The following is a 137,092-nucleotide window of genomic DNA, read 5'->3' as shown; positions in this document are numbered from 1 at the left end:
TGTTGTGCATAATGTTGTGCATGCTCCGCTTTGAGTTGTGCATACCGTTGTGCATCCTCCGCTTTTTGTTGTGCATGCTCCGCTGATAGGTGGTCGTATTTTTCGGTGAGCTGAGCCGTGTGTTGTTGTAAGGCCACGAACTCCTTAGATTGGGTGCTCGATACTGATTGGGAGCTCCCAACTATTGAAACACTACGGGCCGCCTGCAAGTTCTCGGTCGTAGTGTTGGAGAGCCCGTAAACCCAATTTTTATCGGGTCCACCAGACGATCCAACCTCCATCCACAAATCCGGATCGAATTCTGGAAGGGTCAAAGGATCGTCCCCATATCTCTCCCTCAACCGGCTATTATAGGTCTCCTGAAAATAAAAAAAGTAATGATCATATTCAATTCAATAAAAATAATAACTTACAAAATAAAATAGTTGAACAAACATACCACGAAGTGTTGAGCACGGTTGTCAACGAACTGTTGCGCCCCCTTTTGGCGGTCTTGACTCCGCACGTGCGTCTCCACAAACAGCTCTATCGGGCTCGGCTCACGTCCAAGAAACGTAGCCTATAATGAAAAAAGATTAATTAACAACAAATTAATCTAACAATATATTTCCTTTAAATTAATCTTACCATTCGTTTCGCATGTGCAGCAAACGGAACGAAGCCGCCGGTGTGCGTTGTCACTGAGCCATGAATTGGCCGATTCCGGTTACTAGCACTGGACTGTGAGCATCGTGTGAACTGCTCAGACGTCACGTGCTCAAGATAGTGGGGCCATATATCTTCCGGGATGTATATCGGTTTGAAATCCCTCCAAACCGCCACGTCGTTCCAGCCTTGGAGACCCCTATCTCTCGCGGTTTTTTTTGTCTTCTTTTTTGATTCATACCAAAAATCACGCAACCTACTTCCATAGCGAGAAATTAGAAGTTGAAACATAAATTTTTTTTCTAAAAAAATCTTGTATTGTTTTCGATGTTACCTAGTTGCTGCGTGATTTTCCCGCACCATCCTCACAACTTTGTCACGCGCCCTGTCCCAGGCGAATTTGTGTTGTGTATAAATAATTAGATAAATAAAAATAATAATTTAGTTACAATTATATTAATAAATTATTAGATATAAGCAGCAAATTAGAAATTAACACCTACCTCAAATCTGCTAAACCATGCATCGATTTGAGTTATCCATTCAGGATGTCTGGATAACTGACTCCATTGAAATAATGGAATCTCCATCGACAATTTAAACACCGATGATATTACTCGGGCGGCCTCAATGTTTGTGAACCTGAAAATAAATTAAATTCATGAAATATTGATTAGTTGTTCATAAATTATTTTATAATTTAAAAGAAAAAACTAAAACCTTAACAAACTTACATTGAAAGGCCGTCCTTCCACTGTGCCTTGTACTTGCGGGTGAACTGATTCCGCTACGAAAGCACGCCACTTCTGCGCTGTGAACCCACGCTGGAAGAGGCAGCATCGGTTGACGGTGCAAGTGGCGTAAGTGCCTCTTCTTGAGAGGCACCTAAGGATACGTCATCCTCGCTGCTAGAAGAACTAGCTGCGACCATACGTGAGCGAACAACTCTGGTTTTCGTTCTACGCGTCTGCACAATTGTATACGAATAATTATATAATTAACTTCGAATGTTAAAAAAAATCGACAGCACCTCCCCTATACTGGATACTACCCAAATCCACAAACCTGCAAATATTGACAAAAGCCACAACCAATTGACTTCATTTATACTAATATTGTATATAACATAACATCTATACATATAACATTCATACTAATTACAAGGTAAATTCAACATTAACAACATATTCAATCATTATATAAATACAAACAATAAAAATATTCAAAAAATTCAAAAAAAACTCTAGACTAACAATTAAAATTAATGTAAATAATTAAACACAAATCATGCAATAATGTAGTAAAATTACTAATTATTCCAACATATTCAATTACCTATTCTAAGGTAAATTCAACATTAACAATTACAATTCAACAAATTATTCAATCATTATATAAATACAAACAATAAAAAATATTCAATAAATTCAACAAAACTCTAGACTAACAATTAAAATTAATGCAAATAATTAAACACAAATCATGCAATAATGTAGTAAAATTACTAATTATTCCAACATATTCAATTACTTATTCTAAGGTAAATTCAATATTAACAATTACAATTCAACAAATTATTCAATAATTATACCAATACAACAATAAAATATATTCAATAAATTAAAAAAAAAACTATAGAATTTAGGAATGAAACATGCATACCTTAATAATGTATTGATTTCAAGACTTTATCTACCTTCTAAAAATACACCAAAACAAAAAACATAAAAAAAATAAAAATAGCTAAAACAAAAAAAAAACCCTTAAAGTAAAATGAAATAGAGGAAATACATACATTTTAATCTGATGAAGATTCACAAGAACACTTGCTAGAGATTGTAGGTGAAAGCCTTGGAGAAATGAGAGGAAAAAAATCGAAATTGAAGGTGAAGAACGGAAGAGATGAAAAAAAGAACTGAAGGGGCGGACGCTATGATTTATAGGGCAGTTTTACCGATGGATATAAAAAAATATTATTTTAATTTAGTCCGTCGGTGACGTTTCGAAAATCCGTCGGTAATTTTTGAATTTCACACCAATATTTTTAATTACCCTCCATATTTTTCGCTGTCCGTCGGTAAACTCACGCGGTCAGAGATGCATTTAATGCACCGCCCTTTGGAATTCGCACAGTCCGTCGGTGATTTGGTCGGTAATATTATCTGCCGACAAATGACCGACGGTTTTAATTTCGTTAGGAAATTCATCGGTGATTGTGGCATTTCAAGTGATTATTTTCGAACTCTCTGTGAAATGCCGATGGACCTTATTCCGTCGGTATTTACGTCGGTAATTGTGGTATTTCAAGTAATTATTTTCGAACTCTCTGTGAAATGCCAACAGACCTTATTCCGTCGGTATGGACGTCGGTAAGTGTACAAGAAAAATTATATTTGTATTGGCTATTTACGTTCCTGCAAACACTTAAATGATAAACTGTCCATCGCATAAAACAATAACAACAGTGCTTAAACAATATATATTTCGTGTTACAAAATATATCATCCATAATCTATATTACATGAAAAAAGGGTTTTACATAGGGCTTCATTTTGATACTTAGTCAGAATTTTCTTCTTCTTCGTCATCAATTGAATAGTCATCACCTTCATCGCAATCTTCAATATGGTCATCATCTTCATCGACATTTGCTTGTTTGCTAGAGCTCAAAACAACATTCAACTCCTCTGCGTCAACATCAACAAGACTATCATCGAAAACACGAAAATTTGAATTTTCTTCCAAGTCAACCGAAGGAGCAATTAAAACGGACACCCAATCCACTCTTGATCGATCCTTTCTAAATGAAGGGGTGTATGTGTAATAAACTTGTTGACATTGCTTTGCGAAAACAAAGACATCGTTTACGTTGCGGAGTCTAGCTTTTGAGTTGATTTCGACCAAACCATAGTGCGGATCAACTCTGATTCCTCTGTCAGTCGTGTCATACCAATAGCATTGAATAAAAACACTCTATTCTGCTCGCTATGATATTGCAGTTCGACAACCTCTTCTAATCTACCATAGTAGTCAACTTCTAACTCACTACTAATCGATCCCTTAACACAAACACCGTTGTTGTATGTCATTTTACCATGCCCGTATTCTTCAGTATGGAAAACATATCCATTGATAAAATACCCGTTGTAGCACTTAACTTTTCTTTCAGGGCCCAGGCTTACTGAAGATAAATGACTTAGCAGCACCCTTTCCCATTTGATAAACCTTGTATATAATGTACATCAATGAACAGTAAACGAGATTCACGTAATGACATGCATACAATAATTTTGCAAGTGAGAATGAGTTTGTGATAGTGCTTACATGTGTTCTGAACCATGTGGCAAATTGTTCATCTTGTAATTGAAAGATCTGGGATTCGGTCAGTTGTGAGTTATTGGACAGCAAATATTGTCGATGTTCCTTGCAAATGGTAATGAGTGTATTATATTACAATATCTAATTAACAGTATATTATTGACAAAGTTTAATTAGTATTACACATATATACACTTACTGAATAAAAGGTCTCAGCTCATCACAGTTAAATAGAATATAATTGTGTGCTTGTTTGAACTCTATTTCTGACAAATATCTTCCTCTTACAGCATTTTTAGGTGTGGGTCATCCAGGATTGGAGAATATTGACAAGTTCCCACTGGAAGACACCTCACCACCATCATCATGCCGTGGAACGCGATTGATTCTCGTTCTCAGATGAGGTTTGAAATAGTACGTACGAGATAAATGTTGAGATCTCCTCAACAATATAGGCCTCACATATCGAAGCCTTAACATGCGCCTTATTCTTAACCTTTTTCTTGAGATTGAACAAGTTCCTGCATTGAATTAATCAAGTATTTTCAATGAAGAAAAACAAAGAAAATACTTTTATATATGAATTACATTGCAACTGTAATATCTAACCGTTTGAATGGGTACATCCATCTATAATGGACCGGTCCTCCAACTTTTGCCTCGAACGGTAGATGTATGGGGAGATTCTCCATTGAGTCAAATATGATGGAGGGAATATCATCTCAAGTTTGCATAGTGTCTCGATGATATTCGTTTCAAGCCTCTCAATGTGATCAACATTCAACTTGCTGGAGCATAAATCTCTAAAGAAATGACTGATCTCCGTGAGTGCATCCCATATCCCCTTTGGCAACAAATCACGAAAAGCTAATGGGATGAGTGTTTGCATAAACACGTGGCAGTCATGACTCTTCATTCCATACAATATGCATTCCTCCATATTAACCAACCTTGATATATTCGAGGCATGTCCATCCGAAAAACGTAGACTCTTAAGCCATTTGTAGACTAGTAGTTGTGCGTTTTTCTCTAACACGAAGCTTGCTCTTGGTTTTGTGACCCGTGACTCATCACGAACCAACTCCATATTTTAACGGTTACAGAACAAAGCTACATCCAATCTAGCCTTGATGTTGTCCTTTGTCTTTCCCTTCACATCCATTACGGTGTTGAAAATGTTCTCAAACACGTTCTTTTCAATGTGCATGACGTCAAAGTTATGGCGGAGAAGATTGGTCTTCCAATAAGAAAGCTCCCAAAAGATACTTCGCTTTACCCAATTATGGGTCAAACCAAAACCAGGCAACTTTTGCTTACCTGATTGGAGACCAAAGACAAGGTCACCGTACAATTTTACAACATCATGCAATTCTTCACCAAAAAAACGCGGGGGTGCAACATCCTTTTCAACTCTGCCAACAAAAAAATCTTTTCTGTTCTTTCTGTACCTGTGATTATGTGGCAAGAAACGACAGTGACAGTCAAAAAAACAAGCTTTACCTCCGTTTCTTAGCGTGAATGCCTTGTTGTTTTCCATGCAGTATGGACATGCTAGTTTCCCATGCGTGCTCCAACCACAAAGCATTCCATAAGCTGGAAAATCATTGATAGTCCACATCAAAGCCGCTCTCATAACAAAATTCTGTTTCCTCGAGATGTTATAAGTCAAAGCTCCAGAAGACCACAACTGCGTCAACTCATCAATCAACGGACGAAGACAAACATCTATATTCCGCCCCGGAGTGCTCGGACCTGGTATGACCATAGATAAAAACATGAACTCCGACCTCATACACATCCCTAGTGGCAAGTTATAAACCATCAGTATAACCGGCCAACAAGAATAAGGAGCAGCAAATGACCCGAATGGGTTGAATCCGTCTGTACACAACCCAAGACGCACGTTCCTTGATTCAGCTGAAAAGTGAGGATGCACACTATTAAAGTGTTTCCACGCTTCGCCGTCAGAAGGATGCGCCATCACTCCATCAACCGCATCATGTGATTGGTGCCATGTCATGTGCTCAGCAGTCCTTGGTGACATGAATAACCTCTGAAGTCTAGATGTGATTGGGAAGTATCTAAGTTTTTTATATGCCACTAGAGTCTTTCCCCTACCAGTTCTGGGTTTGTAACGGGAATGCCCGCATGTCATGCACTCGGTCATCTCAGCATTTTCAAGGCAGTATAACATGTAGAAGTTAGGGCACATGTTAATTTTCTGGTATCCTAAACCGAGGGGTTTCATCATGGACTTCGCAGCATAGATGTTCTCTTTTAGCCTGTTCCCTTCAGGTAAAATGCTTCTCGCCCATTCAATAATCTTATCATACCCGGCCTCACTCAACCCGTGATCTGACTTGATGGTGAACACCTGTGTTACGACCGATAATTTACTGTGGTTCGTGCAGCCATCCCATAATGGTTCGTCAGAATCTTTCAACAAATCAAAAAACCTAGTTGCATCTGCATTAGGTTCTTCTTCTAAAATTGGACATTGACTAACATTACCTTGATTCATTCTCATTGCATCCATAACCATATTCCTGTAAGGATTAGTGTTGTCATTTGTTGCTTCATGCACGTTGCTAGCACTAGAAGTTGAGCCAACCACCATTTCTTCCATTCTCCTCTTACTAACAAATACTTCTCCGTGTGCATACCAACACTGGTAATTCTCCATAAACCCTTTGTGTAGAAGATGCATCGTTACAACATCTGGATGCAGATACTTTTTATTTTGACACTTCCTGCATGAACACCTAATACCGCCTCCAGTAAAATTTCTGGGAATAAATGTTGCGAAATTAATAAAACCCTGAACCCCGTTACAATAATCCATCCTCCGCAATCCTTGGGGTGAATCTCGATACATCCATGAACGATCATCCATGACTTCTATCGAATCTCTATAAAATTATGATGACAACATGTATTAATTAACTATGTTAGGTAAATAAATTTGCAAAAAATTTGGTTTACCTCGAGATTATCCATCAAACCAATTACAACTTCTCATAAATATTAAATATTCATTATCAATTATCATTAACGTCCATACAAATTAATACATATATATCAATTTACGAAAATTACAACTCTGCAATACCATTGATGATAAAAATTAAAAAAGACCTATTAAACATGTTATTAATTATTTCAAAACAACACATGTAATTCGGTAATTCAATAAAGTTTCAACAATTTACAAATAAATACAATCTTACAAAATCTAAAACAAACCATAACAAGTATAAAATTATACATTCATATACTACAACTTTGTTTGAGAAATAACAATAAAACATGTACATCTACTAACAAAATACATATACTAAAAAAAACAATAAAAACCATGATATTTAAATGTTAAAATTTAAAAAGATAGAATTACTTACAAAAACTGATAAAAATCCGTAGGTAAATCAGAACACGGATACTGTGACAAGAAGACTTCAAGATATATGACTTGTTGTGCTGAGAAGAGGGAGATTTTTTTTGGGAGGGGGGCTGGTTGTTTGCAGTTGGGGAGAGTTGAGATAAGGAAGAAGAAGGAGAAGAAGAAGGAGAAATAGGGGAGGATAGGGTCGAGTTAGAGGGGATATATTAACTTTTGCCGACGGATTCACCGACGGCCTATTCCGTCCGTGATTCCGTCGGCTATTCTGACAGTAAATAGGACACGTCACCATACTGAGCTGCCGTTTTGAATCCCTCGGTGATTCCGTCGGCATTTTTCATCGGTGAACCGGTCTTGTCACCGTACGGAGCTGCCATTTTGAATTCCTCGGTGATTCCGTCGGCATGTTCATCGGTGAACCCGTCTCGTCGCCGTACAGAGCTGACTTTTTTGAATCCCTCGGTGATTCCGTTGGTAAAAAATACCCGCAATAACCTCCACGTCAGCGAACCGCCCTCTTTTTTTTAATTCTCAACCTTCCGTCGGTGAGTCCGTCGGTATTTACCGACGGATTGTTTCTGTCGATATATGCCGATGACCGTACCGACGAATTAAATTCTATCGGTAATGGCGACCTCAAATTGCCGACGGAATTATTCCGTCGGAAATTCCATTGGTATTAAGCGAATTTTTGGTAGTGTCAGTTGAGTTACATCTCTCAAGATTAATTTTTTTATTTCTTATGTGGCTGTAAGGTGGTTATATTAATGATATAGAAAAAGAGGTGAGAGTGTTAAACATTAAATTGATAAATTATAAATTATTGTATGTTTTATTATGAATTATATTTGCAATTTGTTGTGTTTAGCTTAGGGGAAACTCAAGTTTCATCTTAAATGAATGGTCCACGTGCATAGCAGGTGAGGAGGAGGCATTTTCATTCATTCATAGTACGACTTTCGTGTGTTGGATGTGTAAACATCGATTCAAATGAAAAATAATTGACAAAGGAGTGATTTGTAGAATGACTCGATTAATTTTAATTCAGCCCACCCTTTCTTCTTCAACCTTTTGTCAAAAAAACATCAGCCCCTCGATTTACATTTTCTAGCAAATTCAGCCCACCCTTTCAGAAATCCGACCACCAAAGTTGGTGGCATTGATCTACATTTATTAGTAGTGTTAACTTTCCTCTCTTGGTTTTATTTTTTATGAATCTTTAGCAAGCGAGCATTTATTTCTTTTTATTTTTGTATTAATGCATGATTTGTATATTAGAATTTGTCTGAGATTTGAGACAAATTAATTTTATTTGTTATTTAATGAAATTGAGTTTGATTTTGATTAATTATTAACGTTTTACATGAATTATCTACATGTAATGTTTATGAATTTTAAATAAAAAGAATGTGTGAACATGGATTCTCTACAAGAACAAATCCCCGAGAACTCTCACTGTAGTGCTGTTTCACTGTGACGGATGGATAACGGAATTGAATGAGGTGGAGTGGTCAAAATGAATTTGTTGACGTTAACGCTTACAAACAAACAAACAGAGTGGTTAGAAGTCGTACCCTTTCTTAACTCTTTCGTTGGTTCTACCTTGATATTTAAGATGCTTTTACTAAAATACCCCTCGAGATTTGGTGGGTGGCAAGCATTTTCTTCATCCATCTCCCTGTCGTCACTAATATCCGGATTCGGATTCTTTTAACGTTTAAAATTCCTTTTAAAAGTATGTGAATTATTTTATTTTTATTTTTATTTTAAAATAATTTTTAGATTATTTTAATATATTGATGTTCAATATAATATTTTTTATTTTAATATATTTTTAAATAAAAATTACTTTGGAAAGTAACTACTATTATAATTCTAAAAATATCTTGAATCCTTATCTCTCGGATGAAAACCAATTATGATCTGGGAAACCAAGTTCATAAAGTTGTTGAAGAGGCGTGAGTTTAATTATTATTATTTATTTTCTAGAGATTATCTGTAGGTAATATCATCACACGTTAAATTGCTGATGGAATTTTTAATGATTTTTTTTTTTATTTTTTCAATCCCATTGTCATTTTAATTTATTATTATTAATAAAAATATTTGGTTGGTATTTTTATCGGAAATTACCGACAAAATAGTGTCTACGCCTTTTTTCAATTTTCTAGTAATCATTCCATGGGAGCAGAAGGCAGAAATTTAAAAATACCGACATGGAGCGGAAAAGTACACAAGTCGGTGCAAATTCCTGTATTAAAGTAATAGCGAAGAAAAGGCTGACATTACAGTTACAAATGAAATGTTCCTTAATACCAAAGTAAAATGAAATGAAATGTTCTTTCTTAAGGATTTATTCAAATCACAATGACCATAATGCTGCGAAAGAAAAAATTCAAATAATTAAATCTTGATTAAACAGTCATTTGCTTCACTTGCGATATTGCAGAGGACTAGGAGCAAGATGGCAGGGTCGCCGGAGGAGGGCGCATACTTTGTGCCCTTGTTCTGCCGTTCCTCACGATGAGAACTGTGTCCATGCCCCAGCTTGAGTGCTTTTCCAAGTGACAATGGATGAACCACACCCCTGAAAAATGGGATCCATGCTCAATATCGCTAAACAACAAGACTTGGAAAAGGACATTTTGTTCTTAAAATACCGGAGCTAGCTCTCTCCAGTACTGTTAAACTATACGTGGATTAGAAAACTTAAACTATTGGTAAGAGATCTTCTAGAGGACTTACCAGGATTGTTGGCGACAAATCTGATGGCAGCCCACCCGCTCCGAGGAAGTGCAACAGTGTTGATTTCAGGAGGATCGATCAAATTGTAAGACTTGGGATCAGTCTCGTTGTTGAAATTACCCTTTCCATGACCAACCAAGTAGAAACTAAATCCATGTAGATGGATAGGATGGTTCATCTCAGCTAACAAATTAGTCCCTTGAAAGACTATCTCAACTGCTTCTCCATAATTCAACATCGTCACCTTTGTCCCTCTGGCCGTAGCGACATTAATGCTCGTCATATTTCCAGTGAAGTTGAAATACTTTTGTGGCTCCCTCGGGAAATCTGCGTCGAAAACACCATTGATACTTCTATAGTAGGCTTGCAATATATCAATTGGCTTAGCTGCAAAACTGACGTTGTTCATGCTTGCAGCTAACCGATTTGGTCCTGTGCATGTTGCCTCGGTGCAAGGCAAAAAATTCAAAGCAATTGCAATATAAAGACGTCGGTTAATTGTTTGAGGGACATTAACAGGGTGGTCTCTGCTAGCTAAACCCCTGACACGACTGGTGTAGTTTTCTGCAGCTGCAGTATCATTAAATATTGGGAGGACTGGGAGTGGAATAGATGATGGGCGGCCATAGTTGCCATTATATTGGAAAATAGCTGTAGTAGTGGTGTTGTCAAATGCAATCCCAGCACCATCAGCAAAAGAGTGAGAAGCAATGTAATAATAGCTTCGAGGCCGATTTGCTGTGACCAAAATGTCCATTGTTTGTCCTGGGGTGATCATTATATAGTTGGTGGTTATGGGTTTTATGTACGCCGCATCTTGTCCAACAACTGTGAGGCTATGGCCCGCAATTCCGAAGAATTGTTCTTCGTTCATCACGGCATTTATGACTCGCAGAAGGTAAGTCCTGCCAGAATTAACCTTCAAACGGTATGTGTTTTCTGCACCAAATATGAAAAATGTGAGTAACTATTATAGTCATGATGATAATTGAAGTTTGACCCCGCTAATCTCCAAATTATTCAGATAGGTACGGCATGCATGGCTTACCTTCGGAGCATGGATATAGATCTCCTGGCTGGCCATTGATGGTAAGACTGTTGGATATATTAGGTCCACCACCGGTTGCAAGAGCTTCGTCAATCACCGCCTTCACATCACCCTTAAACCAAGATCCTGCAAACAATTTTTTTTTTGAAATTTAAAAAGTTAGATGTACAATTTAGAAAGAAGATCTGAGACGTTTGAGTGGAAACTTTCTTTTTTGAACAAACAATAAGAATCCATGATGGAACTCGTTGCGCACCAATAATAATTGTTTGTTCTGCATAAGGTGCGGGAAACGGATAGGTGGTTCCACGAGCCGGCGAGATGACAATGGCACCATGGACTGTGGCTCGAGTCCAGTCGCTATGTGCATGCCACCACAGAGTTCCTTCTTCATCAGATAATATGATCTCGTATGTGAAGTTTTTTCCTGGCTGAATTGGGCACTGTGTGATATTTTCGGGGCCATCAGACCATGGATTTCTTGGTTGCTTCACCCCATGCCTGAAATATAAGAATATTAAAATAAATGTTAGCTAGGTTCGCCTAATTGGGACCTTCATATCTAGAAGATTGATGATATAATATTATAATTAATGAAATGTACAGTACCACGGTCTCCAAATTAAAGTATTTAATCTTAGCTGACCTATCAGAGTTTTGTTTTTTTTTTAACACCATTTTTTATCTTATTAAAGAAAGATTACCAATGAATCGTGACGCCGTAATCTCCTTCATTGTGCACATTAACATAGATTGTATCGCCTCTACGAGCATGTATTGTTGGCCCTGGAAAACTTCCGTTTACAGTAAGCATAGTCTTTGTCTCGCACAATCTTGTAAACTGGGCATTTTGTAGCTGCAAATAAAGAAGAAAAAAAGTAAAAATTAAAAGCAAAATTTTAAGCATTTAGCTGAAACAATTAATGGGAGTTTTGAATAAGCAGAGTGCATAACGTAAACTCAGTTAACAAAATGGATTAGGCTAAGTATAAATTAAAGAAGAAGAGGAAGAAGAAGAAGAGGAAGAAGAAGAAGAAGAAGCAATCTGCAAGCATGAAGAAGTAAAGGCTTACAACAAAATTATAGCGGTGAACATTGCTTTGAGCCATGCAAAGGCCCTGCCAATCCATGGCCATAAACCATATCAGCCCTGCGATAAAACCCAACCTGCTTATCCCCATTTCCTATCACTGCTCTCGTAACGATATATAATCAAATTCTCTCTCTCACTCTCTATCTCTCTGTATATAATCGATGATGTTCTTCAGGTAGTTCTCGCTTTGTGGTGATCATACTAGCCTGCATCCTTGGCTATTTATATAAGAAACCCTTGGGGATCCACGAGATGATTAATTTTACTTTGTCATGATATCAATAAATTAGACCTTTGAACTTTCAAAGAAAGACCTACCAAAACACATGGAAAAAAAGAGAAATCAACTTGGATAAAAATAACGGATTAGTCAAAACACGCAAGAACACCACCCTGGGAAATTGAACACAGCTAAGAGGGTAGGTACATTAACATATTCTAAAGGGAACTGTAGGCGCTGTGTTCCTTGGTTTTGCTGTTATTTTCTTTGTTTTCGATTATAATATGATTATATGTTGGCACCCATGAAATGACTTTCTAGTAAGGAGTAGCTTGGATTGCTTCTTCGCGAATAAAGAACGCGGAAAGCCAGGTTCTCATTTTCAAAGGCAGAACATTCGAAGCCCGCCTCTCGGCAAGGGGAACCCCAGCGAGCGTCCTTACCCTAGCTAGTTAGACATATGTGCTGCCCATCTTGACCATGTCTTAAACGTGAAATCAACAACCCTATGCCCCCCCAACCCCCCCCCCAAAAAAAAAAATAGAAAGGAAAAAAAACACACACGACACGCACGATGATGATAATAATAGTAATATAATGCTACCAATGCATTAGGGGGAAAAAGAATTATTATTATTATTAATCATTCTTTTTCTTCATTTCTTCTTCTTTTTTAATCGTAAATATCTGTGTTAGTTTATGTGTATCTCAACTAATTTTTTAAAATTCTAAAATTAAAGATCAAGTAAGTTTTAAATAGCTATAAAATTTGTGACGGGACTGATCAGTTGAGTTACATCTTTCAATATTAATTTTATATATATATATATATATATATATATATATATATATATATATATATATATATGACTGTAAGGTGGTTATATTAATGATAGAGAAAAAGAGGTGAGAGTGTTAAACATTAAATTGATAAATTATAAATTATTGTATGTTTTATTATGAATTATATTTGCAATTTGTTGTGTTTAGCTGAGGGGAAACTCAAGTTTCATCTTAAATGAATGGTCCACGTGCATAGCAGGTGAGGAGGAAGCATTTTCATTCATTCATAGTACGACTTTTGTGTGTTGGATCTGTGTAAACATCGATTCAAATGAAAAATAATTGACAAAGGAGTGATTTGTAGAATACTAACAAACTGATTATTACAATTAATTGATTTTTTTAAAAAAAAAAGATACGAGACAAAAACCTATGTATTGATAAGTTTTTTTCTAATTTTTTTTGGGTTGGGACACATATTTCATTCTTCAAGTCCCCTTAAAAAATCTATTTAAAACTTTTAGTCACTTTATGTCAATTTAAAATAAAAATTAGGTTAGATAAAAATTTATTATATTTGTAAGAAGTAAACTATAATGGATACTAATAGAAAATTGACAAATAACAATAATAATACCGATGAAAAATATTATATCAGTAATTTTTAATGAAAATTATTATATGCATATTTAAATGAATTAAAACCTGAAAGTTCTTCCCTCCATTTCTTCTTTAACCTTTTGTCAAAAAAAAAAAACAAACAATCCCATTTACATTTTCTAGCAAATCCGGCCACCCTCTTCAGAAATCCGGCCACCAAAGTTGTTGCATCGAACTATATTTATAAATAGTGTCAACTTTTCTCTTTTGATTGTAATTTGTTTTTATTAATTTGTATATTAGAATTTGTTTGAGATTTGATGCAAATTAATTTTATTTGTTATTTAATGAAATTGAGTTTGATTTTGATAAAAAAAAAATGAATTTAAAATTGATAGATACATTATTAACGTTTTGCATGAATTATCTATATCTAATGTTTATGAATTTTCAATTAAAAAAACGTGTCAACATGGATTCCCTACAAGAACAAATCCCCGAGAACTCTTCACTCTAGTGGTCAAAATGAATTTGTTGACATTAACGCTTACAAACAAACAAAGTGGTTAGAAATTGTAATCTTTCTTAACTCTTTCGTTCATTCTACTTTGATATTTAAGCTGCTTTTTCTAAGATAATCCTCGAGATTTGATGGGTGGCAAGCATTTTCTTCTTCCATCTCCCTGTCACTAATATCCGGATTCGGATTCTTTTAACGTTTAAAATTCCTTTTAAAAGTATGTGAATTATTTTATTTTTATTTTTATTTTAAATTAATTTTTAGATTATTTTAATATATTGATGTTGAATATAATATTTTTTATTTTAATATATTTTTAAATAAAAATTACTTTAAAAAACAACTACTATTATAATTCTAAAAATATCTCTAGGATGAAAACCAATTATGATATGGGAAAATTAAATCTAAAAATGATGTCCAATTTCATAAAGTTGTTGAAGAGGCGTGAGTTTAATTATTATTATTTATTTTCTAGAGATTATTTGTTGGTAATTTCATCACACGTTAAATTGATAGAATTTTTAATGATTCTTTTTTTTACTTTTTAAATCCCATTGTCATTTTAATTGATTATTATTAATACAAATATTTGGTTGGTATTTTTATCGGAAATTACCGACAAAATAGTGTCTCCGCCTTTTTTGAATTTTCTAGTAATCATTCCATGGGAGCAGAAAGCAGAAATTTAAAATACCAACATGGAGCGGAAAAGTACACAAGTCGGTGCAAATTCCTTTATTAAATTAATAGCGAAGAAAAGGCTGACATTACAGTTACAAATGAAATTTTCCCTAATACCAAAATAAAATGAAATGAAATGTTCTTTCTTAAGGATTTATTCAAATCACAATGACCATAATGCTGCGAAAGAAAAAATTCAAATAATTAAATCTTGATTAAACAGTCATTTGCTTCACTTGCGATATTGCAGAGGACTAGGAGCACGATGGCAGGGTCGCCGGAGGAGGGCGCATACTTTGTGCCGTTGTACTGCCGTTCCTCACGATGAGAACTGTGTCCATGCCCCAGCTTGAGTGCTTTTCCAAGTGACAATGGATGAACCACACCCCTGAAAAATGGGATCCATGCTCAATATCGCTATACAACAAGACTTGGAAAAGGACAGTTTGTGCTTAAAATAACGGAGCTAGCTGTCTCCAGTACTGTTAAACTATACGTGGATTAGAAAACTTAAACTATTGGTAAGAGATATCTTCTAGAGGACTTACCAGGATTGTTGGCGACAAATCTGATGGCAGCCCACCCGCTCCGACGAAGTGCAACAGTGTTGATTTCAGGAGGATCGATCAAATTGTAAGACTTGGGATCAGTCTCGTTGTTGAAATTACCCTTTCCATGACCAACCAAGTAGAAACTAAATCCATGTAGATGGATAGGATGGTTCATCTCAGCTAACAAATTAGTCCCTTGAAAGACTATCTCAACTGCTTCTCCATAATTCAACATCGCCACCTTTGTCCCTCTGGCCGTAGCGACATTAATGCTCGTCACATTTCCTGTGAAGTTGAAATACTTTTGTGGCTCACTTGGGAAATCTGCGTCGAAAACACCACCGATACTTTCATAGTAGGCTTTCAATATATCAATTGGCTTAGCTGCAAAACTGATGTTGTTCATGCTTGCAGCTAACCGAGTTGAAGAATTACATGTTGCCTCGGTGCAAGGCAAAAAATTCAAAGCAATTGTAATATAAAGATGTCGGTTAATTGTTTGAGGGACATTAACAGGGTGGTCTCTGCTAGCTAAACCCCTGACACGACTGGTGTAGTTTTCTGCAGCTGCAGTATCATTAAATACTGGGAGGACTGGGAGTGGAATAGGTGAAGGGCGGCTATAGTTGCCATTATATTGGAAAATAGCTGTAGTAGTGGTGTTGTCAAATGCAATCCCAGCACCATCAACAAAAGAGTGAGAAGCAATGTAATAATAGCTTGGAGGCTGATTTGCTGTGACCAAAATGTCCATTGTTTGTCCTGGGGTGATCATTATATAGTTGGTGGTTATGGGTTTTATGTATGCCGCATCTTGTCCAACAACTGTGAGGCTATGGCCCGCAATTCCGAAGAATTGTTCTTCGTTCATCACGGCATTTATGACTCGCAGAAGGTAAGTCCTGCCAGAATTAACCTTCAAACGGTATGTGTTTTCTGCACCAAATATGAAAAATGTGAGTAACTATTATAGTCATGATGATAATTGAAGTTTTTCCCCGCTTATCTCCAAATTATTCAGATAGGTACGGCATGCATGGCTTACTATCGGAGCATGGATATAGATCTCCTGGCTGGCCATTGATGGTAAGACTGTTGGATATATTAGGTACAAGACCAGTTGCAAGAGCTTCGTCAATCACCGCCTTCACATCACCCTTAAACCAAGATCCTGCAAACAATTTTTTTTAATTTAAAAAGTCAGATGTACAATTTAGAAAGAAGATCTGAGACGTTTGAGTGGAAACTTTCTTTTTTGAACAAACAATAATAATCCATGATGGAACTCGTTGCGCACCAATAATAATTGTTTGTTCTGCATAAGGTGCGGGAAACGGATAAGTGGTTCCACTAGCCGGCGAGATGACAATGGCACCATAAACTGTGGCTCGAGTCCAGTCGCTATGTGCATGCCACCACAGAGTTCCTTCTTCGTCAGATAATATGACCTCGTATGTGAAGTTTTTTCCTGGCTGAATTGGGCACTGTGTGATATTTTCGGGGCCATCAGACCATGGATTTCTTGGTTGCTTGACTCCATGCCTGAAATATAAGAACATTAAAAACAAATGTTAGGTTTGCCTAATTGGGACCTTCATATCTAGAAAATTGATGATATAATATTATAATTAATGAAATGTACAGTACCACGGTCTCCAAATTAAAGTATTTAATCTTAGCTGACCTATCAGAGTTTTTTGTTTTTTTTTAACACCATTTTTTATCTTATTAAAGAAAGATTACCAATGAATCGTGACGCCGTAATCTCCTTCATTGTGCACGTTGACATAAATTGTATCGCCTCTACGAGCATGTATTGTTGGCCCTGGAAAACTTCCGTTTACAGTAAGCATAGTCTTTGTCTCGCACAGTCTTGTAAACTGGGCATTTTGTAGCTGCAAATAAAGAAGAAAAAAAGTTTAAATTAAAAGCAATATTTTAAGCATTTAGCTGAAACAATTAATGGGAGTTTTGAATAAGCAGAGTGCATAACGTAAACTCAGTTAACAAAATGGATTAGGCTAAGTATAAATGAAAGAAGAAGAGGAAGAAGAAGAAGAAGCAATCTGCAAGCATGAAGAAGTAAAAGGCTTACAACAAAATTATAGTGGTGAACATTGCTTTGAGCCATGCAAAGGCCCTGCCAATCCATGGCCATAAACCATATCAGCCCTGCGATAAAACCCAACCTGCTTATCCCCATTTCCTATCACTTCTCTCGTAACGATATATAGTCAAGTTCTCTCTCTCTCTCACTCTCTATCTCTCTGTATATAATCGATGATGTTCCTCAGGTCGTTCTCGCTTGGTGGTGATCATACTGGCCTGCATCCTTGGCTATTTATATAAGAAACCCTTGGTGATCCACGAGATGATTAATTTTACTCTGTCATGATATCAATAAATGAGACCTTCGAACTTTCAAAGAAAGACATACCAAAACACATGGAAAAAAAGAGAAATGAACTTGGATAAAAATAACGGATTTGGCAAAACACGCAAGAACACCACCGTGGGAAATTGAAGACAGCTAATCACGTTTGTTTGTTTACTGGAATATAATATTTTTTTAAAAGTAAGTTTTAAAAAAATAAATTTCAAGAAAGTAAATTATTTTCTGATATTTGGTATTGTAATGAAAAATAAGTTGGAAAACACTTTCCAGTGTTTGGTTATACCATAAAAAATGAGTTGGAAAATAATTTATTAATGTTTTATTTTTCTCAAGTTTATTAAAATAATGAGGAACAAATCTTACAAATTAAAAAGTTGAATGAGAATGAAATTGAAAAAAAATATAATTTCATAAATTATCTCAAATAAAATAAATACTAATAAAAATAATAGAGATCAAATCTAAAAAATATAAAAAAATGAAAGATGAAGAAATTAAAATAATAATAATTAACATTTCATAAATTATTTCAAATAAAATAAGTAACAATCAAAAGAATGAGGATCAAATTTGATACATAAAAATTTTTAATAAAAAAATAATAAGGAAAAAACAAATAACAATTAAAAAAATGAGAATCAAAGTTAATATAAAAATTAAATTTTAAGAGATGAAATTGAAAAATAAATATTCAAAACAAAATATATATAGCAATCAAAAGTTTGAGGATCAAATTTGATATAATCAGTAAATAATATGACATTTTTAAATTTTTTTTAACTTCCGGAAAGTGTTTTCCGCTTAAATTTTTCAGAAAAACACTTTCCTGAAAACAAAGCTAAATTTTTTTTAACTAGAAAGTGTTTTCTGTTGACTAATTTTTTTAATGATAAATAAATATAAAAACATTTAAAAAATAATTTTTTAAAAAATAAATTTCATAAAACAAACATAGAGAACATGGTAGATAGATTACCGTATTCTAAAGGAAACTGTAGGGGCTATGTTCCTTGGTTTTGCTGTTATTTTCTTCGTTTTTGATTATATTATGATTATATGTTGGGGTCCATGAAATGACTTTCGAGTAAGGAGTAGCCTGGATTGCTTCTTCGCGAATAAAGAACGCGGAAAGCCAGATTCTCATTTTCAAAGGCAGAACCTTCGAAGCCCGCCTCTCGGCAAGGGGTACCCCAGCGAGGGTCCTTACCCTAGCTAGTTAGACATATGTGCTGCCCATCTTGACCATGTCTTAAACGTGAAATCAACAACCCTCTGCCCCGCCGGCCCCTCCCCCCAAAAAAAAGAAAAAAGAAAAAGAAAACACACACGCCCGATGATAATAATAATAATAATAATAATAATAATAATATAATGCTACCAATGCATTGGAGAAAAAAAAAGAATTATTATTATTAGTCTTGGGAAACTCAACTTTCATCTTAAATGAATGGTCACGTGCAATAGCATGTGTAAACATCGATTCAAATGAAAAATAATCGACAAAGGAGTGATTTGTAGAATACTAGCAAGCTGATTATTACAATTAATTGATTTAAAGAAAAAACAAAAGATACGAGAAAAAAACGTGCAATAGCATGCGTACACATCGATTCAAATGAATGGTCACGTGCAATAGCACGTGTATTCTTTTTAGACAAGTATTACTTTTTTTATATTAATGCATGATTTGTATATTAGGATTTGTTTGAGATTCGAGAAAAATTAATTTTATTTGTTATTTAATGAAGTTGAGTTTGATTTAAAAAATTGAATTTAAAATTGATAGATATATTATTAACGTTTTACATGAATTATCTACATGTAATGTTTATGAATTTTAAATAAAAAGAATGTGTGAACATGGATTCTCTACAAGAACAAATCCCCGAGAACTCTCACTGTAGTGCTGTTTCACTGTGACGGATGGATAACGGAATTGAATGAGGTTGAGTGGTCAAAATGAATTTGTTGACCTTAACGCTAACAAACAAACAAAGTGGTTAGAAATTCTTAACTCTTTCGTTGATTCTACTTCGATATTTAAGCTGCTTTTACTACAATACCCCTCGAGATTTGATGGGTGGCAAGCATTTTCTTCATCCATCTCCCTATCACTAATATCCGGATTCGGATTCTTTAAACGTTTAAAAAGTGTTTTTTATTTTAATTTTTTTTAATATTTAAAATATTTTGATATACTTATATTTAAAATAATTTTTATTTTAAAAAAAATATTTTAATATATTTTTAAATTAAAATTACTTTAAAAAACAACAAACAGCTATTCATCTTTATCTTGAATGAAAACCAATTATGATTTTTGAAAACTAAACCTAAAAATCATGTCTAAGTTCGTAAAGTTGATGAAGAGGCGTGAGTTTAATTATTATTATTATTATTTTGTCTCTTCGGATTCTTGGTTTCTCTGACATATTGCTCATCTCAAAGCTCCTTTTATTATTCCTCTTTTCCCTCCACTTGGTGCTCTCTATTTTTCGGTTGCCGCGTCTTTTATTATTGAACGTGAGTTATTTTTGTATTTTAAAAATATTTTAATGTTTTTTAATGTTTTATTTTAAAATAATATTTTTTTAATATTTTTAAATTTTGATAGTAGAAGCGTACTCTTCGTTATCCTGTCTCTATTTTGTTTTTAGCTTTTTTTTTACCAGTTCCTTGATTGTCACGTGTGGATGAGTTTAGTTTTTTCTACCAATTAAGAACATGTGTCATCTTCCAGATAAAATGCTAAAATGATGTTAGATAACTCGTATATTTAAATTTTTTTTATAATTTTATTGTATAAATACATGATTTGGATATTAAGGTTTTTTTTGGATTTGGAAGAAATTAATTTTATTTGTTATTTAATAAAATTAAGTTTAATTTTGTAAATTAAGTATGTTATAATTAAAAAAATAATGAATGAGTACTAATTATATTTTATCATTCCTCTTTTCCCTCCGCTTGTTGCTGTTTTTTTTCGGTTGTCGCGCCTTCTACTATTGATACACGTTTGGCCTTGACTTCCTGTCGCTTTTTTGTTTTTAGCTCTTTTTTTCCCAGTTCCTTGATTGCCACGTGTGGATGAGTTTAAATTATGTATAAAACTTAACTATAAAAATTAATTTTTTTAATTTTTTTAATGAATCTTATTCATAAAACTCAACTTCAACCACCAAAACAAATAAACTCTTGGGACTTTGTTTTCCTGTTGCTTTTTTGTTTTTAGCTCTTGTTGGTTTTTTTTCCAAGTTTCTTGATTGTCACTTTTGGATGAGTTTAGTTCTTTTTACCGGCTAAGAACATGTATTATCTTCGGATGGAATGTTAAAGTGTTGTTAGCTGACTTGTATATTTAAGTGTTTGATTTTTATGTTTTAAGTGGTTGATTTTTATGTTTTTAATAATTTTGTTATATTAATACATGATTTATATGTTAGGGTTGGAGAAATAATGGTAATTTAATGGGTATCAATTATATTTTATTATAAAATTAAAATTTTAAGAAAAAATATTTTTTATAGAATTAATACTAATTAAAATGTATTAAATCGGAATGAATAAGTTTGGATTAAATAAATAATAAATAATTATTTTAATATCAATTATTTCTTGTTAATTTTATTGTTTAGCTCATAATTGATAATTAGTTATTGCATTATAAGTTATAAGTTTTTGGTAATCCCCGGTGGACTGAAAATTCCACCAGGGATTAATTTCTGACGGAAAAATATGATGTTTTGGCCAAATAATCAATCGGTAATCTATCAGTATTTGAATTGGTGATAGAAAAACTAATGCAAGGACAATCCCCGACAAGCAAGTTGTGTCTCCACATCAGAAATTATGTCGGCAATTCAAATGCCGACATCTTTTTCCCCCCAATCGCGGAGTCAAAAGAGATGGAGACGTACAAAAGGGTGGTTGAAAATATGAACAAAGTAAAGAGTGAATTGAATTTGTGCTGTGAAAAATGATCCACAAAGTGACAAAGATCTAGGGATGTTTAGGCTTGAGGAAGCCGCCACCATGATTCACAAAGTCTAAACAACGAAGAAAATGATGAAAATGCTCCTGAAAGTAGGAAAAAAATTAACAAAGAAATGATATTCTCATTAAGTGGTAAAATATGATTAAAAATTGAATCTATATGGCAAAATTAATCCAGGCTAAGTTTTATATCATATTCATTATTTTCACTTCAGATTTGCTTTTAAAACAAATTTAGAAAGCCTAAATCTAAAGTATATTAACAAGAAAACAAATTTTTTTTTAGATTAACTTGGTTGTCCGGCCAGCTTGCATGCACCTCAATTAATCTCACGGGCCCTGAAGTTAACGACCATATAAGTTTTCAGTGACCCTGAGATTAGTGAGACTCGAACTGGTGACCTCTAGGAAGCAAATCCAGAACCTGACCAGTTAAGTTATACCCCGAAAGGTTACAAGAAAACAAGTTTTAACATTAAATTTCATGCTTTTTTAATTTAATCAATGTATAAATAAGATTTTATCCAATTTACTTTTTCATATCAGATTAGATGTCATACGGACTTGAAATTAACATTAAAAGTGTGATTGCAACAATTAGAAGTTAGGCACAACGCATTTTGCTCAAATATCTCTTGATTTGGATTGTGATGCCTTGCTTATGTAATCAATTATAGGACTTAATTATGTTACGATACTTGAATTTCTCCAGCTGATCTGACTGTGTTCATCCTCCTAACAATCATTAAAAAAACACACATGCATGAACACCATTATGGAGTATTTCTTCTACCATTCAACCTGTGATAATCATTAGATTATTATTATTGCAATGGATTTCTCTATACTGAATTACGTACCCTTGTTGATCTAGATCCATGTTTTCATTTTTCTTATGGCCATGAGAAAGCCTGCAAGTATCGTCATCATTATCAGATATTTCTTCTACCACTTCTTTATGCTACTGTCATTGCAAAAGATTTCTTCTAACTGAAATATTGCCCCCAGCTGGTCTAACCAGACACACATTGTCACTTATCAAAGACTGCCTTAGCTAATTTCCAGATTCGTGGAATTAGTTGAGATATGTGCAAACTGGTCCGGATATCCACATTAAACTAAAAAAAAAGAAAAAAGACTGCCTTAGCTAATTTTCTTATCTCTGTATAGTTTGACACCATCCAACATAAAAAGGCTATTCTTAATCAGAAAGAATTTCTACAAATCATGATTATATATATAAAAAAAGGGATATATAAAGCTTAAATGGTGTTCAAAGGTGTAAAGATATAGGATTACATGTTTATCCATGGAAATCTTTTAGCTCACTGCCTTGATTTTGAAATTTTACTGATTAATGTTACTAGCTAGACCTCTAACTCTCTAAATTGCATTTCGTGCTTCGTCGTTAATATCTTGCCTTCACTTGTAAACTTTGTACTATCATTAGAATACTCTCGAGAGATTCAATTTTTAGGGACGCTTTGGAGAGTTCTTTTTTTTCTGGTTTTTTTGGGTGACATTTTTAAAAATAAAAGATGTCCCTAAAGCTCTGGTGCATGCGTATTAATATTTTGATTAAATAAATCAAGTGATCATGCAGAAATGGACCAAAAAATTAGAAAACAAATCAGGGATAAGATTACATAGCAACCAATGGCTAATGATTTGGATATAAATATTAAGTAGCACATGAATGCACGATCATCGATCTTGCATGTTGCTTTTGATTTGCCTTTAGAATTGCGTCTACGACTAGCGGTGCTTTCCATACTTAAAAAAAGCTTATCCTCGAAATAATTTATGGGTTTAATTAATCATGGGGTCTCCATTTAGAGTTTACAAAGGAGCTCAGATGTGGTGATCATCATTGGTATGAATCCATGTTGTTCATGATTTTCTCACTTTTTTTAATGACTTAACGTGCGCGCACATGAATTTCTTTGCATAGATAATGCTGTCTTTGGAAAGATTGTAGACCGGAATCCAAAGCACAAAATCTTGAATTTGACTGCTGCCCGTCCCTCTGGCAAGCATCAATAAATTAAACCAACAACAACAGGGAATCATGGATTGTAAGAAAGAAAAATAAAAGAAACATAGATTAGAATCACAACATGGACTGCGTCCAATAATAATAATAATAATAAAAGAAAGAATTTCAATGAAATGTTAGAATTTCAATCAAAAAAGACGACTTGGCACTTCCATGTCGATGATCTGGATCGGGTCAAGTCTGGGCCAGGTCGGGTTGCTGGGTCGTGGATCTGGGTTTCAAGGAACACGGATGACAAGGGAGAAGGGGTGCGGGGGCATATTTCTCGATGACGAGTGGAATATTATTCACATTAGAATATTCAAATCATATTTATTTGCATCCCAAAAGTCTGATTCCATTTATTAGGATTAGTGGTTGGTGCTTAAAATCTAGACATGATCATTTTAATGTGTTTTGACAATAATTTATGTTCATATACCTATTAATATGATTAGTATTTCTAGATTATTTTGTTGTGCTGATATAATAAGTCTGATTTTATTTATTAGGTTTAGTGTTTCTAGATCATTTTAATGTGATAATATTAAAAATAATTTTAAAAAATAAAAAAGATATTATTTTAATATATTTTTAAATAAAAAACATTTTAAAAAACAATCACCGTATTTTATCACCGTCTAAATCTCTTCGTAATTATCTCACTTCTTTCGTGCACTTAGTAATTAAGAGTCGACCATGGTAAATAGATAACTTCGAAAAATAAGATCTTTATTTAATAATTAAAAAAAAACAAACCTTAAAGAGTAAATAAGATATATTTATCAGTTTTATATTTTACAAAATAAAAATTCACCTCACTTAAAAAGATTGCTCAATGCTCTGCACTCAGTTTATTGTTGCTATGGCTTCTTTTTTATAATCTCTCACGAGCTCCAACCTTCTCATCAACCACTATCAGGAACTACTGTCAAGCTATCAGAGAACAATGTTCTTTCTCACTGTATTGGTGCTCCTTCTAAGATACAGACAACCACTCCTTCACCACCAAGTAGAAGTGTTTGTAACCCAGTACTAGACATGAATCCAGTTGTGGACTTGCGTCCTTCATGTGAGCCACCGCAATCTTCTACAGCTATAATGGTATCAGCATTTCCTCTATCTCTATGCAAAATCTGTTCAGTCTGCTGTTTGGAAAGAAGTTATGCAAGCAGAAATTACAGCTTTGAATGCTAACCTAACATGGAATCTTGCTCCCCCACCTGCCAACACCAATATTATTGCAACAAATGGGTCTACAAATCAAATAAAACCCTAATGGTTCAGTTGAGAGGATTAAGCCTTGCCTGGTGGCCAAGGGCTATACATAACAGTTGGGTATATCAAGTTGCATTCCTTAATGGAGTTTTATCGGAAAAATTTCCATGGCTGAACCGCGAAAGGTTGGTGGAAATGCATGAGAGACCACTAAAATAATATTAAAATAAGCCTCTCGTGATGGGTTTCATATAATATTCTACTTACTCCTTGTTTACTCAAGTTTTTTATGACTCCAACATTGATTCTTCTTGGTTTTTTTATAAAATTCACTCTTCGAGAACTGGGTGCATATGCCTTGCATGCACTGTTTTTCCAGGATTGACGTACGTTGGTCTCTAAACAGAATATTTGAAAGATATATTATATAAGAGCAAATTGATCGAGCACACGCATACCTTGTCTTCTGCTATGGATATATAGCATGTCCCCATCGATTAAAGCTGTTGGAGAACCTCTACAAGACCACTATACCCTTTTTTTTATATATATATAGTAAAATAATCAATAAATTGTAGCATTTATGTTTCTGCTGACAGCTCATGAAGTTGAAAAAAAACTTTATCAAATCCAATTCTTCTAGAAGTTATTAAAAAACATGAAAAAATTATTTTATAAAAACTGTATTTCAAATTTAATCTAGTAAATTTCATAATATAAAATATAATTTGATATATTATCGAATATTTTATTATATTTTTTGCACCGTAAATATAAAAGTTAAAAATAAACAAACGTATCCTAAGATAAAAGTGTGGCTTGGTACTTCTTTTCAAATCATTTTTTAAGAAAATTTTAAATTAAATTTTTTATTTTAAAATTATTTTAATAGGTTGGTATTAAAATTAATTTTTAAAAAATAAAAAAATATTATTTTAATATTTTTTTAAATAAAAATACTTAAAAAAAATAGCAACTGATTAGACACTAACAAACACCCTAATCCACGAGCAGGCACAGTCACCGATGTCTGAAGTGACGGTGAGAAACATACCCCACTTTATCAAATCTTTAATGCACACCGAAGTTCAAAAAAACCTCGTCGTGCAGAAAATTCAGATTTTATAATTAAAGATTTAGCAATAATGGATTCTACCAAATCTAGGTTGGATATGGAAGTCAAGATGTCATGTTTTTTTTTTATTATTTATGTTGATGATTATATATACCTTAATTAATTTACAAATTTAAAATTAATAACCAGATAAATAAACTGATAATCTCTTAAAAAAAATTAACATCTAATCAATTAAACTATACATCTTATAATTATATTTAATTATTTTTTTATTAAAAAAGTAATTGTTAAAGGCAGTACAAATTAATATTCTTAAGGTAAAATTTATCTTCTAAACACTATTATTTTTTTTATCTCACAACACACTTCAAATTACTTTTTAATTGTATCGTACTTATAGTTATTAATAATTTAATTTTCTTCTTTCTATTTTCACTAACATTTATATTTTTAATTAATTTTTGTACAATTAAAATTGCTTTTGTAATATTCATCTTTATTTTATAACATCTTACCAAACATCACCCAATAATTTTATCCAATTAGGAATTTTATTTTCTTTCTCATGGTCATTAACTTACAATATGAAGTAAGACGGCCAAGGTCAATCTATCTTATGGACAGCCTGACCCAGGTCAGGTTTTAGAAAAAAATAAGGGAAGTTAAAAATTTGGGATGATCGGGTTAAAAACTCGGTTCTGATTTGTTGATTATTTATTTTTTTAATTAAAAATATATATTTATATAAATATATTATAACTAATAATTATAATAAACATCATATTCTTTAAAGAAATATTTCAATTTATCCGCCACTAATAATACAAGATGCGGACAGCAGGAAAGGAGATATTGTAGAAGGGACCTTAGTTATATCCAATAATTAATGATCATCACCCAACCAGAAAATTCAAGTAAAGAGCAAAAGAAGTTGCATTAAATATTGACAGAAATTAAATGATCAAAGCATACAAAAATCTTATCTTCTTCTGAATATTAATGGTGGCCAGTACAGCAATCAATGACTCATCACCATGCATGCAGAGGTCTCTATCACGACTCAAGGGTAAAGTATAGAAACTCCAAGAAATCTCTCTCGTCTTCATGAAAGGAAAAATCTCAAATTCACAGTAATCTTTTCACGAGAATTTTGAACAAAATTGATAAGAGCCTCAAAACCAATGGTTAAAAAGTCATGCAGGTGATCGAAACTGCAGCTGACTGATGTAGAAGACAGAGCTACTCTTGCTTGCTGCTTGCATTGTTAAGCTGGGATGATCTTTTTAACCATTGGTTTGGAGGCTCTTATCAATTTTGTTCAAAATTCTCCTGTGTCCAAAAACTATGTTGTTTTCTGGGTTTTTTTATTTTTTCAGTTCAATTTTTTTAATTTTAGAATTATAAAATCAAAACCAAATCGAATATTTTTTAAAATATTTTAATTAATTTAATCCGTTTTTTTTATAATTTTTTTATTTAATTAGTTTTTTCTCTTTTCTCACTGAGTGCTTGCAGGGCTATAACCAGTAATGTGGCAGTGGCTGTTAATGGATAAATTACGACTCTTGGTGATCTAAAAGGTCAAAATATATACAAAAGATATCCTTGAGAGGGATAAAGACGACCGTGTCAAAATAGATAGGATGTTAATCTTGATCCGGATGAAGAAATTATGACCTGTGCCCCAAAGTCTGTGTCGGTCTTGTTTGCAGGGCAAGGTGTAATCTTGATCCGGATGAAGAAATTAGTGCCCAAGTTGACAGAGACCGTAACGTGTGAATATAAATGATGGGGGGAAGGAAATTATGAGAGAGACTATGGCATGGCTGTACAAATGTGGTTTTGATTAAACTTCTCTTGTTTTTTCATAAAAACATTGTTTGTATTTTACTTTGAATTAATTTAATTGTTTTAAGTACTCTGACCTTGAGATTCAATACTTGACTTTTATGTATTTTTATTTTATTATTTATTTCAAATAAGAACTTGAATGATGAATTCATAGGACGACGCTTGAAATTAATTCTTGTAGTTGAAATAAATGAAAATGTTTCTTTGAACACCTCTAAGATAAAAATGTCAAATCTTTTGAAAACTATCGAGGAGGAAATGGTTTTAACAAAAACAAATGACTTGAAATGTAGAATTTGATGAAATGATACTCTCAAATCACTTGAGGTTCCAGCGGAGATGTTGAAATCTTCATATTACAATTCACTTGCCATATTTTTATTATTATATATTTATTACTTGTAATTATCTCGTTTTATTTTATTTTATTATTACAAGGCTAAACCTAAGTTAAGACTTAGTCAAGGAAAGCCTCTTTATCACTTGAATATTCTTAAAGGGATATATAAAAAAGATATAGTAACTGGATCTCAAATTGAAAATGCTTGAGAAAAGGTCTAGAACTTCATTTTCAAAAGGTACAAAATGAAAATCACCAATAATAAATGATTATTTTTCAGAATTTAAATATATAACTAGTACAATGAATAATATTGTATAAGTTATGAACGAGCTTTTCAATGCTTTTTTTTTTAATTTGTACATCTTTTAATGTTTTAAATTTTAATTTATCACAGCTTTAAATGGTAAACTGATTTCATTAATAATATCTTGATTATTATATATATAAAAAAGAAGCTATTATGAACACAAATCATGCATAAACTTTGTTTTGAAATTGAAATTAGAGGATCAAATTGTTTTGAAATTTCAAAAAGTTAAATTTTAAATGGTTGGCAAAAAAATAGGTTGGTAATATATTATTGAAGAGTTCAAGTTAAGCATAAAAAATAGAACTAATATTTATATAAATTTATGTAATTATTAAAAACTTATTTTATCTATATCTTTTGAATTATAAAAACTAAGAAAAGCGTTATCTTTACTGAGTTATTAACATTGTCAAGGCACCAAATGGACCCTGAAAATACTTGCTCAAGGTGTACAATTTAAATTAATTTCGGAATTCATATCGAGAAGCTCAGAAGGTTCACAATGTAGGTGATAGCTGATGGCATGTGTTATATGATTCCAGTGGTACATTTAATGTCAATGAAAAACATCATCATAAATTTATAATACTATAAAATAAAATAAAATAAAATAAAACATAATCTCCATTATATTTTGCATCAACATTTAATAAATAATTAAGAGCAAAATAAATATAAGGGTGCTTGTTACAAAAAGATTTTTTCTTTTTGTAACAAAAAGAAAGGATTTTTAAATTAAAGGTAAAAAATAGTCTATATTACTGATTCAATTTATTTTTACATGTTCAAACAATATAATTAAATTCATTTAATATTTTATTCTAAATATAAAAATTATAATAAATCATATATAATTAAATTCAAATCACACATATAATTAAATTCAATTCTACTACTAGAAGATATAAATTGTAATAATTTATTAATTGATGGAATTCAGTTACACGTGTTATTTTATTCAACACAGTTAGTTTTCTTGTTTTCAAGAGACTATAAAAGCAGCCTCCTGTCTACTCATTTCCACACCATTTGAAAGGGATAACCGCCATAGCTATAACAATGAAGACTACGTTATTAGCTCTTTCCTTCCTTCTTTTCACTCGACAATGACACTATTTCCCGAAGCAGTTCAAGCTTCAGGAGATGTAACACTACAACATTATCTAGTTTTACCGACGGATTAATTCCGTCGGTGATAAACATGAAATCCGTCGGTGAAAGAAATACCGACGGCTTCACCGACGGAATCTATCCGTCGGTGAACCAGTCGTCAGTAAATCTCATTTCCGTCGCTAATTCTATCGCAAATAAAAAAAACCATCCGCCGACGGAAACACCGACGGTAATACAGACGGATACGCGCGCCAACAAAAAATTCCTCGCGGGAAAATTACCGACGGCCAATCCGTCGGTAATTTTAAGGGTAATTACCGACGGCATCACCGACGGGTTCGCCGTCGGTATGTATGGCATGACTTGTAATTTTGTTGCAACTCTCTGTGTAATACCGACGGATATTATCCGTCGGTAATACCGTCGGAAGTTAATCACCGACGGATATTATCCGTCGGTGATGCCGTCGGTAAAGATGGCATGGATGGTAATTGTTCGGCAACTCTCTGTTAAATACCGACGGATAGTATCCGTCGGTATATCCGTCGGTATGTATTTGAAATATATAAAAAAAATAATTTATTAATTGTAAAAAACATTAATAAACAAATAAAAATGCATTAAACATTAAAAATCTAAAAGTAATAATATTCATTACAAATTTAATGTGTTTAAAAAACAAAATTAAACTAGAATAGCGGCGGAGCTGGAGGAGGAGGCGGAGAAGGAGGAGGCTGGTTGTTCCCGGGACCAAACGGCCAAAAAGAAGCTGCACAAGTATCGTCACCCATCTTTGATCTTATCTCCATGACTATTTGACGGAGCTCATCATAATTCGTCGAGAGTTGTTGATATTGTTGTTTCAACGCAATGAACTCCTCAGACTGGGTGTTCGATACTGATGGAGAGCTTCCAACAGTTGAGACACTACGAGTCGAACGCAAGTTGTCAGTCGTAGTGTTGGAGAGCCCGTAGACCCTGTTTTTATCGGGTCCACCAGACGATCCCGCCTCCATCCACAAATCTGGATCGAAATCTGGATGGGTCGACGGATTGTCCCCATATCTCTCCCTCAACCGGCTATTATAGGTCTCCTGAAAATTCCATCGGTAAAAAAATCATCAAATGCAATTCAAGATGCAATTCAAGAAAATAATAACTTACAAAATAAAATGAATGAACGAACATACCACGAAGTGCTGAGCACGGTTGTCCACGAACTGCTGCACCCCTTTTTGGCGGTCTTGACTCCGCACATGCGTCTCTAGAAACAGCTCCATTGGACTCGGTTCACGTCCAAGAGACGCAGCCTGTAAGGCAAAAATAGGTTGAAAGTTAAATATATTATAAGGAACGACAAATTAATTATCGATATATTTCAATAAAATTAATCTTACCATCCGCTTTGCATGTGCGCTGAATGGGACGGATCCGCCAGTGTGCGTGGTCACCGAACCATAAATTTGCCGGTTCCGGTTGTCGGCGCCAGACTGTGAGCGCCGTGAGAACCGCTCTGAGGTCACGTGCTCAATATATGCCGTCCATATTTCCCCCGAGATGAATGGCGGTTTGAATTCCTGCCAAACCGCCACCTCATTCCATCCTTCAAGACCGTTATCCCTCGCATGTTTTTTTGATTTTTTTTTGGTGTCATACCAAAAATCACGCAACCTACTTCCATAGTAACAAATTAGAATTTAAAACATTAAATTATAAAACAAAAATAAATATTATTTTTGATGTTACCTAGTTGCCGCGTGATTCTCCCATACCCTCCTCACAACATTGTTGTCCGCCCTATCCCACTCAAATTTGTTCTGTGTATATAAATAATTCATATAAAATAAAAATAGTACAAGATATAAAATTATAAAAATCATTTATTAAAAATAAGCTGGAAATTAAAAATTAACACCGACCTGAAATCGCTTAAACCATGCATCGATATTAGGTTTCCACTCAGGATGTTTGGAAACCTGGCTCCATTGAAACAATGGAATCTCCATCGACGATTTAAACGCCAATGTTATAGTCCTTGCAGCCTCAATGTTTGTAAACCTGAAATTAAATAAAAGTAGTAATTAATATTAATTAGTTGTTCATAAATTATGTTATAAGTATATAAAAAAAAATCTAAAACCTAAACGAACTTACATTGAGAGGTCATCCTTCCATTGTGCCTGGTACTTGCGGGTGAATTGACCCCGCTGTGAAGGCACACCGCTTCTGCGCTGTGAAACCGCGCTAGAAGAGGCAGCATCACAAGTTGGCGTAGATTCCTCGTCGTGATCAGCACCTAAGGATACGTCCTCCTCGCTGCTAGAAGAACTAGCTGCAACCGTCTTCTGACGACGTGCTGTAGATTTCATTCTACGCATCTACACACATGTATACGAATAATTAACTTCAATTATTTAAAAAAAAAATTTGACAGAGTCTCCCCTGTACTGGGGGGTCCCAAGTTGTCGACAAAATCAAATTACACTTCCAATTTTATTTCACATCCCGATCCAATCATCCTGGATCTCAACCCAACTCATCATCATCAACACAACATTTTATTCAATAACATCATATAGAATTACAACTATGAACATTCATTTAATTATTTTATCCTAAATTAAGATAAACTAATAATTAAATGCAATTCTATATATATAAATTATCATTTTTAAAATAAATCAACAATAACAATTATATTTATAAACTAACATTTTTAAAATAAATCAACAATAACAATTATATTTATAAACTAACATTTTTAACATAAATTCAACAATAACAATTATAGCAATACAAACAATAATATCCTAAATTAAGATAAACTAATAATTAAATGCAATTCTATATATATAAATTAACATTTTTAAAATAAATCAACAATAACAATTATATTTATAAACTAACATTTTTAACATAAATTCAACAATAACAATTATAACAATACAAACAATAATATCAAAACTAAAAAACTAAAATTAATAAATAAAATTAAAAAACTAAAAAACACTACACAACACACAAAATTAAAAAACATTATATCAATTCAAAATAAATTTGGGAATAAAAAATGCTTACCTTAATAATGTGTTGAATTTAAGATTTTATCTACAAACAATATACAAAACAAAGAACACCAAAAAAAATAATCATAATTAAAATAAAAAAAATACAAAGATAAAGAAAAAAAAATACATACCTTTTGAAACTAAACTTGAGAAGAAGATCACACTTGAGAAGAGGAGAAGAGAAAGGGAGAAGAGGGAGGAGAAGAGGGGGAGACGACGGGGGAGAAGAGGGAGGAGAAGACGGGGGAGACGACGGGGGAGACGACGGGGGAGAAGAGGGAGGAGACGAAGGGGGAGAAGAGGGAGGGGGAGACGACGGGGGGAGAGGAGGGGAGGGAGGAGACGGAGCGGGGGGGGTGGGGGCCGGTATATATAGTGAAATTCCGACGGAATTACCGACGGCCCTTAATTGCTGTCGGTGCGATTAATTTCCGTCGGTAATTAATTGAAATGCGCACCAAAAAAGTTCGAAAATCCCGCCAAACTTTTAGATCCGTCGGTAATCAGTCGGCAATGCCGTCGGTGATGTGCAGACGGGACACGTGTCAGACATGCATGCGGGCAATTCCGTCGGTGATTCCGTCGGTATTGGCGTCGGAAACGCTGTCGGTGAATGTGGCAAAATCCCGTAATTTTTTTGCAACTCTCTGTGAAATACCGACGGGTTATATTCCGTCGGTATATCCGTCGGTGAATGTGGCAAAATCCCATAATTTTTTTGCAACTCTCTGTGAAATACCGACGGGTTATAGTCCGTCGGTATCTACGTCGGGAAACCCGTAATTTTTCTTAATTTTTATATGTAACCCTCTCAAAAAATCTTGAATTGCTAACTAAAAAACACACACAACACAATAACAACGGCTGACCCTTAAAGAAGAATAAATATTTCATGTTTCAAATTATTACATTATAAAAATAAGGCTTTATAACATGTTTAGTTAGTCGGAATTTTCATCTTCGTCCTCCATTGAATTGTTATCATCAGCTTCATCGCACTCTTCAATTTCGTTATCATCTTCTTCAACAACATTCTTTTTTCCACTAGTGGAGCTCAGAACAACATTCAACTCCTCTGCGTCAACATCAACAAGACTATCGTTGAAAACGCGAAAATTCGAATTTTCTTCTAAGTCAATCGACGGAGCAACTCGGTATGGTTCAACCAACTCACTAGCTTGAAAGACTTCATCTATCACACTTGTGTCTTCGTTCTCATCCTGAACAACCTCGACACGACCCTTGGGTTTTGTTTTTAAAACGGATAACCAATCAACTCTTGATCGGTCCTTTCTAAAGGAAGGGGTGTATGTGTAATAAACTTGTTGGCATTGCTTTGCGAAAACAAAGACGTCGTTTACGTTGCGGTGTCTAGCTTTTGAATTGATTTCAACGAGACCATAGTGAGGATCTACTCTGATTCCTCTGTCAGTTGTGTCATACCAATAACATTTGAATAAAAACACTCTATTTTGCTCGCTATGATATTGCAGTTCGATGACCTCTTCCAATCTACCGTAGTAGTCAACTTCAAACTCACTAGAAGTCGATCCCTTAATACAAACACCGCTGTTGTATGTCTTTCTTCCATGCCCGTATTCTTCAGTATGAAAGACATATCCATTGACAAAATATCCATTATAGCACTTGACTTTTCTTTCAGGGCCCAGACATAGTAAAGACAGTGAAATAGCAGCACTACCTCCCATTTGATAAACCTAGCTTGTAAATTAAATACAACAATAATCAATAAACGGATATTATGTAACATTGACTACAATTAATTACATTGCAAGAGATAATGAGTTTGTGCTAGGACTTACATGTGTTCTAAACCATGTGGCAAATTGTTCATCTTGTAATTGAAAGATCTGGGATTCGGTCAGCTGTGAGTTATTGGACAGTAAGTATCGTCGATGTTGCCTGCAAGGTTGTTCCAAAGTATATGAGTGTATGGTATCACAAAACATAAATAGTACACTCTTGACAAAGTTTAAGTCGAACATCTACTTACTTAATAAAAGGTCTCAGCTCATCACAGTTAAATAGGACATAATTGTGTGCTTGTTTGAACTCTATTTTAGACAAATATCTTCCCCTCACGGCATTTTTAGGTGTGGGTCGTCCAGGATTGGAGAATATTGACAAGTTCCCACTTGAATGCACTTCACCACCATCATCATGCCGTGGAACACGGTTTATCCTCGTTCTCAAATGAGGTTCGAAATAGTATGAGATAAATATTGAGATCTCCTCAACAATATACGCCTCACATATTGACGCCTCAACATGCGCCTTGTTCTTAACCTTTTTTTTAAGATTGAACAAGTACCTGCATATATATATATATATAAAATTATCAATTAAAAACATTAAAATAAAAACATTTAATTATAAATGTCATAGCAACTGTAATATCTAACCTCTCGAATGGATACATCCATCTGTACTAGACCGGTCCTCCAACTTTTACCTCAAACGGTAAATGTACGGGTAGATGCTCCATTGAGTCAAAAAATGATGGAGGGAATATCATCTCAAGTTTGCATATTGTCTCGACGATATTCTTTTCAAGCCTCTCAATGTGATCAACATTCAACTTGCTGGAGCATATATCTCTGAAGAAATGACTAATCTCCGTTAGTGCATCCCATATCCCCTTTGGCAACAAATCACGAAAAGCTAATGGGATGAGTGTTTGCATAAACACATGGCAGTCATGACTCTTCATTCAATATAATCTGCATTCCTCCGTATTAACCAGCCTTGATATGTTCGAGGCATGTCCATCGGGGAAACGCAGACTCTTAAGCCATTTGTAGACTAGTAGTTGTGCGTTTTTCTCTAGCACGAAGCTTGCTCTTGGTTTTGCGACCCGTGACCCATCACAAACCAACTCCATATTTTTACGGTTACAGAACAGCGCTACATCCAATCTAGCCTTGATGTTGTCCTTTGTCTTCCCCTTCACATCCATGACGGTGTTGAAAATGTTCTCAAACACGTTCTTTTCAATGTGCATGACGTCAAGGTTATGGCGGAGAAGATTGGTCTTCCAATTAGGAAGCTCCCAAAATATACTTCGCTTCACCCAATTATGGGTCAAACCAAAACCAGGAAACTTCTGCTTACCTGATTGGAGACCAAACACAATTTCACCGTACTCTGACACAACATCAAACAATTCTTCACCGGAAAGACGCGGGGGTGCAACATCATTTTCAACCCTGCCAACAAAGAAATCCTTTCTGTTCTTTCTGTACCTGTGGTTATGTGGCAAGAAACGACGGTGACAGTCAAAAAAAGAAGCTTTACCCCCGTTTGTTAGCGTGAATGCCTTGTTGTTCTCCATACAATATGGACATGCTAGCTTTCCATGCGTGCTCCAACCAGAAACCATTCCATAAGCTGGGAAATCATTGATAGTCCACATCAAAGCCGCTCTCATAACAAAATTTTGTTTCCTCGAGATGTCATAAGTCAAAGCTCCAGAGGACCACAACTGCGTCAACTCATCAATCAACGGACGAAGACAAACATCTATATTCCGCCCCGGACTGCTCGGACCTGGTATGACCATAGATAAAAACATGAACTTCGGCCTCATACACATCCCCGGTGGCAAGTTATAAACCGTCAGTATGACCGGCCAACAAGAATAAGGAGCAGCAAATGACCCGAATGGATTGAATCCGTCTGTACACAACCCAAGACGCACGTTCCTTGATTCAGCTGAAAAGGGAGGATGCATACTGTTAAAGTGTTTCCAGGCTTCACCGTCAGAAGGATGAACCATCACTCCATCAACCGCATGGTGTGATTGGTGCCATGTCATGTGTTCAGCAGTCCTTGGTGACATGAATAACCTCTGCAGTCTAGGTGTGATTGGGAAGTATCTAAGTTTTTTATATGCCACGAGTCTTCCCTCTACCAGTTCTGGGTTTGTAACGGGAATGCCCGCACGTCATGCACTCGGTCATCTCGGCATTTTCAAGGTAGTATAACATGCAGAAGTTAGGGCATATATCAATTTTCTGGTATCCTAAACCGAGGGGTTTCATCATGGACTTGGCAGCATAGAAGTTCTCTTTCAGCCTGTTCCCTTCAGGTAAAATGCTTCTCGCCCATTCAATAATCTTGTCATAACCGGCCTCACTCAACCCGTGATCTGACTTGATGGTGAACACCTGTGCTACGGCTGATAATTTACTGTGGTTCGTGCAGCCATCCCATAATGGTTCGTCAGAATCTCTCAACAGATCAAAAAACCTTACTGCATCTGCATTAGGTTCTTCTTATACGATTGGACATCCCCTGACATTATCTTCACTCATTCTCATTGCATCCATAACCATATTCCTGTAAGGATTACTGTTCTCATTTCCAACTTCATGCCTGTTACTAGCACTAGAAGTTGACCCAACCACCTGTTCTTCCATGCTCTCATCAGGAACAAATAGTTCTCCGTGAGCATACCAACACAGGTAATCTTCCATGAACCCTTTGGTTAGAAGATGCATCGTTACAACATCTTGATGCAGAAACTTTAAATTTTTACACTTCCTGCATGGACACCTAATACCGCCATCAGTAAAATTCCTCGGAATAGATGTTGCGAAATTAATAAAACCCTGGACACCGTTACAATAATCCATCCTCCGCAATTCTTGGGGTGAGTTCCGATACATCCATGAACGATCATCCATGACTTCTATTGAACCTCTATAAAACATAACACAAATATTGGTTTTCCCCGACATTATCCAACAAGCTAAAACAACACTTATGTTAAATATTCATTATCAATTATCAACTATCAACGTTCATACATACAAATTTATACATATATAAATTTACAGAATTACTCACAACTTCGAAATATAATTGATAACAATTAAACAAGACACTTAAATAAGCTATTAATTATTTATTTCATCACAACGACACATTTAATTCGGTGTAATTCAAACAAAATTTCAACAATTTACAAACAAATAAAATTTGACAAAATCTAAAACAACCTATAACAACTACAAAATTATACATTCATACTGCAAGTTTCTTTGACAAATAACAATTAAATAAGTACAAACGTTAACAAAATACATATACTAAAACAATAAAATTCACAATTAAATATTAAAACTAATTAAAAAGGATAGATTTACTTACAAAAAAATGATAAAATCTACAAGAAACGGATATTGTGAGTGCTCGTGTTGAGAATAGTGGAGAGTTTGGGATGGGTGTTTGGCTGCAGTTTGGGAGGAGTTTGGGAGGGGAGAGGTGGGATGGGAAAGAAGAAGAAGGAGAAACAGAGGATGAGAGTGTCGGCAGATGGGTGCATATAATGGTTTTTTCCGACGGTATCACCGACGGAAGTAATCCGTCGGTGATACCGTCGGTGATGCCGTCGGTGACAGCGCCACGTCACTGTACGGCTATCACAGTTTGAATCCCTCGGTACTTTCCGTCGGTAAAATCCCCTGACGTCACCATGCCGTTGCGTATTTCCAGACGAAATGTATATTCCGTCGGTGAAGTCGACGGTATATACCGACGGAATATTTCCGTCGGTAATTCCGTCGGTATATTCCGACGGAAATATTCCGTCGGTATATACCGACCGATTTGGAGACGGAATTATGTCCGTCGGTAATCATTACCGACGGAATATTTCCGTCGGTAATTCCGTTGCTTTTCTCCGGTTTTCTGGTAGTGTAATACGTGACATTGATGGCGACGAGCTTTTCGGAGGTCAGAAATATTATGCGGTGTCAAGTTTGGGTGCTGGTGGTGGTGTCAGCCTAGGCAACATTATACACAGCTCCAGCCCCCGGCCGTGATGTAGTTTTGCTACGAAACCCTTCTGATAGAGGCACCCCGGTGACAGCCTCAACTAAATGCGAGACGGGAACAGCAATCACGGATTCCGCCTCTGTATTCATCAGTTTCAATACCACCTCTACCTGTGCTGAATCAACCGAATGGAGGTTTGAAGAGAACGGAGGTTTCATGACAATTGGTGAAGGTAAGACCAAAACTGAATTCAGGATTATCAACAAGGGATGGAGATTTGGTAACGGCTACAAGCTTTTAGCCATGTTCTTTTCTGATTTTGGATTTGGAACGGGTTATGTTGGGGTTGACTACAGCGATTAAAAAAATCAATTTTAAAATTTAAGTTGTTAGGAAACTTTTAAAATATAATTTATATTATTTTTTAATATATTTTATAAGTAGAAAAATTTTAGATTTAAAATTTACAATGTTAATATTATCTTATATTTAATTTTTATTAAATAAATAAATATGATAAGATTTAAATTTGTAACTGTATGGTTATTAAAACTCTGATATTATATTAAAAAATTAATTCAATCTAAAAACTTAAAAAAACTTAAAATATAATTTATATTATTTTTTAATAATAACCAAACTATAGACGTCCATGTTTGTCATTATCAAATGAACATGCATTTGTGAAAGCGGCAGAAGAGAGTAACGGATTAAAAGATGAGTAATGTAATGTTCTTGTACTTGTAATCATCCACATATATATATATATATATATATTCTGGTAACGATGGATGAATAAGTGGAGTAATAATTAATAATGTTGTGCTTGGAATAAGTGTCCAAAGGAGTGCTCATTAATTATGTATTGTAAGTGATTTTTTTTTTTTTTTAGATTAGTGTGCCAGTATTTAGTTTATACGTACCTTGATTAATTTTATGAGTTCTGAAATTAATAACCACGTAAATTTTTAGTGGCCCTAAAGTTTATGAGAGTCAAACTAGTAATTTCTAAGAAGCAAACTCAAAATCTAATCAATTAAGCTACATCCTTGAGTTATTTTTCTATGCTATTGTTCGGCCTGTACTGGCTATCCTTTTATATGATCTTTCATGGGGTTCTGGTGTGGTAGTTTATTTTTCTATGCTCTTGGTTTTTTACATTCTCTCTCGATGGTCTTAATCACTGTAATAAAAGGTAATTAAAACCTCAAATTCACGCAATCTTTTCTCAAGAATTTCGAACAAAATTATTGATAACAGCCTCGAAATCAATGATTAAAACAGTCCTGCAGCATGCATTGTTAAACTGGGATGATCTTTTGTTGCCGTGTGTCCATAAGCTCTTGACACCCATGGAAGCTGGCGAAGTCTTGGCCATTATATGCATTTTCATTCATCTTAAACTTTGTATTAGTAAAACCATGATCACATCTAGGAAGAAACTAGTCATCTTCCCGTGTTGTGTTGCGGGTAAGATGACTGCAGATTTAATTTGTTGAGAACAAACTGCTTAGTTGACATTTTTTTCTCCGTTCTTCCAACTAGATAATCGTTAACAGCTTTCAAACCCTTTTCAAAAACAAATGTAATAAAGTATTGCATGAGAATTTATCGGTGATTACTAGGGATAAATCAGTGGTGAGGAATCCCTTCTCTCTCTCTTTTTTCATGCCCGCACTTCATTGCAGGGTCACTGCATGGAGAAAGATGTTATATGGACAGATGTGAGAAGATTTCTACAAAGATGATTTGTTGTTTAACTAAATGTGTTGCAAAAAACAAGAAGTCGTAGGAATTTCAAATTTATATCAAATAAAACATGTACAGGTGTAATCAAATTTGTTAAAACCGGAGAAACACAAAAAAGAGAATTTATTAAATCTCCTGTAAATCTATATAGTAACATAGAATCAATTGTGTTTCAGGAAGACACGATGATAATGGTGAATTGACTTCACTTTTGAGAATTACTTTTTACTTGGTTGAGTGTGGTTTTTTAACCGATTAAATATTGGTTTAGGGTTAAAAAATAAGTTTATTGAAGTTTTAGGGTATTTCTTAGATGTTTTCAAGAGAAAAAAAAATTAAAAATGATTTATTTTTTTAGAATTCTACAAGCAAATGAAGCACTGTCTACCACTACAAGAATTATTTATCTTTATTTTAATATTATTTTATGAAATCATGAAAAAACTTATAATAAAAATTAATCGACTTGATTGATTCTAAAAATATAGATCTCATATGGAATATTAGAATTCTCTATATGTGCTCTAACTTGAAATAATTTTACATGCTTGAAAATTATTTATGTCTTGTCTTCATTTGAATATTTTGTTTTTTAAAATATTATATATCAAAATCACCATTAATTATAACTGATTCAATTTATTAATTAATTATTAAAAATAATTATTTTTATTTTTATTTAAATTATAAAAATTAGATATAATTATAAATAACCGCATGAATTCCAACTTCTTACTCATTTTTTGAAATAAGTTGTAAAGTGTTTGCATGATTGACCAGAATATAAAGTGCAGTAAATTTTTTTATTATTATTAACATGGTTGTTTGGATTAATTTACGTGCACCTCAATTAATTTTATAAATTCTAAAGTTACTAATTATATAAAATTTTAGAAAACATTATATTAACAACCACAAAACTCAAACTGATTACTTAATTACAAGTTCTTAACAATATACCACCTATGATAAAAACTTAATTTGATACCCGCAATCTACAGAAGATATCCTTAAAAAAAATGTGATGGACGCAAATGGCACGTGGTATTGAAGGAAAAGAAAAAAAAACAAAAACAAAATGAGAGTTGGTAAAGCGCCAATTATCTAGATGATGTGGAGAAGAGACAAAAATAACCGTTGGTCAGTGAGATTTTAACGAGGACTTTATACAAAGTTACTTTTAGTAACCAACGTCTTACAAATTTTTCAATATGGTCCTTATTTGCTTTTTTTTCTTAATAAATCCTGTACGACTAATCTTGTAATATCGTAACTAATTCTCAAATAATTTTAAAATCAGAAGAGTTTTCAAAAGTTTAATCTACAAATAATAAAAACCTACCTCCATCTTATGCTCATTATTATTATCAACTGCCACTTGCACTGGGCAAGAAATTGTAATAAAATAAATTGAAATCCAACGTTAGAAAAATTGTTTTAAAAACGTAGTTAATGTTAACGTTTTAATTCAAATTAAAAGGGAGGTGTATTTACTTTTAGAGTTAAATTAAAAATAATTTTTTAACATGAAATATTAATATAATTAAATCTAACTATGGATGAATGATAAATTGATGTAATATAATTATTGATTATAACATGTTTTTATGAAACTCAAACTCAATATCCTAGATAGTAAAAATATAATATATTTTTTTTAGTAAAATGGTTTCGGGCTTAATTAAGCCACATGCCCGTTTGCTCAAAAGACAACATATTAGATTGATTCGAGTAAACCCGAGTTAACCTGTTAAATTTATAACCATGATCATAAGCTTATGATAACCCCACATATAACAAATTAAAATAAATTATGAAGCACAATTCTCAATCAAATCAATATTAAATGATGAAAATAAAATTAAAATTAATTTAGAAAAATCAATAAAAAGACCTGAGTTAACCTGTCAAACCTGTGACTCGAGTCATGAGGCTAAGATAATCCCATAGAAAGTGAATCGAAACAAATTGTGAAGCACGATTCTTAATTAAATCCAATGTTGAAAGATGAAGATGAAAAAAAAAATCAATTTAAAAAAGAATTAAAAAAAATTACTCAAGTCAACATGAGTTAACCAACCAAACATGTGACCTGAGTCATGACACCAAGATAATATTATAGAAAACAAGTCAAAACAAATTATAAAAATTAATTCTCAATTAATAAAATATGGAAGGATGAAATTGAGAAAAAAAATTAATTAAAAAAAATAACTGAGTTAATCAGATTAATCCATAAAACCTGCAACTCAAGTCATGACGAAGCTAAAATAATTTTATAAAAATTAAATTAAAATAAATTATAAAGTTTAGCCATTATCAAACCAAATGTTAAAAAATAAAATTTAAATAAAAATAAATAAATTTACAATAAACAGAAAAATACTATTTAAATAAGTAGCACTTCGTGAGAGGGTGCATACATCGCCTCTTTTATTGTTTAATTAATTGATTGATTGATGATCTTCTAGCCAAAGTATAATCACTTGGACATCCAAAATTAAGAAAGACATCATTTCCTATCCGAAATATCTTCAAGGGATATCCGCATCCTACTTTGGTACAAACCTTACAAAATTAACATGCTCGGAGACGCTATTTATTCTTTGGCAGTAGATTTTTAGTTTTCAAGCCATTATTGACTTGTGGATGGTCTTTCGGTTTTTTTTTTTTAAAAAAAAAAACAGCATCCAAGTGCTGAAGGACCCGGTAACTGAAAATATTGGAGTTTTGTTATCCGAAAGATATTCTCTTCGGTAAAACAAGAATTCGGAGTCTTTTTTTTTTTTAATTTTGTTTTGGTTTCAATCCTAATTATATCATCGAATCAATTTTAATTTATCTCATGATGGCTAAATAAGCCATTCATACTTCGATTGATTTATCCGTAAGAAAAAAATATTCTTGCAAGTTCAACCTCTACTTGATATAGCATGAGGAGCATACCCATATTTTAGGAATTATTGGATTATTGGTCTGCACTGCACCCCGTGGATTTAATTTTTTTTAACATAGAATAGAAAAAATATCCAAAATGTGTTTTATAATAAAAAAATTAATCATGACTCAAAATATAATGTATATTGAACGATATTTTTTTGTAAATATTGATATAATGATATATTAGCTGACATTTATTTTTAAATATTAAAATAATGACATATTGGATTGATCCAAGTTAATTTGTCAAATCTTTAACCCAAGTCATGAGACCATGATAATATTATAAAAAAAATAAAAAAATTATGAAGGTAAATTCATAATCAATCTAATATTGAAGGATACAATTGAAAAAATATATTAAATTTAAAAAAAGACAAAACACTATTGAGGTTAACCTGTCAAACCAACAACCCTGGGTCATGAGATTATAATAACCACATGAGATTATAATAACCACATGGAAAGTAAATAAGAAAAAATTACAAAACTTAATTTCCAACCAACTTAATGTTGAATAATAAAATAAAAAAAATAAAATAAAATAAAAACAAGAAAAAAACCCAAGTCAATTTAGGCTAACCTAATAAATATGTGATCTAGTTCATGAGATCATTATAATTTCATAAAAAACAAATTAAAAAAATTCAATTTCCAATAGATCCAATATTGAAGGTTGAAATTGAGGGGAAAAAAAAACTAAATACATGAGATCGAGATAACTCCACAAAAAGAAAATTGAAAAAAATACGAAACTCAATTCTCAAATTAACAACCTAATATTGAATAATAAAATTGAAAAAATAAATAAATAAATAAAAACAAAAAAATATTGAATTGTTGGAGGGTGAAATTGAAAACAAAAATGTTCAATTAAAAAATGATCTAAAAACTGAATAAAGTCAACTCGGGTTAACTTGCCAAACCTGCGAATCGGGTCATGAGATTAGGATAACTTCATAGAAAAAAAAATTAAAAAAATCATGAAGCCTAATTAAAAAATTATCAGGTCAACTCAGGCAACCTGTCAAACCCACAAACCAGGTCATGACATCGAGATAATAAAAATAAAAATAAGAAATAAAATCACGAAGCCTAATTTCTAACTAACATAATGTTGAATGATAAAATAAAAAATATATATATATTAGCAAAGACAGCTCAAAAAAATGATTCGTGTCAACCCGAGTTAAGTTGTTAAAATTATAATCTAAGTTATGAGATTGAGATAAATTCATAGGAAATAATTGAAAAAAAAAAATCTTATTTTCAATAAATCTAATATTGAAGGTCGATATCGATTAAAAAAAATTAAACATATGAGATTGGTATATGAACCAACATAAAGGAAATATTAAAAAATTATGAAGGATAATTCTCAAAACAATCTCATATTAAAGGATAAAGATAAAAATTAAAATTAAAATTGAATCCAGGGTAAAATAAAATAATAAAAAAAAACAAAGTCAAACATAAAATACAAAACATTAGTGTTTTGTTAATGTTAATAACAATATTAAGCCTCTGAAAATAGCAAGACAATGGTTTGGAAGTGAAAAGAAGCAACAGGGCTTAACTACTAGTCAACGACTACAATGTTTTCCCATTCACTATCCTTGCACAACACATGATTTGTTTCTCCGAAAATAAAATTTCCAGCCCTTCGGAATGCTAAATGGTTGTGAGTAACACAATGCAGAATGAGAGAGAGAGAGAGAAGAACATTAGGTAAGGTATACTGGAAAAGGACTTATCAAGATGATCAGGAAATTGGCCAAAGACGTGGAAAATAGCAAAATGACAGTAGGTGGCAATAGTCCCAAGCTACTCTATAAATCCAAGCTTGTTTCTGCTCATTTCCACACCTCAAACAATATTACAATGAAGAATATTATGTTACTACCCCTCTCCTTCCTTCTCTTGGCTTCCACATTGACACTGCTCCCTGAAGCAGTTCGTGCTTCAGGGAATCCAGTGCTTGACGTTAAAGGCTTGGGGCTTCTCCCTGGAGTTCCATATTACATGATTTCAAGTGAATGGCCGATTGTTGGTGGTGTTGTCAGCTTGGGCAACGACATAAACGGTACGTGCCCACTTGATGTTATTCTGCTGGAAAACTTTTGCGTTACAGGTACACCAGTAACATTTACGATTGCTAGTGGGGATCAGGAACTTTTTATCACAGATTCAACTGATTTATACATCAGTTTTGATAGCACCTCAAACTGCACTAACGAAACAATGGTGTGGATGCATGAAAGTAGTAATAGTTCATCAACTGAGCTTCTGACAATTGGTGGAGTTGAAGGTGATGTCAATACCTTATTCAGGATTGTTAACGTGGGAGGCTCATTTGTGTCCAACTACAAGCTCGTTGCTTACAAGCTCTCTTCGTATGATCTAGCTCTTACTGCTAGTGATGTTGGTGCTGTGTTCGACTTCACAACGGGGATTAGATACCTGGCTTTGACTGAACCGCCATTAATTGTTGGATTTCAAGTGGCTTATGATTATGATGGATTAAAAGCTGTTGTGTAATGCACTATATGTATCCATGTTGTAACCTTGGAATCCTTGTAATAATGTTACTGGGATTGAAAATAAACACGAGCTTGTCATTTATGATTGCATCTGGTATTGATGAAAAATTGGAAGATGTTCATTGAAATCTAGCAGGTAGCGATTTAAGTTGCCACAGCAAGCACTCATGGAGTCATGGGACAAGTAAACGTGAGCGGAAAAGAGAAAAAAATCTTGATCAAGTTTGAATGTTTGTTTCGAGCCCAACCTACGTTCAACAAAATTTACATTAAGTGCATGATCTAATTAAATATATCAATGTGGTTTTCATGTCTGAATGTTAACGGGAATTTTTTTTTATATATTGATCCAGCAATATTACTTATCCATACCTCCATGTTGGTTTGCGAGTCTCACCCTCCTCTATTTTTATTTTTATTAATGTGGATGTTCGGGTCAGCTTGTGTGTACTTTGATTAATTCCACAGGCCTTGAAGTTAACGACCATGTAAGTCTCTAATGGTCATCATATATATTAGCAACCTAGAGCTCGAATTTGAGATCACAGCATGAGCAAATTTCTTGATTCCAATCTCTTATCATTGAGCTACCTACTAGATAATTGCTTCTCCATTGTTTTATTACGTAAGCATAATACATTTTGCAGTTTTCCGTAACTTAACTAGTTATTCTAAACTAATACTCTTATATAACCGGGCTGGTAGAATATCTTGATAAAATTTGAAGATAATTTAACAGTAAAATAAAAAATTATATTTTGATAGAATTTGAAGATAATTTAATAGTTAAATAAAAAATTATAATTTTTTTAAATCTTGAAAGTTATGATTTTTTTTTTATCAAACCAATCACCCACGTGATTTAAATCTATTTTTAGGCTTAATCATGTCATTTCAATCCACAAACATTCTTGCAAAATTATTCTAGGAATCCAGTTATAGCATATCCACAATTTAATGATTAGAACGACTTGCGTCAATGTCTTTAAGTCGGGTCGTTTTATATATTTTGAGTAAGTTTTCTATAATCACGTAACAATACAAGTAATGCGTTCATAAAAACTTTCTTATAGTTTTTTTATTGTAAGATTCAAACCCTAAATCATTATAAAGTTATATGGATTTTTGGCACATATGAAACTCACCTTCCACGATTCATTTAGGTTTGGTAAAATCAATGTATAAGTTCTTTTTATTGGACTAAAATGTGACTTTAATTTTAATGTTAAAAAATCGATTCAACTTACCAACTAGTCCCAAGAAAATTTTGTAATGAAATATTAATATCTCTTGCATCACTCATACCCAATTCACAGACATGGTCCACTGAAAAGGGTCAAATTATCCGATTATTTTCCTTATTTATAATTAAAAAATTATTTTAAAAAATAATTATTATCATAAATTTTTATAACAAGATAACTAGAAATAGAATATAAAAGAGAAAAATAAGGATTGGGGACTGAAGTGCTAACCGAGTATACAAAGAAATATCATCGGAGGCAATATGCTGGCTGTTTGCAAAGCTTGCAACGAAGAAAAATGGGGGCAATTACCTTGATAACCTTCTTACACCAAAACTAGCCAAAAAAAACTCACAATCCCAGGAAACAAAATAGGTTTTGAAAAATCCTAAGAGGTAGTTTAATTGATTAGATTTTGAATTTGTTTTTTAATGATCACAAGTTCAAGTTCTCTCAAAACTACTAGAGACTTACATAATCGTTAATTTCAGGATCTGTAAGATTAGTTGATATGCACGTAAACTGACCAAACACTTATACTTATAATAATAACAAAAAAACAAGTTTAGAAAAAATAATTAAAAAAAAAAGCAAGATAGATCCTATGGCCAACTCAGTATTGCTACACCGTGATAATTGTTGTTACCCATTTTTGGGTTCCTCACAAAAAATGAAAAAAATATCAAAAAAATACATATCAAAAAAATATATTAAGAAAAAAATAAATAAATAAATAGGAGTGAGAAAAGGATGCTGGAACTCCCATAAAATGGCTAGGAATTGGTTGAGGAGGTTCAGAAATACAAGAATTGAAATTTGACATTATAAGAGCCCTGTTGACAAAGAAAATTCAAGTTGAGAAAAAAAGTCTAAAATCAGATGTTTATGGACTCAATTAAATTTTATCTAAGGTTTAATTGAATTTATGGAGGGTTTGATTGCAAGAAAAATAAATTTTTAAGCCAATTTAGGCTTTTATTGGATGAAATTAAAGTTTTGGGGTCCAATTATAATTTTAAAGAGTTTATTTGGCCAAATCAGGGGCTTAATTGCATAGTTATTGAAGTTTGATGGCCAATTACGGGCTTAATTGAAACAATCCAAAACCAAGGACCAAACCGAAAAAATCGCTAAAATCAAAGGATCCAGTTACAACTTTTCCGGGGGGGCTTGATTACAAAATAGTAAAAACATCCAAGGACCAAATCAGAAATATCATTTTGAAATTGAAACGGCGCCGTTGCATTAAGAATTACTGCACACTGCTCACTGTTTTCAAGCAACGGTTTCTGCGGTAAAAAGGGGAGCGGTGGAGCTGCAATCAAGGGCATGTCTCGCGGCTGATTTCCTCACCACCATAATGCCCACCAGCCGTTACCATATGCCTGCCATAACGCATGCATCCTCTGGCTATAAAAGCCAGAGGAGGGACCAAGCAGAAGGAGGAGGGAGAACGACAGAAGGAAAAGAGAGAGGAGAGGGAAAAAGGAGAGGAGAAACAGAGAAAAAAAAGAGAGAAGGAGGAACGGGATAGCAAAGGAAAAAAAACAGAGGAAACAACAGGAGGAGAAGAAGCAGTGTTGGTGGAACAGCCCTTCCACACTGTCATCTGCGTCTGCAACGGCGAAGCCGCCACTGTGAACCAACGAGAGTAGCACCACCACCACGAAGCCAGTGCAGAGAGGGGGGCGAGAACAACAGAGGAAAGAAAAAAAAACACAGAAAGAAGCATTGCCAGCCATCGTCTTCGTCACCAAGCACCAGCTTCGCCTCCAGCTGCACCAGGGAACAGGGAAGAAGAAAACGAGAGAGACGGCAAACAGAAACAGAAACAGAAAAAGGAAGAACCGGAAGAAAAACAAAAACAAAAAGGAGAAGATGGAGGTCCAAAGCATGTCGTTGCTTTCGTTGCTTCCAGGTAAACTTCTCCAACTTTGCAGATAATGCACAAATACTGTGCACTTAAAGATTAATTATACCGTGACTATAGCAGGCGTGCGTGAATTGTTCACGCACGCTTGCGAGTAGAAACCAGCTGGGTCCAGCCCAGCCCGAAAAAAAAATTCCAAAAAAATCTTTTCAAAAATTTGTGATTTCTTGTATATTTTTTAATGTATTTTGATCAATATTGGTTTGTATTTTTATATTGTAAAGATACAAATCCGGTATTAAAATACCTAGTTTCGTCAAGACATAAAAAAAAATGTTTTTGTTTTCATGCAGACGGCCAAGTCTCTTAAAAAATAAAAAAAAATTTCATATTGTATCTTTATACAACAAAGAAAAATTCAAAAAATATTTAGCATGCATTTTGGCTTTAATAACCAGTTTATTAAAGTCACGAGAACTAGGCCAATATTTCAAAAATTCCAAAAAAAAATTATTTTATTTTCTTTTTGTATCTGGGGTACGACCTTATACGTAAGACGTATTCTGGATATTAAATTCTTTTGTTGACATTAAAACGGTTTGGTTTTACCCGATAAGATAAAGATCTCTTTACTGAAGAAAACTTTTCTTAAACCGTAGACGGACCAACAACTAGAAAACAAAACAAGACCTTAGATTTTATCAGACAATAAAACAATGCAGCTTACCTTAAGTAGGGCTTATTTGGGGTGCTAATACCTTCCCTTTACGCAACCAGTTCCCATACCCGATCTCTAAGACCAGTTAGGGTTCCTAGTGACCAAAATACTAGGTGGCGACTCTCATTCTATTTTTCCACTAATAAAAGACAAGAATTCCTTGTCTCCCCACATTTGTCACATTAAATAGAATTTGAGGGTGGATATTTTCGCCGCGACGCCGCACACATGCGATAATAATATGACAGCAGTGGCCTACACTAACAACTCTAGTATATATTATGGTAGAATTAAACATATTAATATTATTTATAACTTGATTCATGGCGCAAAAAAAAAAAAGACTTTCAACAAGTTACATGGACGGACCTCTTGACTAAGTTTATACCAGGGATGTATTTAAAGCTCATATTAGAAAATTAGGAGTGCATAGACTTTAATCTATATATTTGTGATCATATATTTTGTTTTAGCTTTTACTTGGATGATTATTATTTTTATAAAGCATTTATTTCCATTATTTTTTAAATGTTAAGAAATAATGATATTGATACATATTTTCTTTTCTTTTCCATTCAATTTAAATTCGATGTAATTATAAAAATCTAAATATAAAATTGATAAAAAAAAATCCAACATATCCCATAGATTTATTTATTGTTGAAAGGTTGAAATGATGATTATTGAAATAAAAACCTTGTTTGAAAAGATATTTGAAATTATGTTTTTTAAAAATCTAAAAAATTTGTTTGCTTAAAATTATTTTATTATAATTTAGATCGTAGTTAACATTAAAAATAATTTAAAATAAATAAAAAATATATTATTTTAATACATTCAAAAAATATTTTTTTATTATTGAAACTCAACTATACTTTTAAATACTATATTTAATTATTTTTATCTATCACAATTTCACCTTCTAATAAATTCAATCGCTTAAAACTCAAAAGAAATAAATTTGTGGAGGTTTAAGAAAAGAAAACTTTGTAAATCACTTTTTTTCTATGGATTTTATTATAAGTTTTTCTGTTTTTTTCTTGTGCAAAATGATACATATGCTGATATTCAAGTCGTCTTAAGTTCTAACTACTAAAGCAGCAATGATCCGACAAGTCGTTCCTATATGCTACAGATCATCTTTCAGAGAGAAAAGAAAAAAAGGGGGCTCGGAGTGTAGCGACGAGTCGTTCTTATCAAATGTCGAAATACGTGTCGCTCTCTTCTCTCAGAGAAAATCTACATTTTCTTCAGTCTCTTCTCCATCTTCCTCCATTTCCGTTCAAACTTCAAAGTCATAACAGAATTCAATTCCTAAGCCAAATTTCCTCTCTCTCTCTCTCTCTCTCTCTCTCTCTCTCTCTCTCTCTCTTACATTCACACACGCACTCAGTTTCTGTTTGTTTTCAGTTAATTTGCGTGTAATTCTGTACTAGAAATCGAAAATGATGGCGGAGGATCTCGGCATCGAAGCGAAAGAAACCGCCGTGCGTGAGGTGGCGAAACTGTTACCGCTTCCAGAGCTTCTTCAATCTATTGCTTCTATCAAAGCCGATTACATCGCTCGCCAACAAGTAACTGCATTTCGATCAAATTCATCCTTTCTTTTTCAATTTTTTTATGAATCGTATTTCAGTTAAATTGATATTACTATTTTTTTTTCCGTTTTGTTAGGCTAATGATGCGCAACTTAGTACAATGGTAGCAGAGCAGGTAATCTTGTCATAGAATTACACATTTAATTAATTATTGCTTGTTGATTTTATATTGTTTCTATTTTAATGTATTAATTATTTTAAATAATGTAAAAATGAAGGTGGAACAAGCACAATCTGGATTGGAATCGTTGGCCTTGTCTCAGAAGACGATCAGTCAGCTACGAGAGAACTTCATTTCTATTGAAAAGTATGTCCTCATTTTGCTGATTCTTGTTTTGTTTTCTTTTTTAAAGGACAGATGCTTTTGCATTATTTTTTTGGTTTGATTTAATAATTGATTTATTTGTGTGTTAGGTTATGTCAAGAATGTCAAACTTTGATCGAGAATCATGATCAGATAAAGCTACTTAGCAATGCAAGGAATAATCTTAATACTACGCTGAAGGTCGGTGCCACCTTTTCTCCTTTAGGTTTCTTGTAGTTGTTGCTTGCAAGATTGTCAATTATGTTCTGTTCCGTCCAGCATGGCCGGCATATCTCGTTCCAGTTTAAAAAATGGAACAAACCGGAATAGATTTCATCGTGCTCAGAATCTCGGCCCGTTACGTAAATTCTGCCCAAATTCCGGCTGGAATGCTCCGGTTCCGTTCCAGCCGTTCTGTTTCAGCCAAATAATGTTTTTTTTTGCTTTTTTTTTTAAAAAAAAATAGTCTGGTTTTACAGTATCAATAATATCTCTCAATCCGACCGTTGAATCAAACTGAAATTTTACATGTCTTTTGACATATTGTTATTTCTTAGATTAAAAGTTTAGGGTAATCGGAATTTAGAAAGGCCTTGCGAGATTGATGATGTCATTTTTGTAATTTTGTTCAAATTCGTAACTTTGTTTCGAAAAGTTATTTTTGTGTGTCCTTTTTTTTTAGATTGAATTTTTTTCAATTTTATAATTCAACAATAGGTTTATTGAGAATTGAGCTTCATAATATGTTTTGATTTGCTTATTTGGGGTTGTTATGGTCTCATAACTCGGGTCATGGATTTGAAAGGCTAGCCCATGTTAACCCGGGTCGATCCAATATGTTGTTATCTCAATATCTTTTAAAAAAATATGTCATCTTGAGTTTTTTTGAGTCAAAATATATTTTTACTAGTCTTTCAGGTTGTCTTTGGACTCATCGAGTCGATCGGGTTATATCGGTTCACCTCCCATTTTTTTACTTGTGTTTGAAATTTGAATTGCATAATTTCAAGTTAGTTTATCTTTGGATTTGAATTTCAATTGAAATTATGTTTGTTGAATTAATATTTTGAAATATATACATAGTACAACCCCGAAACGACACCTCGAAACGCTCTGAAACCGAAACATACTATTCCAATTGAAAAAACAGAACACCATCCGGAACGGAATTGACAATCTTGGTTGCTTGTAATTAGTGCGGCAAATGAGAGTGTTATCTTTAGTTGATTTGATAGTCATTCTCTTATAAGCTGTATGCTGTATGTTCTGATGCCCAAGCTTTAGCTATTATGAATATTCTGAGTTTATTATTTTGCTCTGTGATTACCTTTTTCTTTACCTCTTGATTCAATGTAGGATGTCGAAGGTATGATGTCAATATCTGTTGAAGCAGCAGAGGCACGAGATTCATTGAGTGATGATAGAGAAATTGTTAATACTTATGAGGTAAAGCTGAATTCTTTATCTTGTCAAGTTCTAAGTTGAATATTTCTCATGTGTGTCTAGTTGTATCTTGGTTGATGACTTTTTGTTGTTAATTTCTCATAGAGGTTAACTGCACTTGATGGGAAGCGAAGATTTGCATTAGCAGCTGCTGGATCTCACAAAGAGGAGGTTGGCAGATTAAGGTATGGATCTTCCCTTTCAAGTTAATTTTGATGTAGCACAACAAATTACTAATATTAAAGGGAAAATAAATAGCGATTTAAGTGCTGGCTCGACTATGATTTCCTTTACATTTGATCAACGCGGTTGCATGGTGCTGATATAAATTACATGTAGTTATACATAATATTTAGAGTGTCAAAGAAATATCGTTTAACCCCTTGTGATGCCAGCCTTTGAATTGTACCAAGGAGACCAGAATTTGATGACAACCTCATTACCATTTCCCTAAAATAACTTTTTCCCAACAACTTTTCCTTGAACAAAAATGCTAATATTTGGCACTTTGGCTTTGCCTCAACCAAGAAGTTGTCTTGCCTGGTGGTAATTTTGATGCACTTGTGGTGCATCTCCATGTCTTGGAATTTCTTTTTTGTTACTTTTAAAGACAAATAGTTTGAGTTGAATTGCATTATACTGCAAAAGCTCGATGTCCTAGCAGCACAAATGGCCCAGAAATGTTTAAGATGAAAATGAAAGAGATGGATGACGGTAAAGATGAAGGCAGAACCTTTATAGTTGACATATTTCTTCTCTCTATGTTTGTGCATGATTTTTGTAGCTTGAGGTTCAATGACTTTCTTATGTTTTATGTGCAATGGCCAGAGAATATTTTGAAGATGTAGATCAGACATGGGAAACCTTTGAAAAGACTTTATGGGGACACGTTTCCAACTTCTTTAAGCTTTCTAAAGAAAGGTATACTCTTTATTTTCTATCAAAGTGTGTGATAATGTGCATATGAATACTTTTTCCTAATTCTTGGGGCCACATTGTGACAAGGCTCTTACCGATGTTCTCTCTGTCATTCTACCTGCATAAATTGTATGCTTAATGTGAGAAATCAATCAAAACAGTGTTGTGTAAATGTTTTATGGGAGGTGTTAGTGATTAGTGTGCCTTCTGATTATTATTTTGCAAAAGCAACCCTTAACAACCTTTTCTCCCAAGAGAAAGAAACACCACCCCAACAATCAACTAGGAGCATTGAGGTTGTTTTGAAGTAAGTTATGTCATTTTCTAAGAAAATGCCTCATTCCTTGATGGAAGCCTTATGCTCATCGGGTTGAAACATGTTAACTAAAGCCACTCCCCTTTAGTAGAGTAGAGGTCTAAGTTCGATATGGGATCTGGTCTTGGGGGAGGGAATTTGCCACCAAAAGTCTCCAAAGAACCAAAACTGAAAATGTTATCTATGGCAAATGGAACCCATTCTCCTGATATTACCACATTGTCTATTTATAGGCATTCAGTCTCAAAAGGCAACCTCAAAGGGCTAAAATTACAAAAGCTAGCGTTATGTAGTTGATTCTATTGGTACGAGAAGCAAATGTCATTTTGCCTGCTCCTTAACAAATGTCAAAATGTTTGTTGAGTAGACAGACATATGCATAAGAGAGAACTGAGTAACTGGGGCTGAAATTCTTTTACTCAGGGCTGAAATTCTTTACTCGATTCCCGAGCTTCATGGTATCCTGGAAATGTCAAAATGTTTGTTGATTAGACAGACATGTGCATAAGAGGGAACTGAGTAACTGGGGCTGATATTCTTTTTTCTCATTTCCCGAGCTTCATGGTATCCTGGAAATATGAAGCCCAACAATTTTTCTTGTGAATGTATTTAGATTTTTTGTACAATAAAATGCTCCAATTATAATTTTCAATCATTAGTTCTACTACTCTGTGCAATAGTAACACAGTATATATATTCTTTATCGACCTTGTGATTCTTTTTTCCATGCTCAACTCTAATAACTATGCTTTTGCTTTCTACTTTGGCAGCCCACAAACGCTGGTTCGTGCTTTAAGGTACGTTTCTGACAAGCCTTCCAGGCTTCTCTCTTTTGTACTTAGGCTGCTGCATATCCTCAAAATGTTCTTGCTTTCATGTTGTTAAAGTAGTACTCATCTATTAGTGTCATAATAATAGTTACTTGTTGAAGGTTCCAATGATTATGAGGTTTGTCTCTTGTGAGATGATGATAGGAGATCTAGGTAATTAGAGATAGCATTCTGTTTGTAACAGAATCCTTGCTATGATAAAAGAGTCCTTTTTGTCTGCTCTAATGCGACTAGCATGATAAAGAGAGACATCATACTGTTAGTACTTCAGTTATGGTTTGATTTGGCATTTGATTCAACAAATGATGGTAAAAATATAAAAAGCAAAAGATCATATCCAGCATGTTGAAAATTTATGACATGCACTTTTGTCTTAATTCACTATAGACCTGAAACGCTACTCTATCCCTTTTCCCCTCTCTAGGGTTGTGGAAATGCAAGAAATTCTTGATGAACAAGTTGCTGAGGAGGCAGCTGAGGCTGAGGGAGGTGGTGCAATGGCAACAGTTGCAAATCCTCGCAGATCTGCCAAGTAACTAGAGTCTTACCTATTTGTGTCTTTATTTCGCTTGAACTCTGAATTACGTTTTTCATCAGTGATTTTGTATCTATTTTGTCTATTGCCATTTCATGCTTCATTGCACCTTTAATCCACAAAGGGAAATCACTAACAGAAAGTTTACTTGTGGATCACAGAAAATCTACCACCACAGCAGTTTCTTCCAAAAACCCCATGCAACAGAAGTTGAAGATTCAGGGTAAAGGGTTTAAGGATAAATGTTACGAGAGTATAAGAAAGGCAGTTGAAGGACGGTTTAACAAGCTACTGACAGAGGTGTGCATCTTTTGATTAATCTTCTACTCGATATAAATATTTGCTTCTGGTGTTTTATATTATTGATAATGGTATTTGTTCATCAGCTTGTATTTGAAGACCTCAAAGCTGCCTTAGAAGAAGCACGAACAGTACGTACACTATTTACTTTTCCCTGGTCTTTGAGATTTGATATTTTTATACACTGTAACTTTTTATCTAAGTTCCATGATTTTCATTTGGTACATGAAGGTCATGACTAAATAGTCATGAGATGGTTTTGGAGATATCAAAAAGCTCTTATATGAAATTTGAAAAAATCTGAACTGGGGAAAGGATTGGTTCCCATCGCAGCAGTTTGTCTGTGTGGGCGAGCATGTGCATGTGATTGCCTTTGTTCTTCTGGTTGTGCATGTTTCCACCATTATGCTGGGAGTTGATAAATTGTTTATTTTATTTGAAAGAGAAATCAAACATAGTTTCTTGCCTTTTAGGATTTCATGTTTGCCATATTGTTTACTTGTTTTAATGTGCTTATGTGGCTGTTTTTAGCATTGCTTTGCTTGTAAACGAATTTTAGTTTATAATCTATCAGGAAGCTGTCAATGCTGAAACATTCATAATCGATCAATGATTTTCCTTATGTTGCGTTTTCGTTTTCTTTTTTTGACTTTTAGATCGGTGAAGAGCTTGGTGATATATATGACTATGTGGCCCCATGTTTTCCCCCACGGTAAGTTATACAGGGCTTTTGTTCAGGATTTATTTTATTATATTTGTGATATTAGGGTTGGTTAATTAATCTAGGGTCATGTGATTACCATGTGACTTTATACAGTATTTCCTAAGTAGTTCTACTTGAGGATTAAGACTAGGAATCCTTTTTTTCCTACAAGGATACGGTGCTTAAACTATTATAGATAGACTGCTAGGTTATTCAGAAAAGTAGTTCTTTGTTATTTTATCAATATATTCAGATTCTAGAGGTTTCTTGTGAACCCTAAATTCTATTATCTTGTTCTAACTTCAATTCTATCCTAGTTTTAGCCATTATTCTGCTGTAATTTCTGTTTTCTACTGCTTCACTCTTCCCACACTACGTCAAATTGGTACCAAAGCAAATGATCCTCAAAATTGTGTTGGGGTTTCAATCCTTTGACCATTGTCCGAGGTATTAGAGGATGTAGGTGGAGAAATCAAGATCGGCGAAATCAAGATCGGCAAACAATGTTGTTTTAAGGTTTCCCTTAACAAAACAAATAAACTTTAAGAAGAGTAGAAAGAAGAGAGAATGAGAAGAATTAGAGAGAAAATGCAATTCTACATCAAACTGTAATTTTCTTATTGCCTGCCTCAAGCTTCTGTACAAACTTCTTCTGTACAAGGATTGAACTTCTAACTAACTTGCAACCAACTGCTAACTAACTGATTACTGACTGACTGACTAATTAACTAACTTTAGCCACATGTAATCCATTGGTTCTGCTGCAAAGTTAGTTACAATGACAGTTGCCATCTCTGCTAATGCACTTCTGCTAAACCTTCTCTTCTGGCTTGACAATCTCTAATCTTGCTTGTTGCCCATGCTAATAATCACTCATATCACTAGAACTTGTAACATATTGGTTGAGATAAGTTGTATAATTGAACATTTGTTGCGTGCTATTGACGCTTGCAACAAAAGGAACTAGGGGGACCCTGAATGGAGATTTCAAGCTTGGTGCTATTTTCTCTCAGTGTATTATGCTTCAATAGTCTCCCTAAATGACACATTCATTTGCTATCTATTAGTAACAAATATATGTGAAAAAGGTTGCTTGTAAGATTCCTTTTGGTTGTAATCTGGTCCTTCGAGTCAGCTTAAGTTTTGATTGGATGGCCTAATTTGGAAGTTATGTCTTTATTGGAGAGTATGATGACTTAGATCACACACTTCATTATCTGGTAATGTGTAAATTTTCTTGATTGACATTAGCACGTCTAAGAAACTGCTTTGCCTTGGACTCTGAAGAGTTTTTTATTGCATTAATGCATACTACTATTTTTTGCCTAGAAACCTTCTCTGGAGCAGAGCATCATCTTCTTGAAATAGGTTGGTCTAAGGGTTTTCTTTGGTATATTAAGTTGATCTTTGATGTTTTGCAGATATGAAATATTCCAACTCATGGTAAACCTTTATACAGAGAGGTTTACTCAGATGCTCAGATTGTTGAGCGACAGGGCAAATGAGTTATCAAATATAGAGATTTTAAAGGTATTCACCTGGTTGATAATGTGTTTGAAACAACTCATTTCGTACTTATAAGAGCACGATATTGGAGGATGACCATTCTCCCGCTGTGCAGTGCTTCATAACTTCCTTAATATAATACTATGTTCTTCTATGGGAAAAAAGACTTTCTTTTCCCCGGGTCTGATTTGTTTTCACATTAGGGTAACATTTGATGATTTCTTTCATGTAGATTGAGTGGTGTGTAATTTTGATTGCTTACAACTAGGTAACTGGTTGGGTAGTTGAATATCAAGATAATTTGGTTGGACTCGGTGTTGATGAGTCACTTGCTCAAGTTTGTTCTGAGAGTGGAGCCATGGATCCCCTCATGAATTCATATGTTGAGAGAATGCAAGCTACAACAAGGGTAATTATATGATATCCCATAGCTCTGCAATGCTATTATGTATGGAATATGTTTATTATTCGGCTTTCACCTTTTCTATTTCTCATAGCTGTTGGTTTTGCTCACGCTTTGTAGAAATGGTACTTGAATATCCTAGAAGCTGATAAGGTACAGCCACCAAAGAAAACAGATGATGGAAAGCTATATACTCCAGCTGCTGTTGATCTGTTTAGGATCCTTGGGGAGCAAGTTCAGATTGTTAGGGATAATAGCACAGATGTCATGCTATACAGGATCTCGTTGGCTATAATTCAGGCAAGTGTAGATAAATTCTGCTGAAATAAGCAACATTTTTGTTTAATTTAAGTGTAAAAATTGGAAGAGAGTTTGACTGTATTTTGAAGAATATGGTAATACATGGAACAATCATGTTCACTTTAATCACTTTTTAGCTTGTTTTACCTGACCCTTTCTTCTTTGCCTTGATAATTGGATGACTCCTGGCATCATAAGGATGACTTTTTATTGTAATTTTGTGCAGTAGCATCTAGTTGAGTGTGTTATTTATGCTTCATGCTAGTAGTGCTTAAGTCTGTCTTCTGTCTTTAGTTTCTGACCACGTGCTTGGTGTTGTTTTCTGTTTCTAATGATTAAAATTTCTTTCACTTGTGTTTTATAGGTGATGATAGATTTTCAAGCTGCTGAAAGGAAGAGGCTTGAGGAACCTGCTTCAGAAATTGGTCTGGAACCTTTATGCGCAATGGTTTGTGTACTTTTGTATATGTGTTTTATGCAAGTAATTTTTCATGTTTGGGTGTTAAATTCTATTTTGTTAGCTACTTGTTTTTTCTATGAAAATAACAAACAGATAAATAACAATCTGCGCTGCTATGACCTTGCTATGGAGTTGAGTAACAGCACCATGGAAGCCCTACCACAAAACTATGCTGAGCAGGTTACTTATATGATTACTTTTATTTGCTTCTGTTTCAATTCATCAGTTTTTCTTATAGTTAAAATGATCACAGTGCTGATGGAAACAACTTGTTTGTCTGAGGTTGGGAAAATTGGAAAGAAGTCAAAAACTTAATGGGAATAAAGGAGAGGTTGGAGGGAAGGACTACCTTCTCTTCTGTTGCTGGGGTAATGAAAGGAAGGACTAAATGTATTTTTTTTCTGACAAAAGGAACGCGTATTGCATAAAAAATTATTTCTTCAGAAAGGGAAAATATAGAAAAGATTAAAAGATTCTCTGTTCCTCTAAACCTGTCCATTTTATAGTGAGTGAAATTGACAGGTCTAGGAGGAAGCAGCATCCCATATTCTTCTTGTTCCTTCCACTCTAATCAAAGGAGGGAAGCTTTCCTTCCTGCCTTTTTCCTTGCCTGAGCTTTTAATTGATTAGTTTGTTGCGTGCAATCTTTTCATATTCATATTACCTATTCTGTGAGTCATGGCTGAAGGTCTGAGAGAAAGTCATTCTAACCTAAGTGATTTACCTGTTACTTCATGAACCTGGCTAGGCATGCCAATTTCCAGAAAAGAAAAGGCAACAGTGGTTGTGAAAGGTACCCTGATAAAGATGTAACTGTTCTTTGTAACGGCTTGCCTATTTTTACTTCCACCTCAGGACAGCTTCTACGAGTTTTCTTATATTTGGGTGGTTTTTTTTGTTTCATTTTTCCTGTTTCCCTTTTCACTCTGGTCAGTATGAGTGTGTTTGTGTGCACCAATGTGTAGACTGCAGCAAATAAACACCTACTAATCACAGCGTTATATTTAATGCTGCTTAAAGAAATTGGTTTTTGCATTATTGTGATCCCACTTTAATAGGTAATTAAATATATATCATAAGTTAAATGTCTCAAATCTTTGCCAAGATTTTCATTTGCATTACTTTATGATATGCTTCAGAACCACTATGCTAATTGCATAGTTGAAATACAATATGTAGCGCTTTTTTTTTTTTCCCTTATGAAATCCATTATCCTTGTCACTTTCACAGGTTAACTTTGAAGATACTTGCAAAGGTTTCCTAGAGGTTGCAAAGGTATAAACAAATAACGACAGTGGTTCTGCCTTTCTCTCTGCCTCTTTTGTTATATTCCAGTATCCTTCAAACTTCTTATTGACCATGTATGATATCTTATTTCATATGGAATCCAAGCTATATCTCCATTATATGTGATGGTTTGATGAAATCAAGTACAGACCTACCTAATCTATACATCCTTTACTTTTCTGAACTTTGGCTTTGCTTGTTTCAAGTGTTCAGCTTGAAGCAGAAATCCTTCATCGATTAATTAGTTATTGTTTGTTATATTTTTTTTATAGATAAAAGTCTTTTGGGTGATGAGTGATCTTTTGTGTGCTTGTTGATTTGGATTTGTAAACAGTAGTGATGGAAAGTTTAGAACTTCTGTGCATTGATGAAGAATGTACAACGGTAATAATGGGGAGAGTCATTTTATTCTTTTAATGGATTGTACGTCCTTTGGTAACATCTACACTGTTGCAGATAGGATAACGATCAATTATAGGAAACCTGAATTGTGTATGCACATGTGTTCATACTTTTTGTTATGATGGCTGCTAAGTTCCAACAGCATCGTCTAGCATGGAGTTTGTTCACTGCAAATGCTATTTTCTTCCACAATCCTGATGTTTTTATTGCTATAGCTAGTGGCCTTGCTTAGCATACATTAGCATTTTTATTGGCATTCCTGCACAAATATGATATCATTAAATAAATGTTTAGTCTATCTGCTGATGGCAGGAAGCTGTACATCAAACTGTTAGGGTTATCTTTGAAGATCCTGGTGTGCAGGAGTTAATTGTCAAGCTTTATCATAAAGGTAAAGTAATGTTCAGCTTTACCATGCTCTATCATGTTATCTTGGTTAACTCTTAACATGTCATTTATGCTATCTGTGTTAAATAATTTGTACCAAGCTGACAAAATTCAAGTGCATATTAACAGGCCAATGCAATCACAATATCTAACCACTGTGATGTGGGCCTGCATAATAGCTTTTCACGACTACGTATTTTAGAAGGAAATATAGAGTTTAATTTTAACATTTTAGTTGCCTCATGTTTCTTACTTTAATTAAGACTGCCATATTCTATATGTTTGGATGCCTATAATTAAACAATTTATGCAGACATACAATTTTAATGTTAAATTATTGATGCTGCCCTAATGAAAGAATCTATTTCATTAGGGCATGATGCTACCCTGGGAGTACACTGCAAATAGAGAAAATATCTCTACTGAAAGAATCTACTTCTTGTGAAAAATAAAATGTGCCTATCTTGAAATGTTAGTGAAATGGTTTAAGTTTAACTACTGAAAGAGCTTATGTTGATTTTCATAGAATATTTTTCAGATATGTTGAAAGATGTTGATTCAATTAATTTTCTTAATGCATTTGATCTATCAAATATTACCTCTAAGCATTTACCTTATGTTTCAGAGTGGTCTGAAGGACAGGTCACGGAGTACCTAGTTGCTACATTTGGTGATTATTTTACAGATGTAAAGATGTAAGTTTGCTCTTTTGTCAGTGTTTCTTCTTCTGAGTTCTGCCTTTTGGGTTACATCTTGTGGGATGCATTGCACTATAGGTACAAGTGATGCTTAGGTACATTATAGCAAATTAACTTCATAGATCCCACATACAAGTCATTTTAGTTCATGCTGTATTGCAGCTAAAGGTACATTATAAGCTTCATTTGTTTGTTGTAGGGGCTTCTCAGGTAAACATTTTCTTTTTACTACACATTTCTGGGGGAAAGACTCATGATTTTTCTAAGGGAAGTCCCAACTTCTATAGCCAAGGCCACTTAATTACATGGCAAATTGAATTTTGCATGCAGCCTGGGATCAGAAGCTTGGGTTTCAGCCTGCTATTGTTAGGGGAAGGGTTAGAGGAATATCACAGGGTTTCAGCCCGCTACCATTTCTTATTTGTTTAGAGAGATTCTGGGAAAATTTTGAAGGACTTTGCACTAACACATTAGCTATACCCATGTGATTAGGTTATTGAAATTAGGCTTTCCTCTTAGTCTGGAAGTTGTTATCTCAACATCTAAGACATCAATTGGTGTGTAAATTAGTTTATCTACTGGAAACTACATATTTTCTTGCACCCACATGCATCGTTATTGTTCTTGTATCTGTAGGTTAAACAAGAAAAGTTGTTCTTATTTGTTTTCTTTTTGGTACCTCAGGTATATTGAAGAAAGATCATTTAGGAGGTTTGTTGAAGCTTGTCTTGAGGAAACAATGGTGGTTTACGTTGATCACCTTCTGACTCAGGTTTTATTTCAAACATAAAGTTGAACCTTCTATTTTCTTGGAAGATACGCCTGCATGTATTCTCCCCGTGTCTATTTCAATTTTAAATTTACTTAATCTATAATTTGTTGTGATTATTGCAGAGAAACTACATAAAGGAAGAGACAATAGAACGGATGAGGCTAGATGAAGAGGTTATTATGGACTTCTTCAGGGAGTATATCACAGTGTCTGTAAGTGGCTAGATGAAAGAGGTTATGTAGAAACTTGTTTAAATTATTCTAGGTTTAGTATATTCGCAAGTAATTCTGTTGAGATAAACAGTTCTTGTATCATCTTTTTGTTCTTTATTAATATTTGATCAACTGACCTTTGCTTCAGAAAGTAGAAAGTAGAGTCCGGATACTGAGTGATTTGAGAGAACTTGCTTCAGCAGAGAGTTTGGATTCCTTCACACTCATCTATACAAATATTCTCGAACATCAACCCGACTGCCCAGTAAGTGTCACTTAATATTTCTTCTTTTGAGTGACGATACTGGTCTGATAATTACTCCTCTTATACTGGATCCATTGTGCACGAGTAGATCACCAGTTGTCAATTGTATGATAGGCTAGGGCAAATTAATGGGTTAGACCTTAGTGATTTCTTTCAATTCAAGTTATATATTCCATGAGAAAAAGTGCACTCTATATTTGTACGTGTCAAGATTGTCCAAGGCTTGTGCCTCTGATGAACCTGGTATCTGATTTGTGTATTGTGCTTGCGATTTGCAGCCTGAAGTTGTTGAAAAGCTTGTTGGACTGCGAGAAGGCATACCACGGAAGGATGCAAAAGAGGTACATGCAAACCTATTACATAAATCTGATGTATAAAAGACACTTGCAAACCTCAAATGCTTCTAAAGTGATGAATCAACGATCCAACCCAAACCATATATTTCTCGTCGGAACTGCATGTGTTGCCTGTTCTTCTTTTTATCAGCAACAGGGGGATGGCTTCACAGGGTTTAAACAAGAGCATGGGGATATCTACAGTTGCACCATATAGCATGTTAGGACTCGGGAAGATTTCTGAAATCTATTCTCATGTCATTCCTTTCACAGGTTATGCAAGAGTGCAAAGAGATATATGAGAATTCACTTGTTGATGGAAACCCCGCAAAGGCTGGTTTTCTTTTTCCGAAGGTGAAGTGTTTGACAGCTTCCAAAGGATCTCTCTGGCGAAAGCTCACTTAGATCAAGTGCCGTCATGGACCCAGAAAAGAAGAAGGAAGTTGCTGTAAAGTCAATCATTTGTAATCGTCCATTGTAATGACCTGGTGTCTTCATTTTTATTGATGATGACAAATTTTGACCGTGTATATACGTCTCCTCTATGTATACTACTTGATCTACGCCATGTTTAGTTGGGTACGTAGACTATTTTGATAAGGTTTATAAAAACATCTAATTAAATAAATCAATTATTATTTATGTAAATAAAAAAAAAATTGTTAATAATAAATAAAAAAAACTGAAAAAATTAAAAGATAAATATAGGTTAAGATATTTGATCTCACAAAATAAGATATATATTTGTTTGTGTTTGCTAAAATAGAATCACATTTGAATAAAAGAAAAGAAAAAATATTTTTTTATATAAAATAAAGCTCATCTATAAAATTAAATAAAAAAAGTCTTCAAAAATTAAATATAAACAAAAAATTTTAAGAAAAAATTTTATTTGAAAAAGACTTGCAAAACTAATTATCTAGATCATGAGATCGGGATAAACTGATAGAGAATAAATTAAAGATAATTAAAAAATTAATTTTAAAAAAATAATGTAGAATGATAAAATTATAAAAGAAAATAAGAAAAAAGAATCTTGAACTGTATAAATTTTCAAACTCGTTTACTTGTCATTAGATCGAAAGCATGACAAATATAGATCGAAAGTATGACAAATAAAAAAACTACGAAGCTCATTCCCAGACAAATCAAATACCAAAGGATAAAAATTAAAAGAAAAGTCAATCATATAAAAAATTGTTATTAAAAGAATGAGTGAAAATTGAAATAAAAAATAAATTAAATGGCATAAAAAAATTAAATTGGAGGGTTAAATTGAAAAGAAAAAAAAAACTTTAACAAAAGAAAAAAAGAAATCAAAAGAACGAGGGCTAAATTGAAAACAATAAAACAACATAAACTTTGATTAAATGATAAAATTAAGAACCAACAAAACTTTAACAAAAGAGCCAAGGAAAAAATCAAAAATCAAAAGAATATGGATCAAATTGAAAAAAATAATATATGACAAATTGTAATTTAAGGACTAAATTGAAAACATAAAAAAACTTTTATAAAAGAACCAAAGACAAAAAAAAAAAAACAATAAAATACATAGGGATTGAAATTGAAAAACCTAAAGAAAAGATGACATACGTGCATTTTTTTCTAAAAAAGAGAAAAAAGAAGAAAAGGAAAAAAACAATCGTCAGCGACAAACCGCCTATCATCCACTGCCATTTGTTGCCTCATAAAAAAAAGAACACGATGGAGCTTCTAAGAACACAATGGAAGGGCAGGTTTGGTCATCGTATGGTGTCGCATGCACCATCCAAAGGGCATGAACGACACTCACGCGTTGGCGCGTCTTCATCACGCTTCAGCATCTTTTTCAAATAAAAATATATTTCTCCAAATGGAAAATACTAGAATGCCCTCCATGAACTCAGAATTACAAAAAAAAAAACATCGTGAAAGGACACAAATGCCCCATACTTATGCCTTGAATTTTGTCTTTTCTGAAGGTAAAAATATATTTTTGTTGCAAATAATAAGTGAAAAAACAAAAAAGTTTTTGGTCAATTGTTCTAATTTTTTTCTTACCTAAGAGATAAATAAGTATTTCGATATTTTTTAAGTTTTTAAAAAGACAAAATAACTCTTGCTCAACAACTCTAGATTGTGTTGATTTCAGGGGTAGAAACATATTTTTACTGTGCAAAATTTTTTTAAAAGATTAACATACCCCTTGAATAATTTTTTAATATCCAATGGACCTCTAAAAAAGACTAAATTACCCTTATACAAAGCCTCTCATTATTTCCATCAAATGGAAAAATAGTAATTTAACTATAGTAATAAATTATGTATATAGCTGCAACGAAGCTTGCACGCCCTATCCCTATAAGATTTTGTTAATATATATATATATATATATATATATATATATATATATATATATATATATATATATAAACATTGATCCCTAGAAAATTTAATCAAAATAAAAACTTTTTTGTTTCCGATTTCATGAACTGCAAGCTACAAACTCAACCACTTTGTATTTTGCCATAATCAAGTAGGGGTGAGGAGGTATCAACAACTCCACCAGGGTAGGTAAAGAAAACTGGAGAAACAATTTCAGCTTTCCCTATGCTTGTTGTTGGAAGTTCCAGTTAATCACCATTGATGTGATGGACGTTTTGCCATTACTTTGCACACATGCAGCTTGATTCATAGATTGTTTATAAAAAAACATTTTGGATTTCTTAAAAAAAGTGAGATAGAGATCGCTAGCTAGAATATGCCAACAGGTAGCAAATGCCTCGTGGATTCCATTGATTTGTGCGTTTTGTTCACACTAGTCGTGTCATTAGCGAGGAATTTAAGGAGGCAAAACCCTACAAACAGCCATTAGAGAAACAAGATATCATGAACATATCCATTACTTTACTCTTTGATGAGCTATGCATATTACCTGCCCCTCTTGACTACTATGAAAATATTGATAAATTAACATGAAAATGACTTCTAATTTATTATGGCTCTACCAATCTAGTGAGGGATCAAGAGTGGATAATTTAACCAGCAAAGGCCACCTTGATTATGCAACTGAATTTGCATATAAATCCACTCCCCTCTTTTCCCTCCTCCCATAGCCAGCTCAACCTGTAATAATTAACATCAAGAAGAATGGAAAACTTCCCTCCATTGCTTTACAGAAACCCCAAAAGAAGCTCTAGGCAATCAAGTAGATACCTTGGAGTAAGGAGAAGACCATGGGGGAGATATGCTGCCGAGATTCGCAATCCATATACTAAAGAGAGGCATTGGCTAGGCACGTTTGACACTGCTGAGGAAGCTGCTGTAGCATATGATCTATCCTCCATCTCTTTTAGTGGCATTGAAAGAGCTCGTACCAACTTTTACTACCCTTTCTTCGCGCATCCCTCTCCTTCACAAGAGGCGCCTCCACCTCCACTGCCACCGCCTGAGATGGAGAAGGGTGATCAACTTGGTATGGAGGACGTAGGTACCACACAAGATGACGAGTCTATTGTTATTGCTTCTATCTTGCAAAGCTTTTGCCAGTCCACTAGTTATTCTTTCCATCCACAAATTTAGAATTGCTTCCTGGTAATTAACTATTTCCTTTCCATAAAGATGGCAATAACGCTCTTGAAATCCTTTTGAAGGCCGGGAATGGAAAGTAGAGAATTTCAGCAATGAGCATGTTTTATTCTCATTTCCTTTTGCTTTACAAGTTAATATTATAGTTATTTGGGGGGCAAAAAACAAAAAAAAAAAAAAAACTATTAGAGTTTATATCATACGAAATTTTATTTTTAAAAAAGGGTAATTTTCTTTTCCAAATTCTGAGTTTGAATTTTAGGTACAAAGTGAAGTAAGCCAACACAGAGGGACGCTTTTAAGATTGTTGGGAGAGGAGACTTACCGAGTCTCGATCGAAACTCAAACTAGCTGAAAATATTCTTTATCAGAAAAAAAACTTGGTCGAAGTCAAAGGTAGCAAACTTGTTCCGGGTTTAAAGCTCGGGTTATTGAGTCTATTCAAAATAATTTAATTTTAAGATTTTTAAATGAAAAATAAAAAGCTATTATTTTGAAAAATTAAATAAATTAAGTTTTAACTGGGTTAACAATGTAATTTAACAAAATTAATTTTTATCTAATTTAATTTAAAACTCGATCCAAATCAAATAACAAATTAACGACTTATTAAGTTGTTCTACTAGCCTATGCTGAGTTTAATAATTCTAATAGAAGTTAGAGATTTTTTAAACAAATACCAAACATTTGCTAAGAGCAATTCTGGATAATAGATAGATTTTTAACAATACTGAGTAAGTCATTACAAATTCTGGCGACACGCAAAGTTTCAGTAGGCAATGATAAAGCTCCCTTGCGGAAAAATGAAGAGGCTTCTGCTTCTGCTGCTGCTTCTGCTAGGTTACTCCATAATTCCATCAGTAAATATTGCAAAATTTCCATGGATGGAGCATGCAATCCCAGTAAGCACATTTCCATTCGGAAAAAGAAAATATCGCCAATCTCAACTCCAGGAACTGTTCCAATTCTCTTCCTCATATTTGTTCGCACCTGTTTAGTCATCAAAATATTCCCTGCTTTCAGATCCGCCCGCCTAATAATCCCAGCAGGCGATTCCTTAGCATCTTCTAATTGACTAAGCCTTCTCCTAAGTGCATCGAACCTCATTTGTATACTATGAACTACTTCCCTGTTACCATCATCCCTTTCAGACAAACTAACTCCTACAACAAAATTATTCTCATCAACAGACAAGGTAAAATCCAAATCTTGAATCTTCCTCGCTCTTTTCTGCGAAGAAGACTTGGGTCTCCGCTTAGCTGAGCCCGTGCTACCATCATAGGACTCATATTCTCCATCAAAAGCATCCCCGTTGGACTCTGTAGCTCTAAACGAGCGAAGGGGAGCTGCAGGAGTGGTGTGTGTCTGTTGGTTAAGGTCAGGTGTTGCTTGTGAACCCTGTGGTGCACTAAAAGGATAAAATGGTGCAAACCCAGATGAGTAGGGCCCAAAAGGTGGTGCTTTGGAACTAGAAGGAAACACCGGTACTAAAGTACGCAGTGGTTCCACATCCAAAACTCTTGTCTTATCAATTATAGGTGTTGAATTATTACCTGATCCACCTCCTTCCATTACCATTTAACACAAACAAAGACAGCTCACAAAATACCAACAAACATCAATAAGCCAGTGACCTAAAAACCAAAAAAAAAAACCCAATTCACTGCATGCTTGATTCTCTCTTCCTGCAACAAGAAAGAGGAAATTAAGGTCTGCATGTTGTTAAAATAAGCAGAAATTGAAGATCTCTAAAGTTATTTGGACCCACATTTTGAAATTAATCAATAAATTACAACAAAAGAAGAGAAGGGTTAGATTATTTACCTCTCAACAATTTGTTGAATGCTTAATTAGGGCTTGTAGAGAGAGAGAGGCAGAGAAAGAAACTGAGAGTAATAGAGACGGGTTTGTGACTTTGTGTATGAAGAGACAGGAATAACTATATCTTTGACCTTAGAGTTTTTAAAATGTTTCACTTTCACCCCTCTTAGTTTTAAGTTTTCAATATCACTCTCATGATTTCCTAAAAGTTCAATAATTTCATTGATATTCAATAAAATAAAAATAAATTAATATTATTCGCATACTTTGTTCATGGAAAATATAACAATAGCAATTGCAGCTCGTTGATAAGAACGGAGTGATACCGGGGTGATTAGGATCGTGATTCAATATTTTTTAAAATAATTTTATTTAAAAATATATATTAAAATAATTTTTTTATATTTTTTTATTTTAACATTAACACATCAAAAAATACTAAAAAAACTTATTAATTTAACATTTTTTCAAACCAAAAACACTTAAAAGCATAAATAGAAGTTTTGCATGTTTGATATTGTAGTAGCTCCTGTATTTTATTATGTTTATAATTACATTTAGTTAATTAAATAATTTTTAATTTTTGCATTGAATCTCACACATGGTTGGATTTTTAAACTTAGTTTTATAAAAGTTAAAATAATTTATTTTTCATTTAACATAAAACATTATTTTATAATAATTTTTATCAAACACATATTTTTTAAAAAGATAGAAAATAAAAAGATCTTTTCAATATATTTTTCTACTACTCATTCAACCTAATTAAAATTTATATTAATTTTTTTAAAAATATATTATTAAAGATAATATATGCTAAAGTTGTAATCTAGATTTTATCCGCATACTTTTACGTAGTCATGGATTCAAATTCATGTTGAAACTATAGTAACTGGTTTCATAAGTTAGCCCACTAAGATATTTTGGGGCCACTTGAATATTTTGAACAAAAAGGAAACAAAATTTTGAGCCTGAATATTTACGTTAAAAAAATGAGGCAGACAGTAAAACAGCAGATATGAGAGTACCAAAGTAAACAATCTCCAACTCACGTACCTCTTTCCTCCGCCGTTTGCGGCTGCGTTCTCCAACATCACCGCGGCGGAGCTGAAATTTGAGAACCAAGTTATTCATATAGTGTTCAATCCTCATAAAATCCAGCCACCAAGCATTAAAGTCTCACTCGAATTTGTTCTTCTTATGCATGATTAAATGACATATTGTCCACTATGGAAATTTGTCATGTGATTTTCCAAGACAACGCTATTTCTTCCTGCGTAGGATCTATTTCTTTAATTTTCAGAGAAGAGCACTTAATTTTAACAATATTTATGAACTTTGTCTTTTGCAACCACGCACGAATGTAAATACCTCAGAGCAACTTTATCATGGATGAAGCTAAGATACCATTCAATGGAGCACATGTGATCACGTTATAAAATATCCAATGACATGCACAACTCAAAATTGAAACCTAGCTCAGGCTCAATTATTTTTTTACTAACAATCTGAACTAAACTTCTTTAGGCAGTGCTACAAATTTTAAATTGCGAAAGATTAGTTGTGGTAGTCAAAGGAGATGAATGTTGCTTCGTATGTACTCGATAGATGGCCAGCACTTTACCATGATCAGGCTAGTATTTTTTTTAATTGAAAAGAAAACAATATTTGAGCACTATTAGCATGTTTTTTTAAAAAAAAACTGATGACTTGAATTATAGATCCTATTGGATCAAATAAGATGCTTAGATTTAATTATATGATGAAAGAAAACGATAATAAATGGACCAAATTTAAAAAGAAAAGGTGATTATGTTGACTTGTCAAAAGAAAAAAAAATTATGAAGCTCAATTTCAAGACAATCAAATGTTAAATGATGAAATTGAAGAAAAATGGCAAAAAAAAACGTCTACAATCAAGCCGAGTTATCATGGCAAACTCACGAGTCACAACTCAGGTTGTGAGGTCGAGCTAACATCATAGAAAATAAATAAATAAAATAACAATGTTCAATTCCTAACAATTCAAATGTAGAAGGATGAAAGCAGAAAAAATCGGTTAATAAAAACAACTCCAAAATAATAAAACACCAGCAAACTTGGGTAAGGGTAAAGTCGCCAAACCTCTCAAGAAAAATCATATGAACTAGATAACCTAATAGAAGATAAAATGATAAAAACTATGAAGCTCAATTCTTAAAAAAAAAAATTGTTGATGGGTGGAGCAGAGAAAATATTCAATGTTAAAATAACTACATGAAAAAAAAATCAGAACTAACACAGGCAAACCCACTGGACACGTGACCTAAGTCATGATATTAGGATAACCTCATAGAAAGAAAAACAAAAAAAAATAATGAAGCTCAATCTTCAAGAAAACCAATGTTGAAGGATGAAATCGAAAAAGAAAATCGATGAAAAAAAAGAGTGATGTCAATCCAGGTTAATATTCCATGTTGAAGGATGAAATTGAAAAAAAAAATCAATTCTAAAGTATAAAAAATAGCAATTAAAAGTATGTGAACCAAATTTGACATAAAAATAAAATGAAACAAAATGCTAACGCGTGAAATTGAAAAAAAGTCAATTAAAAAAAGGATAAAAAAACAAATAGCAATTAAAAAAATAAAGACCAAATTTGATATAAGAATTAAATCAAATCAAATTCTAAGGGACGAAATTGAAAAATAAAGTCAATAAAAAAAACATATTCAGGATAAAATAAATAGTAATAAAAAAAATAAGAACCACATTTAATACATTGAACAAATGAGATGACATCTTTCAAATTTTAAAGGTCAGTGTGATTCCTAATGAGAGGAGAGAAAAAGAAAAGGATGAACAAGAAAAAAAGATCATGAGAGCTCAACCATTGTGCTAACACTAACACACACCACATCATTGGGAAAAGCATAGCACGACACTTTCAATGCCATTGTATAAGTCACGTTTGGCCAGCATGGTGATCCTTATATGCCTCCTGAAGACCATAAAACCCTTCCACCTGTTGGCATGTATGTTGTACATGCCACCCTATTTTCCCTGCACATTACCTCAATCTCCATGCTTGTTTTAGTTTCAATCTTCATCTCTTAACCCTTAGTTTTTTTATAATAAAAAATAGTCAACTTCTATTTTATTTTGCAAAATTGAGCATCGACTGACCATTGAAAATTTTCCTCGATATTGCATGATCTCTATATCAAGACAACCAAAACAAACTACCAAGTCAAATCTTAAATGAAGCTAGTGCAATAGGATCAAATTGAAAATAAAAAGTTAAGGAACTCAAAAAAAAACAAAAAGGTACATGAACTTGCCTTTTAATGGTCCAAATTTGTCCCTAATTTTAGAGGGAAAAAAATGGACATTTCTTTAAGTTTCAATTTCAGTCCATGAAGCTCTAATTATTGTAAATCAATAAAATTGACATTTGTTTCACAAAACTGAGATTTAATTGAGGGACATAATATTTTCTTGATGCCTTGAGATCCTCGCATAAATGGAAGAAAAACAATTACTAAGACCAATCACAAATTAAAGCAATTTTGAAGGATCAAATTGTAAGACAAAGAAATTAAAAAATATAAATATTAAAAAAAAATATTTTAAAAAACAATCACTACCGTATTCTTAAACATTTTCTAATTAAAAATATATCACTTTTTTTTACCCAAAATTATCTTTTTAAAACTTGGGTAAACTCAATAGATTTAATCAGGACCTAATCGATCTAGTTTATTTCACAAAAAAAATAAAAAAAAATAACTTGGTATCATCTATTTAAAAACCTAGATTAAAAACCAAGTAAAACCTAATTTTTTTTTGGTCATTTGAAAAATATAAAGTTGGGTTGGGTTTAAAAACTCTGCCCAAAATAGAAACAAGTCCATTATCTCAAGCCTTCCACTGTAACCCTTTGCTAACCTAAAATTAAAACCCCTAAATAAGAACCTTAGCATATATGATACTCGTACAGTGAAAATGGTATTAGATTTAAGATTTACAGACCTTTCCATATGGCAACCACAAATCCTCGCCACCCTAGTGAGAGAGAAAGACACAATCCTAAGTGCGCACAATAAATACGACTAGTCCTGTCATCTACAGTGAAGATGTTTTATTAATGGACTTTTAGCAAAGCTAATTTGGCATTTTGGTGTGGCCGTCAGATTTCTGAGCTTGAGATGTTGAATTAGGATGTGGTGGTATTAGTCTGCCCCCCTCCCCCTCTGCTTACTGGTGGAGTCCGCCTCGCAAGAGCACTTACTGCTGCATCTGTAGAAGGATCTTCCTATAAGCACATAACAAATCAAACAAGACATTGATCAGTATATAATACTTTCGTCGAACTAATAATCATGAGTCCGTATCTAGAAATGGAAGATTATCACCATCATGAATGTTTAGTTTAAGTGATTTCAGTATAGTGTCACGCTTTCCCGTTACTGGGGCTGGGGGTTTTCATTATGAGATATCAGGATCGATATTGGGGACTTGAGAATTCCTCCGTTTGTGTAGTCCGAAAGGGTTAAGAAAAAACGTTTAATATCACACTGATATGTGATAAAGTCGCATTACATAGGCCAGTGAGACTGTACTGTACTGGTATTCCTCCATTTCACGAGAGGTTTTGAACAGTTGGAACCTCTTCTCTATAACAAAAAAAAAAAAGTCATGTTTTACAGGTTGAATTCATAAGCTAGGGCAAAAACATAGCTAGATTTGCTCGATGCATGGGTTGTGTACCTGTTTACTCACCTTGGCTTGAATTAGCAGCAATATATTTGCATTTTATGAGTCTTAGAAAGACATAGAGTTGTACATGTGTGTGTGTGTGTGTGTGTGTGTGAGAGAGAGAGAGAGAGAGAGTGAGGGAGAGAGATTACAGAGGTATCTGTGGGAGGATCAGCTTGTGGGTCTGAAGTTCTTGTTGGAGGAGGATATTGTGGGCTTTCTTCAGAGGCTTTTTCATCATCTTCTTGCTTTGAACTTGAAGTTGATGAGCTTTCTTGGGTTATCCTTTGGTGATCAACAGTACCCAGTCCCAAACACCTGAGAAGAGCATTGAAACCTGCAACAAAAATGGAAGGGCTATGAGAGATTTGAAGAACATCTCCCTGTATCTCCTCCTTTGTTGATGACCCTTTATCCATTTTGAATCTCCTCTCCTCTCCTCTCCTCTCCTCCTTGTTCTTTGATCTACCTCAACAGCTAGCCTCACTTCAGTAGGTCTCCCTAATGGCTGTCTGGTGTATGGTGTATATTATTGGGAACGTTCGGGAACGCGGCTGCGGCTGCGTTCCTAAAAAATTTAATTTTTTTTTTTATTAAAATTTAATATAATTTGTATATTTTGAATCGTTTTGATATGTTGATATCAAAAATAATTTTTAAAAAATAAAAAAATATCATTGGCATGTATTTTGACATGAAAAATTATTTAAAAAGCACTCGCAATTACACTGTCAAACACCCTCTTAATGCGACTTGATAGCCGTTGACGTCAAGTACGAAACAGTCCCCGGTTCTTGTCCCTTCAATTTAACACGTACGTGGTGGGTGCCTTTTATGACCCAATCTAATGAATTTCACGAATGAGTCAATGGAAAAGATTTCAATTTGTATGCATGAGGAATTACAAAGTAAATTCAACAATCCACATCATGAGGCTTATGACATGGTTTAATTACCTACAAAGTAAATTCAAAGTAAATTCAACAATCCACATCATGAGGCTTATGACATGGTTTAATTACCTACAAAGTAAATTCAACAATCCAATTACCTCAAAAGATGCTCTAATAGAGAGTTAATTTGAGTGGAACTACCTTTCAGTACTTCCAATTTCCATATCATACATGTAGCACCCTTTCATCCATAGTTATTAAATCTAAGATGAAGGTTAAACACTACTAGAAAATTCATAAATACAAATGAAAATACCGAGGGAATATTTCCGTCGATAAATTTTCGAGGGATTTTACCGACGGAAATATTCCCTCGGTATATACCGAGGGAATTACCGTGGGAAAAAAAATTAAAACAAAGCAAAAAAAATGATGACGTGTCATTTTTACCAACAAAATTACCGACGGAATAAATTCCGTCGGTAAATTTGTTGGTAAATTGTGAACACTGTTCATCATGTTAATTACAAAGGGAATCACCGACGGAATATTCCGTCGGTATTTTCCAGAGAGTAAATCACCGACGGATTGAAAAGTCGTCGGTGTTATTTGGCGGTTTTCTGAAAAAATTCAATTAATTTAAAATTTTCATTTAAATATTACAAACGGAATCACCGACGGATTGAAAAATCGCCGGTAATTTTTTTGTGGTTTCTGAAAAAATTTTACGAAATTGAAAATTTAAATTAAATATTACCGATGGAATTACTGATGGAATAATTAAAAAATATTAATATTTAATTATCCGTCGGTAAATCCGTCGGTAAAGCGTCCCAATAAAAAGCCTGAATGCCCTTATTTCACAAGAGACAGACTCGTTTCTTATTATTATTCTTCTTCTTCTTGTTCTTCTACTTCTTCTTCTTCTTCTTCTTCTTCACTATATGTAAAAAACATCATTAAGGTATGTCTTCTTCTTCTTCTTCTTCACTTTATGTAAAAAACATTATTTCTTATCTATTTCTTTCTCTTGTTTTATCTCCTCATCTCCTTCTCTTTTCCTCCATGCTTGGGTATGTCTTCTTCTTCTTTCTTCTTTTATCCTCTTAGTTTTTTTTTTAATTAATATGCTTAATGAAATTTTTTTTCTCTCCTTAGCTTCACTTGCAACTACATTAAGGTAAGATTTTTCTTTTTTCTTCTTTTTTCATGATTTTTTTCACTATATTTGTTCTTTATTTTATTTTTAATTGTTTTTGTTCTTAATAATTGTATAAATGTTGTTGTGAGATTTTTTTTTCATATGAGATCAATTTTTAGTAGATTTATTTATAGGACTTTTAAATTTTTAGCAATTGCAACTTCATTTTTTTCATATGAATTTTTTTAGTTGAATTTATTTTTTTATTTTATTTATTTGTTGCAAATTTGTTTGAATTGATTTTCTTATTCTTTTTTCCAAGCATTTTGAGTATATATTATACAGTGTTAATTTATGTTAATTTAATTATTTTATAATTTTATAAAATGAATTTTTTTAAAATGTTTTTCAATAATTACCGACGGAATTTCTGTCGGTAATTCCGTCGGTACGTCCGTCGGTAATTCCGTCGGTAAATCCCTCGGTAATTCCGTTGGTAATAAAAAAATTATTACCGACGCGTCTGTTCCGTCAGTAAATCCATCGGTAATTCTATTACCAACGGATTTACCGACAGACAAAACATTACCGACGAACGATTCACCGACGGATCATTTCCGTCTTTGATTCCGTCGGTAATATAATTACCGATGGAATATGTGTCTTACACCGACAGAAAAATTCCGTCGGTAAAACTGTTAAATCTTGTAGTGAAACTGGTACAAAAATACGGGTTATGGGTTTAATGGATTAAAATGATATAGTTTTAAAAAAATTAACTGAAATTTTTTTAAAATTTTGATTAGATTACAAGTTGACTAGTCATAAAACCTGAAAAAACCGAAAAAAAGTTGCCCATTTGAGAGAAAACTTAACTAATATCAGCAAAACTATAACCAATGAACATGGCAGTAACAGGTTGGGAATGAGACAGAATGCCAAGTGCCAAAGGGCAATAAGTATTATTAAAGAGGCATGACACAAACGAAGCTACCCCTTACCTACTCCTGGGAAGGGATGTCAGACCATACAGCTTGTTCAATTCATTAATGTCGTTCTCGGTTTGTCTTCTAAAACCTACTCTGATCATATACATGTATTATATTCTTAAAACTGCTCTAACTGGGATTGCAGGTCTGGCCATGAAGAATCTCTCCTAATAAACTATTTTATTACGAGTCTGGATACAGTACTGCATGTATATTTTATCCCATTAATTGTAGGCATCGAAGTTTCAATCTCACCTAACATTTCGATGATCATAATATGATAACACGAACAAGTATATCGATCATCGGAGCTCACATCGAAGCATTCCTACGAATGAAGTAATTGTTCGTACTCCACCTGCACATGGCATGATCGTTCGCATGATTTGATTGCCTTCTATTCTTTGGATATGGATCATCTTCAATACTGTAAGGAAAGAACCCAGCAATCGGTACTTGATACATACTTTTATATATGGGGAAGATAAAATCAATATCAGAATTAAAGGAAAGTCTATAAATATACCCTTATTATGCCATTTATTAATCCTATTGTAGAATGTTTTTTGTGGGGTTAATTACTTACCTTTGTTTTCGTATTAGAATCTCTCCTATTTCAACCTTACAGTAAAAACACCGCATTTCTCATTATTTTTATAATTTTAGACACAAATTTATTCAAAAATTCCCATTCCAATTATGATTTTGGATAAAAAAAGAATTCACCAGAAAAGAAAAATGAATAGCAATTAAAGAAAATTACATTTTACATAATTAAGTTCTGAATTTATATATAGAAAGTGTAAAATTTAAATAAGATTAAATAAAATTACCAATAATGTATTATCAAAAACAAATTACTATCAGTGCATATATCAATTAATTTAATTAATATGCACTTGAGGGTCTAGCTCAATAGTCAACAGGTGAGGCTTGTCTTGTCCTCGTCCCGAGTTCGAACCTCCATGTGCACGCCTGTCATCCTCGCGGTGTCTTTCCTGTCTACTGGGCTTGCAGGATGTTCAGTAGACCCAGGGAATAGTCGTGGTGCGCGCCAGCTGGCCCGGACACCCCGGGTTATCAAAAAAAAAATAATTTAATTAATACACATCAAATAAAAATTTTGACAAAAAACAAAAAAAAAATAGAGTTTCATTTTATGAAAAAAAAAAGGGTGATAAGTTAGAAAATTATGTTTACAAATTATAAGTACACGTCTTGAATAAAAATAAAGAAGAAAACAAATAAAAATGGTGGGAAAATTTTATATTTCCTTGTCTATTACTTACTTCATGGATAAGTATAAAGTCCAACATCAAAAAAGAAAAAAAGAAAAAAAAATCTAAATTCATCTCTAACCTTTTTATTTTTTAATTTAAATGGGTCAAATTACTCCCTTATACATTCATTACAACCAGCTCGGTTAGCTAATGAGGACAAAAATTTTAGGATTTAAATTCGCAATTATTTGACTAATAATGTTCTAATAGTATTTCAGGAACACTCAAAATTGTGAAATTTTATTAATGATTTAGGGTGATTATGTAACAACGCAAACTTTGGAATTAACCATTCCATATCTGAGTGTTTTTAAGCATTGAAAAACTGAAATTTAAAAATAAAACTTAATTTTGTGTTTGAAATTAATTTTTGATATTATAATATTATTTGTGAGTTTGTAAAGATTGTTTACAGAGTTTTTTTAAGGAGATTAATGTTCTGAAAGAAGAGTTTAATAAACAATAATTAAAAGAGTAAATTATAAATTAGTTCTAGTTTTGTAAAATAAATTAAATAGTCCCTCTTGTTTTAATTAAATAATTCTTTGATCAGTGTTAACCATATTTAATTTAATATTTTTTATTTTAAAAAATATATTTTTCTTCTCTTCAATCTTTCCATGTTATCTATTTTTTCACCTTTTTGTTTTTCTAAAACAAATAAATGGAAAAAGACCATGAAGTTAAAGAAAATAATAAAATTACAAATAGATTTAAGAATATGGAGACTAATTAGTTATTTTTTAACTACAGAAAATATTTAATTCATTTTGCAAAACTACAAGGATTAATTTATAATTTACTCTAATTAAAAGGAGTCCAATTCAAACACTAAATACATAATTGGAGAACTAAAATCAAAAAAACAAATTATTGCACTTATCTATCAAAACTGGACATTTAATTTAATGAAAACTATTCATTAAAATAATGTGTTGAATAGGGTCAAGTGCTATTTTTTAAAATTATAAATATTTATATAATAAGATTAGAAAACATACTAGAAGAACTCATCCACCTTGACTTTTATTTAATTTATTACATAATAAAAATTCAAACTTATAAACACTTAGAAAAAATATATTTTTTTTAATATAGAATAAATATTTTTTTTCTTTATTCATTTACAAACTATACCAACATGTAAATTTCTTGTGTTTATAATGGCATGTTATCAGTAAGAAAATTAACAAGCTCATACTCTTTTATTCTATATTGTTTTCCCTAGCATATATTATCTCTTCACACATCTATATATATTTTATTCCTCTCCTATTTAATTACTTAATTATGAAAGAGTCTCGTTTAATGACAAGAAATTTATTTTGCAGGTCAATCATCAACCCAGGACACGGTCAAGGAAAGCTCGGATTCAGTCTGAAGTTTATCACAACTTCATCAGTGCATGCAATTGTTGAAATTAATCGTTAATGGAACTTCGTGAGTCAATCGAAAAAACAATCGAGGTGGATGGAGATTCAAATCTCAAAATGAAAGTGCGTTGTTGCTTTTATATATATAGTGCGAGAGGGAGAGCTGGAGAGATTGCAAAGTTTCCTTCTTTTGTTGCTGTAGAAACTAGCTAATGATTACTGGAACTTCATGAATCCATAAGAAAATAGATTATTCTTGCTAAACAAATTCAATTTGGAATGAAGTTTTCTGTTGTTAATTAATTGAATGATAAAGTGTGTATAAGGCAATACTGTTTCAGTGCCCTAGTATCAATTTCACAATGATATTTCTCCCTCAATTTGTTTTTTTATTTTTTTATTAACGTGGATATTCAAGCAAACTTGCGTATACCTCGACTAATCTCATGGATTTTAAAATTAATGATCATATAAGCCTCCAATAACTCTAAAATTTATAAAACTTAAACTAGTGATCTCTAAAAAATAAATTTATAATTTGACTAATTAAATTATACCTCTTAAAATATTTCTCAGATTGTTTTCTTGAAAGGATCGTACATAATATCACGTTGATATGTGATAAAGGGACATTTCAAATTAAGGATCGGTTCATGATAAACTAGCTAGGGCTTGCAGAAACATTGCTAGATGTTGAATAGTGGCAAAGATTGGTTGAGAGATGGTTTGCTGTATTCGGATTAGAGCATGTTTAGAAAGATGGTGTAAAATATGTTGCTTTAAAATTTAATTTTTATTTTTATAAAATAAATTTTTTTTATGTTTTTAACCGTTTTAACATGTTAATATAAGAATAATTTTTAAAAAATATTATTTAAATATATTTTTAAATAAAAAACATTTCTATAATCTCAATCAAACCTCAATCTGGCTTGTGAAAAAAAAAAAAAAAAACTTTCAGGCTGGATTATGGACGTTAGCTAAAAACCACAAAGCGGACAAAATATAATGATGCGGGCTTCTCATTGTATGCATCTGATCCTAGGCTGTCAGTTTTTGTTTCTCTTTCGATCTGAGCGCAGGCAATGGACAAACATGTCCCCAGGAATGAAGCTGCCCTTCAATAATGTAAGGGATCGCTTTTATTAAACTAATCACATGATTACAGTCGGTAAGACGCAGTATCTAATCTACCACTTCACCATAAGAATACACGTAGATGATTCACTCATACTATACTACAGGTAAAGTTAAAAAAAAATTGAATGTAAAAATATTTTTTTTTATAGAAAAACAATTATGTAAAAGTTTAATTAATATAACTCGATTGACTTTACTGGTCCAAAATAACTCATGAAAATAATTTTTGACTAAATAAAATTTCAAGATAATATTTTTTTAATATTAAAATAACAACATATTAGATTGACTTAGGACAACCTGGTTTGATGTATCAAATTTATAACTCAGGTTATGAGACTATGATAACCCTATAAAAAGTAAATCAAAATAAATTATGAACATAATTTCCAATCAGCCAAATATTAAAAGATAAAATTAAAAAAAATCAATTATAAAATAATCTGAGTTAACATGTCAAACTTACAGCGACTAGAAACAACCTTCCTTGGTTTTTTTTTTTTTTCATCACGATGAGGCCTACTTTACTAGGTGGCACGTGTGACGTCGTTCCTTCTGGTTTGATGTTGGTTTGCTTTTCTTTTTCTTATTTTCTCTCTCCTCAATTTCAACGCTTGACCACTAAAATTTTATAGCAGCTTTTTAATTTATTTTTCTTCCGATTGGTCCATATTCTTTCAATTGATATTTTTTATTTGAATTATTTTATGGATTTAAATTTTATTTTTAATTTCATCCTGCTTTAATCTTTTAACTTATCAGATTTTGTCTTAATTCTTTTAATTGTTTTCAATTTTTATTTGGATTATTTTATAGAATTAAATTATTATTTTTTAATTTTATCCCCTTTAAATTTTTAATCTATTAGATTTGGTTCTCATTTTCTTATTACTATTTATTTTATTTGAGATCATTTTTTAAATTGTTTTTTATGATTTCATCTTCTTTTATTTTTTATTTCTATTTTTTTTACTTTGGTAAATTTTTTATAATTTCATCATTTAACATTGAATTAAGTTTATTGATTGAGCCTAAATCTATGATTTAATGAGTTATAAATTTTGAAGATTAACCCAAGTTTATGAGATTTTCCCGAGTTTTTTTTTTTTAAGCTCATTTTTTTTCAATTTTATCCTTAAGTATTTGGTTTGATTGGAGATTGGCTCTCTATAATTGTTTTTTGTTGCTTTCTATATAATTTTTCATTAATTTTAAAAATAACTCAAGTTATCTCAAGTCTTTTTATTTGTTATTCTTTGTTAAATTTAGTTTTTAAAAAATTGATTTGAATTAAATTCGTTGCTTAAATATTCACTTCATAATATTATTGTTTGCTTATATATAGCTTTTTTCTGGGTTTTTTCTTAACTGGATGTTTTTTTTTCAACCTTCAATACCTCGTTGATTAGAATTGGACTACCTATTTTTTTTATTCAGGTCTATAAAATTATCATGATTTCATGTTTCGGATCGTAAATTTTATAGGTTAACCATGATTAGCCTGGATCAAGCCAATATATCTTGCATTGCAATTAAATTGCCTAGAGATTAAATCCTATCTCGTGTAGGCAATTTAAAAACAGGAAGACTAACAAGAATATTTCAATAAATAATATGAAAATGGTTTGAATTCCTCTCAAACTCAGAGTAATAGCTAGCTTCTCATACTTCGGGGTGCCTGGGATTGCTATTAGATTTATTTTTGAAAAATTTTTATTTTATTGAGCTTAAAATTAGTTTTTTTTTTTTGTGTTTTTCAGTCGTGTGATATAGTGGTATTAAAAATAAATTTAATAAATAAAAATATATTATTTTGATATATTTTTTTAAAAAAATACTTTAAAAAATAATATTTATTATACTCCCAAACAGAAATTTCATTAATAAATTCTTAATTAACATGCTCTTCCCTGTTCATGCTCTTACCTGTTCTATTAACATGTGTTTTCCCATTAAAGAACGGGGCTGTTTCCCATAAACTATTATATATTGTACTAGATTTATTGCCCGTGCGTTATTGTTGTTGTCGCACGTCGCGGCGAAGATTCCACTTCAATCTAAATGTGATGTGTGTCCCTATTTATCTATCTTTATTTGGCCAATATGAGGGATAAGAAAATCTAGTCTTTTATTGGTGGAAGATGGAATGGGAGTCGCCACCTAGTATTTTGGTCACTAGGAACCCTAACTGGTCTCAGAGATTGGGTACGGGGACTGGTTGCGTAAAGGGAAGGTATTAGCACCCCAAATACGCCCTACCTAAGGTAAGCTGCATTGTTTATTTGTCTGATAAAATTCAAGGTCTCGTTGTGTTTCCTAGTTGTTGGTCCGTCTATGGTTCAAGAAAAGTCCTCCTCAATAAGGAGGTCCTTATCTTATCGGGTAAAACCTAACCGTTCTAACATCTATATAAAAACTATGTTTTACGTATAAACTCATAATCCCAGATACTAAAAGAAGACAAAAAGGTTTTTTTAGAATTTTTGAAATATTGGCCTAGTTCTCATGGCTTGAATAAACTGGTTATTAAAGCCAAAATGCATGCTAATACATATATTGTTTTGAAATTTCCTTTGTTGTGTGAAAATAAGATGTTATAATATTTATATATATATATTGGAGAGACTAGGCCGTATGCATGAAAACAAAACATTTTTTGAAAACTTGACAAAAACCGATTATTTTAATACCGGATTTGTATCTTTACAGTATAAAAATACAAACCGATATTGATCAAAATACAATAATAAAATTACAGAAAATCACATTTTTTGAAATAATTTTTTGAAGAATTTTTGTTCGAGCGGGCCAGACCCGGCCCAAAAGGAAACTGGGCCAAAATTGGCCCGAAATAAATTGGGGCCTGGTTTCTACAGGGCTGGACTCAGCCCAGCCCAAAACCACATGGCTGGTTACTGTTCACTGTACACACAGTGCAAGTGAACAGTAACCCGTTAATTAATTAGCCGGTTACTGTGCACACAGTAACCGGGTAATTATTTCCTTGCTTGCAGAACGTGCACAGTGCACGTTCTGCATGCAAGACGATGAACAGTAAACAGAGATAAGGGTCAGAGGGCTGACCTGTGGTGACTCTGAAGGCGGTGTTGCTGGCGGTTGCTGACCGGAGGATGACCGGGAGGGTGGTCGGCCTTTCTTCCTTTCTTCTCTGTGTTTTTTTTCTACTCTGTTTCCCTCTGTTTCTGTCTTCTCCTTCCATTTCTCATGGTGTTGTTGCCGACTGAGAGAATGGTGGCAGCTGGAGGTGGTGATGATGGTGGCCGACCGGGGGTGGCTTGGATGTTGGTTGGTGGCTGTGGAAGCCGGGGACAGCAGCTGTTTTCTCTTCCCCTCTGCAGAGGCGTTGCTCCTTCTCTTGGTTTCCTTTGTTTCCTCTGTCAACGCTGTTCTTCCCTCTCTACAGCAGCTTCATGGAGGTGCAGGTGGTAGGGAATGGCTGGGATGAAGATGGTGAGCTATCCTTGGTGAGTTGGTGTCTGGCAGTGTCTTGCTGCTGCTATCTTCGTCTGAGTAGAGGTGCAGGTCGCTGCCCTTCTTCAAATGGCGCAGCAACGGGTGGGAGGAAGATGACAGTGGCTGGGAAGGTTGAGGACAACAGCTGTTTACTCCTTCTTCTTCCCCGTGCAGAGCAAGTGCCGCCTTTTCTTCCAATGGTGCAGCGCCGGTTGGGATGAAGATGATGAGCTGAGGAAGGAGGTGGGCAGTGTTGATGAAGAGGAATGGCAGCGGTTCCAGGAGTGAGGCTCAGTTCTTCTTCTCCTTGCAGAGGTGCTGTTGCTGCTTTTTTTTTCAGTGGTGTTGTGGTGCTGCAGCGGGAGGGAGAAGCACGTGAGCAAGAAAACGAAGATCCCTAGCAGTGTTGGTGCGTTTGTATTTTTCCTCCCTCTGTTTCAGAAATCCTTTCCTTCTCTGCTCTCCATTCACTTTTCTCTCGTTCAACTTTCCAAAGGTTCCCCTGCTTTCGTTCCTTCTTCTGTGTCTTTCTCTGTTTAGTTTTTTTTTGTGCTTTCCTTTCCCTCCTGCCTCCTGTCTCTATCGTCTCCCCCTCTGTCTGTCTCTCCCCTCTTCTATCTGTCTTGTCCTCCTGTGTTTCCTTCCTCCTCCTTTCTCTTTCGTTCAAACTCTCCCTCCCTTTTCAGTTTCAAAAGAGCCCTCTCTCATCCCTCCAAAATCCCCCTCTCCTCTGTTTTTTTTTCCGTTTTCCCCCTCCCTCTGTACTGCTGTGTTGGGTGCTATTTATAGAGCCAAGTGAGTGGGGCTTCTTACCGTTGCGCATGGGAGCAGGGCAAGCGGCGGCTGGTCGGCCATTGGGTGCTACTGTCGAGGTTCGGCTCCAACGGCATGGGGCCTCGGGTTGGTCGGTGGGCTCCAGGCGAGAGAGGCCCCGACAAAATTTAAACAAAAGCTCCTTTTTCCTTCTTCCCCGCTGCATGTTCGGGGGAAGAAGAAAGAGGAACAGTATTTCGGTCTCCGCCCCCCATAGTTGGCCGTGTGTTTCACTTCGGTCCTTGGTCTCTGATTTATGCAATTTGACCCTCAATTGATCAACAAACTTTCAATTTCTTCAATTTAACCCCTGATTTAACCAAATCAACTCTCAAAAATTATAATTCGACCCCAGAACTTTAATTTCTTCCAATTAAAGCCTAATTTGACTTAAAAATCAATTTTTCTTGCAATCAAATCCTCTATAAATTCAATTAAACCTTCAATAAAATCCAATTGAGTCCATAAACATCCAATTTTGGCCTTTTCTCTTCAAAATTAATTTTTCTTTTCTAACAGGGCTCTCATCATTCAAGTATATGCTGTAAAAAATTTCACTCCTTGTATTTCTGAACCTCCTTCATCAATTTTTCTGATTCTTTTCTGAGCGCTCCCACCTTTTATTATTTTTCTAATTTCTTCCGGCTATATATTTATATTTTTGTGGGGGGACCCAAAAATGGGTTACAACAGTTGTTGCAAGCCGAACAATTCTTTTTTACTGTAAAAAAAGTGATGGGTTAAAAAAAATTAAGTCACAACTCATTGGGTGAATTGACAATTTAATTATTTACACATAAAAAAAACAACAAAAAACCGATATAAAAAAAAACAACACCCCGGACTATTCAAATCATCAAACAACCTAATATTAATTTGACGGGAGGAAAATCTAAAAAAAAGAGTCAAACTTTAAAATAAAAAAACAAAAAAACATCAGTTTAAAAAAAAGAGGTGGTGAACCTTCTAAACTTAATTTAATTTAAAAAACTTACAACTTGTTAAATCATGAACCTGATTCCAATAAAAAAGCTTAAACATCATGCAATTTAATCTTGAATGATGAAATTATTTAAAAAACTATTAATAAAAAAACTTGTAAAAGAAAAAAAACAAAAAAAATGGGGTTAAAATCTAACATAAAAAAACCCAATAAGAATGAAATCTAAAAACATATTATCGCAAACAAAAAGAAATGCAATTAAAAGAATTATGACCAAACTTGAAAGATTAAAAAAATCATAGGGGTGAAATTGAAAATGATTTATAATATGATAAATTATTTATAGATTAAAAAATGTTAGGGTGAAGTATAAACAAATTGTTGAGGAATAACACAATAGAATCAAACAGAAAAAATAAGAAAACAAAAGTTAAAAAAGATAATTAAACAGCAAAAAATAACAAAATAAAAGTTTTTAAAATGATATAAAAAAATAAGACAACATTAATTTAGAAAAAAAAAAAACAGGACAAACTTCTTAAATCTGGTCTGATATCTAAATGTCACATTCTGTGAAGTTTTTTACCGAGATTTAATTAAGAACTAACAAATTTAATTTTGAAATATGAGATTGGTAGAAAAATATTAATAGAAAAACCTGTAAAAGCAAACAATGTCAAATCTTAAAAAGCAAGCAACCCATGAAACCCTGAATTGGGATCCCATCAAGAAGTTTATTATAAGTCAATTTAAAAATATAAATTTTAAAAACTTGTCAAAGAAAAAAATAACAAAAAAAAGTCTTAAGCGAACCCAGGTTAAGAAATTAAACACATGATCTAGGAAATAAAATTAGGATGACCATATAAATAGGAAAGCAAAAAAAATACCGTCAAAAATTATATGAAAAAAAATGCTTTAAAAAAGATGGAAACCGACTCGATCTAATCCTTTAGATCTATTACCTGGGTCATGAGACCTGGGTGACCTCATTAAAGGAAAGCCATAAAAAACAAATAAACAAGATTCTTAATCAAACAAATATTGATGGATGTAATTGAGAAAACAATCAATAAAAAAATAAAAAAAATAGCAATTAAAAGAATTGAGACTAATTTCAACATAAAAATCAAATGAAATTAAATGTTTGGGGATGTAATTGTAAAAAAAAAAATGCACTGAGAAAATGATTTAAAAAATAACAACTAAAAGAATTATGACCAAATTTGACGTAAAAATTAAATAAAAATAAATGCTTAGGGGTGAAATTGAAAAAAAAATCAATCAAGAGAATGATTGAAAACAAAATAAATAGCAATTAAAAGAGCAAGTACCAAATTTGAAAAACAAATAAAAAAAATTCAAATGATCATGAATGAAATCGAAAATAAAATCCAATTAGAAATAATCAATGTAAATAAAATAATTGCAAACAAGAGAAGATAGACTGAATCAAAAGAAAAAATAAATTGAAGGTCTGATATGATTTTTGGCATGGCTAGCACGCAATTCGAAGAAGAAAGAGAAGGAAAATAAAAGCAATTTCGAGCTTAATCACGTCAAACCACCATACACGCACCTTCCAGAGAAAAGAAGATGCCAAGACGAACTCATAGTTACAACTACTGGAGCCAGCTGCATGCGCAACCAAAAGACGATAAAGCGGCTAACATGTGTGAGGCACACGTTAATAGCTTTTTTGTTTTTTTTTATTCGTACAAAACCGAAAATGCCAACAGGACTAAACACCCATAACAAACAAATCATGATGAAATTACAACCAAACCCCTGAAACCAAAACTAAAAAATTTGAATGGTAAAGGTAATGTTGTGATTATATTATTCTATCAAATATAAAAAAATACAAAAACGCCCATGTTCAAAAAGCATTGTATTATTCTATTTAAGGGTTATACTGGTAATTTTAATGTGTATTGGAAGTATAATTATTAAAATAACCCTGTACAATCCTCAAAAGATATTTATATCACAATGAAAATATCTTTTTATTTAAAAAAAAAACAAAAAAAATGATAAAGAAACAAAATAATAATTACACTATTATAAAAAATAATAATACGTCTCTCAAAGCACGATAATATTGCTAGGGGAATTATTATTATTTGATAATATATGAAATGACTATGTTTTTTTTTTTTTTAAAAAAAGATTTAATAAAACACACACACGGGGACACATCGCTGTCATGCCAAAGACAGCTTCACTAATGCCACTGTCACGTTTTGTACCCAATATCTGACGTGGCAAACCAAAACATTATGCTAAAAGTATAAATATAAATATAAATATAACCCCCACATAAAATATTCTATCAATCGTATACACACTCAGGCAGGAGATGTTGTGATCTCTTGCTTGTTAGCACGTCTCTCTCTCTCTCTCCCCTTTCGAGTATGCAGCACTTCACATCATAATAAATACAGAGTTATCAGAACACTTCCAACTTCCAAGGTTTCATCTGGCACATGATTTCCATACCTTAATCCAACAAACTCTAAACATTAATTATTTTAAATAAAAAAACAATACATATTAAAGTTAAATGTTTTTAATCCAACATTTATCTTGATTAATTAGGTTATGAAATGATTCATCTAATATCAAGTCAATACAATATATTAAAAAAACACCTCAAATTAGATTAAGTCTTAAATTTATAAATCAACAGATTAATCTATCATACCATATTTAATAATTATAAATAAATATGTCAAATGAAAAGATTAATATGTTAATTTTATTATTGATTGATAAACTTTTAAAAGAAAAAAAAAACGTGCTTTTCATTGATTATATCTAAAAACATGGTAAAAGCAATTATAATTTCTTTTCCTACAATAAATGAAGTAATTCTTTTTTCTTAACTAGCTTGCAGTGTTAAGGCGGTGATAGATATTATTTTTTAAAATAATTTTTATTTTAAAATTTATTAAAATAATTTATTAAAAAATTTATTTTTCACATCATTATATCAAAATAATTAAAAAACATAAAAAATAATTTTAAAATAAAAAAATTCAAAACTCCGGTTCAACACCCCTTTATACAATTCCTAATACATTATTTTAATTTCTTTTTATGATATGAATATGATTTTATGATACCATTTATTTTTTGTCGCGAAATCTACATCTTAGCAACGATTTATAGCATCCCACTTGATCAAGGACAAGGAGTTTTTAAGCATGCATCCACCGAGTCACATCTTTCTTTCCTTAGTGAGGTAGTATTTCACTTGTTTTTAAAAGTTTTTTTTTTAATAAATATTTTAAAATAATATATATTAAAAAATTAGTTTTTAATACTAACATATTAAAATGATTCGAAAATATATAAAAAATAATTTTAAATAAAAATAAAATTTTAAATTTTTACCAATTAGTGTTTCGACAACGTACTAGGCACTACTAAATCCTTTTCACAGCATATAATCATTCAATATTTTTACAGGGGTGTTTGAGAATGTAGTTCAGTTATTTTTTAAAGTATATTTTACTTGAAGATGTATTAAAATAATATTTTTTTATATTTTTTTAAAATTATTTTTAATATCAGCGCATTAAAATAATTTGAAAATATTAAAAAATATTAAATTGAAATAAAAATAATAAAATAAAATTTTAAATTTTTTAAAAATATTTTTAAAACATAAAAATAAATAGTAAAACAAGCAACAACGTAAAAACTAATGAGCCTTCGGGTTCCATCCATGAACCTCACTCATATGCGGAAGTAGTCATTCTTTATCATTTAATAAATATTTGATTTAAATCAAAGAGAATTTAGCTTGTGTTTTCTTAAGGCTAATTTCTTTTTATCATTTAATAATCTTTAAAATATAATTAATTGTTTTTGCTTAAGGACCAAAATGTTATGACCTTAATAAACCAGGGACAAATTTATACCTTACCCCAAAAATAAATATTGACGGTCGGTCCCACAAGTTTTGACCGGGAAACGGTGTTTTTTGGGGTCACGTCACTTTCCACGTTATAGCGCGAATGAGGTTTTTGACTGCGCTCGGGCAATGGGCAGCTTCAGCTTCTTGTCCGGGCAGCCTTACACATCTCCCTCGTAAAAAGAACACTTGAAAAAGAAAAATAATAAATAAACATGGATAAAAAGGAAAGTTTTTTTTTTCTTTTTTAGTTATTATTACAAAAAAGAAAGTATAGTGAACTGAAAAATGCTTTGAAAATTTTCAGCCTTGTTACTTCTTGCTGTTGTGTTTTTTGTGGTGGGTTTTGAGTTTTTGTCTTAAAGTTGTGAATTTTTTGAAGTGAGGTATAATGGGGTGTTAGAGATCAGGTTAGTTTCTAGAGGGAGATAAAAATGGTGGGGTTATTAGTGTTTTTGGTGTTGTGAGAGAGTTGAAAGAGAAAGGGAAAGCCAGGGGTTTTGTGGGTTTTTTTTATTTTTATTTTTGGTCGGCTATGTAATGGTGAGTTGGGTTTTGGTTTGTTGTTGTTTGGATCTGAGGAGATTGAGAGGTTAAAGTTAAGAGCTTTGGTGGGTTATGGAGAGGAAAGTTGGGGACCTTCTGTTTTTGTGGTTGTTGATCTTGGTGTTGCTGCTGCATCCAGTATGGCTGGTTCTGGGTAACATGGAAGGTTGGTTGTTTTTATGCTCATTTATTGGGTTTTTTGGTACTGTATTTTTGTTGGTTTTTTTTCTTTTTGAGAATTTGAAGTTGATCTTGGTTTTTGCTTTATTTGTTCATTTGTGAAAAAGGGTTTTTGTTTTTGGTTCCATTAATTGTTTGCTGCAGTGAAGAATGAATATTTGCGGCTGAGTAAAGTACTTTGATAATGGGTACTGGTAAACTTATTGGATTCTTCAATTTATTGCTTTTGTTGGTGAATTTGAATGTGTTGTAAATTTGAGGTTGTGTATGTTGATCTCTTAATGTAAGAACGAGAGTATGTTTGTTTGTACTATTTATGACATAGAGATGATAGTTAGAATGGCTTTATTGCACCTGAGAATTTACCTCGTAAGACGTTGTCTTTTGTTCTCCATTTTAAAGCGCTTCATATCTGGATGGATTTATCAAATAATTTTAAAAAATGTACTTGGTTTGAGACACATTTGGTTGTGGATGTATATCCTTCCCTCTATGTTAGATAATGAGTGGATGATTTCTGTGAGATGATTCGGGTCTTGCACATTCAGTTAAGTTCTGGTATCACAAGAAGGCCTTAAATCCTATACTTTTTTCTTTTCTTTTTTTGGGAAAATAATCTCATCTTTTTTCATCATTAATGTCTATGGATGAAATGCCATGAATCAATGTCAACCTCGATGTTCCTGCACCTCATTGACTCATCTCTGTCTATTTTGTGCCTTGATAGTTGTCAACCCCTAACTTGAATTTGCTTGCTGGAAAACAGGTGATGCTTTGCATAGCCTCAGGAGCAACTTGAATGATCCAAACAATGTCCTGCAGAGTTGGGATCCTACCCTTGTCAACCCTTGCACATGGTTTCATGTCACATGTAACAATGATAATAGTGTCATACGAGTGTAAGCGTCTTGCCCTTTTGATGCTCCTCAAGAACAAGCTTTTGATGTAACTTATAACAGTATGTATTAGCTTATATAAGCATTCCTCAGGAATACAGCATGTGATATTTCTTCTTGATTTCACAGTGATCTTGGAAATGCTGCTTTATCTGGTCAGCTTGTTCCACAGCTTGGCCTACTTAAGAATTTGCAATACTTGTAAGTCCTGCTCAATGATTTGAATGCATCCATCTAATTCTTTTGTTAAATGGTTGCATAATGGTGCACTGCACCAGTTCTCTTGTTCTTGTAAAGGGAATTTTGAAATGTAATGTTATACATCAAGTTGCATGTTGGAGACAAATAAATGCTCACAAACATTCATTTCTTTGTCGAAATGAATAATAGTTGATTCCCCAGAAATACTTTTCATTGTGAAATCATCAAAAAGTTCATTTTTTTCTTTCTGGAAAAAATATGATTTGGAACTAGTGCAATTAAGTGTAGAATGTGTTTCCATGTTTTAGCAGTCTAGCTAAAAGGATTATATTTGCACTTCTAAACAAATAGAGCATGTCTTTTCATAGTTAAATAGGATTCTTGAATGAAATTGATAGCGAGTGCCTCTTGTGCTATTATATCCTCACTGGGGTAAACATGGATCTAGTTAATGTCAGAGGCAAGGGTTAGACTAAAGCTCATAGGTCTTTTGGAAAGGTCTGACAATGTTCTCTGCAGGGACTGATTCTCCCCAAAGAGTTTAGATTATAAGGATGGGAGATTTGGTGACATTAAAGAGAACAGTTTTGGATTTTTATTCTCAACACTCTTCCATGTGGGAAATGATTATGGAAATATTAACGAGATTGTTTATGTTGGCACGTGTTTTACTCACTTCCAACCATGCAGATTATGGTGCTGTCCTGACAGATTGTTGTCGGCGAAAGATTTTCCACTAAAGCAATGAAGCCCATGAGACAGAACAATGAATTGTGAAAAAGAATTGGAAATTCTGATTATGTTAGCATTTCCTGTAGTCTAACCAAATCTTACACATGTATTTGCTGTCTGGTTGAGTGAAACTTGTATTTTCTATTAAAGTCAGAAACTTGTTATGTTAGGGGCCTCTGTTCTCTGTATTGGATGACCCATCACTTAATTATAACTCCATTCACAATAAGTGAAATGCCATGTTATAAAGAAAAAAAAAAGGCATTGCTCTGTGTTTTTCCACCGAAGTGGTATCCTGGAAGAAAGAATTTGAAGGCTATCTTAACATTTCGCATTTAGTAGCTGTTCTCAAGATTCAAGCCCTGCTTCTCTGTGGCTACAATTCCAAAAGTTTCAACACTGTACCAGGCAAAGGCTCCTCTGAGATATTTGCAGAATGATCTGACATGTACTGGAATTTATCCTATAGTATGGGAAAGTTGAAATAATCTAACGTTTCAGGAAATGGATGCTATGCTTTTCTGGTATTAAACTGTGCGCTTGTAGCTTTGGTCAGTGGTAAAATTGAATGTGGTCTAGTAATAACTTCCATGACTGAAAATTTGTGAAGTTCATGTTTCATAAACTGGAAGCACAATCTCTGCTGCTCAAACCACTATCTTGTATTGGCTCCATACATTGAGGTTGTAGTTGGTTGTAATGTAACAGCATCTTGTGTGGGTCAGGTCAGGCCCAGGAGAATTGTTTGGTAAATTTTAATTTCACCACTTGGAAGTTCCTTCTAGTAGTGATGTGTTTGTTTTGAACAGATGAAAACGTATATCATGCTTGATCTAGTTATGAAAAAGTCCCTTGGCAATTTGTTAATTTTGTTTTGTGAGTTTATGGTAGACACATCTTTCGTTTTTTAATCATTTCTTGCATGATTCATTAAGCCATATTGTTTACAACAGGGAACTCTATAGTAACAATATAAGCGGACCAATTCCTAGTGATCTGGGAAATTTGACTAACCTGGTGAGCTTGGATCTTTACTTGAATAGTTTTACTGGTCCCATCCCGGACACTTTGGGCAAGCTGTCAAAACTGCGATTCCTGTAAGTATGCTCCTAAAATATTCAGTCTCCATCTTTGCGGTGTAGTTTCCAAAATGTCATGCTTCTTGATATGTGTACCTTGTTATAGGAGTTTTTATACTGCACAGGAAAAACAAAATGAAGTTATTAGTTGGCTCTTGGTTCTACTGAATTGCCAGAATCTCTAATCTTCAGCGACCCCTAATGATCCATCTAATGATAAATTGCAATTGCTGCCTGTTAGACGTGCACATGAGTGTTGCTAACCTGCATCTGCACGCACATGCCAAATCAATGATGCAATTTCTTTATTTAACATGGCTTTTATATCCTTAGCCATAATATACTGTTATGGCATCTGCTTATGATGGTAATTTAAGCTGCGTCTCTTGATTGATTTTGGAGCTTAACTATTTTTTTTTGTTCTTGCCATGTTTGGTGCAAGGACAGTCGGCTTAATAACAATAGTTTGGCGGGGCCCATTCCAATGTCATTGACTAATATCTCAGCACTTCAAGTACTGTGAGTGCTCAGTTACTTACTATGTCTCATGAAGAAATCTCTCTTTAAGAAATCGTGTGATACAAAAGTAAATTTTTGCATTTTGCATTTTGGAACACAGGGATCTTTCAAACAACCGCCTCTCTGGAGTGGTTCCAGATAATGGTTCCTTCTCACTGTTCACTCCCATCAGGTTTGATAATCATCAGAGCATTACCTGCCCTTAATGGAATGCTTTTGAAAGCGCTTCTGAAATTCTTCCTTTTCCCTTTCAGTTTTGCTAACAACTTGGATCTCTGTGGACCGGTTACTGGTCATCCCTGCCCAGGTTCTCCTCCTTTTTCTCCTCCTCCTCCATTTGTCCCACCGCCTCCAGTTTCTACACCAGGTAATCTGTCACTCATTCTCTGTTTGAAATTAAGAAGTGTAGATCATGCTCTCACATTATAGTATTTCTTAAGCCTTCAGCACGGTCGGTCAATGTTTTTGGCATGTGAGCTGACCTGGGTTTTTATGAGCGAAGTTCTTCCTTCTATTATTGCTTGGTCAATATGAACTGTTATGTGGTCCAAGTTATACGACTTACAAATGTACACATGAATTTGCTTCTGCTGGTCTATTAATATGAAGGCATGTTTTATTGTCATTATTGTGTTGTTCACACTGGCTGGAATATTTAATATGTGATGTAGTGATACTTGTACAAGAATATATTGCAACACATTTTAACTTGTAGAACTTAAATTAATTAAAATTGATTTAATTGATTCAATTTTGTTTCCCTGGCATAGGCTGAATTCCCATGTCAGGCTTCATTAATTTTGATCACTATTTGGTTTATTAGTGAATATTTTGTCAAGAATTTGATATCCTGTTCTGCTAATCTTGGTTTTTTTTTTCTTTGCATCTAACTTCAGGAGGTAATAGTGCCACTGGAGCAATTGCTGGAGGAGTTGCGGCTGGTGCAGCCTTACTGTTTGCTGCCCCTGCATTAGCATTTGCTTGGTGGCGTCGGAGGAAGCCTCAGGAATTCTTCTTTGATGTTCCTGGTTAGGGTTTTAACTGAAGAAAAAAAAAAACCAGATTTAGACTTTGTAGGACGTTTTGATGAAATATGTTTGTCTCTTTGCAGCTGAAGAAGATCCCGAGGTTCATCTAGGACAGCTTAAGAGGTTTTCACTGCGAGAATTACAAGTTGCAACAGATAGCTTTAGCAACAAAAATATTCTGGGTAGAGGAGGATTTGGGAAGGTTTACAAAGGACGTCTAGCAGATGGCTCATTGGTGGCTGTAAAAAGACTTAAAGAAGAGCGTACACCTGGAGGAGAGTTGCAGTTTCAAACGGAAGTTGAGATGATAAGCATGGCTGTGCATCGGAATCTCCTCCGCTTACGTGGCTTTTGCATGACACCAACTGAAAGACTGCTTGTTTATCCCTACATGGCTAATGGAAGTGTTGCATCATGTTTGAGGGGTAAACCTTGTTATCGTTGGCATTTGTCATTGATATTTCAACTTCCTTGACACAATTTGTTTTGATTATCAAATAGCTCGATCATTCTTTGTGCCTTCTAATACTAGCTTTGTGCCAGTTATATCATTGTCTTAATTGTTTTATTGATGCATGTTTTAGAACGCCCACCGTCACAACCTCCTCTAGATTGGCCAACACGGAAGCGAATTGCATTGGGATCTGCAAGGGGTTTATCTTATTTGCATGATCATTGTGATCCAAAGATTATTCATCGGGATGTTAAAGCTGCAAATATTTTGTTGGATGAGGAATTTGAGGCTGTTGTTGGGGATTTTGGGCTAGCAAAATTGATGGACTACAAGGATACTCACGTCACCACTGCTGTCCGTGGTACAATAGGGCACATAGCTCCAGAGTACCTATCTACTGGTAAATCGTCCGAGAAAACTGATGTTTTTGGTTATGGAATCATGCTTCTGGAGCTAATTACTGGACAGAGGGCCTTTGACCTTGCTAGGTTGGCAAATGATGATGATGTCATGTTGCTTGATTGGGTGTGCACACTTTACTATGTTCTTATTGTATTTTATTTTTTTGTTGAAGTCTTGTCTTTTTGCCTGTTTCATAAGGCTTCGGAACAATGACTAGTTCGTATATGTAATGGAATTGATGTTGTCTCAGGTAAAAGGACTTCTTAAGGAGAAGAAGTTAGAAATGCTAGTAGATCCTGATCTCCAAAACAAATATGTGGAAGCAGAGGTGGAGCAACTAATCCAGGTTGCACTGCTTTGTACGCAAGGCACCCCGATGGAGCGGCCTAAGATGTCAGAAGTGGTGAGAATGCTTGAAGGTGATGGTTTAGCAGAGAGATGGGATGAGTGGCAAAAGGTAGAAGTTCTTCGTCAGGAGGTGGAATTCTCCCCTCATCCAAATTCTGATTGGATTGTTGACTCGACAGAAAATCTACACGCGGTTGAGTTATCTGGTCCAAGGTGACCATGGCACAGTTACAAGAGAGGAAATACTACCTATTTTTTATTTTTATCATAATTTTGCTACCCTTTTTTTTGTCTTTTGATTTGATGAATGTATCCTGATTTTAAGTCTCATGTAAGTCCATTCTGCATTGTATTCATTACCTTTGTGCATACGAGTCGTTGTTGAGCTGCAATTTGTGTCATCTGCTGCCAATGGAGTCTGATATTTGGATGCGGCCCGTGCAGTTCAATCTTGCCTACTGCAATTCTATGGAAGAGTAGGCCTGAGTAGTGAATTTTTCAAATTTAAGTACATAGAGGAACGCTGGTTACTAATTTAAACATTTTTTATTGAGAAAGTTTGGATGTATTATTTGTTACTGAACTTGTGCCTTCTTTGGTTTCCACACCGACTGTTCTAATTCCAAGTGCTCAGCTCACGTCTTCAATTAAACTATTTTTCAGAAAATTATAGTAAAAACTAAAACGATTTAGTGTTTTTACTGTAATTGATTCATTTCACTGTTGATTTTAGCAGTGATTTTTTTAAAAAATCTCATTTCGGTTTAACTTTTATTTTATACAGTTAAAACTCTTTTAAGTTTAATTTTAGCATCTAATTACATATTTGTTTTTTAAAGGATAGTCGAATTAAAAGACTGAAGTAAAAACATATTAATTAAAAACACATAAGTTATAACTTTGAGAAATTGATTTTAGTTCTTTTTTGCTAACAGGTAATTGATACCTTTAATTTTTTTAAAAATTCAATTTTAACATCAAATTTTATTCAAAGAAAAAACACTTGTTAAATTTTGGTACGGAGTCCTTGACGATGATTTTAACCATTAGTCTGTGTTAAATAATTTTGCATTATGAGGAAGACCCAGGATAGAGTGTTCTTTATGTTTAACTTTAGAAGTACTCAGAAGAGCGGATATAAGCTTAGAAAAATTTTTAATCTCAAGTTCTAGAGTTAAATTTCCCGTCAGAAAATTGAATATCCAGGCCGTACTCGACTAAAGATTTAGACTGGTATTGGGTAGGGGCCGCGACTCGCGCAGCCCCCTCTGCCACAAATTTAACATCAAATTTTATTCAGAGAAAAAAAACTTATTAAATTTTGGTGCGGAGTCCTTGACGATGATTTTAACCATTAGTCTGTGTTAAATAATTTTGCATGATGAGGAAGACCCAGGATCGAGTGTTCTTTATGTTTAACTTTAGAAGTACTCAGAAGAGCGGATATAAGCTTAGAAAAATCTCAAGTTCTAGAGTTAAATTTCCTGTCAGAAAATTGAATATCCAGGCCGTACTCGACTACAGATTTAGACTGGTATTGGGTAGGGGCCGCGACTCGCGCAGCCCCCTCTGCCACAAATTTTGACGTAGGCTCTCCCTCTTGGGGAGACCTTAGACCAGCACCCCTCCTCAGTGCAATGGAGGTCACTGACCTAGACCATGGGCCTTCATGATCACCCATTGATCCCGTCCAGGTAAGTATGTATAACGTTGCTGAGGCCTTCTAATTTATACCCACACGCCTCATGTGACTTCTTGTGTTTCTTCGATGTGGGATTGTTAGTTAAACGCCACACAGGTCATCACTTTCTTGGAACAGCTTCTTTAAGTCAATACTGTTCTAGCACCATATTTACGCAAAACTCAACGAAGCAGAAACTTGATTGATACTTTGGGAATCAAAGCCAGTATCAAATGACAAGTTGGAAAAACATTTCCATGGAGGAAACTTTTCAAACCCTTTTTAAAGCTGGTTGTAGGTTGAATCTCTAGTTTAAAACCTACAGCCTCTACCAATAGAGAACGAACAATGGCTATGAACATGGATGGATTCAAGACTTCAAGTGCTTGGAAACAAGGAAGAGGCAGAAGTCACAGTGGTTGTGACCTGGAGATTGTTACTAGAGAATAAAACTTGCGGACCTGAATCCCTCTACTAGGAAAAACCTCTTATTGTCTTGTGTTGTTGGACTAACAACCAAGAACTGGATTGATGAAATATCTTGTAGTTTTTGCGTTACTAGCTTATCAACTATGGTTTGAACGTAGCTAAATCCTGTTGTTGTCATGAGCGGTTGCTCAATATCCATCACATTCATAAAATGAACTCGTATGGAAAAATAAACAGGCACAAGGTTTTGTTAAATCTGTTTAACAAAATTACAAAGGCTGGACAATTGAATGTCAAAATTCAAGGAAAGATGAACTTCATTACCTGCGACAGAATAAGGTTTCTTTACATGAATCCTATAATTGATCAACACAAAATACATAAACTCATCTGAGATGGCTTCTCTCAACTACAACAAGCAGTTGAAATTTCCTAATGATAAAGCCTCATTGAACATGTAACAACTAGTAACCTTGTACTCTACAAATAACAACGAAAATGGCTCACCCCAAATTGCATCGATGACTGCACGGCACTAAGTCAACTCTCCACAAACCAATGCACAGGACCCAAAAATCAAAGGTCATGGATTGAATTGGAATGATCTGTAGCTGATAGAGCACTTGATCCAAGATTTGAGTTCTGTGATGTGAACAAATTTGGGTATGAGAAGTATGGCTCATCATCCATTGAAGGCAATCTCTGTGGCTGGTGACTAACAGACCCTTGCTCAACAACATGATCACTACGAGGAGAATCATAATCCACTTCGAGTTTCTCAAAGGAAGGAATATCCAACAACTCTGATGCCTGGTGGCCCTCATGAAGTCGATGTAAGTCTTTATAACTTGGAACATTATCCCCGTCACCAAAAGATTGTTGGTGAACAAAAGGTGGCTTATCAGCAGAAGCTGATAGATCAGGAGTATCCACAAAAAAGGGGTTATCATAGCCACTCTCATGTAACCTCTCACTGTTTTTCTTGGTTAGCTCACCAATCCTTGCCTGTGCAAGAGTTGCTGCTGAGCGAGCTGCTGCTGCTGCATGTTCAGCAGTCTCAGCAGCAGCATGCGCTGCAGCTAAAACATCTTGAAGATCCACATTAGCCTCGGTTCCGGTCCTCGTTACATGGGGTGGTGAAGTGCTTGGTATTGTTGCATGCTTAGCAGTCTCCACAGTGCCCCCCACAGTAGCTGAAACATTCTGCAGATCCACATTGACCTCACTTTTGGTCGTCAGTGCAGAGGGTGGCGATGAAAATGATGGAGAGGATAGTGAAGGGGGAGTTATGGATGACAGAAACTGTTTTTCTTCCCTGGCACTTGCCGTGGTGCTTGAAATTTCATCCCTGGTAGCTGCTGACTTTTCTTCAATCACATCCTTATGTACAACAATATGAGGTTCTTGTGATAGATCTTTGTTAGTCACATAGTGATTTGATGATTCATGATCAATGTCAGGGTGTAGAGCAGCTTGTGCAGGTGGTGCTATCCCTGGTGCCGAGGCAGAGTTTGCACTTGGCAGCAGCGACACCTCAGGAACTTCAGAAAAATCTAATGGGTCAAAGCCTGTATCAGAATCAGACTGTTCATGCTTGGCAAGATCAGGAGCGACAAGTACTTCATCATGCTTCTCTTTTGGAAGAGGCAATATAGTGATATGTGTTGGACCACTGATATGTGTTGGACCATTCTGACAATGAGAACACGTGTAAGACAAGGAAAGATAACAAGAATTGAGGCAGTTGCACCATACTACTCACCAATAAATCTTCATTCTTTTTTAAAAGCTCGGTTTCAGATGCAGCTGGGTCCCAGTCTAACGCATGCTCTTCAGCAATTTCCTTCAAAAGCTTCAGCTTTGCTTCAGGTGAAGGCGCACAAACTGAAAGGAGTTGTATTAACTGCAGGATTTCAATTTGAAAAATGTCAAAAGAAAAGGAAACATAAGCATAAACATAAACAAAGGAACTTGTTGCAAGAAATAAATCAAGGCATAAGATAGAGATTCAAAAAACCTGGCGATTAACACCACAAGCTGGCCTAAGCTCTGTTGCAGCAGCTGCAAATTCCTTTCCATATTTGGAAGCAAATAGGGTTTGAACCTGCAGCAGCTCGGGTAGATCTCCACATCTTGGTGCAGCAAAACAGACACTGGATATTGCTTCTTTCAAGTCTAAAGGACATTCCCTGAAAAATAAAAATAAAATGACATTTGAAACATACAATCTATGAAAAATGAGCGGTGTTCTTAACTCCAAGTAGCTATGAAGATTCTTCAACTCACTTTGCATAGAGGTATAAATTTAGTACAAGCTGGGTTAAACAAATAAATTATCAGAGCTACACACAGATGATGACATTCATGAAATTGTATAACCATAAAGAAAAATTGACAGGATATGGAACATAAACAAATCGACTTCCCAACCACATTGGAAATCCAATACGAAGAAGATAACAGGTTAGATTTTTGTAAGACTTAACTTGGGGGTCTATAACAAGGCTCTTAATGAGGATACTATCTGCAAACTCATCAGTCTTGACTGATTTTAAGACAACCCACAACCATAATGGCTCGAGAAGGTAAGGCAGAGTTGAAGCTTCACCTGAATTATCTGCAGGTTCACTACTCAATTAACATGTCATAGCAACTCTAGGATAACAATCACCATTGAACCTCCTAATTGTTTGTCTGGCAACTTTGACCCAATTCTCAACTTTAACAGTTCATATTATACTTGAGCTTAAACAATTATTGCAAATTCAGCATTTAGACAACAGCCTAGAGTTTCTAAGGTAAAGCAGAAATATCAAAGACTGTGACTTGCACTGCTCCCTCCAAAACAAGTCTGGAAAGTGATCAGGATTTCATCCTAGACCGTGAAACGGTGAATCTCCAGAGTTAAAGCTGGACAGCCCAGGGCAGTGCAAATATATCCTACATTATGATATAGCATGTCTGTAGTAATGTGGTGAAACATGAATTGAGTAGAAAACTTGGAAAAGTGAAAACATATAAAACCATCCTATGCTATGCTACTCTGATCCTTTTCCACATATATGACTGAATATCAGTACTTTGATCAATGATTACTTCTTTCTCCTTCGATTTCCTCAACCTTCTGTTTCTCTGGTATTCAGGAAAGGGCTTTTTTTTCTTCCTTAAACCTGCTACTTTAAGGGAAAACAAGCTATATTACCAGTAAACCTTTCATTAGATATGATATACAGTTAATGAACCTATAAAAACTCATGTGCAGACGGAAATATCTATAGTTAAGCAAATAACAATATGAACAAAAACAAACTAATAAATCCAAGTTTATGCCTTGATGAAGGCATCATCATAGTTAAGACAAGTATCCAACAGGAGAGTGCATTAACAAACAGGAAACAAACATAGTGAAAGCCAGATAATGTAATGTCAGGAATAACCTTTGTGTTTCAATAATTGGAAGGCGCACAGTAATAAGCTCACAGAACAATTCAATGATCTCTTGAGCAGCCATCATATTCTCCTCTCTTATAATATTCTCCACCTGATATGTAATTATCAACAACACCACAAGACCATTCCCTTTTCAGGTATCTTAAGAGACTAAAAACAAAAAACCTGTTCATACTATTAAAAATGATTTCAATAAGAAAAGTAGCAATACCCGAATGCGAGAAGTAGCTTCTTGACCAGTCTCAAGAAGCTTAGCAATGTCGCGGCGCATTTGCTTTATCTGAATCTCTCTCCTGTTCCTCAACAACTTTATCCGGGGTATTGTCAACTTCAGTAAGGTTTTACTGTATACAAGAAGAACAAATTAAATCAACAATAGTCCTCATCAAATCTTTAAACCCCAAAAAAATAGTCAATGATAGCATTTAATCAAAACATAAGCACTCAAAAACAAGTATGAACCCTTCAAATCCTCAATGAATTCTATTTACTTTTTACATTAACCAAATATCTACAACACACGAGATAAGTACCCAGATTCTTAATTCTCAACTTTTTATAGTCTCTTATTTCTTTAATTTATGCAAAGAAGAACAAATTAAAAAAAGAAAAGATTGCACATTGAGTTAAGTCACTTGATTTTAATGAAACGTTAAGTTCTGAATTTCCTTACTGAAGTTAACATTTTCTCAGAAACCAAACAAAACCCAGAATTCCAAATCCAAATTGAACCATGATTAAAGCAAGAAAACAAAAACCCAAAAACAAAATAGAGAAGGATAGAATGAATTACCATTTGGCAGCTTTAAAGCCTTTGTCGAAGAAGGAATCCAGGATCGACATGATTGCTTATTTTCGATAATAATATCAGAGACCAGATAAAAAACTAAACACTACATATGGATATAAAGAAGATAAAATCTGAAACACAAGAGCTGCTCGGTCCACTAATGAGAGAAGACAAGTAGTTGAAGTATTATAAATAAATATGTGTAAATGAGTTTGGTCGTTTTCGTGTTTTCTTAAGATGTAAGATTTCTATGATTCTTATTATTTAATGTGAAAATATAAAGTAAAAAGTTGATAAGATATATTAAACACAAAATAGAAGGTAGAGACCAGACCTCATAAGCATTAATCCTAATTACAATTGAGCTAGCTTGCTACTCCTGCAATGTATCCACAGCATCGTGTCACAACCAAAACTTAGAAGAACTCTAATGAAGTTAATTACATATAAATACATTCTCTCTCTGAGAAGTTAATGGTGGAACTCAAATTAGAGATTTCAAGTTAATGGAGTTTTTTGTTCATCATTTGAACCAATCTATTAGGGCTCTGGTTAATGGGCTCGCAAGATTCTAATTTTTCTTCTCAGCAATGGTCGAAGTTTAGTCATGGCATGTTGGGGTCCAAGATATTAATTTGGCAGGAGCCAATGTTTCTGACATGTGCGTAAGCATTCATGTTAGGATAACATGGAAGCACTGATCTCTCTTCTCCATAAAGATTGCCATGCTCGTTCTGCAGACAAGATCTGCAAATTGAAATATTGTTGTGTGAACCTACTCACCTTCGGTGACCAGGGATGAGAGAACCCCATCCTTCTTAAGCAGAAGGTTGCAGCTACTAAGGTACCATGATCAAACTGTGTTAGAAACAGAATAATAAATCATATCATATGACTCTTAAGAATTTCACTTCAACATCTTCTTTTTCTTGCTACCAGGCCAACAAATTCATCTTGGTGGAGCCTGTTCCACCTTCCTTAATGAGGCTCCATCCAAACAAAAATTAAGTCCTTTGTTCATGCTCAGCCCTATTTAACAATTCCATGAAAAAAAATCCTCTCTTCAAAGCAGAGACAACCCTCAAATTCGGATTCTCTAATCAAAGCATCATTGCCAAAAAAAAAAGAAGCCAAGCCTCAAAATTGTTGCCAAAAGACAGGAAGACATTGAAATACATTCCATTCTAATAATAACTCTATTACAAAATCCATACTACAACAACAATTAAATCCCAAAAAAAAAAAAAGAACCCACATAATTTACCAGAAAAGAAATTAAAAAAAAAGTGTCTAACATCAAGCAGCCAGTTCAATATCACTCAAGTCAAGCTGAGCAGTAATCTCCTCCAACTGTTTCTTCACACTCATATCAATCATCTTAGACCCTGAGCTCCCATACCTTACAGTAAACCCAGCAACCAAACTTGGGTCAATCACAGTCTTAATCCTTACATTCTTAGCTCCAGTCAATTTCTGCACTTGTTTTGCTATCTGGGCCAAATGCTGTGACTCCAAAGCCACAACTGAACTCACCACAGCAAGCTGTGTGTCTGTCAGCTTATTGTAAACCTTCTCGAATTCCACCACTATATCTTTAACCAGATCAACCCTTTTGGAATCTATAAGGATGTTAATGAAGTTTGCCGTGAGGGGTTGGAGAGCAGACGACTTGGCGAACTCATCAACGACTTGCCGTTTCTTTTCTAAGTCTATTGTTGGGTTAGTAAAGAAGTCATTCGCTGCTGGGTTTGAAAACAGCCTTTCTATTTTGTCGATGTCGGACGCCGTTGCGTCTAATGTGTTGTTGGATATTGCCACGTCAGCTAGTGCTGATGCGTAACTTCCTGCTGCTGTTGCTGACATTTTGGTCCCCAGGGCCGAGCCACCCCGGCGGCGGTTTGTAGTGGTTGCGGTGGTGGAGAGGTTGAGGGATGGGAAAGTGGCGGAGAAGGAGAGGTTGAGGGGCTTTGGGGAGGTGAAGTTGGTTGGGAGTCTAGCTGATGGTGGGGTTTTGGATTGGAGTGAAGCGGTGGCGTTTTGGAGTGCTGATGCCATGTTGCCAGCAATCGTGGAGAGAGATGGGGCGGTGGAGAGTTTTTTTCTTCTGTTGATTGGTGAAGTGTTTTTGAGAGACGGGAGTGGTGGAGAGGGGGTTTTTGAGAGGAATGGACGGTGGGGATTGGTGGGGAGGAGAGAATGTAGGGTGGTGGAAGCGGGGGTTATCTTGTTTGGTAGAAAATAAGATGAGAGCCACTTATCTGTGTGTATTGAGGATAATGGAGTTGACAAGTGGAGGACGTTGATGGGCTAATAGAGATTGAGCTATCTGTGGTAGTGTGACTCTAATAATAATAATAATAATGTGTATTATTTTACTTTATTTTTATTATGGATTATGGAAAATATTTTTTTTATTAACCTAAGAATTTTATTGTTATTTTTATTATAGGGTATCAGGAACTAGTTTTCGATTTTTTAAAAAAAGTGGGTGTATTTATGTTGGTGAGCACGCACAATAAAAAAATTAAATCACTATATTTGCATATCGAGATATATATTTGTTTTTTTTTTAATTTAAGATTAGAGGTGAGTAAAAATACCAAAAAACCGATTAAACTGAGAAAACTGGGAAAAAAATAACTAAAAAAATCAAACCGTGAAAAAAAACCAATTAAACCGATTAAAATTTTAAAAAAACCGACTTGTTCGGTTCGGTTTTATAAGTTTGAAACCGAAAAAATCAAACCGAACCGAACTCAAACATAAAAAACCGGAAAAAACCGAGCCAAACCAGTTTTTGTCCAAAAAAACAAACCAAAACCAGTCGGTTTGAACCGATTTCGATTTTTTTTCAAAATAAAATTTCAGTTTGGTTACATTTTTTATATATAAAAACCGAATCAAAATTCATCACCCTACTTAAAATTGTGTGAATGAAGTTTATTATATCTCATCAAAAAAACTTTTAAGATTTGAAACTTGTATTGAATAAGTTTTTCTTGTATGATCTAAACCACACTTAAATTTAACTATTTAATTTAATTAAATATTTATTTTATACAAATCTTGAAATTAAATCTTCACATATACTCAAAATACAGCTATAGTTTTTAAAATCGAATTATAATACATATAAAAATATTAAAAAATAAAAATTAATACACTTTGGAATATATATAATCCTAGAAAAATCATGTAATTTGAAAATAAAAAAAATTATCAATAACTTAAAAGTATAGTTATTAAATTTGATTTGAAAATCAACTTAAAAAGAATTTAAATTACTGAATCGTCGTAAAAACCCGCCACTTACCTAGTTAAGTTTAAATCGAGTTTATTTGTTCAAATAATTTTATCAAATTAATATTTTATTATATTTAACTAAACATAATGTTCCACCGGGCTACAACCAGACCAGCTTTATCGACTACGCTCAAAAGAACCACGTGTAACAATCAACTGGAAAAAAAAAATACTAGCAGTACTTTCACGCGCCACTCCAATCAGCAACTGCAATAACGATAATAGGAATAAAACCCTAGCTAAAACCTCTCATTCTTCTCCAGCAGACGACGCCAAGGAATCGGCAAACACAGAAATACAAATAAAAAACACAAAAATGAATGGTCCAAATCGATCATTACACGACGAAGAAGAAGACGATCAAGGCGAAGTTTTCCTTGACGATTCCGATATCATCGACGAAGTCGCCGTTGATGAAGAAGGTATAACTAAAAACATGCATGCTCTATTAATTTATTTATTAATCAAGCTGTGATTTGATATTAAATTGATATACAATTCACTAATTCGTAGATCTTCCTGATGCGGACGAGGATGACGACGACGACGACACGGATGATTCTATGCACATATTTACCGGCCATACCGGTAAATTTTTTCTTTTTGGAATTCTCCATCTTTTGATTATGCAATTAGTTAATTAATTAATTTTATAATTAAATCAATAGTTGTGAATTAATGGCTAAAAAACGTATTTATAAAACTTTATTTTGTTTTAATTTGTTGGACTAATGAAATGGAGCATTTGCATTTGCTCAGGAAGAGAAGTAATGGAGTATTTATTATTATTATTATTTGCATATAGGTGAGCTCTATACAGTATCCTGCAGTCCAACAGATCCTTTATTAGTGGCGACCGGTGGAGGAGACGACAAAGGGTTTCTTTGGAAGATTGGTCTTGGAGATTGGGCATCTGAGCTCAAAGGTATAGTTGAGTTATGAGAGCTAAAATGATCCCAGATATCATGGGGATCTCTGTTAGTCGTCGGAATCTTTGTTGTTAGAAATTGTTCATAGTTTGCTTTGTAGCATGATTGAGCAACCTGCTATGTTTCTTCTTTTGATTAGTGATATAATCCCTCATTCATTGAAACTTTCTGCGTGTCCTGATACTTGCTATAATGCCTGTCAATGAAGCTGAGGTCTTTTTCTGCACCTATATCTGTGCTTGTATATGTGCATAATTTTGATCTTGGGTCCTTACTACTTAACCTTCTGGAAATATTTACAGGTCATAAGGACTCCGTGTCTTGTTTAGCCTTTAGTAGTGATGGACAGTTGCTTGCATCTGGAGGGTTTGATGGTCTTGTTCAAATTTGGGATGCTTCATCGGGAAACCATAAATGTGTACTTGAAGGTCCTGATGAGGGCATTGAGGTGAACTTTCTGACTGAATTTAGTGGAATTAATTTATTTTGTTTTATGTTTTAAAATCTGATTATCAACCATGTGGTTTCTCAGTGGGTCAGATGGCATCCAAAAGGGCATTTGGTGTTGGCAGGTTCTGAGGACAAAAGTGTCTGGATGTGGAATGCTGACAGAGGTGCCTATCTTAATTCATTTACAGGACATGAAGCAAGTGTTACCTGTGGTGATTTTACCCCTGATGGTATCAAACTACTCTCTGTCTTGGAACTTTTTTTTTTGAAGAACTTTCTTTTAGCTTGCTTTTGATCTATCTCTTTCTTTTTCATTTTTCTTTTTTCAAATCTATCTGCTGCTTGCTTCAGGTAAAACAATCTGTACTGGTTCTGATGATGCATCCCTGAGGATATGGAATCCAAAAAGTGGCGAAAACATACATGTTGTGAGAGGTATTCATTTAAAATTCAGTTTGTCATTATCTGAAGTTATATCCTGGTCCATTTCATCCTGTGAAAAGGCTATTTATTTGGATATTCGATAAATATACTTGGTATTGAAGCCATCAATAAAGGCCATATTTAAATTCTCCCAGGCTACATATTCAAATTCTAGCTTACCTTCAGATAATGACAAAGTGAATTTTAAATATACGTGGTATTGAAGCCATCAATAAAGGCCATATTCAATTTCTCCCAGGCTACATATTCAAATTATCTTACCTTGAAAATAGCTACCATAAAAATCAAAGGAGCTTGCTTTGTTTGGCATCTCTGACAACTCTGCTCTTCAGGTCATCCATACCACACTGATGGACTGACATGCTTGGCATTGAGCTCAGATTCAACTCTAGCTATTACTGGTTCAAAGGATAATTCTGTCCACATTGTGAACATAACTTCGGGCAGGGTTTGTTTCTTCTTGCATTCTTATAATTATGTTTGCAATTTTGGATATATTATTGAGTTGTGCCTATTTAACTGTCGCACCTTTGGCATCAGTGCCTTTGGTTTCTTTGACATGATGTGCATTGGCATGCTCCTTTTTAGGCCTTTCTGGTTATTGAGGTATCTGGACTGCCATATTCATTATAGTGAAAGTCATGATAGAAAACATGATAGTTAGTAAAGATGGATTAGTATTCAAACGTTACTTCAACAACTTCTGAAATTCCAGCAAGCTTTAGCATGCTGGGTTTTATGTTTTAGCATTTAAGGATTCTTTGCATTTTGACTCAGGGTGGGAAGAAAAATCAACTCAATACAGCAAAAAACAGAAAATTGTTGGCTAAAACTAGAAGAAAATTGAAGTTGGAACTTGGAAAATAGGTTTAGGGTCTGTACTCTGTAGAGAACATCCAAAGCATATAATGCTTGATAATAACATAAAAGATGTCTGAAAAATAAGCTAGACAGTCCTATTTATACTAGTTCCTCCTTATTGAAAGTTATATAGCTAGTATGGAATCCAACTAGCATTAGGATTCCTCAACTAAATAAGAAAAGAAAAATAACTTAAGAAAAAGATTTAATAATCCAAAAGCTCCTGCATCATATTGTCATATGAAATTCAGCAAGTTGGATTGAAGTGTAGTTTCTGAATGAATGAACAAGCAATCGTTACCCAATCTTTGACAATAGGGCTGACATTCTTGAATGTGGTCTATGTCACTGGAGAGATTAATGCCTGGAAGTTGAATGCCAGTGCAAATTCCTGGAAATTCATCTGTTTTAAGATCTTCCCTTGGGTCCTTTTATTGAGATTCTTTCGATTCTGAAACAATTAAGTTAGTTTTATGGTTAGCATGTGCTCAAGTTCTGTTCTTCTTTAAGAGTATTTGATTGGTCTGGAATTCAGCTAAGGTGTGTGGTTGAATTGAGATAGTTTTTGGTTTAAATCTTCATCCTGCTAAGGCACTATTTAATTGTGGGCTATGCTTACTCTTTCATGTGGCCTGCCTGGCATACCTTTCGCTAACTTGTAGCTCTGAAATTTTATAATGAGGGATATGTTGGTTCTCATGTTTCTATCAGCATTTGAGTGGATTTTAAATTTCTAGCCTTCTTTTATGTTACTTGTCATATTCTTGGAAATTTTCTGCTACATTTTTTTTTTCTTGGAATGTTTGGATATGCTGTTATCATTATGGGTATACTTGTCAATGCAATTGCTTTTCAAATGTTTGCTTGTACGATTTGATCAGATTGGTAGCCTGTTTAACAAACACATTTCCCTGCAACAGGTGGTTAGTTCTCTTGCTTCTCACTCTGATTCTGTTGAATGTGTTGAGCTTGCACCAAGGTAGAATTTACAATCTCTCTCTCTGTGTGTGCGCATGCATGGCTGTGAGACAACAGGTTACATGGTAGTAACTGGGAGAAATTGGACGCGCTCTAATGATTAATAAATTTTAAAAGGTTGGCAGTTAACAGAAACAATTATTTAGTGAAACTAGGAACACAAATGTGGGCATTAGCTAAGCTTTGGTGTGGTTGAGAAAAAAAGTTGATTGAATGTTGCAGGTTTTCAACAAGCCAATAACCTTTACTCTGTTGCAAAACTTATAAGACTCTCTGCTTTTATCTGGAACATTATCTTCAATTGAGATGTGTCTACTTAAAAAAAAGGTTTCTAGATTTGGAATGGATATAGCCATTGTTTAGAAATTGTGTTCTGCATATATAAGAGTATCTGACTTCATCATGTAGTCGGATTGCCATATTGGTAAACAAATGAAGATTCTATGTATTTCTTTATTTTGACATTGATATGAATTATACAGAATTGTGAGTGAAGATCTACAGACATGTGATGATGTAATTAATTTGTGCAAGATCAGATTCCATTTCATGAAATATTGGCTCCATTTTAGAGGAGCGCTTGGCAAAGAGGAGTGCAACATAAAAACATTTGTGCCAAGTAGCCTTAAACTATTCCCATACTGATAAATCTCAACCATACCATTTACTGTTGGTTTGAGGCTGCATGAAAGCAAGTAAACCCTGTCTGTTGAACTTGACTCCCCCATCAAATAGTCTCCTTTACTCTCACTCAATTTAATAAATTCATTCCCATGAATCATTTTTGTTTGCTTTGTTGTAACACATGAATGGTTCGGTTTCCCTAAATATAGTCATTTGGGATAAGTGTAAAAAGGAAAAGCTGTAAAATCTCAATAGATCAATAAGACAATGTCCTATTCCCTTCTCCAAGGAAAAGAGCGGGTGGGGTGAACAAAGAAGACAAGCAAATTTTGTGTAATCAATTTAACTTTGGATGCATGTGACCTAGTTTAACACTCTTGCTTCCTACCATGTGCATGGCAGCTCCCCTTGGGCTGCTACGGGAGGCTTGGATCAAAAACTTATCATCTGGGATCTGCAGCATTCATTGCCCCGTGCTACATGTGAACACCAGGTCCGTTGGAATTTTGTTTTTGTTTCATTTTAGTACTTTGCACATCTCAAATGATGACCAGTTTAATGCAGAAGCCCTCTGAACAATCAGAATTTCCTAATCAGAATTGCAACTAGCCCAAGAATCATAAAGCTGAAACAATAAGATGAATTAACTAAAGCCATATTTATTGAAGTTAGCACTTCATATATACAGCACTTGTATTAATTAACTATCATCCAATAATGTTTTGGCTTGTTACAAGGGCATCAAAATCCCATGTCTCACAAATTGAACTGATGGGCAGGATGGAGTTACATGCGTGGCATGGCTTGGTGCATCTAGATACGTTGCTACAGGGTGTGTGGACGGGAAAGTGAGACTATGGGATAGTCTCTCTGGTGATTGCATAAGAACATTCAGTGGCCATGCTGACGCCATTCAATCTCTATCTCTATCTGCTAATCAAGATTACCTTGTCTCGGGTTCAAGCGATGGAACAGCAAGAGTGTTTGAGATTGCAGAGTTCAAGTAAGCTAATAGTAGAGTATCAATATAAGGTGTTCAAATTTTCATGGTTGAAAAAGCAACTCAATTTTGAATGAAACACAAAATTTATCCACTAGGTCTATATGACCACTTCTGTGCTTATTTGCAATTATAATTTGATTAATATATGTAGTTGAAACAGTTAAAGAGGTGAATCAGCATTTGCTTTTTAGGGATTGAATTTATGGAAAACAGGAAAGAAACTTTACTGGAGAGAGTAACTAAAGGATTTGCTCTAGTGAAGAACCTCTGCCGGAACGCTGGTTCGCATCCAATGCTCACTTCCCTGTTTGTTTTTGCGTTTTAAAAGTGTTTTTAAAAAAAATTGAATTTTTTTTTCTTTGGTTCAAATTAATATTTTTTTGGTGTTTTTAGATCATTTTGATGCGCTGATATCAAATATAATTTTAAAAAAAAATAAAAATATATTATTTTGATACATTTTTAAATAAAAAAACACTTTAAAAAATAACCACAACCACACTTTCAACCACATTTCTGAGTTAAATTTGCCCTTCGATGGAGAAGCCATGGCAGAATACAAGGCAAATGTTTTTGAATTATGAATTGTAGTTTAGCAGGAAAAAATCATTTCTTTGGGGAATTTATGGATTTCATTCTAACACTGATCTGTATGGTCGCAATTTACTGAACATCTAGAAATGGTCTTGAACATTAAAAAAGAGTTAAGGTTTTTTAAAAAAAATAGTTTACAATATTTGGTGAATAATACATGAAACATATAATGGTAGCAAAAAATGATGATCAGTGACGAGGTGGTGGATAACGATGACTTTTAGACAATGATGACTATTAGACAATTTTAAGTTTATGGATTAAAATAAAATATTTTATTTTGACTAATTTTTGCAAATACTTAATGCTTGATTGGTGTTGTGTTTTATTAAATATGTTTTAAAAGTGAATTTATATTGAAAAAATATTAAAATTAATATTTTCTTTTAGTTTTTTCTAATGATTTTAAAGTGTTGATATTAAAAAAATAAATTATTTTTATTTATTTTTTAAATAAATAATATTTTTAAAAAATAATATGTATCATAATAATACCGTAAAAATAAAAATAAAAAAGTTAAAGTTTATACAAAAGGATGTTATTAACTCAAAAAAATTATATACCTTGTTGACTTCTATTTGTCTCAATTTGTGCATACATCAACCATAGGCAAAGATCTTACTCAAAACTCGAAAGCTTCAGATAACACCTGGAAATAGAAGGAGGCGATGCTTTCATTTAATCTTAAAAAAAGAAATAGAAAAAAAAAAGGATCAAATGGTAAGATAACCCATGGATGAGCAAAAACAATCGGACTAAATCGAGAAAACAAGAAAAAAAATAACTGAAAAACTAAATTGTGAAAAAAACCGATTAAAATTTTTAAAAAACCGACCAATTCGGTTCGGTTTCGGTTTTATAAGCCTAAAACCGGAAAAACCGAACCCAAACCGGAAAAAACTGAGCCAAACCGGTTTGAACCTGTTTTTGTCCTGAAAAACCGAACCAAAACCGGTTGATTTGAACTGGTTTTAATCCTAAAAAACCAAACCAAAACCAATCGGTTTAAACCGATTTCAGTTCAATTTTTTTTAAATTTAATTTAATTATATTTTTTTTTATAAAAATTGAACCGAATATCACCTGTCGCAGTTGAATTAACTTAAAAATCCGACGCACAAGATTCTGTTCTACAAAACTAATGGCTTAGGTTTAGCCACATCTACAAAGACATTATAATTGTAAACATAGGGAACCTCAAATCAGTCACCCAAGTATTACTTAAATCTCAATTGAGCTCCATAAACAAATAAGATTATCAATTAGGTCCCAAATGCTTTAGATGTTTCTCAATTGGATCTTTATGTTAACTTCCATAAGTTTTTCCATCAATTATCAACAAGAGCAAGATCATGGGTTCAAGTAGTTTAACCCAATTTTTTTAAGAGATCAAAATATATGTTTTTGTTTTTTTAAAAAAAATCAATGATATTTTAACTAAATCAATCGGTTTGTAAGTTAACATAAGTTTTTGATCAGAGCATGCCAAGTCAATTCCCCTTTTATTTATAATACAACTTATTCGAGTTGAGCTAAACTTTAAGTCGATTAAATCCCAGATCGATTGAATAGAATGAGCTGAGTTGATAAAATCTTTATTGTAGGACTTAATTGATAATAAGTGTATACATTAAGGACTAAACAAGTGGTTTCTCCATGTAAATACAGTACTCTGTACCTGCCTCTACTTCTCATAAATAGAGCTGCGAAAACCTCAAGCCAAAAACCCTAGCCTCCTACCTTCACCCGAGGCAGTCTCCATCCTTGATTGAAAAACCCTAAAACCAAGAATGGTACTTAGTCCCTCTCTCTCATTGTTCGCGAAAGAATTCGTTTTGATAACTAGAAAATATCTCATCTTGTTAAGTTTTGTTTGATTTTGCAGACAGTAGAAGCAGTGAATCCAAAAGCATACCCACTTGCAGATGCCCAGTTGGCCATAACAATACTTGACCTTGTTCAGCAAGCTGCTAATTACAAGCAACTCAAGAAAGGAGCCAATGAAGGTTAGCTTTGTCAAAACTAGTAGTTATTTGTATGGTTTTTTGCTAATATAAAATCCGGGGTTTTGATAAAGTCTTGATTTTTCAGCTACCAAGACACTTAACAGAGGTATCTCTGAGTTTGTTGTGATGGCTGCTGATACTGAACCACTTGAGATTCTTCTCCATCTTCCTTTGCTTGCTGAAGACAAGGTTATTTATTTATTTACTTCTACTTTTTGTTGATGGGTTTTGGTTGTTTCTTTTTTATGTTTGAGTTTTTGTTGTTTTGGATGCAATTTCTGTTGTCTGGTAAATTGGTTTGTTGTGTTTGGAATAGTATTAAAAGAATGTGACTTTAGGGTTTTATGCCATTAAGCTTATTTAATTGGTTTTCTTCTTTTTTCCCCTGGTTATTACTATGCAACTAGCTTTGTGACTAATTTAGTTTTGGACGCCTTTTCTTGGTTATGTATTACATTTTCACACATGTGCTTGTCTTTAGATATAACGACTTCAATTGTATAATCTGAATAAATGTGACTAAAGATGAATAAATTTCAATGGATTAGATTATGCTTTTGTGACCTTTTTCTAGGCCAAGCTATTTGCTTTTGAAAATTTATGAAGACTTGATTCTCCCATTCTACTGCAGACATGCAATGCTACCTCTTATTCATTCTGGAAGTGGTGAGTCTCTGTGGGATGATTGACAAATTTAGGTCATGTATATCTAGAGTTTGTCACAGCCATTGGTAACAAAGGATGGATAGATAAACCCCCTTATACCCCCCTGCAGAAAGCTAAGACCATCATGAGGAGTTGCATCTTGAGTTTTAAGTATAATTGGAAGTAAAGTGAGGAGTAGCACACAACTTAAGTTCTTTGTGAACCCAAGTTCCAAGCTACTTGTAATCCTTCTTAAATACCCCACAATTTTCCCTGAAAGAAGTACGCACACAACTTAGTTCTTTGTCATAAGATTGATGGAGAAGCTGACTTCACAGAACTTGGTCCATTGACTTGTGACAGGACAGGTTGGATTCAACTAGTTTTTCTTTTTCAATCTTGAAAGAATAATTGAGAATGTTCCCTGGACCACTCTTTTTGCAGAGGACATGAGATTGAATCCAGGAGAAGCAAATTTAATTACAGAGCAATGATGATTTATTATGTTTTGTGCTTGTGCTCCTCTTTTCTTTAATGACTTTCTGAAGGCACGGATCAATATCAATTTTTTTTATTGAATTGGCAGAATGTCCCCTATGTATTTGTCTCTTCAAAGCAAGCACTTGGCCGAGCATGCGGTGTCACAAGACCTGTCATTGCTTGTTCAGTGACAACAAATGAGGGGAGTCAATTGAAAACACAGATTCAACAACTCAAGGTATTTGCTTTCTGTCATGTTTCTGGAATTCATGTAGTGTTAAGCTTGTTAAATTCAGCTCAATATTCTTTTTTGCCCCTTTTGAAATTCAGGATGCCATTGAGAAACTTCTGATCTGATTTGTATGGATGCAATTTCGGCGTGATGGGCCTCTTGGATCATTGGTGGTTGCTCCTTTGGAGGCTTTGACTGATGAAGTTGTACCCTACCGCCAGCATGCTTTTTGTTTCTTACCTTGTTTAAGATTTTGTCTGTCTTTTTTTCACTCAACAACTGCTAAAACTTGAGATGAATTATATAAAGTTCAGTAATCAGTATGAGTGTTTTGTTTGTTTAAATATTGTCATGAAGGTTTCTTTACACTGGATGGTTTGTGCAATGTAAGCTCGAGCTCAAATTACAAATTGTGGTCGCTTGATGTGGTCTTTGTTGCATGTGAGGTTCTTCAGTTTAAACATGAAAATCTGGCATCTTATGGTGCAAAAAATGTTCTAATTGAAGGTAAATTCAGATGGAAGATTAGGGCTCCTTTTGGATAACTGCAAGCAAGAGTGTTTTTTATAAAAAAAACAATCGAACCGTCCCAGAAAATTAATAAAAGAGAGGATTTTTATAATTTTTCAAGGGGATTAAATATTATTTTGTCTCTGCTCTGTGTATGTCTCTCATGTACTCATTTTTGTCCCTTTTATTCTAAGATAGTAAAAAAAATGCTTAGAATTTTTAATGGGATCGAATATAATTTATTTATTTACATAATTTAAAGATACACCAATATAATCAAATCAAAATTCATAGACCTTTGTGTTCTGAACTTCGATCAACTCATTTTAGCTAGTACATAGAGTTTATAGATCAGAACTCCTTTGGAAGCTCTGGGCCAACAGTAAAATCTAGAGATCCCAGAAGCCCAGCCCATGAATAGTAACATGGACTCCACCTGCTAGTTTCTTCTTGTTTGTTTGGTACAACTACTTTTGGCATTCGAGAACGGTCCACTTTTTTCATGGAATAGATTGAGTTTAATGCTGACGGTGCATGATTTTTTTTAAATAATTTCTTTTATTTTTAATATTATATATTAAAATTATTAAAAAATATTTAAAAATATCAATTCAATGTTAAATATACCTTTAAGGTGTGTATGAGATTGTTTTAGCGGTTCAAAATGTTTTTCGTTTAGAAATGCATCAAAATAAAAATATTTATTTTTTAAAAATTATTTTTGACATAAACACATCAAAACGATCTGAAAATATAAAAAAAATTCATTTTAAACAAAAAAAATCAAAATTTAAAGGAACATGATTTGCACCGCGTTCCCAAACACATCCTTAAAACAAAAACAAAACACTCCCAAGCATATAAACGACCTCTTCGAGAAATTTTTTTATCTAAAAACTTGTTTTTTTATGTTTTAAAATTATTTTAAAAAAATTTATTTTATTTTATTTTTTCTTCACTTCAAATGTGTTCAAAAGTAATAAGAAGTAAGTTGAAATTCAAAGAATGATGGGATGCCAATCCAATGAGCAGGCCCCGATGTGTTCAAGGCATGAGTTCTTCAAGATGTTAATATTGCCTGCCATTGACTTTAAAGCTTTGTAAAGAGAACATTATCCTTTCTTTTTCCTTAAGAAATTTGGATTAGTTTCGCTGCAATACGACAGGCCGCCTGCTTGCCTTCATCTTTCCATGAGGAGGACGACGACGTCAACTGAAGCTGTTCCCGTTGAGCCTGCCTTGGTGAATACCCTGTGAAAAATAATAATTAATTAGTCCTTTTAATATTAAAAATAATTGAATACTCACTTAATTCATGTTCATCATCATCATCATCATCATCGATTTAATTACTAATTTTTCTGTTTAAAAACAAAAATCATATTATAATTTCCCCATTATAGCTATCTCTCTTTTCTTTATTCTAACTCCGATGAAAGAGAAAAAAACAAATTCAAAAGGGGATTTTAATGGAACGACTAAATTGTAATCAAGATTTAAAATAAATATACAATTAATTAATTAATTTTGTTAAATTATAAAAACTAAGTTATAATCTTGTTCTGTCCATTTCTCTCGAAAGAATGGAGATCCCGAGTAATAGCACGTTTAAAAAGTTAAATTATCAAGAGTTTGTTTGGTATCGTGATAATAGTTGTTTTTTAAAGTATTTTTTATTTTAAAATATATTAAAATAATATATATTTTTTATGTTTTAAAATTTATTTTTAATATCAACACATCAAATAAAACAAAATAATATAAAAATAAATAAATAAAATTTAACTTAATCTTTGTTTTGTACATTTCTTTTGAAAGAATGAAGCTCCCTCCTAGCAGGGTAGCTGAGCAGGTGGCCTTGTTAGAATTCTCAGTGCCTGGAGGCCGGCGTAAAGTGCACGTAACGTGTTCGAGAATTTCCACATCGTTTTACTCATGAATCCATTCTATCCCAAGACTTTTCGAATTGAATTATACTCTTGAATCCATTCTTTGTTTCGTTTCTTAACTTTCAAAATTTGATTAATAAAATATTCTAAAATTTGATCCTATTTTATATATATAATTTACACTAATTTTCACTATCAAAAAAAGAAAACTATTTTTTTTTTTTTGTTGAAATCGGGGATTAGAGCACAAAAATCACACTAAACAGGGGTAAGAAGACGTTATCCAGATCATCAAGATTAGCTAACCATAATTAACTGAAATTATACATCACTAGAATTTTAATTAATTACAATGTCAAAGTATTATCCATTAGACAAGTATAACGTAAAGAACATGCATGGTTGACACAGGGGAGAGCTGTGCCAGGTCGCAAGCTCATTCGGCTGCTGTCTCCTTTCTCTGGTTTCGTTTTTCTCCAGTCTCTCTTCAAATAATTCTGCAATGAAATTATGAAAGTGACAAGTGCGGCAGCAGAGAGGCATCTGCCATGGTGAAACGTCATAGCTTGTGTGAATTTCTATCCACAGAGCATGCGTATGGTATAAACACGACTTAAGTGGGCAATACTATTATTACTTAATCGCAAGTTGACTATAGAAAAACACTAACGACATGTTTGTTTGCCTTTTTTTCTTGGTGTTCTATCTCGGACTCGGAGAGAGAGTTGCCGGGATGGATAAGGGGTAAGAAATTGTGTTAATAGTTGTTTTTTAAAATATTTTTTTATTATAAATATATTAAGATAATTTTTTTTGTTTTTTTTAATTATTTTTTATATTTGTATGTTAAAATAATTTAAAAATATTAAAAAATTAAATTTACATTAAACGTTGTTTGAAATGCGGTTTCAGATAGCGCTGAAATATAAATGAAGAATGCTAATATACGAGATTTTGGAGAAATTATTGGTTCGATGTTGTATAAAGTAGAAATTAAGTTTTTTCTAAAAGAAAAAAAAATAACCAAGAAATGAAACATTTTCTTTAGAAAAGAAATGAGAATAAAAGGTGGAAAATGATGTAGCCATGGAAAGTGCATACTACTTTATTATGTTTAGACCAAAATGGAACTCTCACTTCCTTGATATTGTATGGTTGCATTGCATTCATACCCCCTTCCCCCTTACAATTTTCATTTCCATCCCTAATTTATTGCTTAATTAATTCTCAATCATGTCTCAAATTAATTAATTTCATCAATTTGACCCATTATATCAAAATCTCAAACGAGTCCTTCCATCCAAGATAATCACTTTTTTTTATATAACTCAAATGTCAAATTCTTAAAAAAAAATCATTTTATTAGATAAAAAAAAACATCAACCGACATGGATAGGACTCCAACCAATGAAAAAACAAAAATCAAAGTTAGAATGTAATATTTATGTTTGCAATTAATGACAATTAATATAATTAGAATAAACAAGAAAATAAAATATGTTAGATGCCTCTTCCTTTATGAAAACATTACCTAGCTACAAGATGGTATTATATATATAAAAAGAAATAAATATGAAAACACTAAAACAACTCAATCTTTCCCTTCAAAATGAATAGTTTTCTGTTTTTTTTTTATTTATTAATTTGACCACCCTTTTAAAGCTTTAACAGTCATGATCATGAATCTTAATAATATAATCTTATTTTTATCCTTTTATCAATCCTTGAGAGGCTTTCCTTTATATTTCTTCAAATTAATCAAAAGGAGAAACATGATGTTTCAATTTCCAATTAGATTTTATTACGTGTTTCGAGTATTTTGTGAATCTAAAAATTAACTTATGAACATTAACTGATTAATGTTAATTTTACACTAATTCAATTTAACTTTTCTAATTAATAATATTCTACATGACCTTTGACGTTGTGATACAATTTATTTAGTATTCAATGTTTTTAATTTTAGCTAAGAAAAAGTAGGGGATGTTATTTTTTAAAAATAAGGATCAACTGAATTATATTTGGATTTATTAAATTCATTGTGTCACATTAAAATAATTTTTATACAGTTTAATTTTAAATTAAACTTAAAAAAATAATTGGTTGGCATATAATTTTTTTTATTCAACATTTAATAAATTAATTAGTATCACTCTATAATTCTCAACCACATCGAAAAAAGTCGATGTGTATTAAACCACAATTTATAACGCCATTAAACACCTTTAATATTGTTTAGAGCACAACTAGTGATTAATTAAAGCTGTTAGCTGATAAGCCAACATATTAAATTAAATCAAGTGCAAAACCTCACGAAACTAGATCAATTGAAAGTGATATGTATTAACTATACCTTGCTAGTAATATAAAATTATTTTTGACACCTCATTCAATAATTTAAAATATTATATTAATATCGTTTTTTTAATATAATATAAATTTAGAAGTTTCGAGTCAGATAATTTTAACTTGAAAAAAATTATTATTAAAAAATCATTTGATAACTTAAATTATTGTGCTTTTTCCTTGCTATTATTGTGGTTTTATACGCTATTTTACAAGAGATTCAGAGAGAGGCTACCTAATTTTGAAGGCTGACGGTACCAAACAGAAATGCTGGGCTTGGTCTTGGGGAACTTGTAGGGTTCTAATTATCAACTCGAATTAGCGGTCTGTGCCAACAGAATGATAAAGACAGGGAGATTGTACTTTTTCCTTGTCTCTTCGTCATTGGCTGCTCGGAACCCACCAAGAAGTCTTCTCTACGTTGTACTAAAAGTCAGGTTAGGAAACGAGGACTGACATGCTCATGAAACGAGTACGTTCCTATTCTTACAGAGCGTTCGGAAATGTCGGTAACTAGCGTTCCTCCGATGAAAAGGAATGAAAGAAAAGATGGAGAATGAGAAAAGTCCTCGGTGATAGACAGTACAAACTATTGAGTTTTGCCACGTTATACCAGAAAACAGTAATAAAAACTTCGCTACAAGTAAATTCCACCACCAAGAAAGCATGACCAAACGTAAAACATTAATTTCTGCTCGCAGAATTATATTTGCGTGGCTTGAAGCCTTGGATCTTTGAGTTTGCAAGCAAATTATCATGGGTCCCTTCTTTATATATATATATATATATTTTTTATTTTTTTTCACCTTTATATCAAGATTTTTTTTTTATTAATATGGATGTCTGGATTAACTTGCGTATATATCAACTAATCCCACGGGTCTTGAAGTTAACGACCATGTAAGCTTCTAGTGGTCCTGGGGTTTGTGAGATTTGAACTGGTGACTTTTAGGGAGCAAACCTAAAATCTAACTAGTTGAGCTTAGCACATGGGTCCCCTTTTTTTTTATATATATATATATATATATATATATATATATATATATATATATATATATATTCACCCTTTATATAAAGATTTATTTTTTAACGTGGGCATCTGGATTAGTTTGCGCGTACTTCGACTAATCCCACAGACCCTGAAGTTAACGATCATGTAAGTCTCCAATGGCCTTAAGGTTTGTAAGATTTGAACTAGTGACCTCTAAAGAACAAATTTAGAACCTAACTAGTTGAGTTACAACCCTCAAGGTAAGACTTTTATTTACTCTCGTGCTAGTTACACAACGAGAATGTGGAAATACACACACCCTTAAATTTCAATGATGTTTTTATTCCAATGACTTTATGGTACTTGGAAACAAACAATTTGATATCCAATTGACCAAGCTAAGCTTGTTTGAAGGTCCAAAATTCAATTTCTAATTTCTTGGTATATTAAAATAATTTGGATAATGCTCTTGGCTGTTCCATCAGGGATAATTACTGTGCATGGCACCAAACGGACGTGTTCCCATGTTGGCAATCCACGGCTAGCTAGGTTGCTTGTGAGCATATTAAAATATTTTTCAAATTATAGAAATAAAAAGCAAATCGATGACATGAATTATTTAGCCTAGAAAACGACAATTCAATCAAGCAAATGTTATATTCAACGTGAAAAAAGATTATCGAGATCATGTTATTGATGTAGAAGACTTCATGTATTTATCATGAAACAATCATTTGCGTTGGCCTTTCCAAATGTGGCACAATATTATCAAGTAGTGATTGTCTAGCGTGTTTCTCTCATATGTTTTTGTTTTCCAATAATTATTTTAAATACCCTTGATTTATTATTAGAGTATAATATGGTTGGTTTTTAAAGTGTTTTTTTTATTTGTAAATATATTAAAATAATATTTTAATTTTTTAAAAAATCATTATTGATAACAATAAATTAAAATAATCAGAAAACACAAAAAAAAATTATAAGAAAATAAATAAATAGAATTTATTTTTATTTCAAAACCATTTTTTAAACAGAAAATTAAAAGTGCTCTTGATGTGATGAAATTTTTTTTTATTAATATGGGTGTCCGGGCCAGTTTATATGCACCTTGACTAATTTCACAGTTTTTGAAGTTAACGATCATGTAAGTCTCTAGTAATTCTGAAATTTATAAAATGTAAACTGATAATTTTTAAAAATATAAACTTAAAATCTAATTAATTAAATTATCTATTTTGATAAGATGAAACTTGCCGAAGAAAGACTTGGAGTTTAAAAGATTTTCCTGCGCATCGCGATAGAAACTTCAAAGGAAATTTGAGGGCTCCAGTTAGCAAGATTAGGGGGATTAAGCTCAGTATTTACTTCCCAATCATTAGTTTAAGTATTTTTAATTTTTATTGATTGTGCCTCCTGCCTCGGCTTAGGTTGTTAAAAAAAAACCCACCCAAATCCTTTTCAAGTAAAATTAAAATAGACGGCTTGAATGATCAAGTGTAAACCGCGCCAACAACACAGTTCTTGTCTTCATCTTACGATATATATAATGCAAGTTTACAAATACAACTGGACATGAAGAATTTACAATCGGTAAAAAAAATAAAAAAAGTCCGGTTTGTTCTATAGTTATTATAAGACCCTGCTCAATCTAGTGTGCCATTCCAATAATTTACTAATTTAGTATTTTATTCAATCCGGGCTAGTAAAAATATTTAATTTTAAGTTTAAATTATATAATTTAATTGGTTAGATCCTGAGTTTGTTTTTTAGAAGTTACCAGTTCGAGTCTCATAAATCTCAAAATCACTAATCTCAAAGCCACTAAAAGTTTATTTGGTTGTTAACTTTATAGTTTGTGGGATTAGTCAAGATACACACAAGTTAACCCGAACACCCACAATAATAAAAAAATACTCAATTTTTTCTTATAATAATATTGTTTTAATTTGATTTTTTTAAAAACATATTATTTTAATTTTTTCTTTTTAAATTGAATTAATCTAAACAAACCCACTTGATTGAATATTAAGCTTTGATAGAGTCCATATGTAACCGGTTAATATAAAGTTCATATTATATTGGATAAATCCACCCCCCCTCCCCTGAAAATGTCAAATCAACAAGGTAAGAAAACCGAATAGATGTAAAACAAAAGAAAATAGGCCAAGAAAATAAAGTTCCCCCTCTTTCTTGGACGTTGGTCCCATTTTGAGATATTTGTGGGTCTTCCATGGGACACAAGCCGCGTAAAAAAAAAAAAAAAAAATGGACATTGAGAATTTGAACTACAAAACCATAATTTATTCATTATTACCACCACACATGTCGTTGAGAGGAGGAGCCAATTTTGATACGAGGTGCCATTTTCAATGTCATTGGTATGAAATTCAAAGTTCAAACACGAAATGACGTGATCATTTGCAAAAAAAAAAAAAACCCTATTACACGTGGCACGAAGTGCTATTTCAGATAGAATAATGCTATTTTTTTTATCGTATTAAATTTATGAAATTAATTTTCCAATCGGTGGTGAATTGGATTGTATGTAGCAAATACACCATAAAAGCAAGAAAAAAAATATTTCATTAAAAAACTAATTTTGATAATTAAGAAATCATTAGGTGTTCCAATAGCACCGCTTGTTTTGATAACTATCAATTAATTCTTTTTTTTTAAAAACGTGAATGGAGAATCATTGCTTTAAAAATACCTAATAATTCCTCAATTTTGTATAATTTACATTATTTTTTTATTTACATGAAGTGTTCAAGTTAGCTTGCGTGCATCTCAATTAATCTTCACGAACCTTGAAGTTAACAATCAAATAAACCTTTAGTGATCATCAATATCAGCAACTATATGATTCAAACATGAAATTATAAAATTACAGGAGATATTATTTATTTTTGCTAGATAATCTAAGTATTAATGAACATTGATATAAAAAATTAAAATAAAAAATCATAGTCTTAGGGATTAAAAAAATTATAAACATTGAAAGTCGAGCAGGAAGGCAGAAGCAAAATTCACTATTCTCTTTTTTTTCTTTTTTCTTTTCTGGTTAGGTTGTTTTTGAAAGTTTGAAATTTAAGTGAAATTCACTATTGAGAGACAATCATTGCTTTACGTTTACTACACGGACCCGCCTTCGATAATCTATACTCTCCACCAATCACAGCACGCCCAATCACCGGCCACAAAAGGTTCCCCTTACACCACGGAATAAGGGGCAGTTTAGTGATTAGCTCCATCTATAATTACTCTCATGCCCTCCTTCCGCCACGTGGCGAGCATGCAAAGCAATAGTTCAATCATTGGAAAGTCCGAACAAAATTGCTGATCTTGGGTTATGGCCGCCTTAAGCACCAAGATCCTTACATGTGGCACTAGAGATTTCCAGGGAGATATTTTATACGTGGCATATTGTTAGTGGTGGCTCTACAGTGCCGTTTTTGCAGTTGAGTTTTTTTATATATAAAAAACGAAATCTAGTTTTTGCACCGAGATTTTTTTCTTTTCTTTTTTTGTCAAATCCATGTAGGGGAAAGGAGTCAAACGGAATTTTCAATTTTGAAAAAAAAAAAAAAACCAGGTGGTGATAAAAACCTCGTAAAATGCTCTAGATTTATGTCCATGTCCTGAACGACAAAGCTGTCTTTTTTCTTTTTCTTTTTTTTGTCTAAGACAACTGGATTTATAGTTTTTTAAATTCATTGATCCATTTTGCATTCCTGCCCTTGTTCTTTTTGTATTTTGAAACGAGCCTGCACGCCACCTCTGCATCCTTCATTTTTTACCGTGTTTAAAAGAGCAGGATACATTAAGTGAATATGCTGTTTGTTTTTATATTTTAAAAAAATTAAAATTTTTTATTTTTTTCTTTACTTTAAATTAATATTTTTTAGTATTTTTGATGTATTTTTAAGTGAAAAATACTTTCAAAAACAACCGCAATCATACTCTCAAATGAGTTGTTTTTTTTGTTTAAAAAATATTATTTTAATATATTTTTAATTAAACATTATATGCATTGGATTGCTAATTAAATAACTTTTGTTGTGGCAATTTAAAAAAAATAGACCTATAAAAAACTATAAATCATTTTTTATTGTAATTAAAGTTTCAAAAAGGAGTTTTAAATAGAATCTATATAACATTATAATGTATATTAATTAATCAAATATTTTTAAAACTATGACAAATATAATTTTAACCCCTCTCATCGGGTACATCGTTATGTTGAATGGAGGATGCCATCCTCAACTCCATACTCTGCTATAATAAGAATTTGTTTCCCTTTTACCTCCATATCCATGAGATTTAAGAACTTCCATAACCACCTCTGTTTAAACAATTTTGATTTTTAAAAATTATTTTTATATATTTTTTTAATTGTTTTAACATGCTTATGTTAAAAATAAATTTTAAAAAATAAAAAACATATTGTTTAGAAGTATTTTTGAATGATTTTTTTAAAAAAACAATCTCTATGAGAACATCAAACAAATTTTAAATAAATAAAAAGTTACAAAAAAAATATAATAGCAATTACGTTTTAAACAACTTCCCATGAGAAAAATATTTTAAAATTTTAATCATACAAATCCATGACCTAAACTTTGAAATAAGCTATAGCTATCTGGTAGCATCTGTCCATTTCATCCAGCAACAATTTAAGAATTTAAACTTTTTCATTAAAAACATTATATAAATTTTTATTTTTTTAGTTGGTGTTTATAAATATGATAGCAATTATTTTTTAAAATATTTTTTATTTGAATAGTTTTTAACATCAACGTATTAAAACGATAAAAAAATATTAAAAAATAATAATTTAAAATAGTTTTTTAATAAAAAATATATTAAAACTCAAACACATCGAATTTAAAAGCTTGTTATATTTTGGCGTACCTTTCATAAAATAAAATATACTGCCAAGTCTAACGAAGATAGAATATTGTTGAGTCTAGGAGTGAAAGCTGCACAAAAAATTTAGTATTTTCATAATATAATAGAATAAAGAGTAAAAAAAACTTGTCTACTAAAAGACACGCAATTCTTTTTTAAATTTAGTAAATAAAAAGCCATTTTTTCGACTAGTGTGGCTAATAGATGCTTTTAAATCATATGTTAATAATCATTTGACCTTGCTGATTAATACTATCATATACAATACAATGAAAAATAATAAAGTTTAATAAATTCATCAGATAATGGCCAGCGTTAGCTTTTGCATCTCAATCAAGTCAAATCATATGTTTTAAAGCATCCTGCGTGGAATCTCATAAATGTAAGATATAAAGGAAGCCATGCCATTTATTGAAAAAAAAATTTATTGAATATTTAGGTCCATGTAAAGATATATATAGAGCTTTTTTAGAGGGTGATAAATATTGTTTTTTAAAATATTTTTATTTAAAAATATATTAAAAAATAATTTTTTAAATTTAAATTTTATTTTTGATATCAACACATTAAAACTATAAAAAAACACTAAACAAATATATTAATTTGAAGTTAAAAAAAACCTTCAAAATTTTTGAAAAGCGCGGTTGAATTGTAATTTCAAACTGTGTTTTTATGTGTGTTTAATAATACAATACAATACAATATGATTTTTTTTTTATATAAAAAGTACTTTTTAACTAAAAATATATCAAGGTAATATCTTTTTAAATTTTATTTTTATTTTTATATCATCACATCAAAACTATAAAAAAAACACCTGAAATTAATTTTTTAAATTTAGTAAATAAAAAGTCATTTTTTCGACTAGTGTAGCTAATTGATGCTTTTAAATCATATGTTAATAATCATTTGACCTTGCTGATTTATACTATCATATAAAATACAATGAAAAATAATAAAGTTTTTTTTAAAGCATCCTGCGTGGAATCTCATAGATGTAAGATATTTTACTCGGAAGAGTTTTATTGTGGGGTTTGTATAAAGGAGACAAAGGAAGCCATGCCATTTATAGAAAAAATAATTATTGAATATTCAGATCTCAGTAGAGATTTCTAGCTTTTTTTTAGGTAAATATTATTTTTAAAAATATATTAAAATAATATTTTTTAATTTTAATTTTATTTTTAATATCAACATATCAAAATTATAAAAAAAAAATACTAAAAGAATATACTAATTTAAAGTTTAAAAAAAACTTCAAAAGTTTTGAAAAATACTGTTGAATTGCAATGTTAAACAGTGCCTTTGTATATGTTAATAATGCGATGCAAAATATTTTTATAAAAACTGTTTTTCAACTGAAAATATATTAAGATAATATATTTGTAAATTTTATTTTTATATAATCACATCAAAATTATAAAAAAACACCTAAAAATATTAATTTGATTTTTTTCAGGCAAAAACAATTTTAAAATGTATTTTTGATATCATTACCTATTAGTAGTCAAAAAAATAAATTTCCAATTTGTTATTATCGGATATTCATTAAGTGTAATGAATATTGCTTTCCAGAGTATTTTTTCGTTTTGAAATACATCAAAAAGATATTTTTGATATCAACATATCAAAACAATAAAAAAAAACATTAAAAAAACAATTTTATACCAAAAAAACAATTATCAATTCCTTTACAAATCCCATTTGAAACGCAATTCCATACAACATCTTCGCCCAGATGAAATTTTTCATAATCTTTTAAGCTGGGCAATCTCTCTTTTATTAGTTACATTGCATGCATGAATGCCCCATAAATTTTAATGTCTAAATATTAATCCAACCTTGTACCTAGATATTGTTAATGCCTTATTATTTAATGCACAATTCTCTCTCTCTCTCTCTCTGGGTGATTCCGTGACTGCATTTTTCCAATTCAATGGTCCGAATATTTCACCTTCCCTTACTTATTTCTCTTTTATGTGTTATAATATCTAAAATAACTTAAAACATATTAAAAAGGATATTTTTATATACGGATGGAGTAATATTATAATTTATGAAAATTAAAGAGTAATAATAGAAACTTTTAAAGTATATACACTCAAAAGCAGAACATCAATGAATACCATTAAAGTTTACGGTATTTGTATACTTGCATTGAAAAATGTCACCTTTAAAGAAGAAGAAAAAAAGAAAAAATATAAAAAAATCCCTAACCTATATGGAAAACCACATTTAGGTTCCCAATCTTCTATGGATTCTCAATTAAGTCCTTTCATTAAAGCTGTCATGCAATCATGTAAAACTCAGTTTTTTTTAATTTTTTTGAATAAAAAACCCATGAATTTGCTAAAATTCTCCCAACATTGATAAAAAAAACACAAAGCGCATGAGCCTGTTATGTATTGTGATAGTAGTTGTTTTTTAAAGTATTTTTTGTTTGGAAATGCATTGAAATAATATATTTTTTTATTTTTTAAAATTTATTTTTGACATCAGCATATCAAAACGATATCAAATAAGTTCCACATTACTTCTCATCAATTTTGTTAATTTAAACAGATAAAAGGATCTGATTAAAAATAAATCAACACAAGAAGGACCCAATTGAGACAAAAATCTGATTTGGGGGGGGGGGGGGGGTTGCAAGGTTTGACCAAAAGGAAAATGTCACAAAAGTGGACACTCAATTTGACTGCAAGCTGTTAAGTTAAAATTACTATTTTTTCTTGCAGGCTTCACAAGCTTATGATCAACAGTATAATTTTTATTTTTTGAAAAATAAATTTATTTGTCAATGCATTAAAATCACTATTGAGAATCTTACTAAAGAACATGTTATTTTCTTAATTAATTTTCTTATTATTTCTACCCAGTTATTGTTTGGAAACACGTTGAAACCATATTTTTTAAAAATCTGGATTTTTTTTATTTTTAAATATTTTTATGTATTAATATAAAAAATAATAATAAAATATTATTTTAATACATTTTTAAATAAAAACTACTTCAACAAATAACCGCTTATGAATTCAAGGAATGCAGCCGGTGGTTCATCATTTGGTTCTTTTATAATTTGGAAGATGCAGAAGGCACCTATTTAATTATCAAAAGTAATTAAGACAAAATGAGATGCCAAGGGACAAGAAATATTAAAACCATAGGGGCCTAAAAGCAAAATATATTCAAAAACGTTAACTATCTTCATGTTTCTTACAAGATTCAGAATATCTAGCCTTGTCCAAAGCCTTAATTCTTCAGACAAATCTACCTCAAAAACAATACTGTAATAAAATAAATAAAAATAAAAATATCCAAAAAAGAAAAGAAAAAAAAACTGACTCTGTTCATACCACCACGGGGACCCACTTTAAATACCTTCCTTCCATTTTCTTCTCTGCTGCTGCCCTTATTTCTCCTCCTCCATTCTCCCCTCTTGTGACCCCTCTCTATTTTGGATGTGGACTTCACAACAATTCTTTTCTTTCTTCTTTACTGAAAAAGAACTTACAGATTTTGCCTTCAAACGTTGTGGAAGTTTTTAGTTCAGTTTAGTGTTTTTGCTTATAAAGATTGAAACTTGATCATTGAAACAAGAAACAATAACCATATCACTGTACCCTTTTGGTTTCTTTAACAGTAAGTCATGTTCTTTGCTTTTTTTATTTCATTCTTGATGGTATTTCTTATTTGGTTTTGTTTTGACTGGTTTACAAGACTAAAAAACGGTTACTTGCCTCTGAAATCTCGATTCTGTAATGGATAATGGTCCTTTAAAGGTATTATTTAGTTGCCATTTCGGGTTTTGAGTACTGGTTTGGAGATTATATTCAATTCGTAGATCAATTTTCTTACTTTGTAAGTATTGTGGGGAATTGCTTTTTTAAAATTTGGCATTCAAACTTGGTGTGTTTTCTTCAGACCTTTTTGATTAGTTTTCTTGGAAGTGTTGGTGGATTTCAAGATATGAGTAATGTTTTCTGTCTTTTTGCTGATTTTGTTTAGTTTTCCAGGATTGGTGTTTTAACGAGTACTAATTGGATCCTTTATTTTCTCATTTCAATCTTGAACTTGTTTCTGATCAAGTTTCTGGTTTTGGAGTTATACTTCAGTTTCTGAGGAACCTCTTTTGAATCTTGGTTTTATTATACTGTTAGTGCAGAACTTTGAATTATTTTTTTTAAAATATTTTCAAATGTTTCCTCTACAGTTTCTGGCAATTGTAAAGAAAACATCATGTAGCAAGAACTTCACTTGGGACTGCTTGATTTAAAGGATATTTCTGCCTTTTCATTTGGTATAGAATTTGGGTTCACCCTAACAATGTGTTTTCCTTTTCCCTTCTAATTTTCCCCTCCAAGGCCCCTGATGAAGATTTTGAGTCTGTACACCCTGTTGTACGCAACCTTTTGGTTCATGTTCATGTTAGATGAGAAGTTTTTCTCATAAATTTGAGATTTGGTGGAGTAAATCATTATTTTTTAGGTTTTCTACGAGAGTTTGTTTTTTTTTATCTTGGGTAGAAGAGATCTGAAATTCGTTAGTTTTTAGTTGAAGACGAGGAAACATCATTTATGTGTTTCTTTCTTGTTTTTCCTTTCTTTCTTTTCTTTTTTCAATTCACGTTTTTGTTTGAACTACTGCTTTAATATTTTAAAGTGTCTTCTATCCCAGGAAAATAATTACTTACTTTGAATTAGTTAATTTTGTGATTGAACCTATAAGGTGATCGAGGGTGTACACTATTTGAAATAGACTAAGCCGTTTTACTCTTTTTGGATTTGGATGTGTAGCATGTGTCATTATTGTGGTGCTGATCGGACTAAGTTGAAGGATGAAAAGAAGAAACTAGAGAATGGAGGTTGTTTAAAACTAAATGGTGAAGAGCCCATTTGGTCTTGCCGACTTTGTCAGGAAAAGCAGGAACCAGATTTGATGAACCGTGATGGTTCGAGTCATTCTATATTACCACTGATCAGTCCAGCTACTACGTTGCCTAGCAGTGATAGATTTATGTCTAGCTGCAGTAAATTTCTGCCTCTCATTGTCATTCATCCTAATTATTTTTGTGATACACTTGCATCTTGTTCTATGATTCTTATGCTTTTTTTCCTTTTATTATCTGTTTGTTTAGGCGATCTTTATGTCGATGTAAACTCGCATGACTGGTATGTATCACATCTTTGAAATGTAGTGCAGTTACATGCTACTAGATGGTTGTTATTAAAAACGATTTATCTTCTGACTTTTATTAGGGCTCATCAAGAGGAAGAAGCAGCACGCAGTGCTCAGAAGGATCTCAGTTATGGGATGAATGACCAACTGCACAACTCAAGATTGGAAGCTCCTTTAAATAGAGTGGATGGATTACTTAAAGCGACAGAAAACAACTTGAAGGATAGTCATAACGGAACTGATAGAGAGACAGTGAGAGATGTAGAAATTGTGGAACTTCTTCACGGTCAAGAAGCAAAAGATAATGCTTTTGAGAAATGTGTTGGATCTTCAAACGAAGGAAGTGATGTTTCTCAAATCAGTGATGATGAAGTAGATGCGCAGGTTTGGGAGCCTCCTGAAGCAGAAGATCCAGAGGATGATTTGGATGGCAGTGTGGCTTTTATCGATGACGACGACGATGAGTGTGGTGACGGAACAGAATGGGGTAAACCTAGTTCTTTGAGTTACTCGAGGGATGAAGGCAGTCGGAGCTTCAAGTTCAAAGAAGAAAAACAAAAGGCAATGGACGAAGTAGTTAACGTGAAATTCAAGGCTGTCGTGAGTCAACTTCTTAAAACTGCAGGTGTTGCCTCTCTGATGAGAGATGGTGAAAGTTGGGTGGATATTGTTACTTATTTATCATGGGAAGCTGCTTCGTTTTTGAAGCCTGAAGCAATAGATCGGAAAGCAATGGATCCAGATGGCTATGTGAAAGTGAAATGCATTGCAACTGGTTCTCGTAGTGAAAGGTGATATCTCTTTGATATATTAAAGTTTATTATTTTTGTGCATTTTTAATGCCTCAGCCTCATATAGTTTCTTCTACTTATTGTACCTATTCATGCCAGTCAGCAGAGTAGCGTTAACTTTTATACACCTTCCAATCCTTGAGTAAGTTTTTTCATTTTTGTTTGTATTTTCTTGCAGTGAAGTAGTGAAAGGCTTGGTCTTTAAAAAGCGTGCTGCTCACAAGCACATGCCCACTAAGTACAAGAACCCCAGGTTGTTGCTGATCCAAGGTGTGCTTGGTCAGTCTTCAAGTGGATTGTCATCGTTTAAATCAATGGAGCAGGTACTTTGTCCATATCTATACTCCTATTTGTTTTAATCACATATATATGCTCCTATTTGTTTTGATCATTTTCTCATAAACAGGAAAAGGATAATCTGAGGGCTCTCATTGAGACCATAGAAATGTGCCATCCAAATGTAGTTTTAGTAGAAAAATCTGTTTCTCGTGATGTCCAAGAGTGCATCCTAGCAAAAGGAATGACACTGGTCTATGACATGAAGCTCCATCGACTAGAAAGAATTGCTCGCTGTACTGGTTCGCCAATTTTATTATCTGATGCTTTAATGAATCAGAAGTTAAAGCAATGTGATTCCTTTCATATTGAGAGATTTGTTGAGGAACATGTTGCGGTATGCGAAGGAGGAAAGAAGCCAAGGAAGACATTGATGTTCATCGAGGGCTGTCCAACATGTCTGGGATGTACAGTGAGTCTATAATCCTTCGCTTCTTATTTACTTTCCCCCCTAATTCTCTGTTGTGGAGTGTGCACACATGCATCACTTTTTTAGCACCAGGAGTGTCTGCACGTAAATGAACCCTCAGTTGCTTTCTCCTTCTTTCTCAGATACATGAACATGTATGTGCTCTTGTAGACCTGGCTGGTCAATTGAAATCTTTCACCTGACCTTTCTGACATGGTCATAATGATATGTGAATGTTGGCTTTGCAGTTATATATTATCTTGCAGGCATTATATAATGGTTTTCTCTGATCAACTCTGAACGCTATCTATTCTCAAGTCTTAAGAGTTCGACCTAATCATGGAAGCTATCTAAGTTTAAACATAAGTTATTAAAGTTATTTGTGTTTAGTTTTGTACACGAAATTTTATGTGGTAAACTGGTGATGCATCAGTAAAACTTGGAAGTCAATAGCGGCATAGTACTTTAAATATAATCACATTTTTCTAGTGCAACATTGCATTCTTTGCTGCGGAAAGAGAAGTTTCTCTTTACACGTGTATGCTATATTTTATGCAGCTAATCAAGTGCTTTATTGCTTTCTATCCTGGATGATATATGTTTCTCTTCTGTATTTAAGAGGCTGCTGAAAATTTGATCATTACCACTCAGAATATTTTCTGTTCTTCCTTTCAATGTAAAGCAACCATAATTACCTGTACAATATAATTGTGCAGATTTTGTTGAAAGGAAGTCATAGTGATGAGTTGAAGAGGGTTAAATATGTGGTCCAATTTGCTGTAATCATGGCATATCACTTGATTCTTGAGACATCGTTTCTTGTTGATTGGAAGGCAATGTTCTCTTCAGAAATATTTGGTGGAGTAGTTAATACCTCATCAATAGATCAACACTCTTCTGCTTTAGAAACTAGGATTCCTTGTGTTGAGGAGTCTACAACTGAAAGTGGTTCATCTATCATTGATATTCCCATTTCTAATGGATTTCATGAAGAAGGTTCCCACAATATAAACATAGGATTAGAGGGATATGATCCTGCAGTTTTTTCTGGATTTTCCTCTCTTTCAGCCTCTCTGAAGAAAGTTATGGGGGACAGCTTTCCTCTTGTCTCCTCTCCTCCTTATCGGTCCTTGTCTAATTACTTTGGCTTCAATGGACAAGAAACTAATGGTCAAATCATGGAAGAGGTTCCAGTTTTAAAAACTTTGGAAGCTTTTGACCCTAGTGATATGGAAGGTAAAAAGGATTCTGATGAAGAGAAGTCTGCCAATGATGGACAACCTCAATCTTTGTCACCTTACTCTGTAGCCACTCTGGACAGCGGAAATGATGTTGGAAATAAAGAAGATCAAATCCAAAGTAAGGGTGATGCCAATGCAGTGTTGGATTCTCAGAGTATTTTGGTTTTGATGTCTAGACGGAATGCCTTGAGAGGGATTATATGTGAGCAAAGCCATTTTTCTCATATAATGTTCTACAGGAATTTTGATGTTCCCCTTGGAAAGTTTCTTCGGGATAATTTACTCAATCAGGTTATTTCAAATCTCCATTTATCAGGGAATATTATATTTTATGTTGTTATCATCTGGATGTAGTTCTAGATTGGCCATACCTTATGGGAAATATTTCTTATTGAAGGGCTTTTGTTATCTTTTTAGAATTAGGTTTATCCTTTTGCTTCACTGACCTAAGTATCCATCATGTCTACAGCATGGTACAATGTAATTGGTCCTCAACTGTTTTCTAGATTTAGATTGCAATGTTTAGAAGTTTGCATTGATAGAAAAACTGCTGCATTTTGCAGAGAAGCCAGTGCAACACTTGCGGTGAGTTGCCTGAGGCTCACTTTTACTATTATGCTCATCATAATAAGCAGTTGACAATACGAGTTAAAAGGCTTTTCAAGACTTTGCCTGGAGAAGGTGAAGGAAAACTTTGGATGTGGATTCGCTGTGGTAAATGTAAACATGAAAGCAGATTACCAAAATCTACTAAACGAGTCTTGATTTCAACTGCTGCGCGTAGTCTGTCTTTCGGAAAATTCTTGGAGATAAGCTTTTCTCACCAATTTTCATCTGGTAGCTTGTTCAGCTGTGGCCATTCGCTTGAGAGAGACTTCCTCTACTTCTTTGGGTATGGGATATAAAATCCGGTCCTCTTTAAATTATTGAATTTGTTGTATTGAGTAAGATTGTGCAAATAATCTCTATTTTCATGAAAAAGTGATAAAATGTGTCCAGAGAGGAATTCCCTGGCCTTGAGCTCACATTTCTTACCTAGCCAGAAGATGGATGCTCTAGGATTTTTCTGGAATATTTTGGTCAGATTTTTGCTGTAAGGGACCATGTTTACTTTTTGAGAAACTTCGATGTAGATTAAGTTAATTAACTGGTGTCTGCATTTCCATTCTCTACATCCGTGCGAAATCTTATATTTACTTTTTGTGCTTTATCATTCATGGTATACATGTATTTTGCAGATTGGGTCCAATGGCAGCAATGTTTAAATACTCTCCAGTGACAACCTATAATGTGTCTCTCCCACCCCAGAAGCTGGAGTTCTATCATTCAATCAGACTTGATGGCCTCAAGAAAGAATTCCATGCTGTATGTGTCCCTCTGATCCTATCTTCTTTTTGATGTTTGATGATGCGTTGATGTTTCTCTACAAATGTTGGAAGATATTTGTCTTCCACACTCTCTTTTAGGATATCTTGAATTACTGTGAGGTGGAATTGATTTTTCTGTTGTTTTTTCAAGGTTTATTCAAAAGGGATGCTGATCTTCAATGGGGTTGGTGAGGCGTTGAAGAATTTAAGATCTCGATTTGCAGGGTCAGTTCTGAACCTTCAAGGTTCATTGAAAGAATTCTCTGATATTGAAGATATGTTGAAGCAGGAGAGTTCTGAGTTTGAGGTTAGTTTTTGTACGTATTTTGTCATTTACCTCTTCCTAGGTTCATGCACGCGTGTGTATATTAGTTGCAATTTTACAAGGAACTCTTATTGCAATGACATGACATGGCGGTTTCCATAATTTCATGTCATACCTATACTTGTGTATTTCATTAAGTGCTTTGTTTCAGTTCATGGTTGCTAAGTGTTTCCTTTTTCCCATGGTTGCACTGTTGTAAACAAAATCAGTTAAACATTCAGAATGCAGTTGCTAAGAATGGTGATGAGGCTGTTTACAAGCTTCTTAGTTTGAATCAGTTATCATGGGAGCTTCTTCTTGAATCATGCATTTGGGAAAGACGCCTGCATTCATTGCTCTTGCCTGATACTTTGATGTTAGTAACCGGTGCCAGTAAGAAAGAATTGCAGGAACAGTTTGAGTCGCAGATGACTGACACTGCTGATGGAAAAATCCAGTGGAATGATAATACTTTGGGAAGCAGTGATGAAGTTTCTGACAACAGTGGCAATTTAAGGGACATGCTCAGTACAACTGTCGAGGCAAGTGAATTTTCAATCAAAGAAATTCCAGTTGATGATCATGTTCATGAATTTAGGAAGCAGGATAATCTTTACACCTCATCTGCTGTGGCTGAGGATATTGAGAGGTCAAGAGTGAGTGGTCTGAGCCAGAACAGATTTATCAACCAAGAACTATCTGTGAAACCTAGTGGCTCTGCCCACCAGCATTCTGATGATGGAAATTGCCAAGCAGACTATTTATCTGATGTACAAGTTGAAAGAACCATTCCAATTACTACAAGTATAGGGAGCAGTGATTCTTTTGTTGATTCTGATTCAATTAAAAAGGGTACGTCTGCACGTTCTTTGGCATCCAGCTTAGAGAACTCAAATGGATGGTTCTGGATGCCATTTCCAGAAATCCGACAGATCTACATGAAGGATCTTCAGAGAGGTTTCATGCCAAAATTTCAGTCTATCAGTAGCAATATTCAGGAACACATGTCTGCAGCCCATCAGCTAATCACCAAGGAATGCCAGAGGCTGCACATCCCTCTTGGAACTGATAATTATATGGTGAAAGATTATGATGATGAACTCTCTAGCATAATTGCCTGTGCACTGGCATTTTTGAAAGGTCAACCTATTTCAACAGAGCTTTACAATGAGGATGATAGGAAAGAGGGTGGCATGTCTTTTAAATCAACTGATAGTTTAGACATACTGACTCGAATTCCTACAATGATCTCCCCACATTGGTCCTCTAATGGTTCTGATTCAGATTCTGTCCATTCTATGCTAAACATTTCTTCGGACGAGTCGCGCTTGTCCAGCTTTGATGGGCTGAATTTGTTGGAATCACTTGTTCGTCCAGAAAATCTTAGCCCTGAAGTCGCTTTTGGGCGGTCAAAATCACTTGGAAAGGGTAAATACTCAGTAATTTGTCTATACGCTAAGCAGTTCCATGATCTTCGGAATCGATGCTGTCCATCTGAACTTGATTATATCGCTTCCTTAAGTCGTTGTAAGAATTGGGATGCAAAAGGTGGAAAGAGCAAATCCTTTTTTGCAAAGACACTTGATGACAGATTTATTATAA

At 33.3% G+C, this 137,092-nt stretch overlaps 15 protein-coding genes and 1 non-coding gene across 17 annotated transcripts in view; 8 read left to right on the top strand and 8 right to left on the bottom strand.

Moving 5' to 3' along the window:
- Positions 1–9,564: 9,564 nt before the first annotated feature.
- LOC18108483 (laccase-14) lies at positions 9,565–12,455 on the bottom strand. The gene is made up of 6 exons (XM_006371416.3): positions 12,230–12,455; positions 11,861–12,012; positions 11,413–11,657; positions 11,157–11,282; positions 10,109–11,047; positions 9,565–9,950 (listed from the first exon to the last, which is right to left on the bottom strand). The coding sequence occupies exons 1-6, from the start codon at positions 12,335–12,337 to the stop codon at positions 9,817–9,819; spliced, it is 1,704 nt and encodes a 567-aa protein (XP_006371478.2). The 5' UTR covers positions 12,338–12,455; the 3' UTR covers positions 9,565–9,816.
- A 2,632-nt stretch (positions 12,456–15,087) lies between these two features.
- On the bottom strand, positions 15,088–18,016 carry LOC18108485 (laccase-14). Its single transcript, XM_024591000.2, has 6 exons — positions 17,703–18,016; positions 17,351–17,502; positions 16,905–17,149; positions 16,653–16,778; positions 15,605–16,543; positions 15,088–15,444 (listed from the first exon to the last, which is right to left on the bottom strand). The coding sequence occupies exons 1-6, from the start codon at positions 17,808–17,810 to the stop codon at positions 15,311–15,313; spliced, it is 1,704 nt and encodes a 567-aa protein (XP_024446768.2). The 5' UTR covers positions 17,811–18,016; the 3' UTR covers positions 15,088–15,310.
- A 15,846-nt stretch (positions 18,017–33,862) lies between these two features.
- Positions 33,863–34,928, bottom strand: LOC127904807 (uncharacterized). Its single transcript, XM_052449703.1, has 2 exons — positions 34,835–34,928; positions 33,863–34,729 (listed from the first exon to the last, which is right to left on the bottom strand). Exon 2 carries the CDS (start codon positions 34,718–34,720, stop codon positions 33,953–33,955), a length of 768 nt encoding a protein of 255 aa, XP_052305663.1. The 5' UTR covers positions 34,721–34,729; positions 34,835–34,928; the 3' UTR covers positions 33,863–33,952.
- Positions 34,929–38,747: 3,819 nt separating this feature from the next.
- Positions 38,748–39,173, top strand: LOC18110284 (uncharacterized). Its single transcript, XM_052449401.1, has 2 exons — positions 38,748–38,768; positions 38,823–39,173. The coding sequence occupies exons 1-2, from the start codon at positions 38,748–38,750 to the stop codon at positions 39,171–39,173; spliced, it is 372 nt and encodes a 123-aa protein (XP_052305361.1).
- Positions 39,174–45,242: 6,069 nt separating this feature from the next.
- LOC7467450 (kunitz trypsin inhibitor 3) lies at positions 45,243–46,121 on the top strand. Its single transcript, XM_002325981.4, has one exon. The coding sequence runs from the start codon at positions 45,258–45,260 to the stop codon at positions 46,035–46,037; it is 780 nt and encodes a 259-aa protein (XP_002326017.4). The 5' UTR covers positions 45,243–45,257; the 3' UTR covers positions 46,038–46,121.
- A 4,973-nt stretch (positions 46,122–51,094) lies between these two features.
- On the top strand, positions 51,095–64,473 carry LOC7467449 (exocyst complex component SEC6). 2 transcript variants are annotated; one of them, XM_024591650.2, is made up of 25 exons: positions 51,096–51,445; positions 51,546–51,584; positions 51,688–51,776; positions 51,884–51,974; positions 53,130–53,219; positions 53,322–53,401; positions 54,045–54,137; positions 55,221–55,247; positions 55,705–55,812; positions 55,977–56,115; positions 56,202–56,246; positions 56,772–56,827; positions 58,240–58,348; positions 58,593–58,733; positions 58,848–59,027; positions 59,392–59,475; positions 59,581–59,667; positions 60,718–60,762; positions 61,489–61,567; positions 62,189–62,258; positions 62,946–63,033; positions 63,156–63,245; positions 63,394–63,510; positions 63,789–63,851; positions 64,119–64,473. In XM_024591650.2, the coding sequence occupies exons 1-25, from the start codon at positions 51,317–51,319 to the stop codon at positions 64,248–64,250; spliced, it is 2,271 nt and encodes a 756-aa protein (XP_024447418.1). In that variant the 5' UTR covers positions 51,096–51,316; the 3' UTR covers positions 64,251–64,473. The 2 variants fall into 2 exon arrangements, with proteins under 2 accessions (XP_024447415.2, XP_024447418.1); XM_024591647.2 differs by having other exon boundaries at positions 51,095–51,445; positions 59,392–59,667.
- A 2,409-nt stretch (positions 64,474–66,882) lies between these two features.
- LOC7494588 (ethylene-responsive transcription factor LEP) lies at positions 66,883–67,511 on the top strand. The gene has a single exon (XM_024591110.2). The coding sequence runs from the start codon at positions 66,978–66,980 to the stop codon at positions 67,407–67,409; it is 432 nt and encodes a 143-aa protein (XP_024446878.1). The 5' UTR covers positions 66,883–66,977; the 3' UTR covers positions 67,410–67,511.
- A 537-nt stretch (positions 67,512–68,048) lies between these two features.
- LOC7493852 (histone-lysine N-methyltransferase, H3 lysine-9 specific SUVH1) lies at positions 68,049–69,335 on the bottom strand. The gene is made up of 2 exons (XM_002325535.3): positions 69,240–69,335; positions 68,049–69,100 (listed from the first exon to the last, which is right to left on the bottom strand). Exon 2 carries the CDS (start codon positions 68,991–68,993, stop codon positions 68,106–68,108), a length of 888 nt encoding a protein of 295 aa, XP_002325571.1. The 5' UTR covers positions 68,994–69,100; positions 69,240–69,335; the 3' UTR covers positions 68,049–68,105.
- Positions 69,336–73,169: 3,834 nt separating this feature from the next.
- Positions 73,170–74,495, bottom strand: LOC7467448 (allergen Asp f 7 homolog). The gene is made up of 2 exons (XM_006371414.3): positions 74,126–74,495; positions 73,170–73,530 (listed from the first exon to the last, which is right to left on the bottom strand). The coding sequence occupies exons 1-2, from the start codon at positions 74,390–74,392 to the stop codon at positions 73,432–73,434; spliced, it is 366 nt and encodes a 121-aa protein (XP_006371476.1). The 5' UTR covers positions 74,393–74,495; the 3' UTR covers positions 73,170–73,431.
- A 15,632-nt stretch (positions 74,496–90,127) lies between these two features.
- Positions 90,128–96,906, top strand: LOC7475818 (somatic embryogenesis receptor kinase 2). The gene is made up of 11 exons (XM_002325978.4): positions 90,128–90,650; positions 91,431–91,563; positions 91,690–91,761; positions 93,447–93,590; positions 94,020–94,091; positions 94,192–94,263; positions 94,346–94,458; positions 94,988–95,119; positions 95,203–95,544; positions 95,704–96,098; positions 96,226–96,906. The coding sequence occupies exons 1-11, from the start codon at positions 90,557–90,559 to the stop codon at positions 96,538–96,540; spliced, it is 1,884 nt and encodes a 627-aa protein (XP_002326014.1). The 5' UTR covers positions 90,128–90,556; the 3' UTR covers positions 96,541–96,906.
- A 958-nt stretch (positions 96,907–97,864) lies between these two features.
- On the bottom strand, positions 97,865–103,688 carry LOC7475817 (uncharacterized). The gene is made up of 6 exons (XM_024591496.2): positions 102,677–103,688; positions 102,095–102,227; positions 101,871–101,974; positions 100,451–100,622; positions 100,196–100,336; positions 97,865–100,125 (listed from the first exon to the last, which is right to left on the bottom strand). Exons 1-6 carry the CDS (start codon positions 102,724–102,726, stop codon positions 99,010–99,012), a joined length of 1,716 nt encoding a protein of 571 aa, XP_024447264.2. The 5' UTR covers positions 102,727–103,688; the 3' UTR covers positions 97,865–99,009.
- On the bottom strand, positions 97,866–98,025 carry LOC112325374 (U1 spliceosomal RNA). Its single transcript, XR_002979430.2, has one exon. It is a non-coding gene; the product is annotated as a U1 spliceosomal RNA (small nuclear RNA).
- A 128-nt stretch (positions 103,689–103,816) lies between the features above and the next one.
- Positions 103,817–104,930, bottom strand: LOC7467447 (ATP synthase subunit delta, chloroplastic). Its single transcript, XM_002325532.4, has one exon. It carries the CDS (start codon positions 104,726–104,728, stop codon positions 103,970–103,972), a length of 759 nt encoding a protein of 252 aa, XP_002325568.1. The 5' UTR covers positions 104,729–104,930; the 3' UTR covers positions 103,817–103,969.
- Positions 104,931–106,064: 1,134 nt separating this feature from the next.
- On the top strand, positions 106,065–111,438 carry LOC7467446 (uncharacterized; the record flags this gene model as incomplete). The annotated part of the gene is made up of 10 exons (XM_002325977.4): positions 106,065–106,398; positions 106,490–106,564; positions 106,782–106,901; positions 107,208–107,353; positions 107,438–107,585; positions 107,707–107,790; positions 108,132–108,247; positions 109,581–109,639; positions 110,665–110,755; positions 111,042–111,438. Coding segments are annotated over 10 exons (1,401 nt in total), but the record flags the coding sequence as incomplete, so codon positions are not given.
- A 1,973-nt stretch (positions 111,439–113,411) lies between these two features.
- On the top strand, positions 113,412–115,567 carry LOC7467445 (uncharacterized). The gene is made up of 5 exons (XM_002325976.4): positions 113,412–113,653; positions 113,746–113,866; positions 113,952–114,055; positions 115,098–115,229; positions 115,322–115,567. The coding sequence occupies exons 1-5, from the start codon at positions 113,651–113,653 to the stop codon at positions 115,346–115,348; spliced, it is 387 nt and encodes a 128-aa protein (XP_002326012.1). The 5' UTR covers positions 113,412–113,650; the 3' UTR covers positions 115,349–115,567.
- A 13,696-nt stretch (positions 115,568–129,263) lies between these two features.
- The window catches only part of LOC7467444 (putative 1-phosphatidylinositol-3-phosphate 5-kinase FAB1D), a 9,320-nt gene continuing 1,491 nt past the window's right edge, over positions 129,264–137,092 (top strand). The window contains exons 1-11 of the mRNA XM_024590918.2: positions 129,264–129,506; positions 130,661–130,893; positions 131,002–131,035; positions 131,123–131,833; positions 132,012–132,156; positions 132,240–132,581; positions 133,295–134,110; positions 134,383–134,711; positions 135,058–135,184; positions 135,338–135,493; positions 135,721–137,092. The exon at positions 135,721–137,092 is cut by the window's right edge and continues 125 nt beyond it. Coding sequence (XP_024446686.2) covers positions 130,662–130,893; positions 131,002–131,035; positions 131,123–131,833; positions 132,012–132,156; positions 132,240–132,581; positions 133,295–134,110; positions 134,383–134,711; positions 135,058–135,184; positions 135,338–135,493; positions 135,721–137,092 — 4,264 coding nt within the window. The 5' untranslated portion in view covers positions 129,264–129,506; position 130,661. The remainder of the gene's footprint in view (positions 129,507–130,660; positions 130,894–131,001; positions 131,036–131,122; positions 131,834–132,011; positions 132,157–132,239; positions 132,582–133,294; positions 134,111–134,382; positions 134,712–135,057; positions 135,185–135,337; positions 135,494–135,720) is intronic.

Source organism: Populus trichocarpa, chromosome 19 (genome assembly GCF_000002775.5).
Source record: "Populus trichocarpa isolate Nisqually-1 chromosome 19, P.trichocarpa_v4.1, whole genome shotgun sequence".
Classification (NCBI taxonomy): domain Eukaryota; kingdom Viridiplantae; phylum Streptophyta; class Magnoliopsida; order Malpighiales; family Salicaceae; genus Populus; species Populus trichocarpa.
This window is presented reverse-complemented; position numbering and strand designations above follow the sequence as displayed.

Coding starts and splice junctions, on each gene's coding strand:
- LOC7467448 (XM_006371414.3), bottom strand. CDS start 74,392: ATGGATAAAGGGTCATCAACAAAGGAGGAGATACAGGGAGATGTTCTT. Junction 73,531..74,125: donor ATCCTCCCACAGATACCTCT/GTAATCTCTCTC, acceptor ATGTGCTTATAG/GAAGATCCTTCTACAGATGC.
- LOC18108483 (XM_006371416.3), bottom strand. CDS start 12,337: ATGGGGATAAGCAGGTTGGGTTTTATCGCAGGGCTGATATGGTTTATG. Junction 11,658..11,860: donor TACGGCGTCACGATTCATTG/GTAATCTTTCTT, acceptor CTTATATTTCAG/GCATGGGGTGAAGCAACCAA. Junction 9,951..10,108: donor ATTTGTCGCCAACAATCCTG/GTAAGTCCTCTA, acceptor CCCATTTTTCAG/GGGTGTGGTTCATCCATTGT.
- LOC7494588 (XM_024591110.2), top strand. CDS start 66,978: ATGGAAAACTTCCCTCCATTGCTTTACAGAAACCCCAAAAGAAGCTCT.
- LOC18110284 (XM_052449401.1), top strand. CDS start 38,748: ATGGCGACGAGCTTTTCGGAG. Junction 38,769..38,822: donor TGGCGACGAGCTTTTCGGAG/GTCAGAAATATT, acceptor GTGTCAGCCTAG/GCAACATTATACACAGCTCC.
- LOC7475818 (XM_002325978.4), top strand. CDS start 90,557: ATGGAGAGGAAAGTTGGGGACCTTCTGTTTTTGTGGTTGTTGATCTTG. Junction 91,762..93,446: donor CTTAAGAATTTGCAATACTT/GTAAGTCCTGCT, acceptor TGTTTACAACAG/GGAACTCTATAGTAACAATA. Junction 94,092..94,191: donor ATCTCAGCACTTCAAGTACT/GTGAGTGCTCAG, acceptor TTTGGAACACAG/GGATCTTTCAAACAACCGCC.
- LOC7493852 (XM_002325535.3), bottom strand. CDS start 68,993: ATGGTAATGGAAGGAGGTGGATCAGGTAATAATTCAACACCTATAATT.
- LOC7467447 (XM_002325532.4), bottom strand. CDS start 104,728: ATGGCATCAGCACTCCAAAACGCCACCGCTTCACTCCAATCCAAAACC.
- LOC127904807 (XM_052449703.1), bottom strand. CDS start 34,720: ATGGGAGGTAGTGCTGCTATTTCACTGTCTTTACTATGTCTGGGCCCT.
- LOC7467450 (XM_002325981.4), top strand. CDS start 45,258: ATGATCAGGAAATTGGCCAAAGACGTGGAAAATAGCAAAATGACAGTA.
- LOC7467445 (XM_002325976.4), top strand. Junction 114,056..115,097: donor CTTTGCTTGCTGAAGACAAG/GTTATTTATTTA, acceptor TTGAATTGGCAG/AATGTCCCCTATGTATTTGT. Junction 115,230..115,321: donor CACAGATTCAACAACTCAAG/GTATTTGCTTTC, acceptor TTTGAAATTCAG/GATGCCATTGAGAAACTTCT.
- LOC7475817 (XM_024591496.2), bottom strand. CDS start 102,726: ATGTCGATCCTGGATTCCTTCTTCGACAAAGGCTTTAAAGCTGCCAAA. Junction 101,975..102,094: donor AAGCTACTTCTCGCATTCGG/GTATTGCTACTT, acceptor ATTACATATCAG/GTGGAGAATATTATAAGAGA. Junction 100,623..101,870: donor CCAATTATTGAAACACAAAG/GTTATTCCTGAC, acceptor TTTATTTTTCAG/GGAATGTCCTTTAGACTTGA.
- LOC7467449 (XM_024591647.2), top strand. CDS start 51,317: ATGATGGCGGAGGATCTCGGCATCGAAGCGAAAGAAACCGCCGTGCGT. Junction 54,138..55,220: donor TTTAAGCTTTCTAAAGAAAG/GTATACTCTTTA, acceptor CTACTTTGGCAG/CCCACAAACGCTGGTTCGTG. Junction 63,034..63,155: donor TTGATCACCTTCTGACTCAG/GTTTTATTTCAA, acceptor TGATTATTGCAG/AGAAACTACATAAAGGAAGA.
- LOC18108485 (XM_024591000.2), bottom strand. CDS start 17,810: ATGGGGATAAGCAGGTTGGGTTTTATCGCAGGGCTGATATGGTTTATG. Junction 16,779..16,904: donor AGAACAAACAATTATTATTG/GTGCGCAACGAG, acceptor AATTGTTTGCAG/GATCTTGGTTTAAGGGTGAT. Junction 15,445..15,604: donor ATTTGTCGCCAACAATCCTG/GTAAGTCCTCTA, acceptor CCCATTTTTCAG/GGGTGTGGTTCATCCATTGT.